The sequence below is a fragment of the Lepus europaeus genome, chromosome 7 (assembly GCF_033115175.1).
Source record: "Lepus europaeus isolate LE1 chromosome 7, mLepTim1.pri, whole genome shotgun sequence".
Lineage (NCBI taxonomy): Eukaryota > Metazoa > Chordata > Mammalia > Lagomorpha > Leporidae > Lepus > Lepus europaeus.
Window position 1 is genome coordinate 107707943 of NC_084833.1, and position 139629 is coordinate 107847571.

Sequence of the window (139629 nt, forward strand, 5' to 3'; positions counted from 1 at the left end):
TTTTAAAAAAAAGATTTTATTTATTTATTTGAAAGGCAGAGTTACAGGGAGGCAGAGACAGAGAGAGAAGTCTTCCATCTGCTGGTTCACTCCCCAGTTGACTGCATTGGCTGATCCGAAGCCAAGAGCCAGGACCTTCTTCTGGGTCTCCCATGCGGGTGCAGGGGCCCAAGCACTTGAGCCATCTTCCACTGCTTTCCCAGGCCATAGCAGAGAGCTGGATCAGAAATGGAGCAGCCGGGACTTGAATTGGCACCCATATGGGATGCCGGCACTGCAGGTGGCAGCTTTACCCGCTATGCCACAGAGCCAGCCCCTAGGTAGTATTTTTTAAAATTGGGAGCTAGGAACTCAATCCAGGTGTCCCACATGGGCTGCAGGAGCCCAATTACTAGAGCCATCACCGCTGCCTCCCAGCCTCTCCCAGGAACCTGAGACAGGAGCTGGAGCTGAGACCCAGGCACTCAGTGTAGGCCATGGGCCTCTTAACCCTCATGCTGAATGCCTTCCCCAGTTAGATAGGAAGTTTAAGGTCTCTTAGCCTAACTTCCTGGCCCATAGTTGGAGCATCTTTGTAGTGTCTCTGTCTATCCTGTCCTGTTCCTGCATCCCACCAAGGAGAGCCAAACCGCTGCTCTGGGGACGCGCAACATCATCTTTGGGATAATGGGGTGGCGTCTTCCCCTGCAGGCCAACAGCCCTGGCCTTGACCCTGGCTCTGTCCTCAGCAATGGCATCCACAGCAGGGCTCCATAACTTCTTTTTTTTTTCTGACAGGCAGAGTGGATAGTGAGCGAGAGAGAGACAGAGAGAGAGGTCTTCCTTTTTGCCGTTGGTTCACCCTCCAATGGCTGCTGCAGCCGGCGCATTGTGCTGATCCAAAGCCAGGAGCCAGGTGCTTCTCCTGGTCTCCCCTGCAGGTGCAGGGCTGAAGGACTTGGGCCATCCTCCACTGCCTTCCTGGGCCACAGCAGAGAGCTGGCCTGGAAGAGGGACAACTGGGATAGAATCCGGCGCCCCAACCGGGACTAGAACCCGGTGTGCCGGTGCTGCAAGGTGGAGGATTAGCCTGTTGAGCCACGGCGCAGGCCAACTTCTTTTTTTTTAAGTTGTCTTCTTTTTTTTTTTTCTTTTTTTGAGAGAGAGAGAGAGAGAGAGAGAGAGAGAATCTTCCTTCCATTGGTTCATTCTACAAATGGCCATAATGGCCAGGGCTGGGCCAGGCCAAAGCCAGGAAGCAGAAGTTCCATCTCGGTCTCCCACATGGGTGCAGAGGCTCAAATACTTGGACTGTCGTCCACTGCTTCCCCAGGCCATTAGCAGGAAGCTGGATTGGAAGTGGAGCAGCCAGGACTTCAACCAGCACTCATATGGGAGACTGGCGACATAGGCGGCGGCTTACCCCACCGTGCTGAAATGCCAGCCCCCAGGTCTCTGTAACCTCCTACAGCATTAGTTTATTTTTCGACCTGTAGATTGGGCTTGGGTAGTAAACTCCACTTCCCAGGGTGGCTGTTTGGCACACACAGCGAGCGCTCAAGTATGTTTGCTTCTCCTCCTATCAGGAAACTCTTTGAGTGCAGCCCACGTCTGCTTCCCTATGAATCCCAAGCGCTGGTCTTGCAGCCACAGGGAGCCCATCTCTCTTATCCACACCATTTCTGCTTGGAGTTGTCCCCTTCCAAGCCTGTCTTTTGCAAACCTGGCGTCTCTGCTTCCCTCCACTGCCCTGCCCCAGGCACCCACACTGAGCCAGCTCTCGTCCCGGCGTTCTCCAAGGCAAATCCGTTCCATGGAACATGGCTGGATTCTTCATGGGGTTAGCTCATGTCAGGATGGAAACCCTGTCGGATTCACTGTACTTGACAGAGCCCTTTGCATGTGGTGAGTACCCAGTAAGCATGTGTAGACTGAGCCTGTGTCCCTCGGTCAGAGTGAGTACCCCAGCCCTCTGTCTTACCTCTCTCCCTCACTCAGTCGCACTTGAGGCCAGGGTGTGAGCCAGGCGGTGGTGCTGTAGGATCATTCATTCTCTCATTCTTCCAGCATTACCTGACCCCAGAGTGATGAACCAAGCCCTGGGCTCGTGCCTGTAATAAGAAATGGACTCCTCCTGTGGCTGCAGTACCCAGCGACGGGAATGGGCTGGCTGAACGTCGGTGGCTCCCGGTCGGTAATCCCTGGGGTCCTTGGTGTGCACAGCCTCACCCCAGCCCATCTCTGCTTCACGCGTCTCTGCACCCAGATTTCCCTCTTCTCAGACGGACACAGTGTGCGGGGTTTAGGGTGCCCTCTGCTGCAGCAGGACCTCATGGTATCTTGATGACACCTGCGAGGACCTTGGAAGTGAAGCAGGGGCAGGTGTGCAGGCCTGGGGGAGCCGCGTGAACAGCAGGAGAAACAGCGGGTGCGCTCCAGGCAGCCAGAGTCTGGAGGAAGGGGAGCAGCCGTGTGAATAGGAGAGGTGTGGCATGGACAGGAGGCCGTGTGGGGCAGACAGCGCGTGTGTGGAATACGCTAAACAAGCGCCCCTCGGGCAGGAGTTGGGCAGGGGTGGTCCCGGAAGAGGAAGCGGCCTGAGTAAAGGCAGGAGAGAGGCCCTGGGCGGTGCAGGGACCCACCGGGGGCTGGTGATGCTTGAGAATAAAGTGGGGGTCACCGAGTGACGTAGATGAGGCTGGTGGGGAGAGCAGGGGACAGCTGCAGAGCACTGGGGACACCTTGGGCCTTATCCCACGGGTGACTGGAGGCCAGCCAGAAGCCTTAGGCAGGAAAATGACGAGGCCAAATGAGTCTGGAAAGGTGACTCTGGCCTCCCTGTGGGTGGGTGGCCAGGAGGCTGGCAAAGCAGCTGGAGACCAGTGCTGGGCCAGGCGACAGCCCCAAGGCTGTTGGTGGTCGATGTGGGTCTCGGCCAGTTGATGGCAACGCTCTTCCCGAAGCAACCACCATGCACCTGCGCCACACACACAGCTTTGCAGGTAGAACTTGACCTCCGTGAAGGGGTAGCAAGACAGCAGCAGCTGTTTGTCTCCGAGCTGAGGTTGGGTTTCCACACATGGGCTCTGAGTGCAGGCTGAGCTCTCCAGTGAGGCAGCTGGGCTCTGCCTGGCAGTCAGCACCCCGGGGTTTGCTCCATGGGTTTTCCCAGGGGAGCCCCTGTGGCATGCCTGGGCTCCCTGGGACGCGTTCAGTCCTCTGTCAGGTGCAGCTTCAGGTCTGGCAGGACCAGCTGACATAGGAGTCCTCTGGCCTGAGCAGCCTGGGAGCGCCCCTCTCCTGCCAGACTACGGAGTGCTCCCCCACTCCTGGATCGAGGCGGTCTCTAGGGGCCAGTGCCAATGCGAGCCGCTAGGCAGCCCACGCACCTCAGGGTCCTCCTGACCCAGCCGACCTGATCCCTTGCTGTCACCTGTTCGGTGTCAGCCCCCTCCCCACCCCGTGGAGTGTAAGGCAACCTCCTTTCTCCATCCTAGACATGGGAGCTATTCCACAGGCGCGGTGAAGGGGAATTGGGCGGGGTTAGTGCCAGTGTGGGTGGGAGCTGATGGGCAGTTGAATGGCCTCAGGGCTGGGCTGTGGGACCACCCACCGACTGGTGAGCGCAGTGTGCAGAAATGCAATCTGGGAGAGATGGAAGTGGGGGTGTCTGGGGAGAGGCCTCCCTTCTGTGGCGTCCCAGACAGCTGCTCTCGCCGATTCATTGATTCATTCTGTCGGGAAGAATGGGGACAGACTTGAAACAGGCTCCGGAGACGAGTGGCTGTCCTGTCTAGCACGCACTTCTGGTGTTTTTCAGGACTTTTATTGTCTTTGCGCTATTGTACAACTCTGGAAACTGGCCACAAGGGGACACAGCGAGAGGGGGGCCCACTACAAGCCAGGAAGGAAAAGCGGACACCGAGCGGGCAGGGGACCTTGATCTTGAACCTCCAGCCACTGCAGCTGCGCGACAGAACTTCCTGTGAAGCCAGGAGCCCGAGGACTTCCTCCCGGCAGCCTGAGCTGACCCACACAGCCGTCGGGGCTGCTCTGAATTTCTCTGTGGAATTCCTCGCCACCATCCTGCTCGGTCCTCCGTTAACGAAGGAAGTAAACAAAACGCTGGACACGAGTGGATTTCCTATCTGTGTGAGGGTCGTGATTTTATCTTTAAGACAAAAGGTCTCCACTGACCATTCGATCGCTGAGCAACTGTTTATCCACGCCCTTTCCTGGCCCCAGCCGGGGGCTGCCGCCTGGGAGGACCGAGATGAATTAACCCAGTCCCCGTCCTCTAAGACATCCGCGAGGGGCCCGGGGTGCGGCGCTGCGGCCGCTGGGGCCGGACGAGGGCACTGTCTGCAGGGATTTGAGGCAGGATGGGGCTTTTCCTCCCGGGAAAGGCGTGAGCCCTCGCATCCGACGGGCCCGGCTCCAAGTTCTCACTTCACCACTTCAAAGCTTTGTGATCTCAGATAAATTAATTTTCTTACCTGTAAAGTAAAAATAGTATTTTCCTGTTAAGGGTTTGTGAGAGATGAATGAGGTGCGGCCTGCCGAGAGCTTGGCTCGGTGCCCAGCACATACTAAGTGCTCAGTTAATTGCGAGTCTTGCCACCCCTCGGGCTGCACAGAAGTGCGGGGCAGCCCCCCGCCCCCTTTTGCTCCCTGCGAGGTGACAGCTGAAATTCCTTTAGGAGAGGAAAGCCCTTTCATTACACAGCAGCCAAGGGCTCCCGGCGTGAAGAGCCTGGGACAGGAAACACGCAGACGGCAGCCTGCGCCAACCTGTAATTTGCTGATGCCAGGACTTGGGCACAGAGGTTTTGGTAAGAATAACCCCCTGCCTGTGAGCGCCCGGGAAGCACTTTCCCATCTCTGACCTCACCTAATCCGCCCAGCGCCTGACTGGGGAGGGCGGGGCCCCGAGGATCACCCTCCTTTCTCCAAGGAGGGGACCTGGGCTTGGAGCAGGGCATCAGCAGTGTGCTCCAGGCTAGCCAGCTACAAGTCCACAGCCTGGCCCCGCACTCCCTCAATACACGCTTCCCACCGCGGGGCAGGGACAGAAAGGGAGGAGGGGGTGCAAGGAAACCGGGGGAGGGGGAGGAGGCCGAGGTCACGGGTGCTGCAAGCGGCCCTGGTGAGGGCAAGCAGAGCCCCCGAGGGTGGCGGGTTCAGGTTCTGCCATCTACAAACTGTGTGATTTTTAGCCACGGGCACGCTGGGCCTCAATTTCCTGTTATAAAATGGAGGAACTGGGGTAGGTGTTTGGCCTAGCAGCTACGACGCTGCCCTCACTCTGCACCAGAGAGCCTGGGTCTGAGTCCCAGCTCCACTTCCAATTCCGGCTTCCTGCCGATGCGCACCCCGGGAGGCAGCAGGCGATGGCTCAAGTAGTTGGGGCCCTGCCACCCATGCGGGAGACCTGGGCTGAATTCTGGGCTCCCAGCATCAGCCCGGACCAGCTTAGGCTGTGGCAGGCATTCGGGTGGTAAAGCAACGGCTGGAAGATCTCGCTCCGTCTCCCTGCCTTTGAAATGAAATGAAAACAAACAGAACAGAACAGAAGGGCATCGTGTAGGGCGGCTGTCAGAGTAAACAGGACGGCAGCAGCGGGGCATCCGGCACGAACGTGGACTGCGCGGACCGCAGGCGGCTCAGGGCAGGAAGGAGCAGGAGGAGCCGGGGCTGTAGCATTGTAGGGGCTGTGGCAGGAGGGCAGGCACGAGGCGGGACTCGGGGTCTTCAGGTCGGAGGGCCCTGGGACAATCGAGGCGCCAGCAGCCGGGGTGCTAGGGACCAGGCGGCTTCAGGGAGCTGTAGGCACCCAGCGGGCCGAGTGGCAGGGGCAGTGCTGCGGGTGCTGGGGGTGGGGCGTGGGTGCTTCCCCCTGGGCCCAGGTCTGCTCCTTCCAGGCCTCGGCTCGCCACCCGCCTCCCTGCACCGTGGGCTTCTGTTGTTGCGGCTGTTTCGGACGGATGGACCGGGCTCAGTGTTTCTGACAGACCGCTGGGCCCTGGGGCTGCCTCCCTGCTGGCGTCCCCCAAGGACGCCTGCACGCTGCTGCTGCTGGCTCTGGCCAGCTGGCATTTACAGCTCCCGGCTCCCTCCTCCACCAAACAAAGCAAAGCCTCTCTCACCTGGCTCTCCAGACAACATCTTATCTTTCCCTCTCTCTCCCTCCCTCCTACTCACTTTCCTTCCACACTGCAATGTGGCCCCCGAAGTCACCACCCCCCAGCCCCACCCCCTGCTTCTAGCTCGAGTGATGGGGGGGGGGGGGCAACGTGGACGCTGCTCCCAGAAGCCCACCCTCCTGGATGTCTGATCCAAGCCCTCCCTGGTGCCTTGGACCTGGCTGGCATCTCCCACTCCCTCCCAGGGGCCGCTCCGCTGTGGGGGCCCTGGGGCTCCTCTCCCTCTGCACGTTCTCCCCGCGTGAGCTCATCCCGCCCATGGCTGTAATTCCGGCAGGTGGGGCTCCAGTGCGGGCTTGTCTCCGAGCTGCTCCACTCGTGGACACCTCTGCCTGGATGCCCCTCCCCCCCGCCCTGTTCCACCTCCACATGTGGGAACTTGAACGCTGTCTGAACCTGGCCTCCTCCCTTCTTATCTCAGGAGCAGCTCCCCAGGTGCCCGTCAGAAACCTGGGCGGGATTCCTGCCTCCTTCTTGCTCGCCCCCCACCCTCGGGCCAGCCCCTGCTGCCCTTTCCTGCGCCCCCACACTAGCAGAGGAGGCAGCGGCTGTCACAGTGGTCGGTGGGCGCCCCGCTCTGCCGCGGGCTCTGGGATTCTCTGTCTGACAGTTCCCTTCCTCCAAGCTGCCCTCCACCCTGCCTCTGAGGATGAGTGTGAGTGAAACGGGTGCTCTGCCGCCCCCAGACCTAGTCAGATGCAGAGGTCACGGCTCCCCGGCTGGGGGACTGTGGCGCGCTTCTTCCGAGCACCCGTGTTCTCCCGGGTAAGGGGTGGGCCGTGCCCCGAGCTTGCTGGGAGCCAGGTGTGCGTGGCTGGCTGCTTTTGTACCCCCAGAGAAAGGCTCTCAGCTTGCCAGCGAGACAGGTTCCTTTGCCTTGGACTTGGCCCACGGAGGGTGACAGATGAAGCTCCCGCCCCCCGGGAGGAGATGTGGGAAGAAAGGGGCTGAGCTGCCCTAATCTGGGAGCCTGGGAGCTGGGAGGGGCGAGGCCTGGGATGCGGTGGGGGGAGGCTGAAGACAAAAGCAGGAGAGGTGACTGGCACAGCAGGGGCTTGCAACACAGCTTGGACTTTTGAAACTTTGAGCCCCATGCTGGACTTAAAAAAGTCCCACCTTGGTTACTCCCGAGTTTGGCTAAAATTCTCCTACAGTTCTGTCTCCGGGCAGTGATGTTTGGGGGGAAATTACGGAAAAGGAAGAGGCACGCCACGCCACCCACCACTTCTTACAGGGAGCTCTCCTGGACCTCCCTGTCCTGAGTGTGGTTCAGGTGACCCCTGCTGTAGGTCACCGAGGAGACAAAAAGGCAAGAACTGAGTCAGAACAGGACTTGGGGGGAAGAAATCAAAATGAGAGAGAATTGTGCAGAGGCCGGGTCCTCTCCATCCTCAGGAACCTTGGAGAACACGGGGGGTGGGGGTGGGGCGATTGTAGAGGTGGGGTGGGAGGTAAGGTAGGAATGGGCTGGGGCAGGATGGACCATTGTTTCTCTCTCTCTTTTTTCTTTTTTAAGATTTATTTGAAAGGCAGAGTTACAGAGAGGCAGAGGCAGAGGCAGAGAGAGAACAAGCGAGAGAGAGGTCTTCCATCTGCTGGCTCACTCCCCAGAAGGCCACAATGGCCGGAGCTGCGCCAGGTGGAAGCCAGGAGCCAGGAGCTTCTTCCGGGTCTCCCATGGGGTGCAGGGGCGCAATGGCTTGGGCCATCTTCTAATGCCTTCCCAGGCCATAGCAGAGAACTGGATTGGAAGTGGAGTAGCCGGGACTCAAACCGGCGTCCATATGGGATGCCGATACAGCAGGTGGCATCTTTGCCCACTATGTCACAGCGCTGGCCCTGGAACCATTGTTTCTGAACACTAGATATTAAGAGAGCACTTGGATTGTTGTTGAATTAGGTGCCGTACCTAAAGCTCCTGACCCCAGGCCCAACAAACGGAGACTCTCAGAGATTCAGGCGTCGCTATCTTAAACACGCAGTACAATACCCACTCTACAGCTAGCAGGCCTGCAGGTGTCTCATCAGGAACGAGGCGCCACACCCGTTCGTCCATCCGTCCGTCCGTCTCCTCGCCGGCTCGCTGGACACCCGGTCTCCCTGACGGGACACGCCGTCCCAGCAAGCACCACTGATCAGATCTGGGCACTAACTTTTTCCTGCTGGGGCTGTCACCTGCCCTGATTTTTAATAACCTCGGCCTTCCTGTGTGTCCCCAGGGCACCTTCTGTCCATCTCCGCTCACCTGTCACTGCCGGCTGTCGAGGGCCACTGTTCTCCGTGTGAATGGATAGAGCTGGCTGATTTCACCCGTGAGTTTCGGAAACAGAATCTACCACTTTTCAGTTCCGCCCTGTGTTCTGTCTTCCTTCCTCCCATCATCACAAGCTCTCTGAGTAGGGAATCAAATGGGCAGTCCTCCCTGGGTTTCCCTGTCTCACATCAGTGGCTCCACCCTGCCAGCCGCTGCCATGGGGGCTGGGAGAACAGCACCCCGAGTGTGGCACTGTCACACGCGCTGAGTACTTGGAACAGTACCCCGAGTGCGGCTCTGTCACACATTCTGAGTACTTGGAACAGTACCCCGAGTGCGGCTCTGTCACACGCGCTGAGTACTTGGAACAGTACCCCGAGTGCGGCTCTGTCACACGCGCTGAGTACTTGGAACTAATAAAAAGCAGCCTTGCAGCTGAGGTCTCTCTGCCCCCCCCCCCCAGCACAGGTAGGGGCTCCCTCTGCAGTGCTCCAGAGGCTGGACCCCCCCGAAGCTGAACGCGTGGGAAGGAAGACTTTGTCCAAGGCTGCCGGCTGTTCTTTGGGCCCATCCTACTCCCCTAAAATCATGTACCCTCGCTCCACGCTGCCCACACCCCCGTTTCCCTGGGTGTACGCGCCTCTACGTCTCACTGGGCTACTGCGACACCGCCACGCACGTGGTGAGCTCGATGCCTGTCTCCCGCTATCTGTGTGCTGCGGTTGATGGCAGCGGACGCAGGGATACTCCTTCCGGGGCAGGGGAGAGGAAGCTCCTTTGCTTACATCTGTGCTCCTGGATGGCGCCGGGCAGAAGGAGGCTGAGGTCAGCTCCAGAGCCCCTGGTCTGGTTCCCTTGTGTCTTCCCTCCAGCGTCCTGGGGCCGTGTGAGCTGCCCCGACGCCGTGGGGGTGGAGAGGGGACCAGGAAGGGGTCTTTGAGAGAGAGGCGGTGAGCAGTGTGACGCTGAGGGATACCCCTGGGCCGTGGGGAGCGGGCAGTCAGTCACAAAGCCTCCTCCCGGAGGTCTCATCAGCAGATGGGGTCTCCATTAAGGAAAGGTGCAGACGTGTGAGCCACGGAGAATTAATGATACAATGGGGTCCTTCTGGACTACAAAGGGCCTCAAGCTCATCTCCTTCAACCCTGACCCACGGCAAGAATCTCCTCTTCCATCTCTGGTGGGTTTTATTTGGTCTTCACTCGGATGCCTCCAGTGACGGGGAGCTCACCACCACCACAGCAGGAACTTTTAGGCACCTGATCATACCTGTTCTCCCCACCAGCCTCTTCTCTCCTTCCTGATCCAGAATCTGATTTGAATCAAGTAGCCACCCCTCCACATGCCAAGGAGAGACTCATAATGGACCTAAGGGGTCGTGGGGAGCCCTTCTGCTCCCCCAGTGGAAGATTTAGGCAAAGCCTTGGGCATGGGACACGATTCTAGCTAATGAGGTGCAAGGAAAGCCTGCTCGGAGCATCTGCAAAAGGTGTCAGAAAGACAAATGAGAAGAGCTGGGCCTGTATGTGATGCCTGGAACTGGGGCAGCTATCTTGTGACCATGAAGATAGCCAACTGAAGACAAAGTGGGCAGGCTGAGGGGAACAGAGAAGACATGCACAAAAACAAAACAAACACGAGAACAAACACAAATGGGGGTGCTGACGTCGTCGCTGAACAGCTGAGTTAGCCAGTCCTGGAGCTGCATCTACATTTTAAGCAAACCCAAAAAGATATGAATTCATTAAGCAGGCATCCAACGAAACGGTTTACGCAAACTGCAACTAACCCAGGAATCTCTAATCCTAACCATGTGTGATTGAGTTTTGAACCTTAACACCCCTCTGTTTTATTTTGCTTTTTTCAGTTTTGCCCCACTGTCCGTCTCCCCTGGATCTGTGGATTAGCATATTAGAATATTCTCCCCACTGGGAGGAACGGGGCCGAGGAGAGAGCGCCCCAACACCAGCGCAGAGCAGGGGTCCCCTCGCCGTGGGCTCTGTCTTCCTGCGGGCCAACGCCTGGCTGATGGGTTCACGGCGCCTCTGATGCATGGGCCATCCTTGCTCATAAGGATGGACCGACGTCAGCTGACCTGCATGTTCCTTGCTCAGGTCTGGGGGTGCGGGGTGGGGGCGGTCATGGTGTGGCCTTCCCCAGCCCCTTTGCTGCTGGGCAGGGCCAGATACCTGGGGCCGGAGTGGCCGTGCGGCCCACCAGAGGGCGCTCCTTTCCCAGCGGCCGCCCCACGCTCACTCCTGAGGCCCTGACCTTCCCCCAGGCCTCTCTCCCACTCACCGTCCTGAACCTCAGGCAGAGTAGGGCTCCACCTCCTACAGATCCCAAAACAGATCTTAGGGGATCAGCACTGTGGTGTAGCCAGTAAACCCGCCACCTGCAGGGCCGGCAACCCATAGGAGCATTGGTTCAAGTCCCGGCTGCTCCTCTTCTGATCCAGCCCCCTGCTAATGCACCTGGGAGAGCAGCAGAGGATGGCCCCAGTCCTCGGGCCCCTGCACCCATGTGGGAGACCCAGAAGAAGCTCCTGGCTTCGGATTGGCCCAGCTCTGGTCGTTGGCAGCCATTTGAGGGAATGAACCAGCGGATGGAAGATCTCTCTCTTTCTATCTCTATGTCTCCTCTCTGTGTAACTCTGTCAAATAAATATTAAAAAAAAAAAAAAAAAAGCCCCCGACCTCAGAGAGCTCCTGAGAAGTGTGTGGGGTGGGCGCCCGGCCAGCAAGGACAGCTGCATCTGGTACCTGGGTGCTGAGTGAGAGTCCTGGCTCCGCCCCTGCTGGCCTCAGTTGCCCGGCCCTTCCAGGGGACCTGCCCACGGCGTCGGAGGTGGTGGGGAGTAGGAAGACGGACCTGGCCTGGGCGTTTGGGTTTGGAGGTGATTTTGGGGTGCTGGGTAGCCAGGGGAGCTGCCTCACGGGGACCACAGCCTCTTCCTAATGGCCCAGCATGGGATGGGAGGAAAGGCAGGAGTCTGGGGCCGAGAGCCTGGCCTGCTGCTGGTCCGTGCGTGGGGATGGGGGCGGCGCACACTGGCACACGCTCAGGCACACCTACCTCCCCCTCTCAGGCTGCAGGTGTGACCCCAGCTGTCAGTCCACACCACCTGTGGGGCTGGGGGCTGAGGGCTCTGCAGGTCTGGGCAGAGCACCCGGGATGCAGGAGGAGCTCCTGCCCCGGCCTGGCTGGCCGACACCGGTGGGTGCAGGGGGTGGGTCCGGCTGGCAGTGTCTCCTCCATGCACACTGCTGGAGGGAGGGGCAGAGCCCGGCAGCCCTCGAAAGGGGGAGGGGCGACTGAGGGGGGTTCCCGGAAGTCAGCTCTGGAGGCCCTGGGGGTGAGGGCTCCCGTGCTCAAGTTCCAGGGAAAGAGGAGAGGGGAGAAGGCAAGGCACGAAAGCCGGGAAGCACCGGTGCCCTCGCCAGGCAATGCCCACTGCGCATCCTCGCGGGGTGCCCCTCGCCTCCGCTTCTGCGATGCGGGAGGCGGGCGCCCTTCCCCTCCCGCGGACTCAGGGACCTTAAGGAGCAAGTGGCGGCGCAGGGTCTGCACAAGGCCAGTCTGAGCCGTCTCTCCCTGACCCAGCGTCCAGGGGAACGGGGTGGGAGGCAAGAAGGACGCTGTCTCCGGAGAGCAGCGTGGGGCAATGGGGAGGGGTTTGTTCCTGGGGTCACTTGACACCCCAGCACCCTGAGCCCTGGATGGGGAGGTCTCGGGGTGCCGCAGGTCGCTGCAGCCAGGCTCCCACCCCCGCCAGCAGTCCCAGGTGTCTTCCCAGGGTCAGCTCACCTAGGGGAGAGGCGCTCGGTGCGCAGAGGCTGCGGCACGCTTCCGGGGCCGCCCAGCAGGGGGAGCTCCGGCCCCCCACTTACCGATTCTGAGGGTCTGAGCAATAGGAGGGCCGCGGTACTGCCCTCTATCGACGGCTGAGGCGGGAGTTCCTCCGGTTGGCGGCCTGCTCGGGGGTCGCCTCCCAGCCCTCTGTCCCTGGCCCGCCTGGTCTGTGTGACTCTCGTGCTGTGGGACCTAACACTCCGGAGGGGTCCCGAGGCCATGCTCAGAAAGGCAAGCAAACTCATGGAAGTTTGGGGAGGGGGCGCCCGGGGGCATAGCAGGAGCCAGGCATTCGCTGGGCCGGGGGCTTCTCCAGGAGGCACTCCCAGCCCGGCTCAGTTCTGGCCACCTCTGGGTCCTGGGCCATTTGAGGAAATTCGGGAGGCAGCACTTTCCCTTGCCCTCCTATCCTATCCTATCCTACCCTATCCTATATGTGAAAGCTACACTCCATGGCGCTGCTTCAGGGGTGTCCAGGGTGAAGGCGCCTGGGCGGCGGGGGTGCCTCTGTACCGCCCAGGACACGGAAGCTCTAGCCAGGCGTGTCTTTTCACTTGAAATGCATATGGACGTGACAATGCCATCCGTTCCCGGTGCTGAAGAGCTGCGCAGGGCGCACGGCTGTGGGGGGGGGGGGGGAGAGCACGGACTGGCGGTATCCATCCTGGGTCTGCCCCGGGGCCCGGCCCAGATGCGCAGCAGGGGCAGGTGTGTGGGAGGCGCTAAGGAGTCGGTCGGGAGGAACCTGGGAGAGGCTGGGTCAGCCTCGCGGCTCCGCCTGTGCACGTGGTCTGGGGCAGTTCCTTCACCGGCAGGAGCCCGTCACCTGGCCAGCAGAGCGGGACAGCAGACGCCACCTCTGGGGCTGCGGGAGGCTCGGGAGAGATGCGGGGAGCACGCACGCATGCATGCCTGCCTGGGCGGGAAGTGGCGCAGACGGCAGATCAGCCCCTCAGAGATCCTTGAGTTCTGTCTCCCCAGTCCTTTAAAATTATAATGTGCACGCAGTCTGCTTCCTAAGGAGGCTTTGAGGCTGCTAACCCCTTATTTTACAAATGAGCAAATGGGCTTTGGGAGGTTTACTCAAGTCACGTCGTCGTCCCCGAAGTTCCCTGAAGTTGGGAGCCAAGAAGCCTTGCATAAATGCAACCCTGGCCTTCCCGCCCCACGCCATCATCCGCTTCAGCCATGTGTGCGGCTGGGCTCACGGTGCCGCCGAGGCTCAGAGACGGCTGCCTGGACGGGGTTCCCATCTGGGGACCGGAGCACGGGGTTCAGGGGAGCCTCTGTGTGGCATCTGCTCACACATTCCCACGCTGGAGGGCTTGCAACAGTCCACGCAGTCAGCACTGTAGGACAGCCAGCGAGCAGGTCGTGTCCACCTGCCTTCTCTCCCGCACTTCCTCTGCAAGCATGTAGATTCCACAGCAGCCCTGCTTGGAGCGGAACTCTGGACCCCAGAGGTGCGCCCCTTGCTCAAGGACGCACAGCCAGCAAGGGGCGGCCGTATCCGTGTTCCAGCAGCCCTCTGCGTGCCGGGCTGCAGCCTCCCCACCAGCTCCAGGGTCCTAGCTGCCAGTGCCTTCCCGGGGTGCCGGGCTGCTGGGCGCTGGGCTGTCAGGGAGAGTTACAGGCTGATGGGAGGGCGGCAGGGCTGCTCGTGGCAGAGCCGGGGCTTTGATGGGGGAGCCCAGCTTTGATCTCCTTTTGAAGTTCCGGCGACTTTAGCCGGGTGAGAGCAGGGAGGGGCGTGGGGGAGAGAGAAACAGATGTGTGACAGCGGAGAGGTGCCGGGGAACGGCAGTGCTGTGGGCAGAGAGGGCCAGGCCCGGGCACCAGCGAGAGACGGGGAAAGGGCTGAGTGTGTGCGGTGGGAGCCGGCTCGGCAGGGCCGTGGGGCCCCAGCTTCCAGCCTCTTCCGTGCAGGGCTCTGGGTGGCAGGGTGGGGCTGCACAGTGGCGCTCCCAGCCCCCAGCCTCAACTTCCTCCTGGCCTTCCTAGCTCCTCCCTTATGGCTGCTCCCCCCGCAGGCTGACTGTCGGTGTCCAAGAACCCAGGGGTTCTGATGAGTTCCTGGACAAATGGAAGGCATGAACTGGCCCAGGGATGAGGCAGGCCGGGGTGGAGGAGGGGCGGCTGCCGGTCCAGCCAGGCACCTGCTCCTGTCTCACAGTCCCGGTCCCCCTGTGGGGCTGCCACGGGCAGGCAAGGGCAAGCAAGCCGTGTGCAGAGGCTTCCCGGCTTGGCAGCCCCTGCCTCCCCCTCCCCTCCCGGCTCCCACCCAGCCCCAGCACTCTCCGGGGCCCGTTCCCCAGCGGTTCCTTCAGCTTTTCCCCTGACCTGGGTACTCTGATCCTACACCTTTCCAATTCTGGACCCAAATGGGGGGCCTCTCTGGGGCTAGAACACACCCCTTAGCTCCACGGAGCCGGTGTCAGCCAGCGAGGAGGCAGCAGAACCCCACCCTTCCCTGGGTCTGTGCCAGGAGCACCTAGGATTATACCCGCCCGGCCCCATGTACTTCAGAGAGGCCGGGAGGGCGTCCAAATTAGGATTTATGAGATTAATGGCTCTTTTCTGGGCCCCCAGTCTGTCTCCCCACTCTGAGCCTCTCCCCCAGGGCCCGGACCTCACAAGAAGCTGTGCCGTGGAGCCTGCTTCTCTGGGGCGCGAGGAGCCTGTGCCTGGCGCCCAGCCCCTTCCTCAGGCCCACGGTGCCCCTTCCTTGGGAGGAGGGACACAGCCGGCTTCCAACGCCAGCCCACCGGGAGCTGCTGTGCAGATGGCCCCCGGGGAGTTCCCCGCACCCGCTGGTCTGCCACTCCTCCAAACCTAACAGTGGGGCTGGAGGCTCCATCTGTAGAGGATGTTGGCGATGGTGTGTAGGGTGCCGGGGGCAGAGCCCTGGCTGGTCACAGGTCCTGGGACCCTAACTAGCTCTTGGGAGGTGTGAGACACTTGCAGGGGCCACCAGAGAGGCTGTGCCAGGGCCCATCCTGCTTTGCCAGCCCTAGAACTGTTTGGGAAGGGCGGCAGGGTGGCGGGCAGGGTGTACCTGGAGTCCGGAGGCAGGGTTGGGCGGCGCGATGTCGTGTGCTAGGCCGGGCTCAGCTGGATGGTGGCGTATTCCACAGCCTCTCCAGGCCCCAGCACGGCGGGCCGCGGCCCTGGCATCTGTCCTAGGGCGGAGGTGTCCAGCTCTGCGTAGTGGACGTCGGGGTCCTCTGGGTCAGAGCCCTAGGAATGAGACAGCGGGGAGAGACGGCAGGAAGCGAGAAGCGGGGAGGACCAGGATAAAGCGGCCCGGAGGTGTGGGCATGCGGGGGGACAGGGTATGGGTGGGGAGAGAAGCCGACGCCAAGGATCAGTGCACACAGAGAAAACCAGGGTCTGGAAACGTGCTCACGAACTGTCACAAAGTGTCCCCAGGCTCTGATGAGCTGCGTCCCCTTAGGCCCCGGGAGGGCTGCCTCGCTCTCCCAGCCCAGGGTTCTCAAGGCCCCTCTCGTTTTGCAGAGTGGGGAGGCCGGCCCAGAGAGCAGGGGTGATGCACTGGGGTCATGGAGCGGTGGTGGCACCAGTGGGACGCGGAGTCAGTGGCCCGGCTTTGAATGCAGCTAGGTTCCCTGACTGTGGCATGTCTGGCCCCCTGCTCATCCTCCAACCATCCTAGGTTTTCAGTTTTAGAAAAGATTATTTAGGGGCCGGCGCTGTGGTGCAATGGGTTAACGCCCTGGCCTGAAGCACCGGCATCCCATATGGGCTCTGGTTCTAGTCCCGGCTGCTCCACTTCTGATCCAGCTCTCTGCTATGGCCTGGGAAAGCAGTGGAGGATGGCCCAAGTCCTTGGGTCCCTGCACCCACATGCAAGACCAGGAAGAAGGTCCTGGCTCCTGGCTTCGGATTGGCGCAGCTCTAGCCATTGTGGCCAATTAGAGAGTGATCCATCAGATGGAAGACCTCTCTCTCCCTCTGCCTCTCCTCTCTCTGTATAACTCTGACTTTCAAATAAAAATAAATAAACCTTTTAAAAAAAGAAAAGATTACTTATTTATTTCAAAGGCAGAGAAGACAGAGAGCGGGAGGGAGAGAGAGAGGGGGGCCTCCCATCCATTGGTTGGTTCACTAGCAGATGCCCTTGCCAACTGAGGCTGGGTCAAGCGGAAGCTAAGAACCAGGAGCTCCATCTGGGTCCCCCGTGTGGGCAGCAGGGGCCCAAGCACTCGGCCATCACGTGCTGCCTCCTAGAATGCACATTAGCAGGGAGCTGGACCCCGGAGCAGAGCCAGCACTTGAACCCAGGTTCCCCAGCTGTGGATGCCGGCGTCCTAGACACCCCGTTAACCACGGTGCCATGTGCCGGCCCCTGAGCCTGGGATTTGCTTGCACAATGGGGAAACCAAATGCGCATAAGCAATATCACTACCCATGGGCCCCAGGGCTCCCCCCCCCCATGCCAGGTCCCGACTGCCCCCCACAGTACCAATCTCATGCCCCGCAGTGGCCATGGTCAAGGACACAAGGCGGAGCTAAGGTGAGTGCGTTAGCCCCCAAGTCCTCTCAAAGTTCTGCCCTGCCTCCTTCTCCTCCCCAGGCCCTCTGAGCTTTCTAGAGCCAGCCTGGCTTGCTCACTGCCTGCTGGGAGGAGGCCCTCACCCTGAGTGGCAAGTGGCATCCAGAGAGGCCGTGGGGAGAGCGTGCTGGTGGGTGGAAGACTTCCAGCCCCCATGACGCAGGCATCTGAGAAGCAGGGCACAAGGCCTGCGGGGACGGCGGAGGTGGTGTCCAGCCCTGCTTATGCCGAAGTCACGCGGACATCTGCTGAGAACAGCGCGGATGGAGGGCCTTCAGCAGTTAAAGCCACAGACCCTCCGGAGCAGCCCCGGGTTTTCGAGAAGGATCACAGCCCCAGGCGTGCTCAGCCACTACAGGTTTGCTGGGCCAGGAGGGGCCAGGCTTGGGAAAGACCAAGGCCGGGACAGAGGGCAGACAGAGGCCCACCCTGCCCTGGTCAGAGCTCCTACTGCCCCATGCTGGGGTCAAGTGCAGAGGCAACAGGAGCTGCCCACCGCTGTTCCTGGAGGCAGACCGAGGGCAGGGTCAAGTTCCCCCACGGCCCACCTCGTGATCAAGAAGAGAGAGCACACGCTGTGGGGCACGGTGGCAGGAACCGGCTAGCAGGTGCCAGCCAAAGCCAGGAGGGCACTCCCGGGTTGGGTTTTGGGAGTTCTTGATCAAGGAGCCAGACAAAGACTGGATAAGCAGGAATTCGTGCACTTGGCATTTTCCAAGGATATGGGATTCAGTACTCCAGCCAGGACCACACGGCAATGTATGGGGCAAGCTCACTGCTGGAGCTCAGCACAAGTGCAGGACTGGGGCTGACACACTAACCCCCATCGAGTTCTTGGCCTGTGAGGTCAGAGCCGAGTGGAGATCCCCGAAACTGCCCTCAACAGCCGAGAGAGGAAATCAGAAGTGGGGGTGCAAGGCATGCGCTATGGGCCACAGATGCCCACATCCCATACCGGGCATTGGCTCGAGTGCTGGCTGCTCCACTTCCCATCCAGCTCCTTGCAGGTGGCCTGGGAAGCAGAGGAGGATGACCCAAGTGCTTGAGCCTCTGCCACCCAAGAGGGAGACCTGGAAGAAGCTCCTGGCTCCTGGCTTTGGCCTGGCCTGGCTCCACCTGTTGTGGATGTTTGGGGAGTGAGCCAGTGGGTTTGAAGATCTCACCCTCCTTCTTCCTCTCGCTTCTCTCTGCCACTCTGCACTTTAATAAATGAATACATCAATCTTTTCGGAAAAAAGACAAGGCAGAGGTGGTTGGTCATCTGCTGAATTCATCAGTCGTGGCCTTCAGAATCCAGATGGTGTCTAGAGAATGGTGGTTCAGGCTCGGGCCTGAACGCGGGGCCCCACCCCCAGAGTGCTGCACTGAAATCCTAACTCTGCAGGTGGTGGTGAACGGGGTTAGTGTGCTTATAAAAGAGGCCCGGGGAGCTCACTTGCTCTCCTATCATCTGAGGACATGGAGACAATGCACCATCTGCGCACCAGAAAGTGGCACCTCAGCCAGACACTGAACGGCCAGCACCTTGACCGTGGACTTGTCAGCCTCCGGAACTGTGAGATAGACACTCCTGATGTTTCCCACTACCTGGCTACAGCAGGCTGGACGGGCTGAGACGGTCCACCACCGCTGGAGCAGTTTCCCGACCGCCAGCTGACGTGCTGGCTCACGGAGCGCCCTCGAGGGCCGTTAAGTGGTCAGAGTGCCCAACAGGAAGAGCACCAGGGGCTGGGAGCCAAGGAGGGGCCTTCTTTCCCTGGCTCCTGTGTCCCAGTGGGAGATTCGGAGCTTGCATCTCTGTCCCAGGGGGCTCTGCCTGGAGGGTCCCCTTGCACTGCTCCCGAGCCGCTGCCTGGGTACTGGGGTGTTGGCAGGGGTCAGTGACCCCCCTCCCCTGCAGCAGGTCAGGCTGCGGCTGTCGGTGGGGGTAGGGAGGCGGCTGTATTGGCCTTCCGGGACCTGTGTACTGGGGTGCCTCTTCTGTCGTCCCACTGAACGGCCTCATGCAATCCCCGGGCCTGGGAAGGGTCTGCCTGGCCCTCAGGGTGGAAGCTTGGGTGAGCCTCAGAGACCCGCTGGGGCGCAGCTGAGAGAGGGGGTTTTCGGACAGATATGGGAAGGGGAGCGTGAGGTCTGGGTCGCAACAGGAGCCGCCGGGCGCTGAACCTGGATGGACGAGTGGACCTGTGTGGACTGTGGCAGCCGAGGACGTGGGCGGCTCGGCTCTCCGGCAGCAGGGGTGTGGTTGGCTACAGGCCCATCTGTCACCCTGCCAGAGCCCCCAGAGGGTTTGTGCTGAGCCCACAAGTACCCAGACGGCACCCACCAGTGACTGATCTGGATGGGGCCCCGTGCAGGCTGCTCCCCTCCCGGCCCCGGGGGCTCTCACTGCCGTTCTGAGACTTCTAATCAAGCCCTCCTCGCCCTCTCCTCCCAGGGACAGCAGCGCAGCCTTGCACCGGCAGGCTCCACTTCCTCCTGGACCCCTCGCAGGTGGCCCCATGATTCTCGCACATCCCAGCTCACCTTAGGGTCTGTGGCTGGGGACACATGGCAGCTTCGACCCCATTCCCTGCAGGCTGTGGCGTGCAGTCTTCTGCCTCTCGCCTGAGCTGCCCGGGCTCACAGGACCGAGGAGGCGGGAGCCCCTGTCCCTCAAGGCAGGGCAGTGTCTCCTCTCCCAGATCCTGGCTTTGGGGCCTGTGGAAGTCCTCCCTGAGATCTAGCCTAGAGCCACTGAGCTGTCCAAATGCAACCAAATGCAGACACGGAGGGGAGGGCCGTGGCCTCAGTGAGCACCTGTGGATGGGTGTGCAGCGTGGGCCTGGTCCACACTGAGACAGGGGCCTGGGCCCACCCAGGCTGGGGCCACGGAGCTTGGAGGAGCCTCCGGTTGTGGGGCCTCAGCCTTCCCGCCAACTCCCGGGAGCCTGCCTCGGTGAACAGTGCCTGCTCTCCGCCTGGCTCCCTCTCACTGCTTGTTGGGAAGGAGAATTGATGACAACATCAATAATGTGCCTTGTATACATGCTGAACCGGCAACAAACCCGAGGACTGGGGATAAATCCTTCCCAGGCTGTGTAATCGCCGGGCGAGCTAACAGGAATTACGCTTCTCTTGTTGACAACAAGGGGGCCTCCTGGGATGCCAGAGCTTGCCTTCCCCTGGGGACCTCCACACGCCACCCCCGGGCCGAGGCACGGGGCATTGCCCTTGAGCCAGAGCCGCCAGCCATGGCGTGGCTCCTCCTGTGCCCCCGGGGAGGGCCATGCATGCCAGGCTGCGGGGGCAGCAGTCGGAGAGCGAGACGGAGGCGTCGTCGGAGCGGATTAGGGCCAGCCGCAGCTGTCCTCTTACATCACAGCGATTTTATGCTGTGCCCGGGCCCCAGGGGATCCCATCGGAGTTTTCCGTGGCCTCCAAATTGCTGACTTCCATCATCTCGCTTCTCCCCGCTTCTCCCTCCCTGCCAAGGAAGGCTGTGGACTGGGGGCTGGGGTGGGGGCAGGCCAGCGTGCTCTGTTCTGGAATCAGCGGGGCTCCCCACTCCGTCCTACCTCTCCCACTTTCAGGCTTGGGATAAGGTTCTTTCTGACGGCCTTGAGGCAGGCAGGGGGAGTGCCGTGCTGCTTCTATGGCCAGAGTGACAACCTGGCCCCCAGCTCTGCTCTGCACCCAGCTCTCAGGGCTACCTGGCCTCCTCTTTGGGCTCCTGGGGCTGAAGGGCAGCCAGGCCACAGGTGGCACACAGGAAGCCGGGGTCTGCAGGAGGCTCCGTGTTTCCTGAGCCGTTTGCCCGAGGCTCTTCAAGCCCTGCCCGGGCTCCTTTGTCTTCGGGCACACCTGCTGCCTGTTGGTTCAGCACGGTGGCTGCTGCCTGCTAAGGGCCTAGACTCCAGAGCAGAGGACCTGGGCTTTGAGTTACGCTTTCTCCAATCACCGACTGGCGGATCTTGGGCAAGCCTCTTGTCCTAGTCTGTTTCCTGTGGCTATAATTAAATTCCTGAGGCTGGGTACGGTGGGAAGAAAGGTTTATTTCGCTCACGGTTCTGCAAGTTCAAGAGCACAGTGCTGACATCTGCTCGGCTGGCTGTGCTGCATCGTGGCTAATGGCATCGGGGCAGGAGTGTGTGTGAGAGCAGGTGGCGAGACAGAGGGCACTGGGCATGGTTGTCACAACCACCCACTCTCGCGGGAACTGACGGAGTCACGTGAGCACTGCATTAATCCATTCTGAAGGCAGCGCCCTAGTGATCTGTCCATGTCCCACCAGGCCACCTCTTAACACCACCACACTGGGGACCAAGCCCCCAGGTCATGAACCCTTAGGGGATGAATGCATTCAGGGCCCAGCACCCAGTCCCTGAGCCTCAGTTTCATCATCCACACAACGGAGACAAGCACAGGCTCACCACACCGACTGCTCTGAGGCTAATCGAGGCGCCTAGGATGCAGTGGGTGCTCCACCCTGCTGCTGGGATGCCTCTGATGGACAGGCAGGCCGCACCCTCCGTGGGGAAGAAGCGTGGGACAGGGGTTGCCCGGCTGCCGCCTGGGGACTGCCCTTTGGTCCACAGCCAGTTCCGGCTCCTTCTGAGTCTCTAGGGCTCTCGCCCCTGTCTCTGACCAGGAGGTGGGGGCTGGGTTGGTCCTCTGGGCTCAGCACCCAGGGAAGGAAATGCAGGATCTGGCACCCAGATGGGCCCACGTTGGCACTGCAAGCCAAGGTGGAGGCGGGCTGTATGTGGAGACAAAGACCTGGCTTGCCCACCGTGCCAGGAGACTGTGTGTTATCTTTGGGCCCAGGCGGGCTGGCCTGGGTCTCTGGGCTGGCACCATAGGGAAAGGGCCCCCAGCGCCCAAGTCTGCTGAAAGGAATGGGCTGTGGGCAGGGATGGCAGCCATTCAAGTGGACGCTGGCCCTTTCAGTGGCTGGGAGTGGGGCCAGGGGGAGGGGCTGTGGCTGGCATTCTGGTGCTCGTTGGCAGGACTGGGGTGCAGGGTACGAGTTGGGGGCGGGGCCTGGGGGAGGGAAAGCTGGGATGGGGCTGGGCTCAGCTACAGTGGGAAGCCCATTCTCCACTGGTCTGTCTTGTGTCTGGCCCTGGGCACCTGCAGTGGTACAGCCAGGAAGGGCTCCTAGGCCTGGCCTTCCCCCACCTCTCAGCCTCCAGTATCTTTGTTCCCTCTTGGGCTCTCGGCCTGGCCTGGGGACCCTGTCCTCGGGGTTCGGTGGTCCTTACCAGGGGGTGGTGGGCAGGGGAGAACCCCAGGTCATAGTAGGGGGGCTGCAGGGACAGCTTCTGCAGAGCTTCTCCCTCGTCCTCCTCCTCCTCCTGCTGCCGCCGCCTCCCCGGCTCCAGGTGGAGGACCTGGAAAAGAAGGAGGCACTTTTCCCCGCCCTCGTGCCGCGCGCCCTTCGTGCGCTCCTGGTGTGACTGGGGCTCTCCTCTGGTCCCCACGTTCCCCTTGCTGGCGTCCACCACACTGACACTGGGAGGACGCAATGCACCCTGGGCCTTGGCTTGGCTGCCTCCAGGGATGGCACTCAATGACTTTGTTTTAATGAATGAATGAACCGGAAGGAAGAGATGTTCTTCCTGGGTGGGAGGATCCTACCTTGTCCTCTCTCAGGATGGGGGCTGGGACACAGCCTGGCCCCCAGAGAACAGGCCCCGCAGAGGGGCAAAGGCTCTGCCTCCATGAGGGCCCCCTTCCTGGGGCCACCTGCCCTTTTTTCTTGCCATCCCTGCAGTGTAGTCTTGCTCCCTGCTGCCCCAGGCCCACCTGGCTGTCGTCCGGTGCATGGCCGCTCTGCCTGTCCGGGGAAGGCTCCAGCTTCTGGGAGGGAGGCAGATCGGTCCTGGGGGTACAGAAGGAGGGGCACCTCTGTCCCAGTCTGGTCCCTGAGCCCCACTCGCAGCCACAGGCCCAGGGTTCTGCTGTGAGGCTGGAGTTCGGGAGTTGGCTGAGGGGGCGCCGCCCACCCCCCTTCCCAGCCTGGCCATACAGGATCCACCAGGGTCTCAGGCCTCCTGGGCCAAAGGTCAGGTGGACATTCAGGGGTCTTCACCAGGCCCAGGGGCATGGAACCTCGAGTCCGAATTATGGGAGGCCTGAGATGTCCGTCACCACGATGCAGAATACCCAGTGCCGTGTTTCTAAAAGGGAAATGAGTGCCAAATCCATGATGAACAAAATCTCGACATCACAGGTGGAATTGGTAGGAGCGGCAGGCTGAGCCGTGTTGGGGCCCGAGGCAAAAGGGGAAACGAGCTCAGTCCAACGCCGGCTTCGTGGAAGCTGCTGAGATTTCGTCCATCGTGCATTTTTGGCAGGAGTTTAGATTTTGAAATATCGCACCACAACGTTGGCAGCGCTGGCGAGGTCTTCAGTGCCCCCTCGCCTCTCGGGACCTGGCTCGGTCCTCACCCCTTGTCAGGTTAACCTCGCGAGCGGTGGGCCCCCCTTGCCTCAGTTCCCTGCCCACATGGCATCTGCTTAGGGAGGTTGAGAGGGTGGGGGGCATCTTCAGGACTTAGCCTGTGTGCTTGGGGGTCAGTGCTCACCCCCCACCCCCGCTTCCCCAGTGGGGTGGGGAAGCCCTCAGAGTCCAGGGGCAGGTGATGCGGCCATCGGCACTCACTGGTCACCGAGCATCCCCAGCCGGCTCTTCTGCTGCCGGCGGCACACGAAGAGGACAGCGAGAGCCACGCCAAGGATGAGCACCACGGCCACGGTGCCCCCCAGGAGCCTGCTGGCCCTTCCTGGGCCCCCCCGGGGGAGGGGCTTTGCTGGAAGCAAGAGACCAAGGAAGAGAATCAGTGAAAGAGGGAGGGGGGAGAGGGAGGGGGAGGGGGAGGGGCACTGAGTGAGGCAGGGAGGGTCTGAGCAGTGGCAGAAATGTGCTGGGGTCAGCGGCCGTGGCTGAGCTCAGCTTCCCTGGTCCCCTGGGCCAGGACTCCATCCCCTGGCGACCTGGGATCTGGGGCACAGGGCTGGGGATGGAGTACCCAGGGTGGCGGAGGGTACTGAGAGGGGGTCCCCGCCCTCATTCCGTGGCTGGCCCTGCAGGGAAGAACCCTGTAGTGGAGTTAATTTCCTTCCCTCCCTACGTAATTAAACAAGCAAATGAACTAATTGGTGCTTTGCCCTCCCAGTTCCAAAGGGAGAGTGGGGGATCATGAAGGGAAGACAGGAGCTGTGAGATTGGATGGGGAGGGGGTGCCTGGGGGTCCTGGGGGAAACCAAGTCTCTTCTGTAAGGAAAGGCTGGAAGAGCAGAGGCTACAGTCCCGGGTGAGGGGGCTGAGCCCACCTTCTGTCCGGCTCACCTGGCCACTCCCCACGGAGCTGGGGTCCCGGGCAGCCGGTGGGCTGCCCACTCAGCCTTTCTGGGCCTTGCAAGAGAACAGTCCCCAGAGGTTTGCTGGGGTTTTCTTGAGTGACTTCTCGGTCTGAGCTGAAGCCACCTGTCCATGGGTGGCCTGGGGACAAGCCACATTCCGGCTGTCCAGGCTTCGTGTGTGAAGTCACAGAGGGTGCTAGGCCCTTTGTGCCACCCCGCCCCCAACACTGGGCTCCAGCTTTCACCTCTGACCTTTCCAACCCCGAGGAGGAAAGGGACCGAGAGGAAAATCATACACACACTGCTCTCTCTCCCGCCTCTCTACCGCCGTAGCCCGTGTAATTAATCACAGAGAGCACCTGAATGGGATGCTAAATTGCAGTTTGCAATAAACATCATGGAGCCAATTTTCTTAAAGTGGGACTGACGAGCACCTGCCTCTCTCTCCCTCTCCTCTCCTCCATCTCGGCACCCTGCAGGCAGGGGCGGCTGCTGGAGACCTGTGCGCCTGCCCCTCTCTTGTCCTAGCCCCTGGTAGCCAGAGGGGGCGCCTCTGCATACTTGCTTTGCCCCTGCAACCTCTACGTCCTTCTGGCCAGGAGTCCTGGGCTCTGTGTGTGTCCGTCACGGGGACTCAGGCCCCCTAGATTCCTCCTCCTCCGCCCCTCCACCAGCACCAACCGTCAGAGCATTGGGGATGCTACCACGGGTTCAATGCAACCTGTCCGTTTTCCTCTAAGCCATGGCGCCATAGCACCCCTGCAACTTCATCCCCAAGGCTCCCTGCTCTTCCCTCCTTGGTTAGCAGACAGCCCCGGGGCCTCGGAACTCCTCTGGGGTGCATGCGGCTTCTACCTCCCGGACAGCTTCCAGGTAGGCTGCCCCCTCCTGGTCCCCAGCGCCACCTGGCCGGCTGCCGGGCCTCCCTAGCCTCTGCCTCCAGTCTTGTCTTCTGCAAGCCATTCCCAGCCTTGGGGCCGTGCGATCTTTCTAAACTACAGTCTGGTGTGCACCTGCCTGCCTCCAGTCCTGGGGCTCCTGGCCCTCAGCACAGTGCTCAAAGGCTCCCCACTGCCCCCGACACACAGCTACCGGTCAGGGCCCACTTGCAGCTCCCCAGGGCACGGCCCTGCCTCCTGCCATCTCAGATGTTAGTAGGAGCTGCTCTGTCTCTAAGAGTCTCTCTCTCTCTCTCTCTCTCTCTCTGTCTCTCTCTCTCTCTCTCTCTCTGCCCTGCCTTGGCCAGGACAACCCCTCCTCCAAGTTTAACCTGGATCTGCCTCCTCCTGCCAGCCCTCCCCATGCCCTCTCTGGGCGACTGTCCTCCTCTAGACAACCCCAACCCCAGCACCTGCTTTCAGTGCCTTTCCTGCAGGTTGTGATTTCCTGTGCCCGGCGCACAGGAAGCGCTCAGTGCCAGGGGTGGGTGCCAGCTGAAGTTTGGCTGAGCCTGGGGCACAGCCCCCCCGCCCCCCGCCTGCGTCCGTGTCTGCAATCTCACCTTCCACCAGAGGGAGCTCTCTCCCTGAGTCCCAGCCTCATTGTGTCTCGCTGGACACAACCCAAGCCAGTACCCGGGTTCCAGTGGGCACAGCAGAGGCAGCCTGGTGTTCTCAGAGGGCCGGGCTGGGGGAGCTGCAGGGAAATGAATGTGAACCCCCTCTGGCTTGTGGAGTTCAGGTTTCTCTCCTGTGAGAGCCAGCCGAGCTTGGCGGGCCGGCCCTGTGTGAGATCCGGGCAGGACGGAGTGAGGTTTCGGGACTCCCAGCCCTGTCTTGGCTCCCTGCTTCGGAGGACCCCTCCTCTGGGCCTGTGTCCCTTACCCCCACAGGGCCTCGGGGCTGCTTTGCAAGACAGGAGCGGGGGGCACCTGTCTTTACAAAAGGCCTCCTACCATGGTGCGTTGTCTCACCTCACTCTTCCAGGGAAAACAAAGCACACGGCACGTGAGTCTGTGCGTGCACTAACACGGGTATTAACAAAGCCAAGGGCCCCAAAGCGTGGGCTGCCATGGGCTGGGCTCATGCAGGCTGGGGCCACACTGGGTAGTTCCGACTCTCCTGCTACAAACTGTGCTCTCTCCATGTCCCACCCCCCTCAGAATCTAAGTGCAGCCTCCCTGGGGGCCCTGGCCCTGCAGGAGGGAGGGGTCCCACCCTCGTGGAGAGAACATGAGGGGAGAAGAACCCACCAGCTTTGAGCGTGGTGTGCTAGGCCCCATGGAGGGGCCTGTGCCGATTCGGGGTGTTTCTCCTGTTTCGCAAGATGAAGTGCAGAGGGCTTTAGTGATCTGCCCCAGGTCACCCCGCTCCTCAGAGGCAGAGTGGGCTCTGGCACCCACCCAGGAGTATGAGGCTCCTGGTTCAGACCACAGCCTACCTGGTTGTCCTGGGTCCTCCCTCAGCACAGACTTCCCTCCCACCCTCCTCTGTCCCTGGGCACGGCCCTCTCCACCCCTGCCCCGTGGGGCCTCCCTGTGACAGCTGCCAGGAGGGGGCTGGCGCTGGCCACAGCTGGAGCCCTGGCATCACGCCCCAGACACTCTCTGGTTACACCGAGACGAATCCGCTGCCCCCCTAACATTGCCGCGGGCTCCAGGGCAGGTCCAGGCACCTGCAGGCAGCCGGGCCTGACTGTGAGAAGGCTGGGCTGGGGCTAGAGTGTGGGGCCTCGGGAAGCGGGGGGCAGTGTGTGAGGGAGGGGACAGAGGGCCCCCTGAGTGCCTGCTGTGCTCCAAGCTCCGTGCCGGGCCCAGTCCTGTAACAGCATTGTGCGGCCGGCCATGTGCCTTACTCTGCGGAGTTGCACGGCTGGGGTGGACAGCTGCACTGCCACAGGTGGACAGGGACCCAGGGGGCCCAGGTTGAAGTCTCTTTTTGCCCTGAAATGTCAGTAGGCTGTCGCCTCTCTGCTCCATTGCGGGCAGAACCTGTCCCTGCTCTCAGGGCCTTCTGGCCAAGGCCTCGTGGCTCTGTCTTTGGGGTCACCAGTGACCCCTTTGAGCCTCGGTTCTCTCGTCCATTGCACGGCAGTATCACACCCAGCTTTCTGGTCCATCAGACTGCACAAGCGAAAGCCGTCATTAGGAGATTATCAGAACTGGGTTCCAACCCGTGGGGAGGGGGGCTGCAGACCAGGGACCGCCAGGGTCTTCTAGGGTCCAGAGCACCAAGGCCATGGTCAGGGAGTATGAGGAGCTTTGGGTCACAGCATGCAGCCAACCTTAGTCTGCTGCTCCCTGCCTCCCCCACCCTCTGAATCCCGGCTGAGCTTGGCATGAGGAGGGAAACAGGACACCCTGCTTCCTGCCTCACTCCTTGCCTGCCTGGTGCTGGGGTCTGGCCCCATGTCTGGGCGGGGGGGGGGGGGGGGGGGGAGCGGACAGACACGTACACAGACACATGCCCTATTTTGAGATGCAGGCCTGTGGAGGTCTAGCCCAGGCTCTGGATTGGTGTAGGAAGAGAGCGCTGGACTCTGGGGTTCATGGCTTCCCAGGGAGGGGGGCTCCTGGGCAGGGTTTTGAAAGCCCTGTAGGAGTTCACTGGGACAAGAAAGGGAGGAGAACAACATGGGCAGGAAGAGGAGGGCTGCGGAAGCACAGGAGGAAAATTCCAGATATTGGATATGGCTGGGAAGTAGGGTGCAAGGGGAGACACAGGCCAGAGGTCTGGGGTGGAGCCGAGAGGTTAGGATTTTATCACAGCAGCCAGTCACACCCCCTCTCTGCTGCCTGCAGCCAGCAGCTCTGCTCTTCTCGGGGCGTCCTGGGGCCGTGTGCCCCTCTGTGCAGGTCCCGTGATGCAGGCCAAGCAGGTGTCATGGCAGAGCAGGCTGGGGGCTTGAACTTGGCGCCTGGAGGGAGGGTTGGCTGGAAGAGGGGTGGGTTTTACCACGCAGGGCCTGTCCAGGGATCAGAGTCCACCTGGCTGTTTCTCAAGCCCCCACATGCCAGGCTGGCCTCCCTCGTGTGGGCCAGAGGCAAGGGCTGGAGGGAGGGTGGTCTGGGCCAACTCTTCTCTGCCAGGATGGACTGAGACGCCCCTCCCCCACCCCCCGCCGCTGGCACCGTGTGCCCAACCTCCCCCAGCACCAGGTGGAGCACTCACTTTCATCTCGCTGCTCCACTGGACCCCACCTGCAAGAACTCAGCTCCAACCACACGGCTAGGACGATTCCCACTGTGCTAACGGAAGCCAGGGCTGTTGTAGGCCTCCGGCCTCGTGGCTAGGGACCATCAGTGACCCTGCCTGCAGCCCATGGCCTCGGCATCCACCCCAGGGGCCTTGGTCTGCCCCCAGCCCTGCACTCCTTCCGCAGCCGGCCCTCACCCCTTCCTCTCCACCACAGGCCTTGCCTCATGGCAGCTCTGTCCTCGCCCAGGAGTGGACACACCCGGCTCCTCCACGCCTCAGCCCCCGCGGGAGGCGTGCTCGCAGGTGTTCCCCTCAGAATCATGGGGGAGAAGCACTGAGAGCCCGGGGCTGAGCCCCTCCTTGGCCGGCACAGCCAGTGACTGCGGGCTCACACTCAGGCGGCCTCGGCCCTCTCCTCCTCCTGCTAGGCTCTGTCCTGCCCTCTGCTTTGCCTGTTGGCAGGTGGGTAACTGGAGGCTCAGAGTGGTTAGTGAGGTGCTTGGGGTCATGCAGCTCACTGTGAAGGAGGCTAGGTCACAACCCAGGGGTCCTGGTTCTCAGTGTGCCGGGGTGAGGACCCCACTTGTCTGTTTACAGGCCCAGGGCTGCCTCCATTCGCAGTCCATGTGCAAGTCCATGTGAGCCTGTGATCTTGGGCGAGCCAGCCAAGCCCCGGAGCCACGGTGTCCTCTCTGCAGAGGGCAGTGACAGCAGGACGACAGTCAGGCCTGAGGGAGGTGATGCGGTGTGTGGCCCCGGGCACAGCGGGACTGCGGTCAGGCCTGGGGGAGGTGACGCGGTGTGTGGCCCCGGGCACAGCGGGACGGCGGTCAGGCCTGGGGGAGGTGACGCGGTGTGTGGCCCCGGGCACAGTGGGACGGCGGTCAGGCCTGGGGGAGGTGATGCAGTGCGCAGCCCCGAGCACGTGCCTGCCTTGTCCGGGCACAGTGCACGTTGCTTCTCATAGGCAGACACGCGGCTGCTCCTAGGGAGAGCTGCCGGGCGGCCAGGGCTCGGGCGCCTGTGCTGAGTCCGCCCGAGGCTTCTCTCACCCTCCCCTCAGCCTTGCTTGGCCCCTTCCCTGTCTTGATCCACGAGCCCTGCCTTGTTAGGGCTGTGTGGGCGTCAGGACGAGAGGCGCGCGTATGTGTATGTGTGTGTATGAGGTGTATATGTGTATGTGTGTATGAGGTATATATGTGTATGTGTGTGTGTGTATGAGGTATATATGTGTATGTGTGTGTGTATGTGTGTGTATGAGGCAAAGCAGAGGGGCCATCAAATACGATGGCTTACATCAAAGCACATGTAAGAGATCATCAATAGTGTTCTCCCCTTTTATTTTGTTGGAGCTCAGAAATGAGGTCTCGAAGCCTGGTGCTTGGAGACTCCGAGTTCTGTGAACCCCAGAAGCGGCCCCAGAGCCAGGTCGCTCTGACCTTCTCCTTCCCCGAAGCACACGCGGGGTCTGTCCCGGGGTTCTCTTGTATAAGGCGAGCCCTGCCAGAGGACTGCAACTGTCCTGTGTCCACCCCTCTCCAAAGGCATCCAGCAGGGAAGACGAGCTCCCAGCCTGAGCCCAGACCCCTGCTGTCCTGGGCTGCTGGGGGTTCTTGGGACCTATCCACCTACCCTGCACGTTGTCCACTCCACTCTGAAATAGCCGGCAGCCTCCTCCCTGTCCGCCTGGGGGCTTCACCTCCCTCTGGCTGCTGGGAACTCACTTGTCCCTGTGATGCCCTACACGCATGCATGCCCTTCCCCTGTTCACCTGTCCACTATTGGCTTCTTCTGGCAAACTCTGAGGGTGGAGCAGACGTCCCCATCACCCCTACAATTGCATCCTGGACAAGATAGACTTTTCCAAAGGAGCAGTGCCAGGCACGCAAGGAAAACAGGAAGTACACAAACTCAAAATGGCCAAGTTCATGGAGAACCTGCTTCCTCTGCTGATGAAATTTACCATCGTGGGGCTGGTGCTGCAGCCCAGCGGGTAAAGCCTCCACCTGTGGAGCTGATTCTAAATGGGCAGGTTCGTGTCCCGGCCGCTCCACTTCCGATTCGGCTCCCTGCTAACACACCTAGGAAAGCAGCAGAAGATGGCCCAAGTGCTTGGACCCTTGCACCCACGTGGGAGACCTGGAAGAAGCTCCAGGCTCCTGGCTTCAGCCTGGCCCAGTGCTGGCTATGGTGGCAATGTGGGGAGTGAACCAGAGGATGGAGAATCTGTGTGTGTGTCTGTGTGTGTGTGTCCTGCTCTGTAACTCTTTCAAAATAAATAAATACATCTTAAAAGAAATTTGCCAACCGCCACAGGCTGGCTAAGAGTCTGATGGTCAGTGCCACACACACCCCTGGGAGGACACCTGCAGGTGTGGCTGGCAGGGCCTCCACATCCCCTTGGAGGGGAAGGGACGGAAGGGTCACCACATGATGATGATCCTTTACATGGGCAGAGCTTCATTCCCCACAGAAGGCTTCCACTTGCAATGCTGTGTCTTTGCTAGAATCTCAGGGAACAGGCAGTGCTCAGACTACATCCCCATTACACAGAAGAGAAAACTGAGGCACAAGAGAGAAATGGCTGTCCCAAAGCCATCTGGGCGTAGCGACCAAGCTACACTGGATTCTGAGCTCCCTGGGCCAGACCTGCTCCACCTTCAGGGCTCTCAGTCTGGTGTGGGGGGCCAGTCCTACCATGCTGCTCTTGGCCTGTCTGCCCGCTCCTTGCCAGCAGGTCCACCTTGGCCAGGTACTTAGGAGGTGCACCGAGGTGACTCAGGAGCCACACAGACCTGGGCACTGGGCGGGGTGAGCGGCAGAGACAGTTTGAATGGCCTAGAATTCCCAAGGCAAAGAGCTGGAGGCTGGGCAGCTGCCTGCCTGCCTGCCAGTGAGGTGTTGATGGCTTAGCTGTCGTCCATCCGAGCGAGGGGCCCTCTGTCATCTCAAGGCCCTGCTCTGGCCTCAGACCCTGGGTGGAAAATCTTTCACATCAAGAATACTTTGAGGGGCTGGTGCTGTGGCATAGCGGTTAAGGCCACCGCCTCCAGTGCCGACATCCCACAGGGACACCTGTTCGAGTCCTGGCTGCTTCTCTTCCAATCCAGCTCTCTGCTATGGCCTGGGGAAGCAGTAGGAGATGGCCCAAGTGCTTGGGCCCCGGCACCTGCATGGGAGACCAGGAAGAAGCTCCTGGCTCCTGGCTTCGAATTGGCGCAGCTCTGGCCATTGAGGCCATCTGGGGAGTGAACCAGGGAATGATGGGAGACTTCTCTCTCTGCCTCTGCCTCTCTGTAACTCTACCTTTCAAATAAATAAATAAATAAATCTTAAAAAAAAAAGAATACTTTGAGGGTACCCTCAGCACGGCCTGATTAATTGCAGTGAGAGGGGATTAGCCATGTACGTGCGCGTGTTAAGATGCAGTTTAATTCAGAGGCAGCGTTTCACAGGGGAACTCTGCTTCCAAGAGTGCGTGTTTGGGGGGAGGGGAAGGGCTGGAGACCCAAGAAACCTGGGGAACTTCAGGGCCTGAACACACCTGGGGAGCCCTGGAAGGAGGCATGGCTGCCTCCACTTCACACTCCTTGCCCTCCATCTCCCCTGTGGGACCCCCACACTGGGCTCACGTGACAGCGGTTGTGTGCGTCGAGACCTCGAGCCGCATTTGTTCAGGGCAGTGGGAAAACCACCAGCCAATGGGAATCTGTGAGCCAGGGGTGTTTTGTTCGGTACAGCGCAAAGAGCACTTGGCTCGGCCTCAGAGGGCCTGGGTCCAGGTTCTGTGTGTCTGTCAATCACTACCTGTGTGACCTTGGGCAAGACACTGAAGATCCTTCAGCCCCGGGTTAATCAGTAGCCCCGCGGGGCTGGGCGGAGCTGCCTCTTGCTTGCTTCCACATTGGGCTATGAGAGTCACACAGTGTCAAGGTCCCCTTCCCCAGCCCAGGAGCCTGGCCCGGCCCGTGCTGGCAAACACTCACCCAGCATGCCTTGCTCCTCCCCACGTGTGTGTTCTGTAACTTCCCCAGCTACTTCCCTTCTACAAAATCGTCTCTGATGCCACCTTCTCTAGGAAGTCTCTCCTCGGGAGCCCTGCCTGCCTCTGTGACTCACTTTGATATTAGACAGGGTTCCCACAAGCACGGCTTGGGCACCGCCTGGGGCCCTTGCTGCTTTGTGGGTGTACTGAAACTTGTATCAGGCCCAGCATCCTTCCTGGAGCAAGGCGGGCATGGTCCCCCGCTCCTGGGCGGCCTCCCGCTCCATGCCAGGCTTGCTGTGCCCTGAAGGGGCTCTATGGCAGCAGGCAGGAGGCAGGGCGGTGCAATAGTTAGAGGCACGGCCTCTGGGGCCGGACCGCCTTGGTTTGAAGCTCAGCTCTGTCTTGCAGATCACTGTAATACTACTACTAATAACAACAACAACAATAATAATAACAACAGCAACCATAGCGCCGGCCTCCTGGGCCTGGGCCAGGGGTTTTACTATCGTAAAGCACTTTGAACAGTGCCTGGTACTTAGTGAGTGATTGCAAGTCTTCAGTTACGACTTGAGCCACTTTGTAATTTCCAAACATTACATAAATGTAAGGAAGTACTCGTCTCCTGGGATCTAATTTCGCCATTCGAGGATTTAGGCTGAGTGATCTTTGAGGTTCCATGTGGTTCTAACGGTCTGAACAGTCAGCCTTCTACATCCTCAGACTCAACACACTGCAGGTCAAAAATCTTTGCAAAAAAAAAAGGGTGTACTGAACATGTGCAGACATTTTTTTAACTGTCTTTATTCCTGAAACAATACAGTGTAACAGCTAATTACATGGCATTCACATCGTATGAGGTGCTACAAGGAACCCAGAGATGAGGGCAAGCCCACGGGAGGTCTGGACAGGCGCTAGGCAAATGCTACGCTCTTCTGCATGATGGACCGGAGCATCTGCAGATTTTGGTACCCAGGTGGGGGCGCCTGGAACCCATCCCCCACAGATCTTGCTTGCTTGGCATTTGCATGTGTTGAGCTGTCCGGGCAGAAGGATGGAGCACAGGGCAGGCTGCCCGCGGGGCCACGCCTGCAGGGGCCCTAGCTTTTGCAAGGTGGTGGTAGGAATCACCCCAGGGAGGGAGCAGGTGTTGGAGGGCCATCGGGGGACCCTGGTGCTCTCAGAAAAGGGAGGATGGATCAGCTGGGAGCTCCTGCTCCCACCAGAATGTGGGGGATGTTTTTTGAAAGAGTCTCACTTTTAGGTCCCTACACTTCTCACGGATCAAAACCCCAAATCTTTCTAGGGTGAATGGCTGCTTCTCTAGGGGAAACTCTGGAGAGAGCCAGCAGCCGTTATCTTACTGGGGGTCTGCTTTCTCCCACCGTACTCCTTAAGTGGGTGGCCAGGGGAGACACAAGAGCCCACGCCCACCGCGATTCTGCCTGGGGGAGCCCCTTCCTCCTCTGCACCCCTCTCATATGGGCTTAGACCGTTTGCTGTCAGCACAGCAGATCCCCCCACTTGTCTGAAGGGAGGGGAAGAGCAGGGGCCTCTCACCAGTGATGGGGGCAATCAGCCTGGCCCCTCCCCCACGCTCCCACGGCTGCTGCCATGAGCCACACTCACCTGGGAGCTGCCGCTGGCCACCCTCACCCCAGCCCCTGGTCTCAGTGTCAGATGCGGGGAACATGGCGGTGGAGTGGGGTGATACATCACAGTCAGGGTTGCTGAGGGCAGGCCAGGAGCACCCGCGGGCTCACATCTCCCCGGCTCCTGGTTCCATGGGCACAGTCTCCTGCGTCATGGGACAGGGGACTGAGAGCCTTGCTCTCTGGTGAAGAGTCCAGTCTCTGGACTCCCAGGCATGGCCTCTTTCCAGCACGTTCCTGAACACTGCTTGTGGTCCAGACCTGCCTGCCTGCGCTCCTCCTTCACCCCCCCTGGTCACCAGGGAAGACCCCTTGGATGTGGCGCACTGTCTCTTGCCTACCCCCAAGAAACCCACCTTGCCTTGGAGTCCGTCGTGGGGACCAAAGGAAGGTTTCCCATCGAACCGCACCTGGGGCAGTCACTGTGACATCTCAAGGCCACCTGCCAGCCACCTCTGTCTCCTGACCATTGGTCTGTCCTTGCTGCTCCACGGGGGTCCCTCGCACCACTCAGCATCCCTCACCTCTTCTGGCTCTTCGCATCCTATCCCAGCCTCTCCAGTGCCTCCCGGGCCCCCAGAATGGAGACTCGTCCCAGGAGGACCCCAGTGGGGCCAGAAGGGCAGTACCCTGTCCTCCTGACAATGTTTTGTGAAAATTCAGGACCCTATCAAAACCCCGAGTCTCTGCTAGTCATCTGAAAAAGAGCTCGGCCTCGTTAGTCATCAGGGAATTGCAAATTAAAATCACAACAAGACACCAGCATGCCGCTGCCAGCTGAAATGGAAAGAACAGATGACACCAGGTGTGGGCAGGGAAGCAGCACCCCTGGAAGTCGCACACACTGCTGGGTGCTGGGCGGGGGGTAGGAGGGTGCGCATTGGCACCGCCACTTCGCTAGCCCTCCTTCCGCTCCCCGGTACAGCCTCGAGTTACACACAGGGATGTCTGCTGCAGCTTCGGTCACGGTTGTCCCACACTGGAGACAACTCACTCATCTACCCATGGATGATAGGATAGGGGGACACGCTGTGGCCGCCCAGCAACGGGAAACCAGCCTCCCAGGAGCATCTCACAGACACCCTGCTGAGTGGTAGGAGCCAGAGCTGCACAGAAGCAGGGACCTTGCACTTGCCAGCCCCCAGGACCATCAGCAATAAACCTCTGATCTTTATAAGTGGCCCAGTCTCGGGTTTGCTAAGACTCGGGTTGTCATGTGACATGACGCAAAGCAAGTCAGGGGCGCGGCGTCACACGGCCAGGGAGGCAGAGAGCTGCGGGGCTGCGAGGCCTCAGCAAGTGTCCGGACTCCCGAGGTTTGCACGTCCAATTCCGTTTCCTTTCTTAGGCTAGACACACAGTAGTGGAAGGAGACTAAGAGCACTGTGCTGACACCCTGAGCTCCCAGCCTGCTCAGTCCTGCTGAGGAGATGCCTCCCCTGCCACAGTGGCAGTGGCCGGCTGAGGCAGGCACCATGGCTGTCTGCTGTACAAAGGACTCACTCTGCGTGCAAGCCCTCTCCAGTCACCCCAGCAGCTCGTGCACATAGGCTCAGGGATCAAGCACGGGCAAGGCACGCGACTCATCTGAGGGCCACAAACGTGGCCCTGTCTCCTTCCTTCCAGCAGGTTCTGAATAAACACCCACTGGGAACCGATCTCATGACCAAGCAGTGCCCAGGAGGATGCTGGTCCTGATGTTCAAGATAAACACGGCAGATATTCCCAGGAGCATCGAAATTTGCAGAAAAATGGGAGTCGTGAAATCCATGCATCGCTTTTTCATGATTTGTATTTTCCGTGAGCTTTCTGAAGACCCCCTATACGTGAACATCATCACATTTGAGGTGGAAACGGGCAGCCCACGGACGAGGTGAGAGAGATCTGCTCGGAGCTGGCACAGGTGAACTGGCCCAGAGACTTGTCCACCCAAACGCCCAGCCCTCCGTCCACCCGCCCAGGACGTCACCACCAGGATGGAGCCCACTGTGCTCCTTGCCCACCTCGTGAGGTCAGCTGGGCTGTCTGTGCCACTGTGCAAGAGGGGGAGGGCCAGGGCCAGAAGCACGCATGGGGACAAGTAGGGACACACACTGGTCAGCCCCATTCCAGGGAGTAGCCGTTGGTCCCCAGCCCTCAGAGTGGAGGGAGATGCTAATGCGTTTCTTTCGGAAACACCTCGAGTAATTGGGAGGTAAAGAAAACTAAGGAACGTAGACTAAGGGGCTGCACTATAGCTCAGCAGGTTACGGTGCCACCTGTGACACTGGCACAGGTTCAAGTCGCAGCTGCTCCACTTCTGATCCAGCTCCCTGCTAATGCGCCTGGGAAAGCTGAAGATGGCCGAAGTGCTTGGGCCCCTGCATTCACATGGGTGACCCAGAAGAAGCTCCTGGCTGCTGGCTTTTGGCCTGGCCCATTTGGGGAGTGAACTTGAAGATAGAAGACATCTTTCTATCTCTGTAACTCTGCCTTTCAAATAAATAAATAAAATCTTTTTAAAAAATAGACTTTACTCTTAGAGCAGTTTTAGGTTCCGAGGAAGGTTGAGCAGAAAGTACAGCGATTTCTGGGGATCCCTGTTCCCCCACAGACATAGCTTCTCCCACTGTCAACATGCACCATCCCAGGGACGGGGGTCTGGCTCAGTAGTGAAGATGCACATCCCACATCTGAGCACCTGGGTCTGGGTGCGAGCTCTGCTTCTGACTCCATGCATCCTGGGGGCAGCAGGTGGTGGTGCAGGTGGTTGGGTCCCTGCCACCCACGTAGGAAACCTGGATTGAATTCTAGGTCCTGATTTTAGTTTGGCTCAGCTCTGGACCACTGTGGGCCTTTGGAGAGTGAGCCTGTAGATGGGAGCTCTCCATATCTCTCTCTCTCTTTCTTTCTCTCCCTCTCCCTCTCCTTCCCCCTCTCTCTTTCCCTTTCTCTCTCCCCTGATCTCTGTCAAATATGTAAAAATTTTTAAAAAGTACCATAGCGGCATGGCACGTTTGTTGGCACTGGTGCGCCTGCAGGGACCCCCATCATCCACAGCCCATAGGTAACTGGATCATCTGATGTCGGTTGGGTGCTTTCTGTGCGGGCTGCCATGCTGCTGACCGAGTTCCCGTGGGAGCTCAGGTGAGCCTGACTCCAAAGCGCAGGCTGCTAACCGCCGTGTGGCTGTGTGGCCTGCTGACTGTGCCTTGGTGAGTGGTACAGTGATGAGGAACCCTCCCCCAGGATCTCCATGACAGTCCTGGGAAAGCCAGTGGGTGACACTCAGGGGAGGGAAGCTTCACACAGAGCAGCAGCCCTGGGGACACCTGGGAGGCTCGGGGGAGGGTGGGTGACACCGCCGGCAAGGCCCCTTCTCTCACTTTGATAAACTCAATTAGATTCAACCTCTACTGAGCCCCGCTGTGTGCCAGCTCCAGGCTGGGCGCTGGGAACCAATGTGACGTGGTCCCCGGGGACCCCTACAGCCTAGTGCCGATGGCCCCTGGCTGGGCTCCGTGACTTGCTGCCCTGGTTGCTCTGGTGGCCCTGGTGGCTGTCTCAGGGCTGGGGATCCCGGGTGCACTGCAAAACGAGAAGGGGTGGGCACAAGGGGGCGGTCAGGCGGGGGACCCCCGCTAGCTGGTCGCTGACACAATTACCCCCAAAATGTCTTTGCTCCGTTGGGACCTCCGGGGACAGTCGTCAGGAAGAGAGTGAGGGCTTCAAGGGCACAGGTCCTCCCTCCAGGGCTCTAAGCGAGCTGTCACTCTCCCTGCAGGAACCCAGTCACTTCTCCCAGGTTGGTGAAACCGTGAGCACCCGCATCCCCAGGGGCCTGAGGGACTCCTGCCTGGGCTTTAACCTCAGAATCCCACTTTCCCATGCGGCAGGTGCCCAGACACCAAGGACCCACAAAGAACCCCAGACTAGCAACAGGCGCGGCTCCGCCCAGGCACCCTGTTTGCCTGCAGATGGAGGTTTCCACTGCAGTCCAGGTGATGACCTTGATGGTGAAGATGACTGACAGCTGGCCCCCAAGTCCTACGGGCATGAACCCAGCCAGTCGCCCAGCTGCTCACCTCCTCAGCCCCACATGCCTGTCTCAGGGCCTTGCCTCTTTCTCATGATTGACCCCTGAGATGGCCCCGCCTCCACACCAGGTTCTGAATCTCACTGTTCCTTAGCAAGGGCCCAGAGGCTCTGCAAGGTGGCTTGGGGTGGGGCCTGATCTTTTAACTCTCCAGGGACTCTGCTGTGCTGGACGGAGCCTGCGATGTATGCTGAGGATGGCCTGAGACCGGTTCTCAAGCCAAGCATGGCTTCCTGCCTATCCCAGGACGCAGCCTAAGGGGCCAGCTTGGCATGAGACGTGTGTCCTGGGGGACTTTGGTTGGCAGGGGGGAAGGCGGGACAAGGCCAGTGCCTCCAGCTGCTATCTGGGAGTTGATGAACTAGATGGGAGTGGGACGGCAGCCCCATACAAACACCTGGCCTGGTTCTGCCACTAAGCCTGAAACCAAGAGAGAAAACGGGGTGGGAGCCACAGCAGCCAGCACCAAGGACGGTCCCAGGGCTACGTTCAGCCGTGGGGTGGTGCCCAGGGGGTCCCAGGAGTGGGGGCTGCCTGGCGCTCCCCTCAAGCTCTCAGAGGACTTCCTGCCAACTTTCCCACCAACCCATGACCCTCCCACTCTTCTAAACCATCTCAGCTCCCTCCTTTCCCAGGAAGTCTTCCTGGATGAGCCCTACCTGACCCCGGGGACTCCACTGAGCATCAGCATGGCTCCTACAAGCCCGGTTTATCCCACTGGGCATTCTCACTGCTGTGGTGGACAGAACTTGGGCCAGATGGAGCACCCACTATGGGCTAGGCTGGTGCCACCCCTGCCACCACTGCTCCCCCCACTGCTCTCAGGACGCGGCCCCACCCGGAACAGCTCAGCTCATGCTGTCTGAGGTGTGGTTGGGCTAAGCCTGGGTTTCCCCTGAGGACTTTAGTTCTCTGTGTGCAGAGGGTGTTGGACTAGGCTGGTCTCTTGTAGAACAATTAATGGAGGATGTTCAATTCTGTTTTTTTTTTTTTTGTTTGTTTGTTTGTTTTTTAAATTTACTGGTTTATTTAAAAGTCAGAGAGAGGGAGAGAGAGAGATCTCCCAGCCACTGGGTCACACACCCCAGATGGCCGTAAAGGCCAAGGCTGAGCTAGAAGCCAGGAGCTTCTTCCGGGTCTCCCACATGGATGCAGGAGCCCAAGCCCTTGGGCCATCCTCTACCACTTTCCCAGGCCATAGCAGAGAGCTGGATCGGAGGTGGAGCAGCCGGGACTTGAACTGGTACCCTATGGGATGCGGGTGGTGCAGGCGGTGGCTTTACTTGTTGTGCCACAGCGCCAGCCCTGGGATGTTGACTTCTTAAGTCTGCCTGGGATACCCGTAGCACACCTGTGTTTGGAGAACTCTGACACAGTCTTCCAAGGGCCAGGTGAAACATCAGCTCAGAGCCTCCCAAAGGACACCAGCTAGCTCAGCCCTGTGCTACACAAAGCTCGGACAGCAACGGCACTGGTGGTTTGGCATCGGGGATCCCCGGGCTCTGACCCCGGGTGTGAATATCTGCATAGTGCACATTTGGGCCCCCAAGGACCAAAACATGACCCAAGTGAATGAATGCATGCATGAAAAAGTCCTTCAGTTCATCAAGTTCATTTGCTTACCCATGCGCACCTAGACTCAGCAGGGTGAGGGGATGCAGAGAAAGGCCTCCAGGATCTCCTCCTGTGAGGGGCCACCTGTCCAGGTATCTGAGTCTTGCGCCCATTAGCAATAGCGGGCTCAGGCCAGGTGGTCTCTGAGCGACCCAGGCAGCTGCTGCCTCTCAGCCACCTAGCTTTGGGGCTTCTGCTCTGAAGAGGGCAGTGGTCAGGGGACAGGGCGGTAGGAGCCCCGTGTCTAACTCGGCGGGAGAGCTGAGTGTGCCCTGGACTGCTGGAAGCTCCGACGTCTTGCAAGGGAGCCAGGCCCCGTGGCCCCGGAGCCTGGGGAAGGGGCGGGGTCTGGCTTCTCCAGCATGGTGCTCCACCCTCGGAGACCGTGCCTGGGCCTAATTGGCTTGCCCTCCTTCCGCTGCCGGAGAAAGTCTTGGCTAATTTGCCGGAACGCTCTAGTTAAATGCCAATTAGAACGTTCTGTCCGCTGTTCTCTTGCAATATATTAATAACGTAATTAAGCATATATTGCCTGCACACATGAAAAATGAACGTAAATGGACAGCCTGGAAAACCGAGGAAGTGACCATCTAAACAACCAATTTGCATCTCATTCGATTATCACTAACTCAACACAGCCCTTTGCAGGGTGCAGGGAGCTGGCCTTCCAGCGAGAGGCCTAGCCAGCTGCCAACAGCTGCCGGCTTTCTCCACGCCCGCCCGAGCCCGAGCCTACCCACCCCCGCCTGTCCGTCCTGCCCAATCCTGGCGTGGAGTATGTGCCTGGCCCCTAACTCGGCAGGAGGGCTTTGACCACCCCTCCCCTCCTTCCAGGGGCTGGCGGTGTGGATTTCAGTGAAAAAAGATGCTACCGGGGGTGGGGGAGATGGGACAACCCCTGAAGCCGCTGCCACACCACCCCAGGATCGATTTGTCCTGCATTCCAGCCCGGGAGATGGGAAGCAGATGGCGCTGGACTGGGGAGGAGGCGGGAGGCGACCCAGGAACCAGGAAACCTGCCTCCAACCTGTCCTCATGTCCTGAGGAGAAGGGGGCTCCCCTATGGCCCCTGTCCCCCAGGATGTGTCCCCAACAGGACGGGTGTGACACTGTTGGCTTGCTTTCTGACTCAGGATGGGGCATAGCAGGGAGGACAGCAGGGAGTGGGGGAACACGGGGGGGACAGGCTGCAGCCAGCATGAGCCCCCAGCCACGTCAGGCCTCCTGGAAGGGCCCTCCTGTGCCTGAAGACCCCAACCCTCCCTATTGGACCCTTGTTCCATGGTAGCCTGAGCTCAGCCTCCGTGGAAGGCGCTCCTGCAAGACAGGGGGCACGTGATGCCCACGTGGGGCCTGCGTCCCAGCTGCAGAACCCAGAATCTCGGCACAAGGAGGGGGGCTCCCCACCAGCCGCTGCCCCACGGAGAAGGACCACGGCAGGGCGACCGGAGAGACACGCGGCCAATGGGCTTGTTTTAAACACTTTATTTATAAAAAAGTACATTTTTTTTCCTCAGTACATTTTTCAACCCATCTTTTTTTTATACAAGTAAAAGGGGGTGAGGCAAGCACCCCCTGGGAGGGAACCAGGAGAATCTGCTGGGCTGTCCCCAGGACCAAAGACGAAAACGGTGACAGAGGAACCGAAGCAAAGGGGGCGACTCGCACGTGAGGGGAGGGGGCAGCTTCTCCTGGATTTTGTTGCATTTATACAAAAAAGGAATTATCAACTTTTTTCAGCCAAGAATCCCATTCCTCACAGCAGGGGTCAGGAGAGCAGCAGCACCGGGTGGGGCAGTGGCAGCGGGGCCCCAGAGGCCATGCCCGGGCCACCCCTAGCCCAGGGCGGGCTGTGAGCCCATCTATGGCCAGAGCAGGTTTCCCTGTGGGTGTGGGGGCCGCACGCCCCTCACCAGGAGAGGGTTTCTGTTGGCAGTCAGGTTTCGGGGGCCTCTGTCTGGACCCCCGGAGGTCTGAAGGCACCCCCTCCTCCCAGGGGAGAGGCCACCAGTGTTTGCGGGGCTGCCCGCAACCACCTAGCCTAAGTCCCGGTTTTTCTGCTTTGAGGACGGCAGAAAGGCTACTGCACCAGCGTGGTGGGCACACGGCGGGTGGTGGCAGAGGGGGCACATGCCCAGGCCACAGAGCCTTGGGACTCGCTCACGGCCTGAGCGCTGGGAACACAGATTCTCCTTGGGGATCAGCCCACTCTGCCGGGTCTCTACCTGTGCTCAGTGCCCAGGCAGCCGTGCGTGCGCGTGCGCGTGCGCGTGCGCGTGCACACGCCTGTGCTCAGCTCTGTCGGGGGTGTCTGTGCGTGCTCGCATGCACGAGTGTTGGGCCCGGGGCGGCTGCCCGTGCACGCCTGTGCTCACCAACTCGGTGCTGCTACTTCCAGCTCCTCCTGATAGTGGGAACCCAGACGGTCCGATGACACCTTAGGACAAGATCAAAATCTGCAAGGGGAGGGGAGGGCAGAGAGGCAGGATGACCGGCGGGGAGGCCTTGGCACAATGAACACCGGGTTTATTTCGGTTCTTGCAAAGCAGCAGCTCAACTCCTGCTGGGCCGGGAAGAAGCAAACGTCCTCTGTCTGGCGGGCTGGCCAGGCCTCACTTTGCCAGTGGGCTACCCACGGCCCCAGCAGGACCATCGGTCCAGAAAACCCAGTTGCTCTAAGCCCAAGTGCTGACCCTTCCCTGTGACCTCCCAGTCCAGGGCAGCAGCTGCCCCAGTGGGTTGGGCTGGAGCAAGGCAGAAGCCTCCCATGAGCCTTTGCTGCCCAGACCTGATCACTTGTGCTTTGCTTGGGCAGTGGGGGGAGGGGAGGGAGGTGGGGGGGGGGGTCTTAAGGAGGCCTCAGGGCTTTGGGTGGGCCCTGGCCTCCTAAGTCCATCCCAGGAGGAGGAACAGAGGGTGGCAGTGCAGGACGAGGGAGACACAGGAGGAGGAGTCATTTCGGTCTCGTGCTTTCAAGGGGACAGGGAAATGCCTCTGTCAGGCAGGCCCCTGGGGTTGCCCCTTGCCTGGGGACAAAGGGACCAAGCGGAGGAGCCAGAGTGGCGTGAGGAGGGGTGGGGTCGTGATGTAACATGACGAGGTCCCCTGCCCTAAGGGGACACTAATACTGCTGGGAGAAGCAGTGCAGCTCCTCCGCCTCCCCCTGCCCCATGGCTAGAAAGGCCCCGAAATATCCTCCCCCAGCTCCACCCTACGCAGTGCCCACAATGCCAAGAGGAGAGAACCGCCCGGGGCTGGCATGGCTTCAGACTTCTGCTACGTGGCTACTGGGCAGCCTGGGCTGGGGCTGGGGCAGTGAGGGCCAGGCTGGGCGGCCTCGCTGTGGGCCAGGGTCACCGAGGTGGAGGAGGAGCTCGGGTGGCGTTCAATAGCAGCACCAGGCGGGGGTTGGGGGGTGGCTCCCTTAGGAAGCCTGAGGCTGGGCGGTCAGTGCCTGTGGGGCACTGGTGTCTGCCTCCTGTCCCCTAACACTTGCTGTCCCCCGGAGCTCGTGCTGGCCTGGCCTGAGCTGACAGGCCCCTAATGGGCAGGCACGAGGGGCCTTGGAGCCAGCCTGTCCCACCCCTGGGTCTTTCCCATGTGTGAGCTCGTCTATAGAGTGCCAGGGGACCTGGGTGGCAGAGGGAGGAACTGAGGCACTTTGAGCTGGGGGACGGAGAGAGAGCTGGGAGGGGCCTTCCTCCATTGCATCCATGGGAAGACCCAGGCCTAGGGTTGCCAGGTGCCCAGAGGCCCACGCCAGCAGGAGGGCTTCTCCAGGCTGTCCCTCGCCCCAGGGAACGGAGAGGGGTGAGCGGGTGGTTCCCTGGTTGCGCCACCCCATCACTCTTCTGCCAGCCCCGGGACCTCGAGTGGGCATCCCCAAGTACCCTCAGACTGTGTCCGCGGCTCTTCTCTGCGCTTCTCAGCCCTGGCCTCTCGCTCCTGGAGGAAATCCCCTGCTGGGACCCCAGCCCCGACTTTCCAAGAGGTTCGAGCACTTATGGGTAAGGGACAGGTCCAAGAAACATCGGTGCTTGAGGAAGAGAGGAGCGGACAGGACAGGCCTTGGGCAGCGTCTGCGGCCCAGGCACAGTGAGTGGGGTGTGTGCGCTGCGTGTGAGCGTGAGCTGGCAGGGGGTGTGAACAGAGTCTTGGAACAGAGTCCGCCAGGAGCCCCCCGCGCTGGGGGGCAGACAAGGGGAGAGTGAGACACATCAGAGTTGGTCCAGCAGGACTCCCCACAGGCCAATTAAGAAATTACGTGAAATCAGCGTCACCAGGTAAACACACTGCCCCAGGTCCCAGGTAGGGACCTCAACTGGATTCCTGGAACAAACAAGATCTCCCCGCTTGAGTGCATTGGATGAGCCACCCCCACCCCTCACCTGTTGGGTGCACCTGCTGTCTAGGGGAGTGGGTTCCTTCTCCTAGGGAGAAGCAGCATCTGGGGTGGGGGTGGGGCCCTTCCTCAGGAGCCCCCTCAGCCCTCCACCCCCAGTGAAGAGAACACAAATTCCAGTGTTGGGGGGTGGGGGGAAGAAGATACAGCAACACCAAAGCCACGGTCAACACAACACCATGGGGAGGGCGGGGGCGGGGGGGGGGCAGGAACAAAAACAAAGCCGAGTCCTCTGCCCTGGGCTGCCCTGCTCCCTGGGAGCTGGGGGCTGGCTCTGGGCCGTGGGGCGAGTCTCTGCGGAGCTCCAGGAGGGGTGGGGGTGGGGGGGCGTGCGGCGTGCGGGGCGGGGTTGGGGAGGGGCGGGCGCAGACAGACGCTGCTCCGGAAGCGGGCTACACGTACCACTCCTTCTTGGAAATGAAAGACCCGTCGTTCTGAGACACCATGTTCTCAGCCAAGTCCAGTTGCTCAGGGTCGTACTGGTAGCCCAGAGTCCGGTCCCCGTAGCCGTCCTGCCGGGCCTCGGCCTCATCCACCGTGAAGTAGGGCCGCTTGGCGTCCTCGTCGTATTTGGGGTGGGGGCCGCCCACCTTGCGCTCGCCCCCTCCGCCCTCCTCCTCCTCCTCCTCCTCGTAGCTGCTCCCGCCCAGCGGGCCGGCCTTCTTGTCGTCGTCCGAGTCGTCGGGGTACTGCAGGTTCTGCGCCATGGGCGGGTGGTGCTGGGGAATGCCCGCCTTGCTGTAGCCGTTGCCGTACACGTGCTTCTTGGTGCTGTAGTCGCCCTTGAAGGTGTGCCGGCGCCGGCGCAGGGCCACCACGATGCCGCCGACCACAATCAGCACCAGCAGGACGCTCCCCGCCACGCCCCCAATGATGGCCGTGGGCACCGGCCCGGCGCGTCGCCCATGCTCGGGAGGAGACGGGGTGTAGGGAAATTCTGGGAGAGGAAAAGAGACGGAGGGGACAGAGTCAGCGTCTGCTCCTGGGGCGGCACCAGGGGTGGGAGGAAGGGGGGAAAGCGACGGGAAAAAAAGCAGGGTGGGAGATGGGGGCGGGGGCAGGCAAGGTTTGAGCAGCTCCCGTTCCAGAGGCTCCTGGGCACCTGCCGGGAGACCCACTGTGCAGCAGCACTGGTGGCCAGAGGAGAGAGAGGCACGAGACGGCACCCATAGCACCAAAGCCTTCCATCCTGTCCCGGGAGTGGGTGCAGGCCCAGCTCCGCCCCTGGTCGTGGTGCAGAGGTCCTCACGCACAGCACCCACAAGCCACCATGTGCTGTCACCACCCTGGGAAGCAGAGATGTGGTTCATTTCTTCTGTGCACGAGGAGGCCAGGCACAGGGAGGTTCGCAAGGGGCCCCAGGCCACCGAGCCTGTGATGCAATACTGCTTCTCTTGCATATGGAGCCTGTGCAAACGTCTCGCGAGTCCCTCAGCACGACACCATTGCCTGGGCTTTAGGGGCCCAGAATCCAGGGCTGACGCCCAGCAGACAGCCTGTATGTGCCCACCAGTGGCCAGGGTTGTGGCTCTTGGCTGCAGTCTGGCCCTGCAGGGCAAGGCGGGAGACCCAGTGTGCTGCCAGCCTGGGCTACAAGCACAGTCACCCAGGAGGGCAGGGTGCAGGCACAGAGCAGGGTTTTGTACACACACAGCAAAGATGCTGAGGACATGGGCCTGCCACGGCAGGTGCGTCCACACAGCTGGGGGCCCACAGGACGGAGTTGAGTGCTGAATGTGGATGCACCAACACACGCATGCTGCGGACAGAGTGGACACGAGGAGGCAGGAAAGGCGAAGAGAGGATGGAAGTGGGTGGGAGGGGACAGGAAGCTGACTGAGTGACTTTCTGGGGGGGGAGGGGGGAGGGGGAGAGGCCTCACTGCTCTGGGCCAGGCCTGGGGCCAGAGGTCCTACAGTGAGGCTAAGGGAGGCGGTTCCCAGCACCACCACAGGGTGGCACCGGAGACCATGGCTGGCCTGGTCTGGAGGCACTGGGGTAGGACCAGAGGGCTGACCTCCACTGCTCTCTCCGGGCCAAGTTCAGGCCAAGGTAAAAGCACCGGGTCTGGGTTTTTGTCCGGGCCCCTGGGAGCCTACTGCTGCCAGCTCAGTCCTTGATTCAGCATCACTCACTGCATCGGAATCGGGCTGCTCCCGAGAGCCTGTTCCGCCTGGGTGGGGCCGGCCCTGTGGGGCGTGTAGGGTGCTGTCTGCGGCAAGGCAGCAGCAGGGTGGAGATTCTAGGAAAGAGGAAAGGCTTTCCTGGAGTTCAGGCTGGCAGGGCTCCTGAGAACACAGGGGCCTGGAGAGGGGGAGGCCATTTGCCCGAGGTCACGTGGCTGAGCCGGGCCCAGCCCTGGGCTCTTGTGCTCCGGCCTGCGCATGCAGGAGCTGGCAGCCGGAAGCGCTCCCCACTTGTCACCACCCTCAGGTCACTGTTTACTGAATCTCGGCCTATCTGCTGAAGCGTCTCCTGGGGGCCTGAAGCTTCTGCAGGCTCCCCAGGTCCCTGTTTGTTTACTGCCTTAAAGGGGCCCTGCACCTGCTCCCCAGGAGGTGGGAGGAGGAGCCCCCGCCTCTGCTGCACTTTCAACCTGCCTGCTCCCTCTTCAGGTCTCCCGGATCTGAACCATCTCTCCCTCTGCACCTGCCTTCTGCTCCACTCCCCCCCCCCCCCATTGACCCCTGCACTCAAGGGATCGGCACACGCGTACTGAGCATCTGTCTGGCTAGTCACAGGATACAAGCATCTCACAGCCTAGCAGGGGAACCGAATGCCACTCCGAGACACACAGCCGCAGATGTCAAGGGAAAAAGCAGAGAAGCACTCAGGAGTGCAGAACGAGAGCTCCGGGGCTTGGAGTTAGGAACTCTCCTTGGAGGAGGCTGGACTTGGCCCAGCCTTGAGGGATGCTAGGGACCTGCAGAGGCCAAGGGGATAAGGACGGCACCCGGGTGGGAGCTGCCTCTTCTCCTGACACAGGGTTCCTGGGTCCCCGGCTGCCCTCGCCCAGGGCTCTGTCTCTGGCTGCCTTGCTGGGCTCTCTCTCTGCTCCATCGGGCTCCCTGGAGGCTCCACCCGTGGATCTTCCACCCTGATTCTGCTTCCTTTCCTGGTGCCAGACTGGTCTGCTTCATTTGTTACCTTTATCCTGATGGCTGTCGCCCAACTCTGGGACTTTAACTCCAAAGGCCTCTCGGATGCCATCGCCCCAACTGTGGCCCACAGAACCTCCAACCACTTGCTCAGAGGGTCAGCAAAAGCACTGGGCTCAAGCACTCGGGGAAACGTCGGCTTGGGCAAAGCATGAGTCCCCCAGCTTCTCCTGTATGTGGGGTGCAGAGCAGGAGCCCTGCCCTTCACCCCTGCCCGCCAGGGCCATCTCGCAGGGACACACACCTTTGAAAGAGAGTCCTCTAGTACATCCTCATGTGGATGTCTCACGTCTGACCCAAAACCCATCTCTCCCACCTGGTTCACCATCTTCCCTCCCACGCTTCTCCCTTCAGCCTAAGCCTCCGAGTCCTCCAGTGCCACCACCACTGGGGACTCCCAGCTCAGAATCTCATTCATCTTTGACGCCTCCTCCTTCTCCTCCTGGGCCAAAGTCTGCGGTCACAGTCACATCTCACTGACTCTCCCATTCTGCATCTACCTCGTGACGCCGGGTTTGACTGCAGGTCCCTGGGCCTGTCACCTTCCTGGCCACCCCACCCACAGCCCCCAGGTTAATTTTCTTTTCTCAGAGACCAGCAAGGGATGCCCGTCTGCGTGCCAGGCAGGACAGCCTGGCCTGCAAAGCTTCTGCCAGGCAGCTTCGCCTTGGGTCTGGCCAGCACGCCTTCTGTGCTGTGCTCCTTGCCCAAATCTGTTTCTCGGTGCAAACCTTTGCTCACGGCACTCGCGCCAGGCCCGCGTTCTGCTGGCTTCTCGTGCAGGCGTCTCCTGCCCTTTCCTCTCTCTGTTTTCATGTCCTAGTGGTCTGCACCTCTCATTCTGGTTTGCACAATGGCTGATTCCACTCCATTAATCACACACTGATTTTGCCCATCCAAATGGCAACTAAATGCAAATTAGGATTTAGCACGATGGCCTCTGGTCCTTCGGCCAGTTTTCAAACAGGGGTTCTCTCCTATAGGAATGAGGCCAGGGGTTGGGGGGTGGCAGCCTCACGCAGATCTGGGACTGACACGTTGCTGAGGGGGGCAGGTGTGCACTGTAGCTACTTCCATGCTTCCTCCAACACCAGGGACCCAAAGGAAGATGACGCTCCTGCACCCCACTTGCCTGGGTCGCCTGCTGTGACCCCACACAGGCAGCTGGGGGGGGGGTTTACTATGTTACTGTTTCATGAGAGCGGCTGGGGTCCCAGACTAGTTTGTGAATTAGAATTAGGGAGCAGCGCCCTTCCCTGCTTGGAACCCTGCAGTGCTCCTGTTCACGCACAATGAACGCCCAGAGTGCTCTGCGGGCCCTGCGCTCGGTCCCCACTGCCGATGTCACCTCTCCCTGGAGGCCCTCTTCTCCTGGGTGTTCCTGTGGCTCGCTCCCTCGCCTGCTTCAGGGCCTGGCTCCCACACTCGCACCGTCACGAGCTCCCGTGTCCCTGGGATGCTGTTGCCTCTGTCCCTTTCTCCACCTCACCTTCACCGTGACTACGCAAGCCCTACAAGAACTGGCACGCAGGCTGCTCCGTGCACTGACACATCCCAAGCATCCAGCTTGCCCCGCGTGTGGCCGTGGAAGAATAAATTCTCCATTAGCCAGCTGTGCTTCAGGGGTGAGCCTTGCACCAGGCAGGGCCATTGGGCAGCAGGCACGCAACTGGGGACCTCACTGCACTGCCGTGGGGGACAGGAGCGCAACAGCAGCTGGGGGCGGGGCTTCTACTGGTTTCTTTCACCTCAGGCCCTCTGGTGATTCCCACCCCCAAGTCCCAAGGAGGGTTACTCTTCTCTGGGGATCTTTTGGCTACTAGGGCAGTGGAAGACTTTGGCATGGAGATGCTGAGCAGGCGGCCGAAGAAGCAGGTGTGGGAACCCAGCTCACTCGCAGGCACGGGGGCTGTGGTGTGGAGTGGAGCATCCTCCTCTCCTCCCATCTCCAGCTGTCAGGGTCAGCCAGTAGCCCCTGTCTGTGCCAGTAGCGTGGCCGCAGCTGGGGGCCCTGAGGCCTCCCTCACACCCTCTGAGAGGGGGCGGCCACACCCCTTTCCTGGAGGCTCCCCTCTGGGGTCTCAGCCTGGCCAGGACGGTGGAGCTGCAGGGACTCCGCATTCCTTTGGGGCCCTGGTTCCCTGACTGACATGGGTGGCTGGGGGGGGATGGGGAGGCTGGATGGCTCTCGGGTGGCGTGAAGGGTGAGAGTTTACAGCCTGGATCTAGGCTCTGGGGAGGTCTGGGGTCAAAGACAATAGGACCTGGCTGGCTTCCAAAGCCCTTGTCTGGCGCTTCCTCCGCCGGAAGATCAGGGCGGGAAGCCGTGCGAGAACTACACCTCCCAGCACGCAGTGCGGCCGGCCGCAGGGCGGGTGGCGCTCCTGTCCCCTGCAGCTGCAGCAGCTGTGCCTCTTGTCAGGCCAGCAGGCAGGGCCTGGTCGAGCTGGAGGAGGACGGGTCCTCCCGGAGGCCGGGCCACAGCTGCGCTCTCGCGCTCTTAGCCGCGCGGCCATTTGTCAGCCTGCGGGAGGGCACGTCTGGCTCCGGCTCAGCCCTGAGGGCTCCCGTGTGCACGCTCGGCAGGCAGGCAGACAGTGGCTCCAGGGAACGCACATGGAGGCGCATAGCCACACTCAGGCCCGGGCACGCTCGGGGCTCACACCCCCTGCCCTTCTGCGCGGACACTCACCTGGAAAGCCCAGCACCTGTGGTCTGAAGACCTCCCCACCCCACGGGCAAACTGCTGCCATCACCCCCCAGGGGTAGGCCTGGACCTCAGTGGAAACGCTAGTGTCTCCTTCCCTGCCCTGCCCATGGGAGTGGCAACAGGCTGGGTCCCTGCCAGAGGCTTGGCCACTCTCTGACACCCCAGGGGTAGATGCTGCCTCATTTGGTCTCCTATAGTCTGTAAGCGCCACAGCCTGGGTCCCTTCCCCACCCTCGGGGTTCCCTCCCGAGGGAGAAGGGAGAGGTGCTCGGCTGGACCCCCCACGGCTGACAGAGAGATGGCCCAGCCCCTTCCATACCTGCCCACTGTGCTACCCCTGGAACGAGCCCCCTGCCTGGCTGCCCTGACCCCACCACTGCTATCCACGAGTCTGCAGGAACCCGGCACACACACACACACAGACGCACATGTGTCCCTATGGCACACCCCCAAGGGCTGGCTGCTCCTGCCCCACCCCGGCTGCTCTTCATTTCCCTGTCCAGATGCGCCCAGGGCAAAGCTATTACCCAAGTGGATGGCCAGAATGAAAAATTAAATTTCCACTTATCCCTCTCGCTCATGCATTCCCTGCAGAGCGGCCGGACTGGAAGCCCAGGGCAGGGTGGGCACGGGCCGATGTGGGATGAAGGGTAGAGAGGTCAGCGGCTGCGAGGAAATGACTTGAAAGCACGGACAGCCTTGAAAAGGCTCAGGCCCCCTGCTGAGTCCTTCGGAGCGGGGGCGGCCCCCAGAGACCCTCCCCGGGGAGGGCCAGCCACACGGCCCCTATGCCCGTCAAGGACTCAGTGTGTGTCATGCTTCCCTGGCTCCTGCTTAACTGCGCTGTCACCAACACAGTCATGTCGCGGCCCTCTTCCAGCTGGAGCCCTGGGTGGCCCCGGCCCATCTGTCCTCCAGGCCACACTGCTAGTGTGATGACTGCTGTGGGCAGGGTGGCACACGCTGCCACCTGGGCCTGACCACAGATCCCACGGAAGGTGCCACAACAGCTGTGTCTCCTCCCTGCTCCCTGCACTTGAGCTCACCTGCCACTCCCCTCACCCTGCCACCACTGAGGGGCCTTTGGGAGAAGGAAGGCCACCCCCCTCCTGCCCTGGCTCTGCCTAGACAAGAGGGGTGACAGAAGGCCCAGGACAGCTCGGGGCTGCTCTTCCTGCAGCTGGGCCTTAAATGTACCCTCAGTCCTGGGACACAGGCTCCCAGCTAAGGGCTTGCCCAGTAATAGGCAGCCAGTTCCTGGTGTCCCGGAGGTCACGTCCTGGGCAAGTTACTTCCTGTTCATCACTGCAGCAGCTGGAGGGCACTTCCTGTTCTAGGAGGTTCTTCCTGTTACAGCTCAGGTGCAGGGTCAGAGGCACGCCCCCCAGGGACACTGTGGGTAGTTTCACCCTCCACCAGCCCTCTAAGGGTTGTCCCAGTTTTCCAGGGATAAGGCGGGCAGCCATCAAGCCCATACTCCTCCCATGTCCCATGCAAACTTCCTCCCAGAACACTCCGGCCCCTGCTCTCCTTTTGTCCTGAGGGGTCAGGCGATGCAGCACCCCCATCCGCACTGAGAGGGACACAGCTGCAGGGCACGGGAGCCACCGTGGCCCCAGGCTGCATCCTTACCTTCTCTCTGGTCTCCCTGTTTGGGGTGAGCCTCATCCTGCAGCCCACGAAGGAGGCGAGCTGCCCCTGCACACCTGCCCCCACCCCGCCAGCCTCCCAGCAGCACCACCCTGGCCGCCGCCCCTCCCTAAACCAAGACTGTCGATAGTACATCTCCCCCTGGAGTCCTCAGCCTGTCCCTCTCTGTCTGGGTACCACCCTGACCATCTTACACACAACATTAAATGTAGCAAAGAGAAAAGCAAAGCAAGACCAACGGCCAAAGCGCAAGGGCAAACCAGAGAGGCAGAGGGTGGGGACGCTGGCTTCCCACCATAACGTCACCCAAAGGTGGGGGACGTGGGTAGTGGAGGAGTCATGGGTGGGGAGAGGCGTGGAAGGGGAGGTAGCGTCCTACCTGTGATATTGACCTCCACCTGGCCAGAGCGAGTGCCGATGGGGTTGGTGGCCTCACAGACGTAGGTCCCAGCCAGGCTGTAGCTGATGGGACCCCTGAAGAAAAGGGTTCTGTTCTGGGCCTCCACGCCCTTGGGGAGGGAGCCGTTCATCCTGCGGGGATTGGGAGACAAGGCCAGGGTTACGAGTAGGTCCCAGGAAGCTGCCCCGGGGTCACCCCCAGGCTCCAAGCCTATCAGTCCTACGCTGAGTTCATGTGGCAGGCTATGTCTCCGAAGGAGAGAGACCAGCAGCAGGAATCTACTGCACTAGGCAGCTTTACAGCATTCAGGGTTTCACATCGGATCATCCTGACACCGAAGTGTAGGCAGCGCAGGTGGGGACAGGTCCCACTTCACAGAAGGAGCATGAAGTTCAAGGCCAGGGAAGCAAGGCTGGCTCTCTGGACTCCAAGGGAATGCGCTTGCTACTACTTGTGGTCCCTGGTTGCAGGTCCTTGGTCTCTTGGGTAACTGGGTACTGGTCCAGATGCCTTGGTCCTAGCGCCCCATCTCCTGAACCAGAACCACTGGCAGGAAGGCCTGGGAAGCCACTGCGGTCTGAGATGGGAACTGTTGTGTTCTGTTTCCCCGTCGTGTCTTCTTGCATGGCAAGTCACCGGACTTTCCCACGCGGGTTTGCCACGGATAGGGGACCACCTGCATCCTTCCTTGCTACAAAGCCATCATTTTGATGAACCTGGCAGCTCCTGGGTTGCAAAGTTGAAACTGGCAAGCAGGCTCGGGCCACTCCCACCCTCAGAAGCATTTTGTGTTTCAGGAAGTGGAGGCTAACAGGTGAAACCCTCCAGTGCCCTCCCCTTCCCGGAGGGAGGGTTCTGACTCCCTCGGGGTGCCGTCTCCTGCCACCCACCCCCACTGGGCTTCCCCCACGCCCTTTCAATGTGCTACATGCAGCCTCCCTGGGAGGAAGCTCAGCCCAGCCATCAGAGCTGGCTGGAGGAGGGACAGGCCCCTCTCAGGACCAAAGACAGCCCCAAAATGGGATGATGGGACCCCACTTCTAGAAGGCTGATGGCTGCTCCTCGCCCAGGGCTGGGGGGCGCTGGGAACAAAGAAAGATCTGGGCTGCTCCAGAACACCAGCCTCCCCAGGGATACCTCGATAAAAATAAATACTGGGGGTTGGGGTGGGAGTGACTCAGGCTGATTCATCAAAGGAAAATGGCAAAATCCTTTATCAGGGAGCAGGAGGGAGGCGGGTCACGAGGGAAGCCCCCCTCTGGCACAAGGGTTTGTCCTGCTGACCCTGACACTCAAACATGCAAGTGTCCGTGTGACTGTGTGAGTAGGGGGTCCTCTCACGGCCGCGTCCCTTCTCTCTAAGAAACTTGAGCTCAGACCCCAATGTCTTTGCTGCTTGCGGCTCCTGCAGGTAGGCCCCTGTGACCCAGTAAGGAATCTTCCCGGGCGGCCAGCTGGCCCCGCCGCACTCACGTGGTCCAGTGGTACTCGGTGGCGGGGGGGTTGGCGTCCGCTTTGCACGTGAGCTTCACGTCCATCCGCTGCAGGTACCAGTTGCCATCAAATCCCTCGATGGTCACCTCGGGCTCATCTGTGGGGCGAGGGATGATGTTGGAAGAGGGTGAGGGGAAGGGAGCAGAGTTTAAGGTGAGGGAGCCCTAGCTGGGAAGGGATGGAAGGAGCAGTAATGTGGGAACAGCTGGAGGAGAGGGTGGGGCGAGTGGGAGCAGAGACCATGGAACCGGAACCCGGAGCAGACCCAGCAGGGGAGGAGAGGGAGGAGGAGGAGGAAGGAGGAGGGAGGAGGTGAAGGCAAGGAGGGTGGCTGCGAGGACAGCCCTGGCCCCCACCCCGCTCACACTGCACGTTGAGGGTGAGGCTCTCCTTGAAGCGGTCCATGTGGTAGTTGACGATGCAGGCCAGGGTCTGCCGGTGGGCCTCCCTGCTGGGCACCAGGCGGTACCGGCTGATGACCGTCACTGTGCCGTTGGGGTTCCGGATCTCCTGGTACTCTGCCTCGCCCTTTAGCCGCGTCTCCCAGGACACCACGCTGGGGGGCTTCCCGTTGGCCGAGGTGCAGGTGGCCACCAGGACCTTGTCGTCCTGGCCCTTCCTGGCTCGGAGCACTGCGTGGGTGCCCTCAATCCAGTTGGTGGGCTTGGCTGTGGGAACCAGAGAGTGCCATGGGACCAGGTGCACGGCCTGGAGCCCTGCCTCTCAGCCTGCTTCACCAGAGCCCCTTCACTGGAGGTCTCGCCTTTCTCCTCCCTGTTCGCTTTTGTTAGGCTTGCACCTTCCTGGAGCCTTAGCAGGTGCAACCGGACTGCATGGACAGCTTGTTCCCTCATCGTGGTGCCCGGTGCTGTTGCTGTGTCCTGACAAAGGACTCCAGGGTGGGGATCCAGCCTGAACCCTGACCTCACCTCCATGCAGAGCTAAGGTTCCCACCCCTGATCCCCCAGGGAACTGGAGGCACCAGGCCCACCCGGGGAGCCTGTCTGGGGCCACCGAGGCAGGCAGTGAGGATGGCCCAGCTCCCAGCTCCCAGGACTCTGGCTGAGGGTGGGAGGAGGGGGCGGCTTACCCATCACGGTGAGATTGAGCTGGCTCTCGCGATTGCCCGTGGGGAAGGTGGCAAACTCGCAGATGTAGACACCCTCGTCCTCCAGCTCCAGGCGGGACAGGCGGATGGTGCCATCCGTGAAGGAGGGCCGCAGGAACTCCACGCGCTCGCGGTAGGGAGCCAGCACCGACACCCCCATGGCCGGGTTGTAGATGGCCACGTTCTGCTTGGAGCCATTGGTCGCCTTCTGCCACGTGACCTGGGTGATCTTCACGCTAGGCAGCGGGTTGGCAAAGCTACAGTGCAGCACCACGTCGGTGCCGATGAAGCCATACATGGAGTCGTTCACCTGCACCACCTGCGTGTGGGCACCTGGCCCAAGGAGACAGCAGAAGTGGTCAGTCCGGGCCCGCACTCTCCCACCCCTCTCATTCCCAGTGCGTCTGTCTTTTCATTTATAGCAGTCATTATTCTCTTTATACTTGTTATAAAAACATTAATTACTTGTTATAATACTCTGGGCCATACTGAAAATAAAGAGAGGAGGAAAAGGCAACACCCTGTGATCCAGCCACTCAGAAAGATCACTGATCATCCTGTTGTACCTGTCTTCTCACTCCCTCTCTCTTTATCCATCCATCCATCACCCATCACCCATCCATCACCCATCACCCATCCATCCATCCATCCATCCATCATGCATCCATCCGTCCGTCCGTCCGTCATGCATCCAGCTATCTAGCCATCTCTGTTTTTTGAACAAATCAGACTCATGTTGGACAGACTGCTCTGTAAGCTGATTTTCCACCCAGGGATGTACTGTCAATAGGACTCTATGCTAGTGAATACATATGTCCACTCCCCCATTTACGATGAAGGCTCAAAGCACTGCGTTCCAAGTAGAGCCCCAGTTTAGAAGCCACGAGCTGCCTTAGCTCCCTGGGCCACGCTTCCCTCGCTGATAGGTGGGGCAGAAAATCTAGTTCTCTGTACCTCCGAGTGCTGCTGGGGAACCCATTGGAACAATTGACGGAGAAGTGCATGGGGGCAGGAAGCTGTGGGTGACCATGAGGGTGCGCAGCGGCTGACACTGTGGCCGCCCTTGCTGTCTGCTTCTCCATGGCCGAATCCCCCACTCCCTGGGATGCACTGGCTGGGCCCCCTTCCCCGGCCAGGCAGAGGAAAGCAGGTGTTGCCCAAGGCCGGGTCTCCACTGGCTCCCTGTCGCCTTCACAGTTAAGTCTTAATGTCTGCGTCTGCCGGCTTCGGTCCACGTCCGTCTCTAAGCTGTGCTTTCCAATGCTATCAGACTGGGCCTGGCCTCAGAACACAGCACGTTTCCGCATTTCCTTCCCGCCCTCCTCCCACTTATTCAACCACTACTTGCTGAGGGACTCCAGGATCGATTCTCAGCACTTCGGTCCTCTCAATGAGCAATTCAGCCCTGGAGCACCGAGCACCCACGCAGCATCTGCAATGCTCACGCAGGTCCCTCAGCCCAGAAGCCCTTTCCCTGCTCTGCCATGGACTGCTGCTGAGGCCACCTCCTTCGGGCAGCTTCCCTGACCCTCACGGCCAGAGCCAATCTAGCCCCGCCAAGTGTGGTCGTTTTCTCCCTTGCGATATGGATGTGAGCCCCTCCAGGCAGGGCCTGTGTCTTTCCCATCTATGCATCCCCAGTGCCCAGCCAAGCATCTGGCCTATAGTAGGTGCCAGTAACAATTTGCTGCTAGACAAATTGCAATGGAAGCCGAGAGTAGAGATTTGCAAGGAGGGAGTGATTGGCGGCACCAAACGAATGAATGGATAGATTCCCTCCGGCCTCCCCACTGGCTGGTTTATCCCACCCCCAACGCTCTGTTTGAGCTTCCTCACCCCTGACCATGGCGCAGCCCCCTTCACTTGGGGCAGCCATTCCAGCAGGAGGCTCCTCTCCAGCTGTCCCCCAGCCCCTGCTCATCCCCGAGCCCCAGCGAGCCTCAGAGCAGGGTCGCTGCCACACTGGCTCACTTCCCCTCCTCTCACCCTGACTTTACTGTCTACTAAGCACCATCAGGAACACTGGCGACGCCAGGCCCTGCACTGACCCAGGTGCAGAAGGATGGCCTGCATGGCCCCTGAAGGAGTCTGGGACCCAAGACCCGGGGTTGGGGGGAGGGAACTAGGGCTTCCATTTGCCTCATCTACATGATAGAGACCTGGGTGCAACTGCAGGTTCCTCTGTGGGCACCACGGCCTGTGGTCAGTACTGGAAGCTGCCCTCCACTCTTCCCCTTGACCGGGAGCAGGTGGCCCTGAGTACCCAGTGCCCAGCACACACTCAAGAAATGCCTGCTAAAGAAATCTACCCTTGGCCCCTGCCTTGCCCTCAGTTCCCCTGACGTTCCCCCTTCTCTGTGCCTGTTCACATCCTCCCTCCCCATGCCCACTGGGTACCCCACCTGCATCCCTCTAGCCAGCGTGTGGTGCTCCAGATCTGATACTACACCCAGCGCCTCCCCTGGCAGAGGCGGTGTGAGCTGGGAGTAGCAAGAGAGGAGCACCTGCCTTTTGCTTGCTGTTGGACCTTGGTCAATCACTTCCCCTTCTCCGAGCCCCATTCCCCTCCTCTGTAAGGGAGCAGGCTGGACTCCTTATTCTCAGCGGTTCCTTCTGGCCCTAACTGTCTGGTGGCAGTCCAGCCCACGGCCCCACCCTAGGAGCAGTCTCAGAGTGAGGTCAGTGGGCCAGACGGCCCAGCACTCTTGCTGACTGGCCGGCTGGCAAGCAGCTAAGCCCGTGGCCCTCCCTGGCAGGATAACTGGTGCTCCCTGCCCCCTCCCCGGGCCTCCACTCCCCAAACTTGCTGGAGGCTGCCCAGCAGCTGAGATAATGTGGGCATAATTGGGGAACTTGCGCCATACAGAGCTAGGAACAGGAAAAGCCAGTTGGGAGGACTTGGGCTACAGGTGAGGGTGGGGGAAGGGGTGTGGGAAGTGTGAGACACCTTGGGATTGGTGCCAGGCATGGTGGGCCCGCAAGGGGGCACAGCCCACTGAGCTCGCAGGATCCTGTCCCCTCGTGTCCTGAGGATGTGGGGGTCAGCGGGTGCGTCCCTGGTGCATAGGCCAGCATTTGTTTGCTTTGCCTTCAGAGCAGCGTCAGTGCCAGGAGGGGAGCTCGCTGACAGCACCCGGCTGGGGGCTAGGGAGGATGCTACAAGGAGGCTGGGTGCCCCAGGGACCTCCCTGCATCCATCTATTTCACAGGCAGGGCGGCCCTTCCCTACCCCTGTGTCTTTTTTTTTTTTTTTTTTTAATGTTTAAAGGGGTAGTGGTGGTGGTAGGGCTCTCTCCTCTCCAAAAGCAATCACAGGGCAGGCCAGGGGGGAGTTCCCAGTGTCCCCAGCACTGTGCGCATGAGGCAGATGCCCCTGCTCCCACCCTCTGTCCCAGTGATGGGCAGGGTGGGGAGGTCCCCTAAGGAGCTGACAGACTCACCTGTGCCCTTTGCCTCTGGTCCCAGCCGACTGCTAGCAGGGCCAGGGGAGTGCCCCTGGGGGTGGACATCCTGGACTTCTGGAGGTGGGAGGGGCTGAGGACTTCGCCTGCCCACCCTTCCTCCTGCTCCCCCTACCCCTGTCGACTTCTCTCCAGGCTCAGAGATTTGGAACCCAAGCTTGTGGCTTGGTCCCAGGACGCAGGGTAGGGGGTGAATATTCCTAGTCCCTGCACTGGACAGACCCTGGGTGGCTGTGACGGGCTGGGTCACAGTGTGGAGTCCATGAGGAGTGCAGTTCACTCCTGAAAAGGGAGAGAAGGAGCTGAGGGCAGGCCTCCCAGAACAGGTGGGCCCTGGGCCTCACCTGCAAGGCCTGAGGCAGAGGCTCGGGTTGAGGGAAGCCTGCTCCAGGGTGGGCAGGAGCAGAGCGCCCCGGGGACTGCACGGCCCCTCTCCTTGCTGGGCCAAGCCTCTCCAAACCCTCCAGTCCCAGTGACCTGAAAACTGACGCCGGCGGCTCCCAGCCTCAGACGGGCTGTTCCGCGGCCCCCCGCTGCAGGTGCAGGAGCCGGGCAGTGCACGTTTGCATCCCACCTCTGCCACCCACCAGCTGTCTAACCTCGGGCAGACGACAACCTCTGTGGCTCGGGTTGCACAGAGGCTGTGCTGCTCACGTGCGACATGGGGGCTTTCTGCTAGTGATACCTGCTCTACAAAGCCGCGGCAAGGATCAGATGAGAGCTGCCCTTAGCACACATCACATGCTCAGGAGCCGTTAGTGACTGTCATCATCGCCACAGTCGTCACTGTCCCCATCATCTACGAAGCAGCCACCCCAACCAGAGCACCACCCGGCTGATGTTTACCAGCACCCATCCCAGGGTGAGTGCTGACCTGGGTGCTACCAGGCACCCCTCTTCCAGGATGCTCTGCAGATGCTCACCCCTTCTCCCCTCATCCGATGCTTACACACACATCCCAAGAGCACACAGCAGGCCGCTGCCCTCCTTTATTTTCTGCCTCCTGACACGTATGTCATCTGTCTCCTGTCTCCCAACAGATCGTGAGCCGCTGGCGGAGGGAGAAGGAACAGGCTTAGCCATGGGCCGTGCTGACCAAGTCACGCCTGGTGCTGGCAGGGCCAGGGCTTGGAGAACCAACCCCCTGCTGACTCTCCCGTGTGTCCTGGGCTGGCAGCGCTGACCACAGCTCTCTCTCTCTCTCCTTCCTGCAGGTGCCCCCGTCCAGAGCCGAGACCACTAACATGGGACAGGCCAGAGCTTGGCAGCCTATGCCATCCACCACTCTCAAAGTCTGCAGGGGCAAGGCCACTTGCTCAGGGACATAGGACAGCAGCCCCAGCCCAGGGCTCTTCCCACCTGGCCACTAACATGGACTCGGGTTCAACCTCCATGGAACTGGGGTCTGGCTCTGGGTCTCTCCCAGGGCACCCTTAGAGCCTCCATCAACACGGGGGCGAAATGAGGAAGACACCAGTCACAGCAGTGCAGCCACGGCACCAGCAGGGGACAGCTCCGTGTACAGCAGGAGGAGACAGAGGTAGAAGAGGGGTGGAGACACCCACGGGAACCTATGCCCTCCGCAGAGGGGCTTTTACATCCCAGGGATGTCAAAAGAATAAGTCTGCGTTCTCTACGGCCCCACTACGGGCCCTAGGGCTTGTGCCCAGGTGCCTCAGTTTCCCCACTCGAGCTCAAGTCAGGCCATTTTGGTGGCCTGGCTTCCCAGAAGTGCCAAGCCAGCAAGGCCGGTGGCAGGCCGGCCCCCCGCGACGTCACAGACCTGCAGAAGCCTGAGCTCAGCAACAACACACAAAGCCTCCTCAGTTGTGGCAGACAAACCTGCTCCCCAAGGCCCAGCCGGCCCGGCCGCCCTGCCCGCCACCAAGCTAATCCACAGGCGGGGCCCGGGTTCCCACGCGCCGGGCGCGGCGGCGTGCTCTACCCCTCGTGCCCACCCCGAGCGGCTCCTCTCCCCGCCCCTTCAAACCACAGACCCCATCTTCCATGCCAAGCAGGCTGGCACTGGGCCCGGGGTGGGGTGGGTAGAAGGAGGAGCCTAGGTGAGGCGAAGGGGATTCGGGGCTTTCTGGCCTAGGTGGGCAGTGCTCCCCAGCCTGGGTGGGCACTTTAGAGGCAGTCTGTGTGTGCACTGGGGGGAGGGGGGCACTGGGCTCCCCCACAAAGGCTTCCATGAAACCAGCACCCTACGGGACCCAGCTCCAGGGCCTTCCAGGGGAGCTCCCTCCTGGCCCCTCCAGGAACTGGCAGAGAGGAGCAGGACTCTGGGTGAGAAAACAGCAAAGTCCAAGAGGGGATGAGTCACCCGCCGGAACCCTGCTGAGTCAGCACGGACCCGGACCGAAAGGTGACAGCCCCCCCTCCCGGCACGGTCACTTCCCCAAAAGTTAGTTCCCACGTTGGCCAGTTCCTTGCTTTCTCAAGCCCAGGGAGACTCACCTGGGAGACAGCTGGGGAGGCAGAGGGTGGGATCAAGTGGGAACCCCCTTCCTGGGTCCTCTCCTCCCCCAGAGCAAGCCCAGCAGTGTCACCTGGACCCGACCATTCTGCCAGTCAGAACCCATGGGGGCTGGGTGGTCACTACAGGCCTTTGAACTTGTCCCGTCCTGTAGCTGTGCCCTGGGCACACTTCCCCAACAGCCCAGAGCTCCCCGAGTGCCTGGGCTGCATCTCCTGCCTCCAGACTCCCTTCTCCACCCAAACTGGGGTCTGGAGGGAGCCGGGTCACAGGGCTCAGCAGGCAAACAAGCGCAGTGGCTGGCACAGTCCTTGCCCCAGCACCCAGCCTCCCTGCCCGGGGGCTGGGACTGGATCTGGGCCAGAGTTAGCCCAGCGTCTATCCGCTCCCCGATTCCTGCAGGGCAGACATGGGCTGGGTGAGGCTGGGCTCTGGGGGACTCTGGGGGACTCTCTCCAGGGGAAGTACTACACCAGCCTTTGCACTGTCTCCACACCCACCTGGCCCGCAGTAGCGATAACAGTCCCTGATGGTATGGGAGAGGCTAATTGCTACTGTCCCAGCCCGGGCGCCTCTCCCCCCGCTTTGAGGTCACACAAATGGCCCATGTTTTCCTCTGGGCCGATGCTCCCCCAATCCCCAACTCCCCACACAGAGCTGGTTAATGATGGGCTGTGGGGCTGGCGCCTGGCGCAGTGGGCGGGGAGCACAGTGTGTGGGGGAAGTGGGGGCGCGGCAGCCTGGGAAAAGACCCGAGAAGGAGTCAGAGTTGTGGATCTTCCAGAAGGGCCTGGCTGGCCTTGTGCCCTGGACGTGCGGAGGCCTCAGGGGGTGACGCGGGGATGGGGGTGCTCTGGCAGGTCCTCTCCCTCTCTGAACCTGGCAGGACAGGTTGGGGGACAGGGATGATTCAGGGAGCTGGGGTTTTGTCTTCTCCCATTAACAGCGAGTGGCCGAGGACCTGGACTGCTCTTCTGGGGGCCTGCCTCCTCCCCGGAGCCACGGCTCCGCAGTTCTGAGCCAGGGACTCCGCTGCAGGCCTGTGGAGCTTCTCCCAGCTCCACCCTCTCTGTCTCCAGCCTTCACAGCAGCATCTCTTGGTCCACTCTGCATTTCTCAGGCTGCACCACACGCCGCCTTTCCTCTGGGCAGCTGGTGGAGGGGAAGGGACGGACTGGGGTTTGGGAGAGGCGGGCTCTGGTCCCCGCCACCTGGGGGCCACTGTCCTTTGGACCTGGCCGGTCCAGCTCTCTCTCTGCCCTGGTTCTGTACCTTCACTGCACCTACCTCTGGCAATCTGCCTGCTAAGTGGCTGCTCTGCCTTCCTAGGCCGCCCAGCTCTTCAGGGAAGGCCTCCCCGACTCTGGAACTCCAGGCAAATCCGGGCGGCACTGTGGCCATGCTGAGGTCCTTCCACAGCCCAGCTATCTCCAAGTCCGCCTGATGCCAGCTCCTGATTCCACTTTGTCATCCACCACCACTAGCCCCAACTCAAACTCCTCCTAAAACTCCTCCCCCCGCAGTCTCACTTTCTTTTTCTCAGCGTTCCTGGGCTGGGACTCTGCACTCAACCCCTCTCAACCTTAGCACCCACCTTCTCGTGCCTTCCTCCTTCTCCCTGGGCCTTGCCCCTTGTGCAGGCCTAAACTGTCCCCTACCCAGTCCACTGGAGGACAATGCTAGTCTACCCTCCCCCTGCTCTCGCTCCCTCCCACGCGGTCTCCACTCAGCAGCCAGAGTGAGCTCTCTCCGCTGGAAACCGCGACTCTATCCAATCTTCCTGAGGCTCCCTACAGTCCTCAAGATCAAGTCCAAAGACTTTCTGGACTCTGGTTCTCCTCTTCCTACTCTCTCTCCTGCCTGTCACGTCATTCCCTCTCCTACAAACGCACACCTTAGTACCTGCCAAGTCCTCTTCATCTCTGAAGGGGGCGGGTGGTTTCCTGGAGCCATTCCCCACGGCCAGCATCCGGGCTGGGTGTGCCTGCACCCTGAGCACCCCAAGACCTGTCAGTGCCTCTGTCAGCCCTCCTCCAGCCAAACGCACGGGGTAACCACAAGGGGCCCCAAGTGGCTGGGGCCTGGGCGGGGGCTACTCATGTCTTGGGTCTGATCTCAGCTGCCTGACAATCACACATGAGCCAAGGGGCAGAGACGGAAGTGACGCAGGTCAGGCCCGCGTCTCCTCCTCCCTTGGTTGCAAGCTGGCCCGGCCTCTCCCCACCCTCCAACCCCATACCCTCTGCTTGCTTCCCAGCCGCCACTTCTTCATTTCTTTCCTCTCTCCTCTGCCCGAGTTCCTAGCACCCAGCCCCTCTTCCTTCCTTGCGCCACAGCACGAGGTGAGAAATCTTTTTCTCACCCAAGTAGGCCATGCCCCTGAGGCCTCGCTCCCACGTCTCAGTCCTGGTTAGTCTGCATGGTCCCTGGCTCCACATCCTCCCACCACTGCCAGCATTTCTCTGGTCCTGCCTTTTCACGGCCTCAGAGGCCAGGGAGCCCCTGGCTCCACACCCCAGACTCGGGCAGGCCCCACTACCAGCCGCCGATGCCCGCCCTCTCGCCGCCAGCTGCAGCTAACGACAGCGTCTCTCTCGCAGCAGCCTGGATTTCCTTCTGCAAGTGTGCATCTATAATGGCATATTTTGGGAAGTGTAGGCAGCAGCCTCTTTGGGAGGCTAGTGTGGGGGTGGGAGAGGCTGGGGGCTGCTGAGAGCTCAGAGGGAGAATTCCCCAGGCTTTCCCGGAGAACGTGTTAAAAGCTTAGTATTGACACACGCATCGTCTCAGCCCTGTGCTTCCCTGCCGATGTTCAACACCTGCTTCGAAGTGGAGGGCTCTTGATCTGCCTCTCACCGCGAGGGGCCTCTGGGACCAGCCCAGTACCCGGCTCTGCTGAGCCCCTGTCCAGCCACAGGCAGCTGCCTGCCCACAGCTGGAGGGGCAGTCTCAGCGGGGTGTGCAGTGCCTGCCTGCAGGGAAGCTCATTCTAAGAGCTAGAGGGGAGAGGCGGGCTCTGGGGGCTGGGTCAAAGGCGTGCTGTGATCTGACCTGACCGGGAAGGGGTTACACGGAATACAGTAAGGGGGTGATTAGTTCCTTTAACCCATGAGCACGGATTTGGAATTCAAACACAGACCTGGGCTTGTATCTGCCGCTCCTGAGCTGGGTGACTCTGAGCAGGTTCTGTTGATTTGGTGTATAAAATGGTGACAATCCTAATACCGTCTCCTAGCGCCGATCCAAGGGTTCAATGAGGTACTTCACACGTGCTCTTAGCAAAGTGCTTGTGCACTTTGGGCAGCTTTGGCATCAGGGGAGCTGGCTTCAGTCCCAGCCCTACCAACCCACCATGTGGCCCTGAGCAAGGCCCTGCTACCATTGACCGTGGTGCCACTGACACCCTTTGTGGTGGGGGCTGTCCTGTGCACTGCAGAATGTCCACTCCCTGCTGGACCTTGTCACCACCTCCGCCTGGGACCACCCAGACACTGCCACGTATCCCCTGGGCAGCAAAATCACCCTTGATCACGACCTGGCCTAGAGGGAGGCGTGCGAAGCCCAGGCGGGGCTGAGTGTGGAAGGCAGGGGGGGTCGTGGTGGGGGCGCTCAGAGGTGGCGAGAGCAGGGGTGCAGGCCTTCCTGTCTGGACAGCCAGCTCTTGGGCCTGCAGAAGGAAGGTGGGTGTGTCTGGGGTGGACCCGGGGAGATGGCCATCAGAACGCAGGCTCTGGAGTGCCCAGCTACATCTCAGAGGATGCGAGGGCACGGGCCACACAGGGAGACACAGGACGGTGGCGGGAGCGCTGTGGGAACCCGCAAAGAGAAGAGAGAGGGCGAGCAGGCAGGCTGCAGAGGCAGGGGCCGGGCTGCGTGTCCCAGGCAGAGCGGGGGTCGGGCAGCATCTTCCCTCGCCCGGTAAACTGCTATCATTTCGGAAGGATTTTCACCTCACTCGGTCCCTGCTTAAGTGAAATCCACAACATGTGTTCTCTGCATTAGTGGAGGGTTTGTGCTTAATTAGTGGCAAATTCTTTCATATTAAAGTCATTAAGTTTTGCTGTTTGCTCTCCTCACCCCGGGCCTGGCTCCTTTGAAAGCAGGAGGAGGGCCTGATGCAGATGCGCAGTATGTCAGGCCCTGCGGTCTCAGGAGGCGCGCGGCCACACGCCCACGCATGCACACCACCCTCCCCGTGGCATTCGGACCCTACAGCGCCAGCCCCTGCGCCCGTCCCACCCAGAGCTGGCATCTGTGGCTCCTGGCAGCTCCGTCTACGCCCCAGACACTTCCATGTGGTTGGTAGCTCTACCTCCTGCCTCCTGCCTGTGGGGGCTTCCTCTTGGGCAAAGCTTTTTGGTCAGAATTCTGCCTGCCCAGAGGGACCCCAGGGCTGCAGCCAAAGGGACAGGGAGACGCCCACCCGATGGCTTGGTGGGTGGAGCTCTATGTGCGTCGCTGTAGCAGCATTGCAAGCCAGTGTGGGGATGGGGGCAGGTAGTAGACTTGGCCTTGACCTGCCCCTCAGGAAGGCCCTGCCCTTACCAGTCACTGAAATGCAGTGACCAGGCTTGGCAGTCACAGCACGTGGTGACCCCCAGACGCTTGGAGAGGGACGGAGGCCCAATCCACCGGCCCTAAAGCAAGCTCTTTCCCTCCACCTGCTTCGGAAATGGCTCAGGAAGGAGGCACCAACCTGCTATTTCATTCTGGGCAGGACTCTCTGGTTCAGACCCGGTGAGCGATAGTGGAGTCAAATTGCAGCTCTGGGTTTAGGACAGACACAGTGTCCCCAGGCAGGGCAAGCAGGGCTCGGGGTCCTGCCGCACACTTTCCCTGTAACGGCTGATTCGGGAGCTGCAGCAGGCAGGCCTTGGGGACATGCTCCTGGGTCACAGGCCTCTCTGTGCAGGCAGCAACGGCACAGGGTGCTAGGGGGCTGCAGCTACCTCCTCTGTACCGGGACACATGCAGTGCTGGCAAGGGGAACAGTGATGTTGCACAGTCCCTCCGTGGCAAAGCCCTGCCACAGCAGGTCAGCCTCCCTTCCTCACCACCCTGGCCCAGGCTGGAGGGCGGCAGCTTCACCTGGTGCACTTTAATGACCGGGTCTGAGGGGCACACAAGGGGAGGCTGGAAAAGGGATTGGCGAAGGCCTGGGGTGGGGTTTTCTCTCTGACTCCTCAGCTAGTGAGGCCCCAGGGGGCTCCCCGGGAAGGTCTGTGGCAGGGAGGCAGGGGTGGTGGAGGAGGGCAGGTCAGAGCAAGGCGGCAGGACTGCGGGGCAGACGGGAGCAGAGCGAGACCCCCTACTCCTTGTGCTCCCTTGGCTGATAAGAGAACCCACACCCCGCTGAAGAGAGACTCCCCATGCCCCAGAAAGGCTGGATAGCATGAGGGCAGGACTCAGCAGGGGCCGCCTCACCTGATGCAACAGAGCAGCTGAGAACTCAGGGGGAGGGGCAGGAGAGCTACCCATGGCCCTCCCATCCCTGTGGAGCGCACCTGGTGCTCATCGCGCTCCCCCTCCTCCCCGGCTTGCTCTCGGGTTCAGCTGCCACCCTCTACCCTGACTCAAAGGACACTTCTCCTCTAAGCACAGCAATGGCCTTTTGTTCCACTGGTCCTGGGCCACCTTCAGCTGCCATACCCCCAACCCCAGTGCACCCCTCCCAGTGTTAGCCAGAGACATCCTCCCCCACCACCCACGCGAATCTCAACGGTAGCCCCTGCCCAGGTCTCCTGGTGAATGCCAGCCTGCACCACCACAGAAACCCTGGGTGCTGGTTTAACCACAGGAGCAGGTAAACCCTGCATCTGGTTCTTGCTTCAGAACAGCCCCCAACTCTGATCCTGGGGAGATCCAGCTGTGAAGCCAGCCCCAGCCTGGTGCCACCTGGAGGGCGGGCAGGCAGGCAGGCAAGCAGGCAGGCCTGACTCAAGGTGGGCAGACAAAGTGGGCTTCTTAAAGGGCCCTGGCACGGTGTCTCGGGCAGAGGCAGGCTAAGCTCGGAGGCCTCCCACTCTGGGGAGAGGGGTCTGCCTGGTTGGAGGCACCCATCTTCCAGGCTCCCTCTTGCTCTGTCCCGCACTGCAGCAGGGCCTTGTGGCACACCCAGTTCCCCAGTGTCCAGGTCGCTGAAAGGAGTGGTGGGAGGGCACAGGCTGTCCCGTTCGTCCTGGTCAGCCCCAGTGCGTCCCATCATGGCGCCCACCCACGACCAAGTCCCACAACCCTCCTGCAACCCGGTCTCTCCACCCGGAAGATGGGCCCTGGCAAGTCCACTTCGTTCAGCAGAATGAGGTCACTGGTATAAAATGGCCTCCAGTCTTCGGAGAGGCTGGTCTGGCCTCCTCTGCTCCCTGCGCAGGGCGGCCATCATCCCTCCCCCGCTTCCCAGCAGCACTGGAGTCATCACCCTCCCCTGGGCAAGCTCCGGAGGGGAGCACATCCCTGTGACTCTCACCAGGCAGGGACAGGTGGGGTGAGGGGACTTGAGGGGCAGGAAGTGAGCGCCACAGCCCTGCCCATGCTCCCTGGTCCCCAGGCACCGGCGGTGTCAGTTTCGAGTGTGGTCTTTCCCACCCTGTCTCCCACCCGCCAACCATCCCTCTGCCCAAGGTGAATCTACCAGGAGCCTCGCCCAGGCCCGATTCCAGCTCAGACTTGCTGGGGTTTCAGGAGTCACTGGGTAGGGGCTGGCATGCCAGGGCCTGCTCTTCATCCTGCCGTGCGGAAGGAGCCAGCACGTAGGCACGGGGCCCGCCGCCCGGCTGCAGATACAGCCCAACCTCTGCGGCCACCTTCTCTCCACCCCTCCCTCCCTCCCGTTCCCATGCCCATGCTCTCCTGGCCCTGCCCACCAGCTGCCCAGAGTGGCCCCTGACAGACTGGGAGTGCCTCAGGGCAGCTTTGCATATAAGCTTCCCTGTGTGTAGAGACCCCACGATCCACAAGCCTGGGAAAATGTCGCCTGCTGCCTTCAACTGCCCCACGATCAGGCCCACCCCCTTAGCAGCATGAGCCAGGGATCTCTTGGGGAATGTACACAAGGGTCCTGTTCCCTGCCAGCACCCCCCTCCTCCAGCCCAAGAGATGGCAGGAGCAGTGCAAACGCGTGCATTGCAGATGCGCACAGGCGCAGGTCCGCAGGCTCCAGGCATCACCTCCCTTAACTCCTACAGCGCCAGGAGTCAGGCACCACAACTCCCCTCACTTCCTAGAGGCCAACAGACAGCAAGGTCCTCTCTGACCTGGGCAGTCTGGCTTCAGAGGCAGCACCCTTCACCGCCACACCTGCTACCGTCCCTCTCTCTTTCCCAGGGGGAACAGTGGCCACACACCCTTTGAGCCCCAGCAGCACAGATGATGGTGTGTGCATGACCCATGGAGCCCCTGGCCACTGGCATCCTGGCCTGAGTCGACCACGCTGCTGGAGAGGGCTCCCGCAGCAGGCAGATGCCACCCCCTCTGCCTCTTTCCCTTGACTCCGGGAGACCGAGCCTACGGCATCCTCCCCCTCTCCCCCCCTCCCCTCCCCTTCAGGACTATGGGGGAATATCTGGGGATACTCTCCCCTTCTCCCCAAACTCTGCCTCCCTCCTCTGCGTCCTTCTGCTTCCTAGCCTGGGAGCGGCTGCTGCTGGTGTCTCCCTTGCTGCCTCCGGGGGCTGTGGCTTGTGAGAGAACTGGATGGAAGGGAAGGTGTACCGAGCCCTCTGCAAGTTGTGCAGGGCCGGCCGGCCACTGGGCAGTAGGCACTTAGGAGGTCATGCATCTACAGGTATCATCTCATTTCATCGGCACTGCCATCCCAGGAGTGCGGCTTCCAGAAACGGAAGAGACGCTCCTATCCTTCTCCACCTCCTGTTTCATCTCAGCTCCTCCTACCTTGCATCCCCCCAACTCCCTGCTCTGGGCTGGCAGCTGTCTGGAGCCCCAGAAGTGAGCAGCAACTGCTCATGAAAACTCTGCAGAGGCTCCCCACACAGCTCCCAGAGCTGGGTGTGGGGGGTGCCGAGCAGGGCCCAGTGGGCGGGGCCCTGTTGTCCAGCTCATCTCCTGCCACCCTCAGAGCTGGTCAGCTCCACCCTCAGGCTTTCCCCAGAGGCTGCTGGCTTAGCTTACCAAATTAGCCTAATGAGCGAGGCCCCAGCTTTAATGTAGACCCCCTGGTTTGCAGCGCCTGTCTCCTGCTTTCATTTCCAATGCTGGGAAAGGCTGGGTTTTCTTTTTCTCTCTCTCCCATGCATTTGCACCCTGGCTAATGGCTCCTCACTCAGAAAGGCCCCTACCACCACTAATTGCGTTTAATTACTGGGATAATTAATGATTCGATTGGAAAACTGAAATGTTGTGGGTGGATTTTGTGTATAAATAGATCGGAGAGTCAAAGGGACAGAGAAGTCAGACTTCTGTGACCTGAGGAGAGTGTAGGGTGGGAGGAAGGACCCGGTGGGGAGGCAGCCCTCAGAGGGGAAACGGGTGGTCCGAGCTCCCATTGTGGGTGAGGAAAGAGGTGCAACTGTCCAAGGTTGCAAAGAAGCCGGGGATCAGGGAAGCAGGAGCAGGCAGACCTGGGCCAAGATCGGGGATGGGAACGTGCGACTCAGCCAGCAGTGGCTCAGTGACCTGGTGTGGCCACGAAAGCAAGCAGGTGGGGGGAAGAACTGTGAGGCAGACACGAGCCCATAGCAATGTACTGTGGTTGCTGTTCTTGTTGTGGTTACAAGGGCCCTGCCTCTAGGTCGGAGATAAGGCAGCCAGGTGTAGCAAGACGCGCAGTGGGCGGCCTACTGGAAAGCCATTCTCCTCTCTGGGCCTCTCTTTCCTGGACCAGGCTGTCTTCAGGTTCCTGACCTCCTGTGTCTTTCCTGCCTGGCTCACACCACCTGCCTCACTTGAAGTGATGGGGGCAGGGAGGGTAGGTGGCTAAGACATTTGTTCCTTAACTGTACGGGGGCCTACTGGTTTGCACTGTTCTGGAGAGGGGAGGCTGCGGGGGAGAAACAGGAGGTGAGAAAGGTGTGGGAAGGGGCTGGCCATGTGGGGATGGAGGTTTGGTCCAGGGTGCCCAGTGTGGGTCCCACCCCGCCTTGATGAGGGCCCCGGGCCGAGCCTGAACTCATGTCCAGATGCCCACTGGGTATATCACCCTCCGTGTGCCCACACTGACCCCTCTCTAGTGCTCCCAGGCCCGGCCACATCAGTCACATCATGATTGGCTCCCACGTTTCTAGAACACAGCCTTTGGCCCTCACTACAGCTCAGCTGGGAGTCCGCGTTCCCATCTGGAATCATGGAGATGCTAACACTGAAAATACAGAACCTTCCCTGGGCGACCGCTGTCTGTCAGGGGGTTGTGTTAGGCCATCGGTCCCATAAGATAGGTCCTCCTGTTAAGCTGGGAAACTGAGGCTCAGGCCCGTGAAGGGATGTGCCCAAGCCACGCGCTGAGAAGTGGGCTGAGCACAGATCCAATCTGACCACACAAGTCCCCAGCCTGGGCAAACCTAAGCTACTTACCAGGCCCTCACAAGCCATCCCTGCCTGCCTGCCCAGCTTCCTTGGCCACCCCTCCCACGTCCTCACCCTCCACCCCAGCCCATGTGGGAAGCTCACTGTCGCCAGCTCTGCCCTGCTCCATTTCCCAGCTCCAACTGCTGAACAGGCTCACTGCTGCGGCCGGCCCTGGGTCTGGGTTTGCTCAATGAACTGAGCCAGACTCAGATCCCAGAGAACAGACGCGGGGACGTGGGTCCCTGCTGACTTCTCAGGTCACTGAGATCTTTTAATCAAGACTGCTTAGAAAGCTGACTGATCAAAGGAGGACCAGACTCCCGGTGAAGGCCAGGCTTATTTACAGAAAGGGACGATTCTCTCCAGGAGAAAGGCTGGCGGTCACACTTGAGCCCCCAGTGGGCAGTGGGCCGCCCCCGCCACCCTGTGCCGTGCGGGTGACTTTGCCAGGCCTCATCTCCACACTCCAGTCTCGTCTACACCATGACCCTGGCTTCTGGAATGATCAAGAGGAAGGTGCGGCCCAGGCTGTCGGTGAAGCGACTTACAGGAGGTCCCACAATGAATGAACTTAAAAGCCAAGGAGAATCCAAGTCCCTACCTTTCTTCTACATCCCTGGTCCCAAAGGAGACAGGGAGAGGGACGGGCAGGGACAACCCTGGTGAGTGAAGGCTCTGGAGGGCAGAGCTGAGACCCAGGCTGGCCCAGACCAAGGGAACCGGGCAGCTTCTCGTCCCCTGTCCCTCCCACGCCCCACCCCTGGGCCTCAGCAGCCCCAGGCGGGGCCCCTTATGGGTGCAATGAGGAGTGCTCTGGAGTTCAAACCCGCCCGCCCCCTTGGGGTGGGGGCGGAGGAGGAAGGGAGGCCTGCAGGAGCAGGTCGGAGCCCAGCCTCCCCACCTGCCCCACCTGCCCTGTGCACAGCAGAGCGCAGCCTGGAGGACCAGAACCTGGGCACCCTGTCCTGACTTGTCTCTGAGACAGAGTTGGAGTGGGAAGCGAGGGACTGAATCAGGACTGGGGGGAGGGGACACCAGAGGGGCCTGGCAGTGGGGTGTGGGAGGCCTGGCCCTCCTCAGAGGCCACAGCGACCTGGGCTGGCAGGAGCCAGGGCAAGGGTGGGCTCCATGGTGGGAAGGCAGCGGTGCGGGCGCTGCAGGTCTTTGGCCCGGGCTCCCTCCCGCCTCCCCGGTTGCAGGTGCGGGCAGGTTGGGAGGCAGGGCTGCTGGCAGCAGATGCAGGCAAGGTGGGAAGCAGCGTTTGCCTCCATTGTCTAGGGCAGAACCGGCTCCAAGGCCTGATGACAGTGAGATAGCTGCGCCACCTCACCCTGACAATGCGCCACCAGCAACAGGAGGCGGGCGGGCAGGCCACGGCTGGGACAGCATCCATTCTTTCCCAGACCCCTGTCCCCGCCCCCCCCCCCCCCCCCCCCCCCCCGCCTGACAATCCCAGGTGCTGCCTGCTGTGGCGCCCAGAGCAGGCAGGCCCTGGGAGTGGCAGGGCCCCCACAGCTCAAGGGCCGGCCTCTCACCCACAGTGGAGGTGGGGGCGGGGAGGCCGGGGTGAGGATTAGGGCGGGGAGTCGCTTTGAACCCCAGAAAACTGGTGGGAACTGGTTCTTGACTCACAGCAGAGAAGGGGGATGGGGAAGGGCCAGGGCTGGTGCTTTATTATTTTTTCTTTTATGAGATGTGAACTCCAGCAATTAAAACTGTGCACTTGATTTTATGCAATCTGCCCTGCTGTGTCTCGTCATCTTTGCTCCGGCCCTGGTCCCATCAGTGCGGTCGGCACCTCATAGCAACTCTTCATCTTCAAAGTGATCGAGACAGATGGAGTATGCGCCGGAGTTTTTATAAGGCTCAGCACCCCCACCCCTCCTTTGGAGGCTCCCTCAACCCTACAAATGAGCACCGGTGGGCGGTATTTGTGCTTCCCGTCTGCCAGGATTCCAGCAACAGGTTATTTCCCCTCCACCAGCACTGGCCACACGCTCCTGTGTGCAGGCACCGGGAAGCACCTCCTTCCCAGGATCTCCTAATTTCATGCCCATCTTCCGCAAGCACTGGAATTCCCATTTTACAAGGGAGGAAACGGAAGCCCTGTGGTGGAGAGATTCGCCAGGCTCCGTGGCTGGAGAGCAGGGGAGCAGAACTTGAACTTGAGGCTTCCGTGCCCCGTGCTCCCTTTCAGAATGACACTGCCTCGGCTTCTCTGTTTCCTGAGTTAGAACCCTTCCCACAGCGGGCTTCCGGCCACCCAGGCAGCAGTGCCTAGCTCACTGGCTCACATTGTGCACATGCTCTCTATCAGGACTGGTTTTCCCAGAGGCACTGGAGGCTGCAGCCCGTGGGGACCGGCCCAGCCTGAGTCCTTCCAGGGACAGGGAAGGGAAAGAGAGCAAAGCCTGGGGTCCCAGGGGTGGCCGAGCTCTCTGCGGGAGGGAAGGAGCCAGATAGGTAACTGGGGCCACACTCGCCCAGGCCCAGGGCCTGCCTGCATGTTGCCCCAGGCACCAGTCAGCAAAGACTCCTGAGCGGACTTGGGCAAGACATCCTCCCTTGGAAAAGCAGCACCTGTGCTGACCCTGCTAGCCAGGTGGCAGTAGGCGGAGGCCACGTCCAGCCAGCGGTGGGGGCCTGAGCCTCCGGAACCTTCTCTCCAGCAAGAGGTTACCCAGAGGGCCAAAATATCCTGCCCTCTGACCCCAGGCGACTCCACCCAGGTGCTGAAATCAGTCTCTTCGTTCTATCAAGGGCTTCACAGTGTGCATCTACACCGCCTCCCCCCTACCCCCACCCTGGGAAACTGCGGAACCCCCCTAGCCCCTCCACTGGGGAGTTCCCAATGTTGGTCCCCAGGCCCTCCTGCTGCAGTGGACACGCTCTGCCCAGCGGTGTGCCCGAGACTGCTGGGTCAGGTACCTGAGCTGGAGATCAGGCAGCTCCTTCCCTTAAGGGGAGGATGAGGGGCAGGGAGGGAGCTGGGGTGACAGACAGACCCGGGTCAGGCTCTTGCACTCACTGGCAAGTCGCCTTACCCCCGTGAGTCTCAATATTCTCACCTATAAAACAGGCTACCAGGACTCAATGAAATAATGGTCAGCCAAGTGCCTGACACAGAGTAACCGGCTGGTCTGTAGGTGCTCTGTGGCCATGGACAGAGCCCACAAGCTGGGATCATCCCTTGGGCTGGACCAGGACACTTCCTGGCACCCCAGCGTGGGTCCCTCCCCTCCCCATGGGCTACAGCTACTCCCAATGGACTCTGCAAGCTGCCCTTGGAGAAGTTAGCCAATAGATCTCAGCCAGCTCAAGTACTTTCGCCCCTCAACCCCAGCTCAAACCCAGCCCCCTCACTCAGGCCCCTGGGGTCTGGCCAGGTCCTGGCGTCCCAGGACCAGGTCCTGCAGACCCAGGAGAGCTCTGTAAAGTACTGGGCTGTCCTCTCCACGGAAGGAGAGTGCAAGGGCTCTGTGTCACTGCTGCCAGCCTCCCGGGTGGGCACCAGCACAGCCCTGTGTTCACACTGAGGCATGCAACTGGCCCCAGCACGTGGGGGGAAGGAAGTCCCAAGGAGCCTGGAGGTTTGCTGTGGGCAAACGGGGCTTCTCCCAACCGCCTTCCCAAGCTCGCAGTGGAAGACAGTTCCAAGTGTCCTCAAGGCAACTCAGGAACCCTTTCCTACGTCTGGCCAGCAGACGCCACGACTCCAGCTCCTCCCTCTTCCTACATCCGTCTCCCCACCACCCCGGCTGGCCACACCCAGCTCTGCCAGTGCCCAGCCCAAAGTTTCGGAGAGCAGAGGCCCCCATCCCAACCACCTGCCCCACCCCTGGGCTCTGGCACCCCTGGCAGGCAGGCGGCACAGGATGGCAGGGAGGGCCCGGTTCCAACAACTCTGCCTGCTCCCTTGTCACCCACAGGCCTGCGAGGGAGAGCAGCAGGAGCCTGGGGCAGGGCCTTCAGACAGATACCTCGTGGATTCACTGGCACTGTGGCCTGCAGGTGCCACACACCTGGCTTGTGAAGTCCTCAGCACGACCTTCCACGGCAGGCAGCTGAAGAGGCTGAGCTGAACAGCACACAGGGATTGGCAAGGTCACGGTTAGTGACAAAGCCAGGACACAATCCTGGGTCTGTGCCTCCAAATGTAGTGTGCTCCCCATGGCTCACCTTCCTCCCCAGGCCTCCTGGCTCTGTCCCCTCCAGCCACGTGGAGACAGGAAAATACAAGCTCTCTGGGTCTGTCCCCACCTGGAGAGTGGGCATGGTAACCAGCACCAGCTTTGCAGGGCACCAAATCAAACGAGCTCTGGGAAGAGAACTGTGCAACTAGAGAGGAGGTGCTGAAGCCATAAGGTTTTCCAAATTCAGGCACCTGGAATACAGCATTTGTCCCCAGGTCGGGGCTGGGGGGAATTCCACTCCTGCAGCCTCTGGAGGCAGAGAGGGGGTCGGGGTAGTGACCTGACACTGGCCTCGTGGTCTGATCAGCTGGGCGTACACTCCACCTCCCTGGGAAGTCTCCTGTTACTGGTTTTGACAGTCCCTGATGTGACAAATCCATTTAGTGACAGTGTCATTTACCGGGCACCGACACCTCACCTCTGACGGGGACTGGCCCGGGAGTCAGGAAACCTGGGTTTCAATCCCAGAGCTGCCAGGAGCCAGTGGATGTGTGGCTTTCTCTTCCCAGGCCTCGGTGTCCTCATTTAAAACACACGTGGGCCAGCCAGGAGGTCCTCCCTTCACGTCCCCTCCAGCTCCGTCATTCTGGGGGTCTCTGCTCTGCAGCCAGCCCAACTGCTCTGGGCATGAAAGGCAAAGGTCTCAGGCCTGACAATGGGTGTGCGGATGCTGCTGGGGTGGGGGCGTTCACTTCCACCTTCCCCATAGGTCCTGGGGGCTGCAGTAGGCGGGAGTGGAAGCTCCAGGGTGCAGTGACAGCAGGGTGGGATGTGGAAGAAACCAGATGTTGACCCTGCCTCCCCCAACCAGGCGTTGCATGCAAAGTGTGGCTGATCCCCAGGCTCCCCGCGAGCCTCTGACTGACAGGCATTTCTCTGCACTGGGCCTTCCCTGAAATAGCAGGGCCGTGACGTCTTCTGTGACGGGGTGCTGGAGGCCAGTACACCGCCACAAAACCAACTAAGCTCTTGCCCAAGGTAGGGGGCAGCCTGCAGAACCCCGAGCTTCTGCAGCCTAGGGGAGTTCCCTGGGCTGGGAGACCTTGAACCCACACCCAGGAAGTGAGACATGTGTTAGCAGGTGGGACTCTCAGCAGTGAGTCAGGTCTCCATAGTGGGGAGAGATGGGGGTAGTGAGGTGCTCAGGAGGCTGGGCAGGCAGCAAAGAACTTGCTCAGCTGGGCTCCCTCCTGCCTCCGCCAGCCCTGTACCCTGTGGTCTCTCATTAAGGTCCTTACCCACTTTGTGCTTCCGTTGTGTCGCCTGTGAAATGCTCCTTATAATTCTTGAGATTATTGCCCGGGTCAAACCAGAGCAAGCTTGTGATTAAGAAGGGACTTTGAGAACTTAGGTGACATCTCCCAAAGCGACACGGGGAACTGGCTTTGTCCAGGACGGTGCTTGGGAGCGGTCATCCTCCCCATGATGCCCAGGGACGTGGCCGGTATGCACTCTGACCTTCCATAGAAGCACTGTACACACAGGGAGGTGATGGCACTCAGACGTGGGGCTAGCAGCTTCCTGGGGCTCAGACAAGATGGACTGCGGGGTCCCTCTCTGCTTGCAGTCCCTGGAACAGGATGCTAGGGGCCTCCCGCCTTGAGTGACAGGTCTCTTGTGCTTCCCTACTCCGGGGACAGGTAAGGTGAGGAGAGGCCCAGCCTGGGATCCTGAAGTCCAAGCCTGGCCTCTCCCAGACTCTTCCCTTCCTCCTGGCCCTGGGGGGGCATCTGGAGAGGAGATGGATCTAGGGGAGACGATAATTAGTTCTGACAAATTAATAAAGAAAGCCTAATTTATTCTCCAGATCTAATTTCCTTCCCTGGGCTTTATTTTCCTGCCCAACAAGCTGCTGCCAGGGAAAAGGAGGGGAAAGGTGGTGGTGGGGGTCATGGTGCAGACAGCCCGAATCCACCTGCCACCTCCTTGCTGGCGCCCTGCCCCCTATCCCCGGCTCTGCTCTAGGAAGCCAGCCCCAGACATTAAGCTGTCAAACCACTCCCAATTATCTCCCTCCATGCCCGCCGGCTCCAGGGGCGACAGTTGTAGCAAGCTGGCGTTGACTCATTCTGTCACCAGCCTGCCCTGCTCTGGGAAAATGCAATTTATGAAGTCCAATGGCAGGGCTGGGGCGGACAGGGTCCCTGGAAGATGGTGACTGCAGCCTGGGGACGGCCGAGAGCATCCTCTTCCTGTGGGACAGGGGCTTCGGTCCACGTGACCGGATCGCACCCCTGGACCCTGTGCCTCCCCCCACCCCCGCCTCCACTCACGTTTTCAGCTGCCCTGGCCAACAAAGGCATTAACCTTTCCCACGAGGGCCTCCGCCTCCCTGCACTGCCTGTTTTAATAGCGTGTGGTCACGGCAGTGGGGAAACTCTTCCTGCTGTTTAATCTCCGGCCCTTTCGCTGAGGAGGAAGCCCATGCCCCGTGCTTTCTGATACAGAGCCCAGGCGTGGGTCAGCCACGGCCGGACGCCATCCAGGCCAGTCCAGGGCTGGGGACGAGACACTCCGCTCCCCACCAAGCCAGTGCTAGTGCTGGGACAAAGCTTCCCTTTGGCTTTTGGCTACGCCTGGACCCAGGCCTGCCTCTCGACCCGACATAGCTCACAGGTCTTGATTCTTTCTCATTTCGTGTGGCAGAGAGGCCTCTGGCTCTGGGGTTCAAATCTCTGCTCTGCCACTTGCTAGCTGTTTCCTCATTTATAAGAATGGAGAGAGAACAGTGAGGCACGGAGAGCCGCACCCCGCAGAGTGGTTCAGCGGCGGCTCCGTGAGGACACAATGGAACCTGCCTTGCCAAGGCTGGATGCCCGGCACCTGCCAGGGCCTGCACAGAGGAAGTCACCGACGCATGGCACGACCCAGAGACCAAGCGCTGCAATGCTTGCCCAGCCCTAGAGGGGAGGGCCTGGGGCCCAGGGCAGTTTGAGAGCTGCTCCTGGCAGAGGATCTGACCACAGACGTCTCCTGCCAGGCCCCTTGTGTGTCCCCCATGCTAGGGGTACAGCAGTCAGGAAGGAAGCCGCAGGGACAGCCCAGTGCCCTACAGCAAGGGGTAGTGGACCACCTCCTGAGCTTGCAGATCAGCCCGACCCTCACAAGTCACAGCACCACACTCACCGTCTCTGTGTGCCCTGGGCAGGGCAAGGGCTGGGGCAGAGTCACCAGTCCCATACAGGGTCTGGTGAGTGACCACAAGAGGGCCAGAAGAGACTCCAAGGGTCCCTGGGGGCAACCAACCCAGCCCTTCTGCTGTACAGAGGGAGAAACTGAGGCCAGAAAGTACCCAGGATGACTGCTGGCAGGTGTCCAAGGTGGGACTCCCAGCTTTGAGGCTAACCCACTCTCCACAAAGCACACCTGGCCCACCCTGGCACCTACTCCCCATTCCCATCATCCCAGATTCTTTTTTTAAAAATTTATTTAAAAGGCAGAATTACAGAGAGGTGGGGTGGGGAGGGAGTCTTCCATCCATTGGTTCACTCCCCAAATGACTGCAATGGTCACTGCGGGAGCTTCTTCTGGGTCTCTCCACGCAGGTGCAGGAGCCCAAGGACTTGGGCCATCTTCTACTACATTCCCAGGCCATAGCAGGGAGCTGGATCAGAAGTGGAGCAGTCAGGACTCTAACCAGTGCCCATATGGGATGCTGGCACTGCAGGTGGAAGCTTTACCCGCTACGCCACAACACTGACCCCACACCCCACATTCTTGTTGAAGGACCTCCACCCCAATGCCTGCCGCCCTGCAAAGATCAGTCATGTAAAACGCAAGGTAGCTCATTGACAAAACGAGCAGCTTAGCTCAGCCTGCTCAGCCTGCAGGTACCAGTGTCCACAGTGCCTGGCTGGGGCCTGGCCCACAGGGGTTCAGGACACGTCTTCCAGAGGCATGAATGGCAGGATCACACTGCCCTTTCCCGATGGCCTGGAGCACGCACATAGTGTGCCGTCCTGCTGCCCCTCCCCCAAGACAGTCGCTTCTCCTCACCAGTCACCCGGCTCAGAGCCCCTGCCCACGTGCTCTGGGCTGGAAAGAGCTGCCTCTGCCTCTTGGGCTCAGCCAAGGTCATACAGCTGGTGTTGCAATGCCATCATTTTCTTGTATGCCCCTGAGGGCAGGGGCTGCCTCCCCCTGACCCCTGATCTTTCCCAGACCTACCCCAGAGTTTCTGGAGATGGGACCCAAAGCTGCATGGACAGGCTCCCAGAGCCAGGGGCCCGAGGGTAGGAAGAAGGCCCTCGGGCTCTCCCCTCTACCATCTATCACTTGGTTTACAGTCTCCCTCCCTTGCTTGGGGTAAGGAGCAGGCTGGGAGGAGCTAAGAATGCTCCTCCCAAGCAGCAATGTTGCATCCCAAGCAGGCAGGCAGTGGCTGTGGGCAGACAGCAGTTCCCAGACAGACCTCCTCCGTTCTGTCCACTTCCCTGCTTAGACTCCCTGAAGCCCAGGCCAAAGTGTGTGGCCTATGACTGGGGGAAGCTTTGCAGCTCTGGTGTACCCCTGAGTCCTGGCCTGGCACTTGCACGTGGCACTGTTTTTCTCTCCTTCCTTCCTTCCATCTTTCCTTCCTTCCTTCCTTTTTTGACAGGCAGAGTTAGACAGTGAGATAGAGACAGAGAGAAAGGTCTTCCTTTTTTCTGTTGGTTCACCCCCAAAGTGGCCGCTATGGCTGGTGCACTGCACCGATCCAAAGCCAGGAGCCAGGTGCTTCCTCCTGGTCCCCCATGCGGGTGCAGGACCCACGGACCTGGGCCATCCTCCACTGCCTTCCTGGGCCACAGCAGAGAGCTGGACTGGAAGAGAAGCAACCGGAATAGAACCGGCACCCTGACCGGGACTAGAACCCGGAGTGCCGGCGCCGCAGGTGGAGAATCAGCCTAGTGAGCCATGGCACCGACCCTGTGGCACTGTTTTCAAGCAAGCTATTAACCACTCGGAGTGTTCTTTTCTAAGGCGTGGGGGTGGTGGTGCTGTAGTGTGGTAGGCTAAGCTGCCGCCAGCAGTGCCTACAGTGCAGCATCTTATCTGGTCACTGGTTTGAGTCCCAGCTGCTCCACTTCCAATCCAGCTCCCTGCTAATGCTCCTGGGAAAGCAGCAGATCATGGCCCAAGTGCTGCATCCACGTGGGAGCCCTGGAAGAAGCTCCCGGCTCCTCACTTTACATCAGCGCAGCCCTAGCCATTGTGGCCATTTGGGGAGTGAACCAGCGGATGGAAGCGCTCTCTCTCTCTCTCTCTTTTCCTGCCTTTCAAATAAATAAATCTTTTTTAAAAATGTAAGGAAGCCAGTGTTGGCCTCAGAAGGGGTCAGGAGGAGGGCAGGGAGCTCTGGAGCCACCACAAAGCCCTGGGGAGGGTTCTGCGGGGGACAGCTCACATCACAGCCTGCAACATGCGATGGACAGCGATGGCTTCCTGGAGCCAGTGTCATGGGCAGGATTTTCTCGTGTGTGTGTGTGTGTGTGTGTGCAGGAATCAGGCCCAGGTACACAGGGACAGGAGGCAGTGGCTCTCCATCAGGGTGAGTACTCATGAAAATATAACTGATATCACTAGCACCTGTAAGATACTGGGGACACACACTGCAACAGGAAAACCTTCTCTGTCTTCATGGAGCTGACCTCCTAGCCACGCAACGTAATAAGGCCAAGCATGTGTGGGATGACTTAATTTTAGATCATGGTTGGCCTCACTGAGAAAGGGAGCATTTGAGCAAAAAGCCAAAGACGATGAGCCTGCCAGCCAGGGGCTCCCTGGGAGGAGCACGCTCCATGCAGAGCAAGCAGAAGGTGCAAAGGCCCTGAGCCCGGCAGGAGTGCAGCTGGAGAAGAGGGGGGGCAGGGGCCACGTGATGTAGGACCCAGGTGAGGGCCGAGAGAGGGTGAGCAGAGGAGGGCCAGGGCCAGGGTGGTGTTTTCACAGGGTCACTGGCAGCCGCAGGGAGACGCTGCAGGGAGTAGGGGCAGGGAGACTGGTCAGGAGGCTATCGCCATCACCTGGGGCACGTGCAGAGCTGGGGAGGGAGGGCCGGGGGGGGGGGCTGCATGCAGGTGTGCAGAGCCCATCCCCACAGGTGAGACAGCTGGCAGCCTGCTGCCTGGCCCTGCACATAGGCTCTCTCACCTTCCCAGACAGAGAGAGAGGCAGGAGCCCTGCACAGAACAAGGGCCTCGAGCCAAGACAAGAGCGACGCTTGTTGCCCTTTATTTATGGTTGTTACTGGGAGAAATAAAGGCCTCCTCGCGGCCTCCACGTGGGCCGGGAGCCAGGCCCTCGCTCCTCTCTTTGCTTCCACCTTTCCCGAGTCCGTTCCCGCCTCTTCCCTGGGCACATGCTTTCCCCCGACGCCCAGAGATCAAGTAACTTTTCACTCAAAGGGAGAGATGCTATCGGCCCTGACTGCTCAGCACCCACCCGGCACAGCGCCATCCCCAGATTAAAAGGCAATTAGACGGCTTGGTTTCTGTAGGGCTGGAGGTCTGTTTGGCACCCTCCTTGGGAACCGGATCCCACGGTGGACAGGGCGGGCGGCTCCTGTCACTCCCACTGGAGAGGGTTGTGGCCTGGCCCGTGGGCCTTCCCCACCCTCCACACTCACCCCCACCCCCACCCCCACAGCAGGAAGATGGAGGGCCCCTCCCCGGCATCTCCAGCTTCTCTTTGCACACCCCCCACACCCTCAGAGCAAAGGTGGAGGTTAAAGTCATCCCCCCCAAAAAAAACACAGTAGTGATTGCTTTCAAGTCTAATTCAAATCAACAGCTCGGTGTTGTCCCCACCAGGAAATGGCAGAGAAGACAATGGCATGATAAAGAGTGGGGGTCATGGCCACTCCTTCCCACCAGGGACCCCGGCCCCTGCTTCCTTCAGCAACAGTGCACACAAGTCTAAACACTGGCCCAGCCCATCCGGAGCGCTGTGCACGCCGTCCCATCCAGTCCTGGAGAAAACCCCACTTCGGCCTCGCTATCCTCCCTTTATCTCAGCCAGTCATTGCAGACAGCAGACAGAGGGTGAGAGGGCTGGTGCGGGCTGACCCCTAATCCATCGCCCCTGCCCCTCACTGCTTCCCCCTGGGCCTGGGTGAGGAGGGAGAGGGATTAGAAGCCATCGCTCAGCGGCCAGCAGTTTGCATCTGGCAAGAGCAGGAGCAGCCCTGTCACCCCTGCAGGCTGGCTGGTCAGGAAAAGTGCCTGTGTCCTTTAGCTGTCCTTGGGGAATGGGGACGCCTAACCAGACGCGGTATAGAGACCCCCTTCCCCCTCTGTGGACCCCTGGGCACAAAGCTCCCCGAGCATTGGGGCTCCTCTCACTCCACCACCCCAGCTTGACCCCTGCCCTCTCCCTCTTCCCGCTGTACTGCACTCCAGGATACTTTAGACTGTGGCCCTCACCTGCCTCTGGGCCTTTGCACAAGCTCTGTGTCCACTAGGAGCACCTTCCCCCATACCCACCACTTCTCTCCTTGTTGGCTCCCCATTCTGCTCCTACCCCTGCCCAAGCTTCTACCCCATCTCTCTTGCCAGTGACCACCTCGTCGGTCAGCAAAGGCCACATCATCGAGGGCACAGCCACCAGCCTCCCGGCCCTCTGCCCCTCTGCACAGGCAGCTCCCAGGCCCGGGCGTTCCTTCCCCTGGCTCTGCCGTGCCAGGTGGCTGACCCCTCTCTTCCCTCCCGATCCCTCTCGGGGCTGCCTCTCCCAGATTCAACCCACTGGCTCTGGTCCTTCGGTCCCCCTTGGTCCCTTTCATGAAGTGTTACGGGACACACGCTGCGTGCCACGCACTGTGCTAGCTTCTTCTGGGGGGAGGTGACAGGGGGAGGTGATGGTGGCAGGTGGCAACCGGCGGGAAGGCTAAGGAATAAAAAAGACCAAGACATTTTCTTTCCCTTTAGCAGCTCAGTCTAGCAGGGGCCCCAGACGTGAAAGCAAATAGTGACTGAGTGTTAAGTGGTGTTTTTTATTTGTTTGTTTTTAAAGCATGAACCCAAAGCCACAGGCGGTCAGGAGGAGGAGAGATCCTGTCGGTGCGAGAGATGGGGTTTTTAGCTGGGCCTTGCAGGCTAAGCGGGAGTCCCTTGGAAAGACAAGAGAGAACTGGAAGACGAAAGCGGTTTTGAAAGCTGGATGTGGCCAAAGCAGGGGAGAGTTGGGGGCACAGCGAGCGAGCCGCAAAGGAGGGCAGAGGCTTTGTGTTAGAGAGGGTACAGACCTCACCTTGCAGACAACTTGGAGCAGGGCTGAGCCTGAGAATGACACACAGGGAATGCTGGGTGCGAGAGGCCGGCCACACGGGGCATGGACGACAGGAGTCCCTCTGTAGGAAATGTCCGGGATGGCCACATCCATAGATTCACAGGGAGCAGCAAACGGGGGTGGCTGCTACTGGGGACAGGGTTTCTTCCCAGGGGTCAGGTGGCGGTGACAGCTGCGCGACCTCGTGAACACCCTAAGGGGCCTGCGCTGCACATTCCAGAGAGTGAATTTTATGGCAGGTGAATTATACCTCAATAAAAAAGAAGAAATAGGCACAGGAAGGAGGAGGGAGGGTGGGAGCTGCACCACTAGGAGCCCTCTGTGAGGCCACATCGCCCCCAAGTGAGGGGGTCCTGCGCTCTGCAATGCTGCCGTGCTGGCAGGAAACTTTCCAAGGCCTGACTCAACTTCCTCTCCTGACCCCAGGACTGGGGGCAGTGGGGGGCGGGGGAGTCGTGGCAGGAGACTGGAGAGATCCTGAGACCCCTCCTCTCGCAGGTGCCTCCTCCCCTCCCTCACATCTAACTCACGCACTCGATGCCTGGGACTGGAGTGACAGACAGGTCACCTGACAGACACACCACTTATTTTTGAAGACAGGCGGGTCCCCTGGTAATACAGCAGGCACGATGGGGCTTTGCCATAGATGGGAAAATTAGGGCAGAAAATAACACCACGAAAACAGAACTGTCTGTCCAGAAATGAGAGAGAGAAAGTCTCCCGCACACCCCGGTGTGCCGGGGCCTGTCTGAGCCTCTGCGGCTCAGGGGCCGTGGGACCAAGGGGCCACAGGGCTGGCACACCTGCTCAGCTGCACCCCCTCTGCTGACCGGGGTGGGGGACGCTCTGCGGGAGCGGCCCCTGGGGCACTCACTTCCCAGGGGAGGGGGACAGAGACCCTGTGGTCCAGGCCTCCTCATTGTGGGCTGAGGGGCATCTGGGACACCTGGGGCACAGCATGTGGCAGGGAGGGGAATGCACACACGGTCACAAGAGAATTTACTTCCAAGGCATGGGAAGCAGGGACAGAGGGGCAGCTGGCTTGAGGTCCCAGAGGAAGGAAGGGGGTTTGAGGTCCTTGGAGAGGGAGGGAAGTGTAGGTTCTGAATTATAGGCCAAACTGCAGGCTTTCATTCCACCGCAGGGCGCCTGGGCTCGCCGGGTCCCAGGAGAGGCGAGAAGGGCAGGGCCAGCTCCCGGGTCTTTATGAATGGAAGTGGGTGTGGGAAGTCGGCAGGTGCAATCGGGGGCCCGGCTGGGAGATGGATGCCGGGGACTCCTGACTCCGGGCAGCCCAGCTTCACTCCTTTCCAGCCTGTGGAGGGCAGGGCAGAGAGGAGGGGGAAGGACCTGGCTGTTTTTTCCCAGCATCCCCCAGGCCACTTCTCTCACCACAAACCTCAGTCTCAAGCCACTTGGTTGTCATGGAAACAGGCCGGAATAGAACAGATGGTCTCCACTAGCCAAATTCCAATTAAACAGGGCGGCGTGGCTAGGGAAGGGGGTGTGATCTGACCGGAGCACAAGGGCTGTGCCCCTGACCCCACAGGCACACCTTGGGCCACGCCAGGACGGGCAGACAACCCTGTGGGCTGGGGTCAGCAGGAAACTCTGGGGCCTCGGGTGCGGGCATAGAGGCTGAGGGAATGTCAGTTTGGGGAGGGGCAGCAACGAGTTCACGCCTTTAATGTAAATGTGCAGAAACACACAGAAAACCTCGCGTGCACACACGCACGCCCAGCACAGAAGCACGGGGAGCCGGCGGGTGCAGTGCAGATGGGTTAGGTAGTCATTACACAGACACACTTTTAACACAAAGTACTTTGGAAAACAAAATGAGCAATTTATTCCCACTTTTTTAATAAACATGTATTAAGGATCTATCAAGCGCCTGGAGGTAGAGACACTAAGACACACTCACACACACGCTGCACGTAGGCAGGCGCACGAAGCGTGGGGTCTCTGGCCTCCAGGACACAGGATAAACTAACAGCTGCAGGACGACTGTTCTCAAGGAGGAATGATGCATTTCGGGGATGGGGGTTGCAGAGGGAAGGCCCAGGGTCTACGGTGTCAGAGGAGGCAAGACTGCATGGCACCCTGAAGACTGGGGAGGAGTCTCGGGCAGAGAAGGAGGCCCTCCAAGCAGAGGCCACGGCAAAGATCTGGCAGGAGACAGCCCCCACGGAGGGGCTAAGTCGGTGTCAATGGAGGTTGGGGTGCAGAGTGGTTAGTGGAAAAGAAGACCTCAAAACAAACTGTGGCATGGACAGTGTGATGTCTGCCTCAAACATGAACACCTACACGGGGAAACGCGCCAGTTCACACCACTCCCACCGGCAGAACCACACGTCCACACACAATTTCACACACACAACCCAGGGCCTCCTGTTCCTTCGTAAATGTCAAACAAACGAAGAAAAGATGGCTTTGGGTACTGCAAACAAACTAAGGTGGCTAGGGGAGGTGTCGGGGTGGGGGGGGAAGGGAAGCCCCACGGGGGTGCCAAGAACCCAGGCTCTAGGGTGAGAAGGCAGCAAGCAGCGGGGTGCCAGGAGGCAGGGGCATGGGGTAGGGGGCTGGGCCCAGGGGAGGGGCTGTCTGCAAACCAGGTACTTCACGGGGATGTGTTGGTGCTCGAGCTCAGCCTGCAGCAGGAGCCAAGGCCCAGGGGCAGGAGGACGCAAGAGGAGCTGCGAGCATTTGGCTGGAACCTAGAATACATCTACATAGATTCGTGAGAGCTGTCTTTGGAAAAGCACGTGTGGTTTAGACCAGTGGTTCCAAGTTCCGGGGGTGGGGGGGTACCCATGGCTCCCAGGGGGCACTCAGCAATATCTGAATTCACGGTTTAATTATCACAATGTACCAAGGGGTTGATGCTACCGGTATCTACTGTATAGAGACCAAGAATGCTGCTCAACATCTTACAGTGCACAGGACAGCCACAAATCAAAGAATTATCTGGCCCCAACTCAGTAGTGCTGAGGTTGAAAAGCCCTGGCCCAGATCACGGAGCTTGTACCTAAGTCAGCAGCACTGAGGAGCCCACGAGGGCTTTGGAGCAGGAGTGTGGCACGCTCCAACTTCTCTCTGTTCTGCCAGAGGGCTGCGGGCTACCCAGTAATCCAGTACACCTGGAAAAGCTAACAGTACTGGAGCCCAGAGGGTGACAGTGGTGGTGGTGGTGGGGGTGTCTGCGGAAATGGGATGATGGAGAGAACTGAGGACAAATCAGGTGCAGGGAGGAGGAGGAGCCACAGCCACGGCAGATGGCAGAACTGGAGACCTGGTCACGGGCATGGAAGGCAGGGCCATGTCTTGGGAAGAGGAAGCTGAGGGGGGCTGTGGGGTGTGGTGGGCATGGGCTGCACACAGCTCAGGCTGAAGTTAGAGCAGGTGGGGGAGTTGCTCCCTCAAGTCCCAAATCCTCCTGTGGCCTTCCCAGGCCCTCCCTGGGTCACACACGCCAACCCCATCCATAGGTTCTGGAAGCCACTGATCTCACTCCACACGTGCCCATGGCTGGGTCTCCCTCCCTAGGGCTGTCCCAGCCTCTGTCCAGCCCACTCATCTTCAACCTCCGGGTCTCAGCATCGAGGTCACTGTCTCAGGGTCTCCATCACTGCTCCATCCATACTTTAACTTTCAAGTAATTCTTTTTTTTTTTTTAAGACTTAATTATTTGTTTGAAAGGCAGAGTTATAGAGAGAGAGGGAGACACACAGAGAAATCTTTAGTTCACTCCCCAAATGGCCACAATGGCTGCGGCTGGGCCAGGCTGAAGCCAGGAGCCAGGAGTTTGGGATCTCCCACATGGGTGGCAGGGGCCCAAATACTTGGGCCATCTTCTGCTGCTTTCTTAAGTACATTAGCAGGGAGCTGGATGAGAAGTGGAGTAGCCAGGACTCGAACCAGTGCCCACATGGGATGCTGGTGTTGCAGGCAGGGGCTTAACCCACTGTGTCACAACATGGAGCTCTACGGTTTAAGTAATTCTCTGGACACCTGTGCATCTCCCCAGGGGGCCGGGGCCCCACAGGGAGGACGCTCATCACTGCTTAGTCTCAGCACATGCAAAGGATTAAAGCAGATGGGAGAGCCCCTGCCCCCACACCGGTTCCCTGGACCCACAATTGCCTCCTTGCCCTGCCCACTTTTTGCCCCCATCCCTCTGCCCTGACTATAAAAACAGCTCTAAAAAGAACTGCTGAGCTATCGGCCAGGATGTGACGGCACCGGGGATCCCAAGCAAGAGGTTTAGAAAGCTGGCCGACCTCCAAGCCAAAATACCCCAGCAGGTAGAGATGAAAAGTGCCTTCCTCCAGGACAGGGTCCCCCTTCCTCCCCCAACCAGTGCTGCAGGTACCTTTAACTTAAATTCCTGCAGCTTTAAGTATTTTTTTTTTTTTTTTTTTTGTACACACAGTCCCTGGCACATCGTAGGTGCCCAAAGAACATCTCTTGCTAACTGACCTTACCCTCAGGACTGGGGAGGCATCACCCCCAGGTTGCCCCCAGGACGCCATCGGGCCCCAACTCAAGTGAGCCATGCGGGTGAGGAGCCCAGCCAAGGAGGGGAACTGGAGACAGTGGAGCGGCCAGGGAGCTGCCCTTCCAGCAGGGCACCCGCACAGCCCGTGGGGGAGGGTGGCGCAGGCCAGCCGCTAATCTCTCCAGGAGATTAAACACCACTCTGGCCAGGGGACCAGAAAGCAGCTGGGAGGGGGCAGGGTGCTTGGGGGTGGGGCGCAGCGCAGGGCAGGGCAGGGAGGGGCAGGGGCTTATTTTCAAGGCCTGGGCAGTGTCTAAAAAGACCTCCAGGGTTGGTGGGTGGAGGAAGGGGAACAGAGATTGGGGGAAAACCAGCACGATTGATTAACCAGTTGCTAATTATTAACCAGCCAGACTCCTGGACCTGAGGGCCCGATTTCTGGCTTCCACCAACAGAAGCTGAGACCCCCCTCTGCCCTGCCTACCCGTCTCCACAGACCATCTCCTCCTGCTCCCCTTTGTGTCTCCCAGGCAGCTGCTGCCACTGAGGGACCCCTCCCCCCCAGGACTCAAGGGGTAACAGCAAAGACGGGAGAAGGAGATAGTGACTGAAACGGGTATGGGGAAGGGCCCGAGCTTGGCCTGGGTGACCCATCCCCTCTTCATTTCCAACCTCCCATGCCAGCCCTCCATGGAGGGTGGCTGAGCTCTTGCTCCTGGTCTCTCCCAAGGGAGGCAGGAGGCACTGTTGGGAGGCAGCACCGCAGTCCTGGGCCGTGGGTCCCTCTAGCTAGGTGTCTGAGCTGATGCTGGAGAGAGTGGCAGGGAGCAGTCAGCCCAGGGGCCTGGAGGAGGGGCTCTGGGCCAAGCTGGGGCTGGGTGGGCTCAGGCTCCTTGTTGAGGAGGGGGGCAGACCCTGATGAGCCCCTGCTGGCATTCAGGAAGGGGGCTTCTGACCTACTCTCAGGACAAAGGGAAGCTCAGACTCCCCAGCCCAATGGCCACGGGACGCCAGGCCCTGGCTAAGTCAGTCTCACCAAAGAGGCGGCTACAGCCTGCAGTGAGGGGCCCTGCAGAAGGGCCGCCAGGGCCTGTGGAGGGTGGTTTTAGTGCCCAGACGGTCCTCTTGAGCTGCCCGTAGGGCGGTAGCCCCTGTGCTTTCGACCGCAGACTGTCCTGTATCTGAAGGCTGAGCAATGGCCTGCCCTGGCCTCACCACATGCTGTGGCTCGCCCTCCCGGCACCGTGACATGCCACAGAGCCACGGGACCATGTCATGAAACACTGATGGATGGACAGACACCCTCCCTGTAACACACCCATCCCAAGGCAGGCAGGGAGCTGCAGCCCGCCCTCCCTGGTGGGGGTGGGGGCAATCAGCAATGTGCTCCCTTCTACTCATCACCAACTTAATTCCTTAATTCCCGCTGGAGATAAGCGGCTCTTTCACTGCAATTTATCGTTAATCCAAAGGAAAACAGAGGTGGTGGGAAGGGGTGAGGGCTGGGAAGGGGTGAGAAGGAGGCGGGGAAGCCAGCCCACCCTGTCTGCTCCCAGATCATCTGCTGGGGAATCCTTGGCACAAAGGCCTGAACGGCACACGGGGTTCAGTTTGGGGTAGTGCACCTGTTACTGGTGATCCAGATCACCCAGTTCCCATGGGAGCACCTAAGCTGAGCCTGAGTGTGTCAGCCCCAACCAAACAAGCTCCCACACACTGGCTGTGTGTGTGTTAAGTGTGCAAGCTCAGGTGTGGCCCGCACAATCCCAAGACCCATGAGTGGCAGCTTCTGGGTATAGATCTCAGCTCAGTGCAGGGGGAGTCAGGAGCAGGTAGAGCTGCACGGGCTCCATGGAAGGTAGTGAGTTCCCCGTCACTGGAGGTATTCAGGCTGAAGCTGGAAGCCCCACCAACTGGCAGGAATGTGGTTAAGGGGTTTTGAGCTGTGAAGGGAATGTTTTGTTATTTGACTCCTCTGACTTATCCTGCCTTCTCCCCCATTCCTGCAGAGCTAGGAGGCACCTGCAGGCCTGGCCAAGAGGCTCTTTCTAGACCCCGGCCTGGGAGGGGCACAGCAGGCTCAACATCTAACACAGCTAGGTGAAGCAGGACACCATGTCCAGCCAGGCCACAATTGACAGGGGGCTCAGGAGAGAGGGGGGCTTATGCCAGCAGGACTGAAGAGGCCCCGCCCCCCCTCTGAACCATGTTGCAACTGTGTGAGGTCACAGGTCAGAGGATGGATGTGTCCAGTGCTGGACTAGAAGTTAGTTTGCTGCTGTGTCCCCAGCTCTGAGCCTGGCACTCAGGGCACAGAGAGTTGAGCAAAGCAGGAGCAAGCCTGTCCATCTCCCCCATACACCCGGGGTTGTGGGATTCCCACCGGGGCTGGCACAGGGCGCCTGGGGCAGTGGGACCCCTGCACCTCGTGTTTAACTCTTGCTTCCAATGCCCCATTAAGAAGGGAGTGCTGAGCCGGCGCCGCGGCTCAATAGGCTAATCCTCCACCTTGCGGCGCCGGCACATCGGGTTCTAGTCCCGGTCAGGGCACCGATCCTGTCCCGGTTGCCCCTCTTCCAGGCCAGCTCTCTGCTGTGGCCAGGGAGTGCAGTGGAGGATGGCCCAAGTGCTTGGGCCCTGCACCCCATGGGAGACCAGGAGAAGCACCTGGCTCCTGCCATCGGATCAGCGCGGTGCGCCGGCTGCAGCGCGCCTACCGTGGCGGCCATTGGAGGGTGAACCAACGGCAAAAGGAAGACCTTTCTCTCTGTCTCTCTCTCACTGTCCACTCTGCCTGTCAAAAAAAAAAAAAAAAAAAAAAAAAAGAAGGGAGTGCTGGATGGCTCCCAAGAGCCCCAGGCACCTTCCTAGGTGACCATCTGGGGTTAGGGCAATCTCCAAGAACCCAAGGGGCCTGATTGCCTGCTAACTCTGCCCATGCTGACCACCCTGGAGAAGGGACCACCATACCCTCACCCCTCACCCTGCATTCTGGGTCACACTGTTGGGGAGGGGCCCCATCTCTGGGGAGCAGACCCTCCTTCTCTAGACTTGGGGTTCCTGCTGAACTAGTGAAATCCCGGGGGGGCGGGGTCTTGCTGGTCCTGTCACATGTGATCCTTGCCTCTTGTTCCTATCTCACCCCTAGTTTACAAGTAAGGGACTCAAGCCAGAGAAGGTAAGACACAGACCGGCATCCTGACATGGGTAAATCAGAAAAGGCTGAGACCACTGGGCTGCTAAAGAAACGGCGGGCGGTGCAGAAAATAGCCAAACCAGTCGTTTGTGACCCCGCAGACAAAACAATGATCTAAGCGGCGGGGGGGTGGGCAGTGTAGACCCTGCCCGGGACAGTCAGCATCTTTGATTGCTCTGCCCCACACACGCTTCCCAGCCCCACCCTTCAGCCTCCCTTCGGTTCCCCTGCTCTGCCCCCCCCCCCCACCCAGAGAGCTGGGTGAGAGCACCCTACCTCCGTGAAGATGGCGATCAGAGCCCAATCAGGTGCAGGCGCCCGCACACGCACACACACATGCACGTGACCTCATGCACACACACATACGCACACAAGCCATAAACCTCTCTCATGCACACAGAGGACATGAAAACACTTGTAAAGAAAACACATAAACCAGCGCAGATAATCATTACAGCGCCACTGTGCACACGGCACGGAGAAGATGGGGCACGGAGTGGTGGGAGGTGGGCCAGGGGAGCTGGGGGATGTTCGCTCAGAGGGCATTTCTGAGCAGAGCTGGGGGGCGGGGAGGCCACACAGACCCCTCACCCCTGAGAAGTGGGCGCCTAGGACTGCCGCCGCCTCCCCTCCTCCCTTCCTATCAGTCCCCTTCACTACTGACCCCAGGCCCATTACCCAACCCCTGGGAGGGTGCTGTGGCCAGGGCAGAGGCAGGCGCGGGGGTGCAGGGGAGCCAGGGGCAGGGGGCTGCCACCCAAGGCCCCCCGAGGCCCATCCATCAAGCCAGCAGAGATAATCAGAGCACTCCGGCAGCCCAGGACACTGATTGCTCTCTGGGCACCGTAAACACAGGGAATAAATCTGGGAAGGGGCCGGGCAGAAGAGTGCTCGGCAGCAGGGCTGGCCACCCTGCCTGGGAAGGGAGAGGAGGCCCATCCATCATTCTGAGAGATGCAGCAATCTAGGCCAATGAGATCGGGACAGTCGGGGGAGGGGGAGGGGGCCGCGTAATAAAATAATCCCGGCAGTGTGGCTGCTCCGCTCCAATCTTATTTACACTCGGGGAGATGCCAGTCCCTGCCTCCGCTCCAGTTGATACCCAGGAGCTGCTACAGAATGCTTCTGCCACTGCTTCAAAGAGGCCTGGCTGCAGGGGGCAGGCGAGAGGGCCGTGCAAGTGGCATCTGCAGGCCGGGAGCAGGTGGGCTGTGGGCAACACTGGTTCCTTTGTGCTGGCCAGGCAGGCCCTGGGTTTGGATGGGAGGCGGGCAGGCTCGTTGGATGGGAGGCGGGCGAGTCCCGAGCCCTCCTGCCTTCTATTAGTTCCCAGCACTTCCTGGGTGCAGGGCAGGTTCCAGCCCGGGGCACTGATCTCACAGCTCCGGCTGGTGCCTGGGCCACAGGGGCCGCGCGGTAATTCAAGCTAACGGAGCATGGATAATCTAGAACAGCAGAGGGTCTAGGAGGAATTTCTCCTTGGCGTCGAAACCGATCAGATGACTGCTGTGCAGCCGAGTTACCTTCCTAATTAAGCAAGCGAGTCTGTGGGGCCTGAGCCCACATGGTGACCTGCAGGGTCAGGGCGCGGGCGGCAGGAGCGGGGCGGCCTGCACGTGGACCATCGAGGGAGCTCCCCCTCAGCCACACACTGGGGGAGGGTTTTGATTTTCCTGCTCCTGGGCACTTCTCTCCACCCCTGCTGTGCTTTGAGGCTGAGGATGCCTGGCCCCCACTTCAGGGCCTCTGTGCCCCCACCCCTCCGACTCCCTGTCCTGATCCTGCCTGGAGCAGAGGAAGCACCAGCTCTTTCATCCCAGGAGATCAAAGCAGCCATCCCTGGGGAACACCCTAAATCCCCACACCCTCCTCTTAGAGGGGCCCCTCCCTTGCCATCTTTTGGGATCTCTGGGTGAGGGCACAAGAGACTAAAACCTTCCAGGAGCACAGGCACTGGCTCTGGAAGATCAGCTTGCTGAGCCCTAGAGCCACCCGGGATCTGGGGGCAGCCTCAGGTGGATTCTCTCCAAGAGGCTACCACACCTGCCTCTAGTCTGAGACATGGGGGAAGGCCCCCCAAATGGCAGCAGTGAGGCCCAGACTCTGGGCTGACACTGTGGTGCAGCAAGCCGTGAGTTAAGCCGCCGCCTGCAGCGCCGGCATCCCTTATGGGTGCCGTGTCCTGGTTCTTGCCCTGGCTGCTCTACATCTGATCCAGCTCCCTGCTGATGTGCCTGTGAAAGCAGTGGAAGGTGGTCCAAGTGCCTAGACCCCTGCATCCATGTGCGGGACCCAGAAGAAGCTCCTGGCTTCAGCCTGGCCCAGCTCTGGCCACTGTGGCCATTTCAAGTGTGAACCAGTGGAAGGAAGATCTTTCTCCTCTCTCTCTCTGCAACTCTGACTTTCAATAAAAGAAAAGAGAAAAGAAAGAAAAAGAAAGATAGCATCAAGACAGTCTACTCCAGCACAGCCACATGAACACTCCCGGGGCACAACATAACATAGCAATTGTCCTAAAACTTCAAAGGTGTCCAAGGAACACAACAGTTTTACCACCGGGCCTCTGAAGACACAGCGCAGTAACTCCCCCAGTGTCTTAGGGATGTCCAAGTGCAGCCCCAGGCCATCCCTGCCTGTGGGAGGGACAATAAGGTGCTGTGCAAAGTGGGAAGGCAATTCTAGAAGCCAGGCCTTTTAGTCCTGCAGGCTTTGTAAGCTCCTCGGTGCGATCATGGATGCTGGGCCTACCTCCCGGATCTGAAGCCTGCCTCTGCCTCCTTCCTACTCATTATCCGCCCTCTAGCTAGGCCTCAGTTTTCCAGTCAATAAAGACGGGGAGAACAGAAGTACCTTGCACGTGAGAAACTCTGAGGGCTGAAGGTGAAGTCAGTTATTACATGCTAAGTTGTTGGGGCTGGTGCTGTGGCTCACTTGGTTAATCTTACATCTGCGCTGGCATCCCATATGGGCGCTAGTTCTAGTCCCGGTTGCTCCTCTTCCAGTCCAGCTCTCTGCTGTGGCCCGGGAGGGCCGTGGAGGATGGCCCAAGTGCTTGAGCCCCTGCACCCGCATGGGAGGCCAGGAGGAAGCACCCGGCTCCTGGCTTCAGATCAGCGTAGCACCAGCCGTGGCGGCCATTTGGGGGGGTGAACCAATGAAAGGAAGACCTTTCTCTCTCTCTCTCTCACTGTCTAACTCTGCCTGTCAAATTTTTTAAAAAGACGTTTACAACAGTACCTGGCACCCAGCAGCTCCCAACAAAAGTCTGCCATTATTGTCTTCATCATCAAAGGCAGACAAACCATCCATCCACCCAGCAAGTACTCCTAGCCTCTTTGGGACACTAAGCCCCACCATCAGAGGAGGGAAAGCAGTGGGCACGAGCAGAGGCCCGCACAGAGGAGGGCCGTGGGCTGCGAGCCGGGGAAAGGCTCCTCCTATCACTGGATGGGCAGCCACCGAGTGCTCCTGGGCCTGCAAGTGCCTTTCTCAGGTGTGCTTTACGTCTGCTCACGCACGAAGCAGTGTGGACAGACTGGAGGCAGGAGGCACGGCGAGAAGTAAGGCAGGGATGCAGCACGAACCCCACCAACGGGGATGGTGCCACCAGCCTCCCCCACAGTGGGCCCCGCCTGGTGTGGTGGCAGGGTTGGCTTGAGCTCTGGGACATCCTCGCTGCAACTCCTCTCCTAGTGGCATTTGCCCACAAGACACCAGCAATAAGGGAAGAGGAGCCACCATTCACGGGCACAGAGATCCGGGCTCCTAGCAGCCGCCTTCTCAATCCTACCTGGGGCTTGTGCTTGCTGTAAGCGAGCTACAGGCAGGTGCCACGGGCAGATACGGCTGCGGGTCCTCTTTCCTCCAGGGCAGGGCTGACCGCATCTGCCCAGACAGATTGGTGCTCCCCCCCTCCCCGCTGACTCATTTGGCGGGAACACCAGCTCACCTGCCAAAGCGTGGGCTGACCCGCGTGACCGCCCTCCCCCCACCCAGGAGCAGACAGAGTGAGACAGAGAGCACTCAGAACCAGTTGTTTGGGTCTGGCCCTCATGGTCCTACACAAGCCCAAGGCCCTGGGACCAGTGTGCTTGCCTTTGCCCCCGTCTTGTTCTGCACGGCACCTTCAAGGAGCTGGGCCAGTGTTCTGGCAGGACTGCAGGCGAAGAAAGACAAGGCAGAGTGGGCAGAGCAGGCACAGTGGAGGCTGGCTCTTAACAGGCACGAGAATCTGCGAAGAATCCTGTCTCCAATGGGAAGAACCCCAAGGTGAAACCCAAAGCCCTCCATGACAGCTGTGGACAAGGCACCAACTGCGGGGGTGGGCAGGCTGAGGAAGGCCTGCTCTTGGAGGCTACACGCTCTTTCAACTTTGGCTGTGAGTCCATCCACAGGGGAGGGACAATGCTTCCACCATGGGTTCCCCAAGTCCCCATGCACTACAACTCAGTCCAAGGCCACGGTGAGGACTCCAGACTCCACACCTGCTCCCAGAGGCTCACAAGGGCCCTCCTCCATGGAACAAGGATGCACTGAGCTTTGTGGCCAGCTCTTCCCAGAGAACCCAGACTCCTTGGGACAGCCCTGGAGGGGGCTGTGTCCTTGTCCCCTTCCAGCAGGGGGCAGGGCTGAGTCTACAAGGATGGGCGGGACCATGAGTTTCCAGCTTTGGGAGCATGCACTCAGGACTTGAGAGGGGCACACTCCACTTCAGCCCATGGATGGAGCTCAGATGCCCAACAGGACGCTCATGCTCACGACCACTGGCCTGTTTTGCTGCCTGGGCCATGCCTGCAGCTGTGTCCCAGTGGAGCCACCAGCCAGCGGAACTAATGTCCTCTAATGAGATCCGGGCCAGAGTGGCCAGGCGGGTTTTATTGTCTGTGGCTTGGTAATGAGACTCCTCATAAACTGGGGGTGGAATTGGGGTCTGTGCAGACAGAGTGGGGGTGGGAGTGGCCCCGGGAGAGGGCGTTGGCTCTTTCTGCCCAATCTTGTGTCCCTTCTGCTCTCAGCTGCTCTGTCTGGTCCCCAGGGCTTTCTGAGCACCTGTTCTCGGCCTCTGGGCCTGGCCCACACCCTGCCCTGTGCCTGCCTGTGCCCTGGGGCTCAGCTCACACCCCAGAGGCCCTGCCCAAGTCTCAGCCTGAAGGCCAGGGGTAGCGGAGATGCCCTCCCGCCAAGCAGGACACAGCTTCCCGGGTCCCCAGCTGTTTGGTCACTAGACATCCCTAACCCTTTGTTAAGCTGGGCTCTGTGCTCACTCTGGCTGGGCCACCCTCCAACCTCGATCCTTAACTCATTCCTCTCTTCCATGGGGAGCTGCCTGACTGTGGCACGTATCCCGGTGGAAGCAAGCAAAGTGACCGGCTACTGCCTGGACAAGGGCTTTCGCAGCCTGACTCAACCTCTTCCCTGCCTGCCCACCCGGCTCACTTCTGCCTCCTGATGAACTCACTGGGGTTGATGTCAAAAGACCCAGTGATGAATTTGGCCATGCTGGTGTGCAATGGTCAGTGAGTTACTGACCCTGAGTCTCACGTTCCTCCTCTGGAAAATGAGAGCTATATGGGGTCTTAGGGAGCTACATGGGGTCTTAGGGAGCTACATGGGGTCTTAGGGAGCTACATGGGTCTTAGGGAGCTACATGGGGTCTTAGGGAGCTACATGGGTCTTAGGGAGCTACATGGGTCTTAGGGATCTACATGGGTCTTAAGGAGCTACATGGGTCTTAAGGAGCTACATGGGTCTTAGGGAGCTACATGGGGTCTTAGGGAGCTACATGGGGTCTTAGGGAGCTACATGGGGTCTTAGGGAGAGTTGGCCAAAATTCTGCACTGCCTGGAGCACCACAAATGTGGCCCCCTCGTGGGGCAGAAAGGGCTTCCCCCAGCGAGAAGCTGGTGACCCCTGCAGGAATCCTGTAGCTGCCTGGCTACAACCCTCTCACCAGGCAGGTGGACTCTTGGACAGGAGGGTCCTGGCACCACCCTCCCTTCCAACGCAGAAGTCTGAAAGAAGGCAGGGGCTGCCACCCTCCTAACCAGCCCCAGGCTGCTGCCACAGCCAGAGCTCCAGATGGGCTGTGGTGCCCCAGCTGGGCCACAGCCAGGGAGCGAGGCGGGAGCTGGGAGAGCCCTCAGCGACATGCTGCAGAACAAAGGCCACACAGCACCTGCAGCCTACACAGCAACTCAACTACCACAGGAGCTGGGCTTGTGCAGGTGGCTGCAGCCAGCCATGCCACCTGGGCACTCCCGGCTGCTGTGGCCTGAGCCTTCCAAGGCAGCCCAGCCTGGAGACAGGGAAGGGGAGCCCAACTGAGGGAAGGCAGCTGAGTGGCTAAAGAGGAAGTGTGCAGCTGGCACTGCCCAGTGAGCCAGTGAGCAGACTCACAGGGGCCAGGGCTGTTCAGAGGAGAGGCACGGGGACCAGCAGTTACCCCCTGACTGCATGATGACGATGCACCTGGCAATGGGCTAAATACTGTTCATGCATTAGCCCCAATCTCTTCTTCACAAACCTCCTTGGAAATCTGCATGAACAGAAACCCATTTCACAGATGGGAAAGCATAATCAAGGTCACTCAGCTAACCACTGGTCATGCTGGGATGCCAGTCAGTGCACCTGGCCCCATTCTGTGGTCTCACTACGCTGGGCAGCCAGGACAGGGAAACCACTAGTGTGGGGAGAGGCACTGAGCTGTCTGTTGCTCTGCTCTCCTCCCCTGAGAGGCTGCAAAACACAGACCCCTGTGTGCCCCCAAGATGCACAATCCAACCCCCACCCAGGATAAACCTGGGATTACCCACTGCCCTAAACATCCCACCGCTGCTGTCACCAAGTCTTCCTTGGTGTCCTTCGTGTGTCTCTGTGTTGTCCAGAGTTCATCTCTCTTTGGGGAGTGGGTCAGGGTTCAGGCACTACGGTTTGATGGCTTCTGTCATCTCTCTTCCCATTCCTCGGATCTCCCAGTCCCAAACAGCCCAGTGCTTAAAGGGTTAAATGGGCTAAGGGGGTGTTATCTCCAGCTCAGGGCAGTCCCCAGGCAAGGTGATCCCTGCTCAGATCTTAGGTTACCTCCTGCCCCAGCCCTACATCTGCCGGTCTCTGTGGACCAGCAGGCAGCATGGGCCAAACGTCTTCCGGCTGGGCTGGGGCACAGGGTGCTGGGCCCCCAGGACTGCCCTCTTCCCCACTCCTTATGCTGACTCCCACTTCCTTTCCCTACAAGGGGGCTCCGACTTTCTGCTGTACAAACCTGGGATGCTTCCAGGCGCATGTACGTTGCCCCTTGGGCCCCCACATGGCTCTGCAAGGCTGCACAGAGCGCACCAGCCCTCCTGTCCCTCTTCAGTGCCCACCTATGCTGCCTTGCCACCCCAGGATCCTTTGATGCCCCTCCCCCACAGGGGGACCTATGCAGGAAGCCAAGATGCCAGATTAGGAGCTGAAAACCTCTCTCAGGCCCTTGCGGCCATGCATGGGTCACGAGAACCCATGGGGCAGGCCAGGCCCAAGCCGGCACCAGATCCAGAGCTGCTCGGTTTGCCAAGCAGACAACAGAAGGTTGACAACAGAGGGACGGCTCTGCAGGTGTTGTGAAGGTCCCAGGCATCTCCCTGAGAGGAGGCAGAGGCAGGATTAAAGTCAAGGGCAGATGAGAAAAAAGAAGTGTGTATGCGGCACCCCACTCCCCATAGGCGCCGGATCCAGCAGCTCGTCTCGGGAGGAGCTGCCAAGGGCAAACCCTGGGTCCCCTCCCAAAGTCACCCTCCCTGAGCAGTGCCAAGGCTCAGAGGCACTCACGAAGTCCTTGTCAGAACAGCACAAGAAATCATTGCGAGTAACCTACATTTGGTATCATATATTTATGACTCCAGTCCCACGGTGACCCAAAGATAGCAGTGCACACACGCACACACGGCTGAATAATCCAGGCTCCGCCGATCTGCACACGCCTCGCACAGTGCCTTGCAGACGGCCACCACAGACACACAAAGCCTCACACACATGTGCCCACACGCCCGCGCTAGACGAAAGGGGAGCCAACCGCCAGTGTCCACGGTGGCCTGGCACGCTGGCTAACGGTCAAAGTTTCAAGAACAGAAAAGCGCAGCCAAATAGGGAAAGAAGCAGACACCCTTCCATCTGCCCCTCCCCCAGGCAGGAGGCATTCCATTTACCAGGTTAACCAGGAGAGATACAATCAGAAAAAAATCGAAGACACATGCACACCTCCCTTGGGTGTTTTCTGTTTGTGCTGAACAATGAACATTAGTCAGCTGCTAAACAATGGCGCATCACACACACAGCACCTGGGGCCGACCCCCTGCCCCGCCAGCAGGGCCCACCTGCTCAGCCATCAGCACTTGGGCTCTGGCCGCCATGAGCATGCCGAGGCTTACAACCGGGGCCAGGGGTCAGGAATGGCCAGGGCGGGTTCATGGAGCAAAGCTAAGTGGTCAGCGAGGGACATGCAGCCACTCTTAGTCTCAGCCCACATCAGCCAACCAGGGGGACCGGTCAGGAGCGCTCCAAAGCCCAGGTTCAAGAGACACCACCCTGACCCCTCAGGCAGGGCAGCTGGGCCCAGGCTGGCAGTCTCTCCTCCCCTCCCTTCCCCGCTGCAAGCCGATGACGCCTTGAATCTGCTCCGGAGGCCCTCTCCACCGCACAGATTCCCATTTACACCTCCTGCAACGCTCAGGCCAGCACAATCGGTTTTGCCAGAATGCCCTGCCTGGCAAGCCTGAGCACACCGTGGCCTGCGAGTCAGGAAAAGAACCCAGCCGGCTGGACACTGCGAGTTCCAGAGGGAACCATCTCGGCCGCAAGGTCTGCACAGGCTGCAGCCCGACAGGTCTCGCGAGGGTGTGCACAACAACTCACAACTCAACAACTCGGGTGTGTGTTCTCCTTCCAGACAAAAGGTGTGGGGAAGCCAATTAGGGAGGGTGCCGTGTGGGTGGGACCCCTGCTCCTCAGTCTCCTCCCGGGCTCCCCGTGTCCCTGTGCAGGACGCACTCCCCATGCCCACAGACCCTCTCCTGCGAGTTAACGGGAAGGAACCACAGCTTGTCCTGCCAGGAAACCCGCTCCAGGGTGAAGTCTGTGTTGTCCTCACACTTCTCTGTGTGCTGCAGCAGGCAGATCGGGAGTGCTTCCAAGTCAGAGGCCATCACACATGCTGCCCCCCTCCCCCGACCTGCGTCCCCGACCACAGCCCAGGAGAATCTGAAAAAGGGCACCAGACCCCTGTGTCCCCAGGAAGAAGCAGGAGTGGGCAGCTGGGAGGAAGGCAGGGTGATGACAACTTCTGGGACCTGGCCCAGATGTGGCACTGGGCACATCTGTATCCCCCCATCTCCCGTCACAGCATCCCCAAGAGTAGGCACCAGGAGAACAGGGACTGGATGGGGAGCTTGGCGAGTCGGGGAACTTTGCCTGCCACGGATGCGACCCATCCATCAATTACGATCAATGGAAGAGTGCTTATTAAGTGCCTGGCTTGGCTATGATTCTCTTCGACTGCCACTGCCTTGTGTGGATCTCCGGTGATGGTGGGGTGCACATCCACCTTGAGCCAGGTGTCACCTCCTGTCTCTGCTTCCCAGGGGAGTTGGAGGGCCAAGCCCTGCAAGTGGCAGCCGGCAAACATCCCCCCCCCCCACCAGGGAGCTAACCACTGAGTCACACAAAGCTGGAAGCAGAGCCCAAAAGGAAGGGAGGAGGGGGTGAGCTCGTCCCCCTCCCCCAAACCTTCCCCTTTGTCCACCGGGGATTAGCTTAACCCCTAACGTGCCAGACCAATCAGAGCTGCCGAGAAGCTCTTTCTGTGGAGGCAGGAAACAGAGAGTCCCAGGAGCCCCCACCCTGGTGGTCAGGCAGACCCTACAGCCCCAGCGTCGGCATCTCCGGCCGGCTGCCCAGGCAGCCCACGGCCAGACAGAAACCTCTCCCTCTCGCCCAGTCTCCTTCTGGGGGCAGTGCTGCCCTGCCGCTGTGAGGGGGCAGTGACACCTGTGAGGTCGGAATCTCGCCCTCCCCCGCAGGCCAGTACCTGCTGCCCATCACACACAGAGATCTGCAGGGTCCCCGCAGGGAGCTGGGGGGCAGAGGGTGCATAGAAGTGTCCCCAAGCCCTCAGAAGGGCAGCCAGGCCGGCCCCTCTCCACTAACTACACAAGTCTGCGGCACCCTGGGCGGGCGCTGGTGGCTCAACTCCCACCCCGATTTTGTCACCCCAAGGCAAGTACCACGTGCTGCAGTCAAGCCCCCACCCCCAAAACACGACACTCATCTCGCTAGGGCAGGGTGTCCTCTCTGGTTTCTTCCCTGAGGATTAGGGAAGAACACACACACACCCCCTTCAGCGCCCCCAGCCACTGCCGGGAGCTCACGGCTTCCCCAGGGACACAAAGGGTTAAACCCAGGCAAGAGGACTCGGTCGGATTTGCCTCCTAAACGCATTTTCCAGTTCATTCCCCAGCACAAAGTGCCTGGGCCGGTCCTAGCCTCCGCCCCCACCCTACCCGTCAGAAGGGGCCACCGGGGCCACCCCAGGGTCCGGCGCCGGGTTAACTCCTCGGCTGCCGGCGGCCCGCACCTCGAGGAAGGACGCGCGGGGCACCCTCGGGGCCCCTGGGGAAAGTGGGTCATGCGGCCACCTGGCCCGCACGCAGCCGAGGCGTCTCCTCCGGGAAGAGCCCCGGAACCGCGCGCGGAGTTCCGCGGAACAGCCCAGTCCCGCGCGGTGCCCGCGGCCCCGGCCCGCGCCTCCGGGAGAGGGAACCGCAGGTGAGCGCGAAGCCGCTTCTGCCGCAGCAGCCCTTGCTGGGGCGCCGCGCGGCGGGAGGGGCCCGAGCGACCCAGGGGCCGGCGAGAGAAACGAAGCCCCCCGCGCCCCTCCAACCGCGCAGCCCCGCGGCTCGGAGCCGGGCGCCTCCCCGCCGGGGCTGGGTCTCGGACCGGGGACGGCGACTGCGGCGCTTATTTTGCATTTGTGTGTAACATGCCGTGTTTCCAAACTGCCTCCCGGGCTGAGAACTGGTTATTAAATAAATAGAACGCGATTACATATGATTATTTTTGTGAAGGACTGCGCGGGGAAAGTGCTTTCTCGCTGCACAGAGACGTGCATCCGACTGCTCCCCTGCAGGGCAGGCTCCGGGGGCTCCCCGGCCCCTCTCCCCGCCGGGCCGCCTCCCACCCCCTCACCCGAGCCCCGACCCAACTTTCCCGGCTCCTTTCGCTCCCTACCCGCGCCCCCCCCCCCGCGCCCCGGCCGTGCCCGCCATCCGCTCCCGGCGCCGCGGAGGCGCTGGATGGGGTGGGGGGCGACGGCGGCGACCGCGCTTACCTGGGAGGAAGAACGCGGTCAAGCCGAGAGCGAGTCCCCACCAGCGTCCAGCGGCGCCCGCAAGCCCCATCCGAGCCATCGGGGGCCGGGGGTCCGGCGGGGAGAGCGGCCCTCGCGCTCCAGAAAGCAGCCCGGAAGACGAGGGCGGATCGCTGGCGGCCGGCGGGCGCTGCGAGGATCCAGGTCAGCAGCGGCTGCCGGCCGGGGCGGGGTGGGCTGGGTGCGATCGGCGCGGCCGCGATCCGGGCCCCGGGCCGCCGCCGCCGCCGGCTCAGAGGCTCGGCAGATGCCCGCCGCAAGTTGCACGAGTCATGCCCCCTTCGCCTCCTCCGCTCTCCGCCCCGCGCCGGTCCCCGCCCTCTTCTTCCACGCAGAGCCGGGCTGGGGAGAGGGACCCACCCCCGGCGCGCCCGGCTGCCCGGCTGCGCGGCGCGGGCTCCCGGCCCCCCGCGCGCTCACAGCCTCCCGCGCGGCGCCCGCCTGCAGGCGTCCATGGCCGGCCGTCCTCCGAGGGTGGCGGGACGAGCCCGGGCGGCGAGCGGGGCCGGCGGCCAGCGGCCGGTCCGGGCGCGAGGAGGGCGAGCCGGGGTGCGGGTCCTCGCTGCCTGCGCTGTGCCGGGCGCCGGCGACCCGCGACGCTGTGGAGCTGCTCGGGCGCCGAGTGCAGCCGCGCTCGCCTCGCTCGCCGCGCTCGCTCTCTTTCTCTGCTCACTCGCCGAGCCCCAGCCTCTCAGCCGCTCGCCCGTGATGTCAGCCCGCGGGGGAGGGGTTAGCGTTAACCCCCTCGCGGCTCCGAGGCGCGCCCGGCCGCGCGCGCGCCTCCCGGCCCGGGGCGCCGGCGCTGCGGAGCGAGGGCCGCGGGGTCCCGCTCAGGCCCCCTCGCGCCGCGGATGCCCCCTCGGTCGCCTCTGACAGGGGCAGCGGGCCTCAGGGCGGGCGGCGCTCCTCGGTCGCCGACAAAGGGAGGCAGTGACCCCTAGCGGCCGGCGTCGGGGCCCAAGGCGCCGGTGGGGGTGGAGTTAAGATGGGGCGGGCGCGGAGCAGCGGCGGGGAGAACCCCGGAGCCGGCGCGGTCCGAGCTGAAAGGGCTCCCGCGGGCCCTCACGCCAGCCCTGGCCCCAGCTGGCGGATGAGGAGTCGAAGGCCCAAGACCGGGCCCGGGCGGGGCTGGGACTAGAACCCGGGAGCCAGGGCTCGCTTCCTCGCTGGAGAGAGGCAGCCGGAAGAAGGCGGTGGGCATTAGCGGGCGAGGTGGCGCCACCGAGGTTTCCAGTGGGGTTGCTTTTCCAAAGCCTGAAGCGCCCCCTCCCTTCTCCTAACAGAGCAGGAGACGGGGCTGTGCCCTGGGCCCGCACCTCTGCTTTGGACGAGTGGCGGGGTCCCCCGCAGGGCAGGGACCCTCCGCCCCGTGGCGGTCACTGCCCAACACCACAGGCGGGTGTGTGGTGGGCTTCGGAGGCTGACTGACAGGGTTTGGCCCTAAAGAGCGCCGAGCACCCCCCTACACACACACACACACACACACACAGGACCCCGTGACCTGACCAGACAAGGTGCCCTTTGCCAGGGCCCAGCCCTCCCGCGCACAGGAGCAGGGGGCAGTGGCCTGTTTCTGATAAAACGTGAATTCTAGATCCTGAGAGTAGAGGGCAGGAGGAGGAGGAGGGGCAGGGACAGCCCGGCATCCCCCCTGCTTGGTGCCTGGCCCCCGAGTGTCTTGGTTTCTCCCTGAAGTAGTCAGATTCTGCCCTCAGGTGAACGGTGCCATAAATGTTGACATGCCATAAAGGTAGCCTGTGTTTTCTTTGCACCGAAGCGCCCTGCCAGGCTTGGGGAGACTGAGCCATGGTCATTGCTGGAGAGACACTCGGTGTAGACGGGGAGAGCAGTGAATGCAGACATAGAAGCAGCAGAACAAACGCCGAACCTGCTCTGGCATGGGTTTGGTGGGTCCCAGGGGGAGTGCCCTGTTGATGCGGGCTGGGGCTGAGCCAGCAGTCCGAGTGACAAGGGGAGGCGGTCAGGAGACTGGCCCGCTCACTCAGGCCCCCGGGGCCAGCATAAAGGCAGGCAGGAAGCTGGTGAGTGGGGCCATGGCTGCTCGGTGATGACCTTGGCATGAGCCTTGAATAAAGGCGGGCCTGCGGCTCTGAGTGGTGCCGGGTAGCCACCACGAGGGCTTTAGAATACCCTAGGAACTCTGTGGCCAGGAACTTCCCATGCGCTTCACGGGCTGGGCTGAGCTGGATTCATGACTGTGGCCGCCGACTCCACTTGGCATGTCATAGGAGCTAGGTTAGGTGGGTCAGGGGTGATCCCAGGGCCACCAGGTCTACCCGTTCCCACCCAGTCCATCCTTGGTAAGGCTTCTTTGATGGGCTGCTCTTCAATGGGGGGCAAGACAAGGCTGCCTGCGGCTGGGGAGGGTAGAGAAGGTGCAGCCAAGCCCCACCTGCCTCCTCCCTGTATCCCTGCGTTCTGCAACCTTGCATTGACAGTGGCAAAAAAAAAAAAAAAAAAAAAAAAAAAAAAAAAGTGCCTGTACCGAACACCTACAGACTTGTTCTTGTGATTGCCTAAGCAATGCAGTGTAACAACTATTTGCTGACCATTTACTTTGTATTAGGTGTTATAAGTCATCTAGAGATCATTTAAAGTAGAGGTACTCCTGGACTTGCAATGGGACTATGTCCCAATAAACCCACGGTAAAGTCAAAAGTATCCTACCTCAAGCCATTGTGATTCAGGGACCTCCTTTGATATGGGAAGGTGTGGCAATGGGCTATATGCAAATACTAGGCCTTTTTATGGAAGGAACTTGAGCACCCTTGGATGTTGGTGTCTGCAGGCAGTCTGGAGGCAATCCCCCTCAGATACTGAGAGAGGAGGTAGAGTGGCTTTTTTTATTTAAGATTTTATTTATTTATTTGAGAAGCAGTGTTACAGACAGAGAGAGGGAGACACAGAGAGTCTTCTTCCGCTGGTTCACTCTCTAAATGGCCATAACAGCCACAATGGGCTGATGTGAAGCCAGGCTCCGGGAGCTTCTTGCAGGTCTCCCACATGGGTGCAGGAGCCCAAGCACTTGGGCCATCTTCTACTGCTTTCCCAGGCCATAGCAGAGAGATGGATAGGAAGTGGAGCAGCCTGGACTTGAACCAGTGCTCACGTGGGATGCAGGTGCCGCAGGCCAAGGTTTAGCCCACTACGCCACAGTGCCACCCCTCATTCCTCATCTTTAAACAAGCATGGAGGGCTGCTGGAAGAGGTGACATTTGACTGAAGCCCTGAAGGGTGGAAGGGAGAATCCCGGGTGGAAGGGACAGCTGGTTCCTAGACTGGGAGGTACATGGAGCGGTGGAGGTTTTCCTGTGTTGGAACAGCAGCCAATCCTGCTTGGTTTGCATTTGGGGAATGTGTAAGAGAAGGGGACAGCTGATGGCAAAAGGTCCCGAAGGTTTGAGCATCCAGGGAGCAGGCTCTGCTTCCTCGAGCAGAAGTCCAGGAGTCATGTCTCCTTCAGCTACCATAGTCCAATTCACACAGCAAAAGCTGTTGATTCTGCTGCCACTAAGCATCTAAGTCTAATGACTCAGCTTCATTCCTGCTGTCACCACTCTACCCCTGCATCTGTGCTTACAGTCCCCTTGGGAGTGTAACCAGTATACATTGACCACATTGATGGTCAAGCACACGGGATGTCTGGAGTTAGGCCCTCACAGCCCAGCTCTCCACTCAGTAGCCGGGTGTCCTTAGTTAAGCAATTTACCTTCTCTGTGCTCAGCTTCCTGATTTCTAAAGCGAGGAACAGTAGCACCCATTAATGAGCTGTGAGGATTACCTTAAGAAGACGTGTTAAGTATTTGGAACGATGCCTGGTGTACAGGAAAAACTGTTTAAGTGTTAGTCATCTTTAATACTATAGTCTCTCTCCACATCCAGTTTTTCTTCTCTCTGACAGAGGGGTATACATGTTTTAAATTTTTTATTTTGAAATAATTTGGTATTTACAAAAGTATTACAAAGATGATACAGAGCTTTCTAGATACCTTCATCCTGCTGCCTCAAGTGTGAATGTTTTGTATAACCATGATACACTTATTAAAACTAAGAAATAAATATAGTATAATGCTAGTACCCCAAAACACAGACTTCTTCAAATTTCTCAGTTTTTCCCACTGATGTCTATTTTTTTTTTAATTTTAATGTTTTAGATTTATTTATTTATTTATTTATTTGAAATCAGAGTTACACACAGAGAGAAGAAGAGGCAGAGAGAGAGAGAGAGAGAAAGAGAGAGAGATCTTCTATCTGCTGGTTCACTCTCCAATTGGCTACAACAGCTGTAGCTGTGCTGATCCAAAATCAGGAGCCAGGAGCTTACTCTGGGTCTCCCTCATGGGTGTAGGGGCCCAAGGACTTGCGCCATCTTCCACTGCTTTCCCAGGCCATAGAAGAGAGCTGGATGGGAAGTGGAGCAGCTGGGACTTGAACCAGTGCCCATATGGGATACTGGCTCTGCACATGGTGGCTTTACTTACCCACTATACCACAGCATCGGTCCCTGATATCTAGGTTTTATTCCAGGATCCAGGCCAAGTTATCACATTGTATGTATCAGTGAATTATCTTCTAATGCAAATGATTGAGTCCCAGTGCCTGAGAGTCCTTTTTTGGCCTGCAGACTCTGAGACTCAGTGTCAAGTCCTCAACAAGGTGCATGGACCTGTCCCTGCTTCTGTACCCCATCTCATCCTGCTCCAGGGCTTTGAGTAGGATCCATTGTACTCTACTGAGAGTCCAAGCACTAAACTCACCTCTTCTGCCTTCACCCAAGCTGTTCCACCTGCTCCAACACTGGCCCTTCTTGGTGGCCAGTTATTTATTCTGTAGGGCACAGCTCATGGTGTCACTTCTTCATGGTGGTCCACTGGCTCTCAGCCCAGGTTGGTGCCCTCCTATAGTTCTTTTGTAACAAGTTGATTCACTCCCACTGGGTGGTCAGCCCTTCCTCCTAGTACCTAGAACATACCTGGTACCCTGCAGGCACTCCATGAAAATGTGTTGATTGACTAACTCACATCTCATGTCTCTTTTTGTGAATCACTTCCCCTCTCTGGGTCTGAATGTTCTCAACTGCAGACTGAGGAATTGTACGTGGTGTTCAAATTGTACTTGGAAATACCTAAAATTTGTTGGGCCCTCACTCTCTGCTTCAGCAAGAGCCATGTTGAAAGACCATGCATATGAAAGAGTTATCTGTACCCCCATGCTTATTACAGCTCAATTCATGATAGCTAAGATATGGAGTCAACCCACATGCCTGTCAACTGAAGACTGGATAAAGAAATTAGGGATACATATACCATGGAGTTCTACACAGCAACAAAAGAAAATGAAATCCTGTTGTTTGCAACAAAATGGATGAAACTGGAAAACATCATACTTAGTGAAATGAGGCAGTCCCAAAAGGACAAATACCATATGTTCTCCCTGATCTGTGATAACCAATAGAGCACCTAAAATGTAATCTATAGAAGTGAAAATGACACTCTGAAATGCAATGACTTTGTACAGCCCTTGTCTCAACTGTTGAGGAACAGTTTTTTTCATACTATTTGTTGAACATCTTACTTAGTATAGAGCTAATCATATGTTTTATAAAGTTAGTTGAAAATAGATCTTAGTAAAAAGATAAGAATGGGAATAGGAGTGGGAGGAGGAAGAGGGGTGGAAGTGTGGCTGGGAGGGCAGGTACAGTGGGAAGAATTACTGTGTTCCTAAAGTTATATTTATGAAATGCATGAAGTTTGTATTCCTTAAATAAAAGGTATCTGGGAAATAAAAAAAAGAAGGATCATGCTGGGTTTTTTTATTTTTTATTTGACAGATTTAGACAGTGAGAGAGAGAGACAGAGAGAAAGGTCTTCCTTCCGTTGGTTCACCTCCCAAATGGCCACCACAGCCGGAGCTGCACCAATCCGAAGCCAGGAGCCAGGTGCTTCCTCCTGGTCTCCCATGCGGGTGCAGGGCCCAAGCACTTGGGCCATTCTCCACTGCCTTCCCGGGCCACAGCAGAGAGCTGGACTGGAAGAGGGGCAACCAGGACTAGAACCCGGCATCCATATGGGATGCCGGTGCCGCAGGCGGAGGATCAACCAAGTGAGCCACGGCACCGGCCCCAGATCATGCTGTTTTCACATATCCCAAACATTGGCTTCTGAGAAAGAGTCTTCTCAGTGGATTCTGAAGATTCTTCTGCTTACAAAATTTTGCAAATTCCTGACAGATGCTTGCATTATATGCTACAAATTGCACATGCAAGGGTACTTCAAGGTCACAGGATTAGAAGATAAGTTTCGTAGGGGCAGGCATTTGGTGCAGTGGTTAAATTGCCACTTGGGACACCCACACCCCATGTCAGAATGCCAGCTTCCTGCTAATGTGTACCCTGGGAGGCAGCAGGCGATGGTTCCAGTACCTGGGTCTCCGTTAACGCATGTGGTCGACACAGGTGGAGTTCTGAGCTCCTGGCTTTGGCTGTTGCAAGCATTTGAGGAGTGAACCAGTGGATTGGAACATCTCTCTCTCTCTCTCTCTCTCTCTCTCTCTCTCTCTCTGCCTTTCAAATAAAATGAAGATAAACAAATAAAAGATAAGTTTTTTCTGGTGCATGGGATTTTTGAAATCCATGAATACTCACGTTGAATGATTTTACAACTCTGATTTTTTTTTTTTTTTTTCTCGCAGGCAGTTGTGAGCTATTGAAGGTTTCAGGACAGAGAAGCCCTGATTGGGAGCCTCAGGAGCTGTGCTTTCAGAAGATGGTTCTAGCAACAATGTGGGTAGGACGGACAGATGAGGCTTGGTCAGCGAGGGAGGCGGGAGCGAGGAGACAGGGTTGTCATGGAAGCTGAGCGAGCAGAGAGTGTAATGGCAGGGGTGGTGGAGGCGGGGGTTGCTGACAGTGTCTGACGCTGCAGAGTGCAGGTGGGGATCAGAGGGGGCTTTGGAAACAGTGGCAGAAGCACCAATGGCCTGTGGGAGGGCCATGCTGGTGGCTGAGAGGGGGCAGCAGCAGACCCAGGGTGGAAGAGGAGCCCACGGAGGGTGACCCACAGAGCCTGCCGGTGTCCTCGCTGCTTCTGAGAAGTTTGGTGGCCAAAGGAGTGAGCATGATGAGCAGAGGCTGGGCTGGCGAGACAGACCAAGGGCTTGTTTGCTCCTTGGTGGTGGGAAACTCAACGCTACTGAACATCTTGCAGACAGCGGGAGAAGGAAGCGGAGGAAGTACAAGAGGGCGTGGTTCATGGAGCAAGCCCTGGAGATAGGTAGGGGTGGGCCTGAGGGTGGAGGAGGGCCAGGCCAAGGGAAGGCCCAGGTGTATCTTTCTCAGAGCCTGGAGGGAAGGTGAAGAGTGTAGTACGGTGGGGGGTTGGGCATGGAGATCCGGGAAATTAATAAAAGGTCACCACCACGAAGCAGGAGCTGATGTTACCTTCAGGGAGAAGTTGGAAGGTGGTGTACTAGGCCAGAGGGAGTGGGAGGAAGGTGTGGTTAGCCATCTTCCAAACCCTGCAGGGGACAAGAGCATGCATTCCTGGGAAGCCTCAAGGCCGAGGGAGGCAGGGCCAAGGAGCCTGTGTCTGCAGATCCTTAGTGAGTGACAGAAAATGAACTCCCAGTCACTTTTCAGAATGAAGCTGCAGGTCCATTTGTCAGGGATGCTGTGGGTGGGATTCTTGCCCTGGCATGGAGAGCACAAGAAATGGGTTCCACGGTCCCTCCTGGCTCTGGGATGAGGACAAAGGACAAGGACAAGCAGCTAGGCTCACCTTTCTCACCTGCCTGGGGGCCAGAGGCAGGGGAGGGGCAGCCAGGCAGACCAGCCCCCAGGAAGGAGGCATCCCCAGGCGTGGCTTCCAGAACCCTCCCTCAGCTTCCCCAGGCTCTTTCAGAGAGGCAGCTGTTGGGCTTGGAAAGGACCCAAAGTCAATACAGTAATGACTTCCCCTCCCGGCAGTATCCCAGGCCCCTCTGGGTCATCCAGTAATTGGCTAATAAAGCTCACTTTGATGTGAGGGGAGCCCTAGTGAGAGTCCCCAAGATTCCCTAATTCCCTGCCATCTGCAGATAGGAGAGATGTGCCTTCGGAGTTGGAATGCTGGATGGGGACCACCCCTCCTGTGTCCCCAGTCTTCAGTGTGGAGTCAGCTGAGGCTGGGGGCAAGGGGAGAGGAGGGAGGGGAAGCCCACGGAGGAAGCACAGCCAGGGCCCTGGCCAGCCCGGGAGGACCCACCTGGCACGGGACCCCTTCCCTAGCTTGGCAGGCGACCTCAGCCAGGCAGTGCTCCTGGGGGGTGGCTGAGAAGCCACAGCACCTAATTACTGTCATCACCACCGTGGTGGCTGTGGTGATTATGATGGGAGCAGCATTTAATTATTGTTATTCCTAAAGAGCTCACTGCAGAGCTTCCCGATCGCCATGGCTGCCAGGGCTCTGCCAGGGCTGGGGAAGCTGAACACAGCTGCACCCCCCCCACCAGGTCCAGTGATGGATCGTACCCCAGTGGTACCGAGGTGGCCGACAGGCAGCCAGCAGCTGGCCCAGGGCTCTCCATAGGTCTGGGGGCTGGAGCTCTCAGCAGTGATAGAAAAGGCCTGGTCCCACCCAGTTCTCCAGGAAGAAGAGGATCCAGCAGGTGAATTAGTGTATGTTCTGCCTCTGGTTAGAAGGCACTCAAAACACACCTGTGAGTCAGCCTGCTGCAAATCCCAAAGCCTTCTGCCTGGGAGTCGAGGCAGCCTGGCTGCTTTGGGGTAGGAGTACTCAAAACTCAACGGTGATTCTGAGGACATGGATGCATCTGGGATCTGCTCAGGTCAGGAGGATGGGAAGGGACCGGGGGAGCGTCAGCCGGGACTCGCTCGGTGGAGACAGAATCGGAGAGGAAAGCACTTTGTGAGAGGAAGAAGACACTCCACCTCCCACCCACACTCTCTGCCCTTAAATCCAGGGGGTGGGTGTTGTGGTCAGGATAATGGTCAGGGTGGACTAGTTGCCTAGAGGAATCAGATTTTTTTTTTTTTTTTTGAGAGAGAGAGAGCCATAAGGAAGCTAGGAAAAGGAATCTGTTGTAAGCGAAGGGCAAAGAGTTACTGGGTCAATCTGAGCCCGGCACGGCGAGTGCGTGGTGGACGCTTGCCGGGGAGTGTGGAGCTGGGCTGGGCTGTGGTGCTGTGGCTCTTACCCTCTCGGGGTCACAGACCTTTTCAGGATCTGATGAAAATGGCGTGGCTCTGCCCTGAAATGACAGAGAGGCACAAGCCCAGTGTTTGCAGGGCACCCACCGATGCCCAGCTGTGGCCCCGAGGTGGGTCTGCTACAGAAGGAGTCCCTTGGGAGAGAGCAGCCCTGATCTAACTAGCTGGGCTGAGGGGCTAATGAGGGGCACTGGTGACATGGAGAATCTCGAACGAGGAGCGTCCAGGCCAGATTGCTATAATGGGGAGAAAACAGGTATCACCCACACACGGCCTTACACATCTGTTAAAAAAAAAAAGGCACCTGTGAAGAGGAAAGTAGGACAGCGACATGGAGAAATGGAAATACTTTGTGGGTGCAGATTTTTTTATTTTTAAATTTTCTTTAATATCATTATGAAGTTACTTTAATAGTAGATCTATTTTTTCCCTATATTATGTAAAGCACTTTTCCTGCAGAAATGAACTCCTGGATGGCATTTGATTTAGGTTTATATTGAAGCCACGTGCTCCTCAAGTTCATGCTTCCAGGGGGAGGTGCTCCAGGAGGGTCAGAAGGCCTGGACTCCGGGAACTGACCAGGTGCGGCTCAGGGGGCCGCTGAGCAGGGAGAGGACGTTGTGATCCGGAGCCAGGAGCGTGAGGCCCGAATTCTGGATCTGCAGCTCACTCTCCGGTGGAACCCGGCCGAGAAGAGTGAGCAATGGTCTCCGTTTGCCTGTGACTGAGAAGGGTCCCGGGACATGGGATGTTCAGTGCAAAATCTGGCAAGGTCCTGGGCCAGGCTGGCCACTCCACGGATGAGCTATTTCACCGCTCCGAGCTTCAGTCTCCTTGTGGGCGGGCAAGAAGGTGGTGATGACTCCAAGAACCTTTGTGAACTCCCCAGTCTTCACACCTGTTGGAGATGCTTATTACAGGTGTGGGGCAGGGGAGGCCTGGTTCTCCCCAGCCTTGAGATCTGAGAGCCCCAGAGCCATGATTTAAATATGAGGAGCTTAAGGTACCCAGTCTCTGGCATCAGGCTTTTAGCAGTAATTCACTCAAGAAATCTTTGTGGACTACCTGCACCCAGGGACTGTGTTAGGCACTGGGGTGACAGACACTCGCCCTTCCGTCCCGGGACCACAGTCTAATGGGGGAGGCAAGGGTTGATGAGCAAGTGGGAAGACAGGCAGGTCTAGGGGCCTAGGGGCACGGCAGGTGCATGGGGACCAGGAAAGATTGGGAGGGGCTCCTGCAGAGGTGAGCTGAGCCCCAAGGGGTGAGGGCTGGCAGCAAGGAGGCCTGGAGGCTGGGAGCATTGAAGACCACAGAGTAGTTCAGTAGGCTGGAGAGCAGGAGAGAGGGGGCTGGGGAGGGGTCTTCCTGCATCATGCTGGGCCTCTCTAAGCTGCGTTATGGACTTTGAACTTGATAGGGCTGGGGCCCAGCAGGAATGTTTTGCACCTGGCCACTTAGCAGCCCCATCTTCTGGTATGGTAAGATGGTGTTCCTGAGCCAGACACCTGTTTCTCCTAATAAGCATGTGTCCCCTGGACTTGAAGGTGCTCTTGAGCCCAGCCTGTCTGCCGAACGTGCCTGCAGCTCTAAACCCGGCATAGGCAATCCGTACATCGCCCTGGCAGGGCCCTGCTGCCTGGCACAGACTACGGCTCCAGAAAGCTGAGTGGCGGCCCTTGCAGGCATGCTGCTGTCACCCTGGTGTGTCCGTGTGGGCTTGATGGTTGCGTGGCAATAGTGCTCGGGGCATGCCGAGGGCTTGCAAAGCCCAGGCAGCCATAAGTACCGCACAGTTCTACTACTCGGCCCAGGGACAAGGCCCTGGGTGTGCGCCCACAACACAGGTGCGTGCACACACACTGACATCCGCCCGCGCTTCCACTGACATGCAGGCAAGCACATGGAGAGAGGTCCTGCTACCTGGTCACCACAGCACATCAGACGACATTCATCCGGGACACGCCCCTTCCAGCACATGTATGTTGCCATGCTCTACACATGGCCTCACACAGGAGCCCTGCAACCTACTCTGGCCCGCTCTCACTCTGGTGTTCTTACACAGACACCATGGGGATTAAAAAGGAACATTCAACATCCAGTGTTTAGCACAGGGTCTGGCACCTGCTGGGACTACAGTATTGCATCTCACTACGACACAATTATTTTAAGACACTTTAATGTTTGCAGATACTCCTAGGTGCACAGACACTGCCCCCTGCACTCTTTTAAGAGCAGGTGCAAACACAAGAACTGCCCTCTTCCACCAGGCTGGTACCTGCACGCCTGTGCACAGGACCAGGTTGCTCTCCCGGTTGCACCTGCACCCAATCACAACGGCACCACTCATAATAATAGCAAAGGCAGGTTGGGTGATTGCCTTCTACTTTTCAAAGGGGTTTCAGGTCTGTAATCTCATTTGACACCCACAGCAGCCCTGTGGAATGGGTGGGTGGAACAGGCATTATTGCTCCGGGTTTATGGCTGAAGAAGCAGGAGCCAGAGAGGGTAAGTCCGCCCTCTGGGAGCCAACCTGACTTTGGAAGCCAGTCTGACTTTGGGTCATGAGTTTTCCATGGCGCTCGGATGCCTCTGTGCCAGCCTCCAGCCCTCACCATGGAAAGCAGCACCCAGGGCAGGGGTCTGCAAGCTTTCTTGATTCCCAGTCAAAACATTTGCCAGAGTCAACCCCAGCTACGAAGTGGGAATTGGAGGCCGATAAAGGGAAACCGTCCTCATTAGAAATCCCATAAAGTCTCATTTATAGCTCCCGTCAGATGAAAGGGGCAGTGGACTGCGTTGGAGGGAAAAGCAAATACTGATTTCCTTTAGGACTGGCCCAGTCTCAGACAGCTGACCCTGGGAGGACCCGGGAGGTCAGAGGGGTGGGGGTGGGGGCGTCCCATCTGGACTCTTCCCAAATCTGTGCGCTTCTCCTCTGCTCTGTCTAGGGCCCGTTGGCTCTTCAGCTGTGGCTTCAGGAGAGGGGAAGAGAAAAGGACAAAGAAGGGGAGCCCCCAGAGTCCCCCTCTCCTCCTGTACCTGTAGTCGGAGCCTCCCTCTTGGGCTGGGTCCTGGGTCCTTCAGGACAGAGTGGGCACCCTGTCTCCTACCCTACTGGAGCAGAAGCCAGGACAGGCTACAAACCTCCTTAGACCTGGATGCCTAGGGCACAGAGTACCAGGCTCTGGCTGCCTAGGACACAGAGTGCCGGGCCCTTCCGTGTACCAACTGTGGACAGTGATGACCTCCTGCCCAGGAGGGAGGTGACCTGGTCGTCAAAGGACAGGGAGAGAGATCATTGCTTCTGGTGGTTCTACTGCTTCACTCTGGTTTCATCATCACTGTGGGCCTTAGTTTGCACATCTGTAGAATGGGGATAGTACAACCAAACTCACAGCATTGCTGTATAGAAGGGTCTGATGAGATGAGGTGTGGAAAGGCCACAGCCCAGTGCCTGGCACCCTGCTGGCCCTCTGCCCTGCCCCAGGAATGCCCCCATGGCGAAAAGCGCTTCCCCAGCCTCCTGGGTGTGCCGGCTCTGGCAGGGAGGGAGGCAGGCAGGGAGGGGACATCTGTTTGACACTCTTGTCAGCATCCGTTACCTGGCGTGTATTTTCCCAGGAGCTGATTACATTACAGCATGTGTTGATAAACATTCGGAGTCGAAGCACAGAGGAAACTGAGCAGAATGTTAAGCGGGTGAGGGTTTGGTCAGGAGATGCTGAGAGCGCGCTGGCTGTGATGAGCTGGAAGTGGTGACAGGCCCCAAGCTGGGGGCTTCTTAGCTCGCTCAGCCCCTTTCCCTTTCCAATCTCCCTGATCTGCCGTCCTGCTCCCCAGCAGGCCAATCGGATGCGGCCCGGAGGCCACGTTGTGGCCCGGAGGCCACGTGCCCCTCCCCATTCTAGCTCTGCCACAGAGGCTCTCCTGGACACTGGGGGCCACTCCCTTGATCTCCCTTGAACCTCACTCTCTTCCTCCGCGGAGTGGGTCTCATTACCCCCGCCCCCCCCCGAGCAGAGTGCAGAGTGCGTGAGAAGTCACCCGCCAACCCTGGCACATTGAGCCAAGCTGGCAGTCAAGGGGAGCTCTTTCCCTGGCTTCACCAGAACCCTGGAGGAAGCAGGTGCCCCTGGCCGCCAAGTGTGCTTTGGATGTTACGGCATGGGTTCTCCTTCCCACTTGGAGTGGAGAGGAGGGAGGCCGGCGCTCTTCCTCAGGCAGACTCCCCGTGTGCCGCAGCGCCGAGGCCTGGCACCGGCAGCCTGCCTCCCTCCGAGTCTGCCTGTGCCCATGCTTGGATGACCGCTGCAGGGGAGGCCCACCTGCCCGACGGGCTTCTCCCCCACCAGTCCACAAAGCCCCTGAGCGCAGGGGCTGTGCCTGCCTGGTCGCAGTGGCGTGCTAGGGCCGTCGCCGGGTCTGGCACTGGCAGGAATGAACCCCTCGATTTGGTTCGGGGAGACTGGTTGAGATACCTCACTGCAGAGCTGGGTGCTGTGCTATTCACGGTGGTTACTTCAGAGAGGGAGGGGCAGAGAGAGATCTTCCATCTGCTGGTTCACTCCCCAAATGCCCACAATAGTTGGGGCGGGGCGGGGCAAAGCAGGATCAAACTAGATCTCCCCCTTGGGTGGCAGAAACCCAATCATTTGAGCGATCACCTGCTGCCCCCAGGTGGGTGTGCATTACCGGGAAGTGGGCATTGGAGGCCTAGCCAGACTCGAACCCAGGCACTCACATGCGGACGTTTTACCCCTGAGCCAAACGCCTGCCTGCCCCGTGGCTCCCCTCTCTCTTGGCTTTTGGCGCAGGTTGTCTGGGCGGAGCAGTCCTGGGCCCTAGCCCTGCTCTCTCTGAGGCCGCGGCCTTTGAGGACCCGGGCATTTAGAACTGGAAATGAACAAATGTGTGAACGAACAGCTGGTGCTATCTCCCTCTCTTCTCTCGTGGGTCCTAGAGCAGGCACCTGGCATCACGGCCCCTGTCCCGGTGCACTGGTCGGCTAGGACGCAGCCCGGGGCTGCCAGTGTACGCCGAGCCCAGCGCGCCCGGCGCCACCTAGCGGGCCGGGGCCCCGCGACAGCGCGTCCCCTTCTTTTCCGGTCTGCGGGACCGGCCCCTGCCCCCCTGCACCGAGTCCGGGAGGCTGGGCGGCCACCACCGCCCGGCGCATTCTCTGCTTCCAGAGGGTGTGGCCACCCTCGGCCGGGGGAGCATAGGGCCCCCAGGTTCCGGGGAGCCCTGCCCCGACGGCGGCGAGCCCGGCGCCCCGGAGGCGGCCTCCCTCCCCTTCCCCCACACTCCAGTCGTGTCGCTCCCCCTTCGCCACAAAGAGGCCATTGATTGTAAAGATTAGCCGGGCTGATGGGAAGAAGGGAGGGGAAACACAGACACTTGCACACTCGCGCACACGCACGCGCACAAACTCAGAGAGCCCGTTCCTCTGCCTGGGCTGGGTAGGTGGTGGAGGGAGGAGGGAGGGCCAGAGGGCGGGGCTGCTCCTGGGCAGCCAGCTCCTGGCCCCCCTCCCCACTCCTTGCCCCCATCCCCTCCAATGCCTGAGTTTTGGAGGCGGATCCCCTGCCTGGCCTTCCCTGATGCATGTTGGCCTGCCTGCCCAGCCCCTCTAGAGGTGTGGTCTCCTCTCCCCAGCCAAGACGGTTGTTGGTGGCACCTAGGGGCCCTTTTTAATGGCAGGTGAAGCACTGTGGCAGTGACTGCAAAGCAGTCCTGTGTAGTAACGCATCCCGGGCCACAAGCAAGGCTTGGGGACCTGGGCGGCCTCTCGGTAGACGGGCGAATGGATGGCCCACAGTTCCCAAGGCATGAGTGCTGGGTGCCTTGTACTAGGGCCCTGGGGAGGGGTGAAAAGGCAGCAGCAGCTTTGGTAGCAAGGCTTCTGGAATCTTCCTTCTCCTACCCCGGAAAAGATGGGCCTGGACCTTCGGGTGGGGGCGGGAGGGGGCTGCATTGGCAACTTGCTTGGAGGTGGCCCTCTGAGCCATGGGCGAACTCCTGCTTGCTCGTGGGGACACCCCAGCTCTCGCAGCGTCTGAATTCCGGGCACCCTGAACTTCAGAGGCCGGGGCTGTCCCAGGCTCCCTCTGAGTCCGCCCACATGGGTGTGCCTGGCAGGTAGTATTTGCAAAGAGAGCCAGGAGCCGTGGGAACCAACCGACCGTGCAGAATCCCACCTGGAACTTCCTGGAAGCTCCCGCTGGCCACCTGGCTGCCCGTGTGTGCCCAGGCTGGGGGCGGGGAGAGACTGGGTGGGGATGCCACTGCTTGCCTGGTTTATGACTCTTCTTGCTCCCCAAAGCCAGGGCAGAGAGCGTGGCCCTGCATGGCTGTCCCTGATGGTGGGCAAGGCCGTGCCCGCGTGGCTGCCTGGAGCCGTGGATTCCTGCACACGTCCACAGGCTCTTGTCGTGGGAAGAGACCTTGGAAGAGCCTTTGCTCTTTTCCTCCCCCACCTGCCGCTTCCATGCCAAATACTCACTTCCTCAGGCAGTGTAGCCCACCTGAAGGCTTGGATGCTGAGTTGGAAACTGTGCCAGGCAACCTGGACCCTACTCCTGCCCCCACCTGCAGGGCAAAGGGCCAGGCCAAGGTGTCAGGGACTAGCAGCCCAAGGCGGCGGCAGCTGGCCTTTGCTGTCAGCTGGACACTGAGCTATGTGCTCGTTCCTAGTTGTCGTAAAACTCCAGGGCATCACGTTTGTTGCTATCCCCGTTGTATTGAAGAGGCACGGGAGGCCCAGAGAAGTCAAGGCATTTGCCTGAAGCCACATGGCAGGGCAGTGGCAAAGCTTGGATTCAAAACCAGGGAGTTTGGCCCTGGCTCAGAGCAGTCACCACGTCATCTTGTGGGTGCTCCTGAGAGTGAGAGCAGACAGAGAGCGAGCCAGAGAACGAGGAAGAGTGAGAGCGAGCGCACGCATGTGCGTCTTCACAGCCATTCCGGAGCGGCAGAGCTCGATGATGTCTCGGACGGCTGGAAGGCCTGGATCAGACGTAAAAGCATTGGGAATCGCCTTTCTTCTCGTTCCTCTTCTTCCCATCCCCTCTGGCCTCCATCCGCGCTGCCTTTGCCTCCCTCTGAGTCCAGGGTCGTCTGCTCTGTGCTTGTGCGTTCAGGAATTCCCCGGAGGCAGGAAAACCCCACCTGGGTGGCTCCAGGCCGAGAGGGAGACCCCAGCCTGGCAGACACAGGGCTGTCCTCACAGCCAAGCCGGGAATGGATGTGGCTGGTAGATGGGAAATGAACAGGGAAGACTGTACCAGCCAAGGGTTAGGTGGTGCACGGTTCAGAGAGCTTTATGTTCAGTTTTATGTCTAGGCAGAGCTGGAGACGAGGTTATCACTTCTCTTCTAATTAGTGCAAGCAGGTTTCCCCTGGCACTGCTGCCAGGAGCCGGCTCTCCTGCTGTCTTGGCTTTGCCATCTGTCCCCAAGGGTGAGACTTGGGCAGAGTGGAGCCGAAGAGTAAGCCCTGGGCTGGGAGTCAGGATTCCTGGACCTTCAGCCGTGGTCCTGCCACGAGCTTGCCCTGTGACCTTGGGCAAGTGACCCTGACCTCTGGGCCTCCACTTCCTCACTTGGAAAATGAGGGGACTACGTCTGGACCACCCACGAGGACACTTGAGTGACTTTGCTCCCTGGAGTCTGTCCAACAGGGCTGCTGGGTGGAGGCGGGTGGGCCGGGCCCTGTGTGAGAACACCAGGCCCAGAGGGAGGTGGGGGCAGAAACCCAGCCAATGCTCTTTTCACTCGTGTGCCCTTCTCTCTTGGAGAAAAAGTTACTTTTTGGGATCCGTGTGAAGGAGGCACATGGATAGCAGTGGCCATGCGAGGTCGCTGGGCAGATTGGCTCCCTGCAGCTGGAGTCTTTTCCAGAAGTTGAGGCTGGGAGTTGGTGTTGGGGGTAGGGAGAGGCGGGGCAGAGGGGAGGGTGGAGGACGGAGGCTACAGAAGGAGGAACAGGAGTGGCTCTTTGGTCCACACCCATGGAGGAAGTATAGGAAGCCGTGGGAACCCAGCTAAATGAAGAAAAGGGAAGTTAGTGGTGGGTGCCCAGGGGGTGTGGGCCCTATGGCAGAGATGAGGGCACCCCTGGGAGCTGTAGTGCCCCTGTCCCCTGTTCTGGAGCTGCTGTAGGGTAGTCTGGGATTATCGCCAGCTCAGTCCGGTCTGAGACAAAGGCTTTCACCCTGGAACTGAGGGCTCAGGCCCCTGAATGAGGGGACTGTGGGAGGGGACGTGGAGGGGGCCCACTGGTTAGGCAGGCTGGCCTCTGCAGGCCACTGTCTCCCACCCCAGTCCCCACCTCCAACAGACAGGTCCACACAAGGAGAAGTAGTCCCTTTCTTTTAGACCTTCCCAGTAAATCCTTCATTGTCTAAACTCAGCAGAAAGTTCCTCCTTTAGTCTAGCTCTAAGTCCTGCCTACTGCAGGTCCTGCTCATTCCCACACAGCACAGCTGTGCCATTCAAAACAGCCGAGTCTTCCCCAGCCACTCTGTCTCTTTAGGAATGGGTTAGGCTGCAGTGAAGCCCGGGACTGTCCCTTCTGCAGTGACAGCCAGGCCCGCCCCGTCTCCCAGGTGCCCTGCTCTGCACTTCCAAGGTAGCTGTGCCAAGGGACGTTTTGTCTTGAGGATGTCCGTACTGCTGGCTGCCCGGGGTTCAGTCTGCTCCCCGATGCAGCCAGATGTGGGTTTTGAGTGGCTCGTGCTGGAGAGGAGGCCTCCATGCCTGGAAGCAGCCCTGTCTCTTTTACGCTTGCTAGTAACAATGATAATCCGAACAGAGAGTGAGCAATGCCTGGCACACAGCAAGAGCACAACATTGCTCTAAGCCTCAGGCATTCAGCATGAGGCTCTTTTCGCTGCTGTAACAAATGTAGCAAGAGTGGCTCCTGGCTCCTGGCAACTCGGGCTTATGGTCGCACATCCTGCAGTAAAGGGTTGGAAGTCTGACCCAGGCCTGGCGGGGCTGGACTAGCAAAGGGTAGGAGGGCGCCTCCCTTTGCCGAGGCTCGGGGAGTGATCCTGTTTCCTTGCCTTTTCTGGCTCCTGGAGGCCACTTGTCTCCTGGGCACAGGACCCCCATCTTCTGCCTCAAAGCCAGCAGATGCCGCGCCTCTGTCATCACTCCCCGACCCCCACCCACCCCCCACCCCCAGCCAGGACTCTCCCCCACCTCCCCACCCTCAGCCAGGACTCACGTAGCAAGGTTGGGCCCATCTGGATAATCCAGGGTAATTGCTCTATATTAAGGACCATTGTGGTTTTTTTCTTTTCTTTTTATTTATTTGACAGAGTTATACAGTGAGAGAGAGAGAGACAGAGAGAAAGGTCTTCCTTCCATTGGTTCACCCCCCAAGTGGCCACTACGGCTGGAGCTATGCCGACCCGAAGCCAGGAGCCAGGTGTTTCCTGGTCTCCCATGCGGGTGCAGGGCCTAAGCACCTGGGTCATTCTCCACTGCCCTCCCAGGCCACAGCAGAGAGCTGGACTGGAAGAGGAGCAACCAGGACTAGAACCCGGCGCCCATATGGGATGCCGGTGCCTCAGGGGGAGGATTAACCAAGTGAGCCATGACTCCGGCCCCAAGACCATTGTGTTTTAAAGATTTAATTATTTATTTGAAAGTCAGAGTTACAGGGAGAGAGAAGGAGAGGCAGAGAGAGAGAGAGAGAGAGAGAGAGGTCTTCCATCTGCTGGTTCACTCCCCAGATGGCTGCATTGGCCGGAGCTGCGCCAATCTGAAGCCAGGAGTTAGGGGTTTCCCAGGGGCTCCCATGAGGGTGAAGGGGCCCAATGACTTGGGCCATCTTCTACTGCTTTCTCAGGCCATAGCAGAGAGCTGGATGAGAAGTGGAGCAGCTGAGACTCAAACAGGAGCCCATATGGGATGCTGGCACCGCAGGCGATGGCTTTACCCACTATGCCACAGTGCCAGCCCCTAAGGGCCATTTTTAAATACATTTCCTTTTGCTGAGTAAGGCAAGCTCTTCATAGGTCCCAGAGGCTGGACCCCTAATTTGAAGTCCATCAGTTTGCCTACCGCTGTGTACTTGAACTTTTCCATACAAAGGCAGCCTCAAAGGTAGTCATTGTTCCCACTTTAAAGATAAGGAAGCCGAGGCACAGAGAAGCTAAATAACTTGTGCAAGCTTTCTTGCAAGGTGCAACATTCGAGATTCAAATGGAGGCGGACCGATTGCACAGCTGTGCCTCAGTCACTGTGACACAGCAGGACCAGACGTGTGGGGCAGGAGATGTCTGGATTCCATGCGGTCCAAGGCCAAGGCCCCGGCCCCCTGGGTCACTGAGCAGTGGAGCAACATATCTTTGATGAGCACCTACTGTGTGCCAGGCCCTGGGAGGGGCTCCCGGGTGGTGACGCAGCGCCACTTTGAACCCAGGGTCCAAGCTTGTTCTCTTGCCACATCCTCTTGTGGACAGGGGTGGGGACGCTCCCGCAGAGACAAATAGGAGAAAGGGTTGAGCTCAGGTGGGAGCGCACGGCCCTGGGGGGTCTGGGCTGAGTCTAGTGACCAGGAGAGGGCTGGGCTGCTCTGTTCCCAGAAGCCCCAGCTGGATCCTCTCAGAGCCCAAGGGGGCTGTCTCCCCAGACTTCCTACCCGTCCATCACAACGGGGCGTGGGCCCTGGGTGAGCCTGGGACCTGCAAATCATGGAAATTAAGGCCAATTAGAGGGGGAAGCGGCAGCCCCTGGCAGGGCGGCGGGCCGCACAGGCAGCTCGGGAACTTTATGGCGCTCCCTCCCAGTTTGTGGTCCAGCTGGGAGGTGGAAACTGCCAGCTCAGCACCAGGCAGCTGCTGTGAGATGCTGACACACACCTTGAGGGGGGGGATCACCTCCACCCCCCCACACCCGGGTCCAAGCCACTGCTGCCCTGCTCTCCATCCATCCACGGGGACCACTGACATCAGCCTCCGGTCCACGGGGCTCTGTCTCAGCCTCGCACTTCGCACTGTGGGCGCCTCCTCTGGAGGACTGAGTCCAGGGACAGGAGGAGGGAGGGAAGCAGACTCGGGTCACCTTGGCGCTGTGCGCCTGCGCGGCTACGCAGGCTCCCACTTCCTCCCTACGTGGTACTCCCGCGCCAGCCGGCTGCATGGGTCTTCCCCCTTCCAGGGCATGGGCGACTCTCAGACCCTTCCTCTGTCATTTTCTCCGTGGAAAAGTGGCCAAGCCCCTCCCCCTCCCCCCCGCCAGAGGGGAGCAGAGCAGAGGAGGCCCCCTGGCTGTCTGGGAGTGGTGGCCGGATGGTGCCCAGGCCGGGAGCCAAGTGAGGTCTCCGGTTTCCACATCCTCCTTTGCCTTTCAGCCGTGCCCCCCAGGCCCTCCCCTGCCCTGTGGCGAGGAGCACAGACAGGCCTGTGTGCTGGGGAGAGCGGCTGGCCCTGAGCGAGGCCCGAGGAGGGCAGGGGCTCATGTGGAAGGGGGTGGGGGTATCTGGGACAAAGGCAAGCTCGCTGCACCGTCGGGGTGGGAGCTGTGGCATTGCAAAGGGAGTCCCTGACTCCTGTTTTGCTCTGAGATCTGGTTTTTTGGGACAGGCCCTCTGAGCTGGGTTGAGGTCCGCCTCCCGAGAGACCCAAGAGGAGCAGGACTGCTCACTGCTCTGTCTCCGCCCCACTTGAGGCCTCTGAGCTGCCCTCGGCTGCCGTGGATTCCTGGTCATGTCTGACCCATGTGGTCCCATGACGGGGGGACCTGGGCCAGGGCAGGGAGGCGGAGCTGGACAGGGCAGTGCCCGTGCCCTTGCTAGTATGGGCCAAGTGGAGGGCAAGTCCCGAGGAAAGCCCAGCAGCCCCCTTAATACCTGAACATGGGGGCATCAGAGGGGTAGCACGAGGGGTGCCAGGCCCTGCCCAGGGCACCGGCTGCGCTACCACAGCATGGGGCCCGTTCCTGCCTCCCTCTGAGCCTCCGATCAGCCCTGCCGTTCCTGGCTCTCTTTATGGGACTCTACCCCTTGACTCATGTAAGTGGCCTTGGGCAGGTGGCTTAACCTCGCGGTGCCTCCAAATGCGAATGACAGCACCTGCCTGGCAGGGTTATTATGGAGATGAAGTGAGTTTAATACATCAAGTGTGCAGAGTGGCAACAGTGACACAGAAAGTGCTGTGGTCGTGCTGCCTGCTCCAATCGTGGTGACGCCCACGTTGTTCCAAAGGCCACAGGCTGCTGGGTCCCCACTGCAGAGTCCCGAGTCATGTAGGCTGGGGTGGAGTCCTGGGTGTTCCACCTGACAGCTCTGGCACCTTGGGGAAGTGCCCAGCCTCCTGGAGTGGGTTTCTTCATCTGTAACAAGAGCAACAGCCCTGACGTCATACAGCCGTGACGATGCCCTGTGGACACAGCACAAGAGCCGTGGCCTCGCCTCCCTGGTTGGGGAGCGGGTTTAGGGAGGCCTGTCTTCAGGGGCAAGGAGGGCTTTTTAAGAACAGCCGTGACCTTCAGGAGGACCAGAGTGGGCCGGGACCTTCCACAGGAAGGGCGCTCTCGCCTGCTCTTGCTGGGACACGTGAGGACTCAGAGCAGGGCTCCCAGCGCTTCCTGGGCCACGTGGGGCCCCAGAAGCGGAGCAGTGACAGGTGGAGGCGAGGTGACATCCGGGCCTGGGCCTTGCCTGTGCTGCTGTCACTGAGCAGGACCAGATAGGAGGACAAAAGCTGAGCCCCTGCAGAGGGCAAGGGCACACCCAGGGTGGTCAACCACGACGGGTTGGGAAGGGTGAGCTCTGTGTGCAGCGCCCCCCCATCCAGCCCTGCCATGCCGCACCCACTGTTCTCCATTAGGTACCCGCTCGGGGCTCTCCATTCTGTGCGTTTATGGATCTCGTTACAATTGGTTCCATATGTAAGTTCCTACCAGAATGTAGAAGATTTGTCTCGCCCGCTAAAATAAGCGTAAGCTCCAAGAGTGTGGAGCCTGTGTCTGGAGCCGGGCCCTGGCGCGTGTGCTCAGTAATTGTTTGATGACCGGGTACGTAGCAGTAGCAGCTAGTACTGATTCCACTTTTATTATTTCCATCCTTACTCTGGGCGCTTGACGTACATGAACTTTTTAAACCCCCCAGGACTTCTGTGCCTATTGTCCCCACTTTCCAGCAGAGGAAACTGAGATGGGAGAGGATGAGTGACGTGCCCGAGGTCACGGTCGTCAGTGGGTGGAGCTGGGATTCCAGCTGGGCAGTTTGGCTCCAGTGTCCGTGCCTCCAGCAGCTGTCCTGTGCTGCGTCCTTGAAGGAGCGGGGAAGAGCGTGAATGCACTGGGGAAGTGGGAAGACCCCACCACGTCAGACAGATGTGGTGTGCACAACATCTGTCAGGGCGTGTCTGGGAAGAGAGTGCATGCCATTGCTCCTCTAGATGAGGCCCCACGGTCCTGATGAGTGGGACACAAGTCACCCCTGCTTGCCTGGGGAGGGACAGGGACCCTTGGGAGGAAGTCAGCTACCCTTTGTCCACGGTGCAGTGCAGGCACCCAGCACCATGCTGTGGCTTGAACGTGTTCCTCCAAGCTCACGTGTTGGAGACGTGGTCCTGATAAAACCATGCTGATGTTGAGAGGCAGGGCTGTGAGAGGAGGCTGGGGTGTGGGCAAGAGGTGACCACGGGGGGGGGGGGGGGGCAGTGGTCTGGCCGCCAGGACACGCTGGAGAGCAAGCAGTTAGGAAGAGAAGTGCTGGAGGGTGCAGCGACAGCAGCGGGAAGTGGGCACAGCGGCCGCTGCCATCCAGAAGGCCCTCCCCGGGAAGCAGCACCTTGAGCTTGGACTTCCCAGCCTCCAGAACCCAGAGAGAGAACTTTTCATCCCTTATAAATGAGCCCGTCTTGGGGCTGGTGCTATGGCGTAGTGGGCTAAGCCTCCGGCTGCAGTGCAGGCATCCCATATAAACTCTGGTTTGAAACCTGGCTGCTCTACTTCCTATCCAGCTCTCTGCTAATGTGCCTGGAGAAGCAGCAGAGGATGGCCCAAGTGCTTGGGCCCCTGCACCTGTGTGGGAGACCTGGAAGAAGCTCCTGATTTTGGCCTGGCCCCGCCCTGGCCATTGGGGCCATTTGGGGAGTGAACCAGTAGATGGAATACCTCTCTCTCTCTCTCTCTCTCTCTGCCTCTTTGTAACTCTGCCTTTCAAATAAATAAATAAATAAATAAATAAATAAATAAATAAATAAATAAATGCGTGGGTCTTCCTTGTCGCTATTAGAGAAGGTCGAGGAAGGTCCACCTGGAAACACATTTGCTCCTCTTGCCCCTGGCCCCCTCCACATCTCTGCTGCATCTGTGCTATGCTCTCTTCCTGCTTCTTTTTTTTCTTTTCTTTTTCTTTTTTTTTTTTTTTTTGACAGGCAGAGTGGACAGTGAGAGAGAGAGACAGAGAGAAAGGTCTTCCTTTTTGCCGTTGGTTCACCCTCCAATGGCTGCTGTGGCCGGCGCATCGTGTTGATCCGAAGCCAGGAGCCAGGTGCTTCTCCTGGTCTCCCATGCAAGTGCAGGGCCCAAGCACTTGGGCCATCCTCCACTGCCTTCCCCGGCCATAGCAGAGAGCTGGCCTGGAAGAGGGGTGACCGGGATAGAATCCAGCGCCCCAACCGGGACTAGAACCCGGTGTGCCGGCGCTGCAAGGCGGAGGATTAGCCTGTTAAGCCATGGCGCCAGCCTCTTCCTGCTTCTGTCCCTGAACCCTGTCGTTGTCCCTATTCCTCACTGCTCGCTTCTGGGCCTGTCCTGCTTTCTCTTTCGGCCAGACCTGCCCTGCCACAGTTGCCTCTTACCCATGCCTCAGCCACCTCTCCCAAAAGCCTTGCTAAGGCAGGATGGAACCTGGCCTCTGTGGTCCTCCTGGCAGCCGTCCTTGGCTGTGCCTGGGATCCCTGCTTGAGGGGGAGGTACACCTTCGTGCAGTCCTGCCGTCCTTGGCACTGGGGATCCTGCCCTCATGACAGGTGAGGTGAGGACAGACCGGGCATCCTTCTGAGTCGGTGGGGATGGGAGGGTGGCTCTTGGTGGCGCTCTGGCTTTGCTGGGTACACGTGCAAGTCTGGGGCCGGGGTGAAATTGCTCAGGACCCCTGAGGGGCTCATGCTGTCTCCTGCAGTGTTCTTCTCTGATCTCCACCCCGCCACACCTCTGGAGCTCAGCCTGACCTCAGAACCAATAGGCTATCACCAGTCTCAGCCCCACTGTCAACTCAAGGCTTGGTTCATTTGCAAAATGGCTGGGAGATAGGGCTTGACTTCTGTGGTCACCCTGGCTTCCAGGTTTTGAGAAGATCCTGCTACTTGGGAAGCCCCTGGGACTTTTTCAGCAAAAAACTACCCTCACCCCCAGGAGAATGAATGGGAGACTCCAGACAGGGAGGTGCCTGCTGTGGTTGGCCCCAGGCCAGGGGCTTCACCTAGGTTATCTTATAAGAACTCTCTCCTACTCTCCCCTCCCCCGACTTCCCCTCTGCTCCCCTCTTACTTCCACTCCCTCTTCTTCCAGAAGAAATGATGGCTCAGAAAGGCGCAGGTAACTTGCTCAGGTACCCGGTGTAACAGGAAGAGACAGAGTTGGGTGTCAAGGTCGTGTCGCTCAACGTCCCTGCTGGGTCTGCAGCGTGGAGAGGGAGCAGGTGTGAAGGGTGGGCTGAGGCTGGAGCAGGTGACAGGTGGACTGGGATTGGAGCAGGTACCTGATGGCCGCTGTTCTCACTGGGATGCCACACATTATCACCAGAACAGAGAGGTCCATTCCAGGACTGGGGACTGGCGACTGTCCTATTCTATTAACCCCTGGGGAGGATGGGAGAGGTGCTTGGAAGCAAAGGCAGGAGGGGCCCTGAGCAGCAGCTGGGGAGGCTGTGGGCAGGGTTCGCAGGGAAGGGGACTCTGGGACTCTGGCCCCCAGAGGTGTGAAAGCAATCCCGGAGGAGGGTGGTGTGCAGAGCTGTGGCTGCTGACGGCGGGGCAGTCACCCACACTGCACACAGGCACAGGCAGGCCCGTCTCTCTCTGTCACAGACACAAACAGGCCTGTGCGCGCTCTCATGACGACACTGCACCTCCTGGCGCTCGGCTGCTCTGTCTGTGCCCAGCCCCACCCACACCCAGCCTGGCTCTGTGTGTGCACGTGTGTTCCTCCCGCTGTCTGTTGGCTGCCCCTGGGTTTGCACAAACACACACACAGTCTGAGAAGCTGCCATGTGTCAGTCTGTCCCTCTGTGTCTTGACTGCTTCTCTGCGAGTCTCTGTGTCTCCCCAGTCTGTGTGCAGCACTGGTTCCCAGAAAGCGCCGTGGGTCTTTAAGCAGCCTGGGCTGTTTCTCGTCTCCTTTCTCTCCACTGCCTGCAGTCCCCGAGGCCTGCCACCAGGCCTTCAGTCCATGTAACCCCTCAGGTGCCCTGCACAGCCTCCACGCACGTACACCCAGCCTGGTGGCAGAGCTGGGCAGGCCGCCTCTGGAAAGCCGCGTTCCCAGGCGCAGCTGGCCAGGGAATGCTCCGTGGGTGGGGAAGGCAGGGCTGGAAGGGATTTGTCTGCCTTGGCCACTTCTCTGTGGACATTTTTGTGCGTTTGCCACGATGCTCCATTCATTGCAGCTGATGTCATGGTAGTGTGTGGGAGCGGCTTTGACATCCGTGTGCAGCAGCTCCAGCGGAGCCCTGGCTTTCTCCTCGGACGGGTGAGGGGTTTGGAACCAAGGCTGTTCATTACTGCAACAGGGTCTAGGAGACTTCTACAATCTCTCCGACAAAGGCATCTTTCTCTGCACAGACACCCTGCACACACACACACACGCACATGCACGTCCAAAGGCAGCTTAGCTACTCTGTTTTCCAAGAACTGTCCCAACTCAGCTGGGCCCCAGGCCCCTTCTCCCGGTGGGGGCTTTGAGTAGAGGGAAGGAAGAGTGTGTGTGCCTCTGTGCCTGCACACACTCGGGCACACATGCCACACCACTCTGCTGTGAAATGTGCCTCCCAGTGACGATGACCTGTGACCTCAGCGGCCTCTCCCCTGTCCCCGATCTGAATCCCCAGCCCCGCTTGGCTGTGGGGTAGCAAAGGCAGGCAGGAGAAGCCAGGGAGGGGCGTGGAGTGGTCCCAGGACCCAGGAGTGCAGAGTGAAGAGGACCCTCCCGGTCGTGTGTACGGCCAACAGTTTTCCAGGCATTTCACCTAAACATGGAAATGGCTGAGGGCCGCGATGTTTGTGTGAAGGTGGGTGGGAGCTCCACTCAGCCCCTCCCCCCAGCGCCTCTCACCCCTGAGCCAGTGAGCTTCCTGAAGCCCTTGGGAGCTTTGAGCAACACGACCTAAAGCCCATCCTTCTGCAGGGTGAGCTCTGGACCAATAGCATCAGCATCACCTGGAGACTCACCTGAAATGCAGGTTCTCAGGCTCCGCCCCAGCCCTGCCCAGACACCTGGGGGCGGCTCCAGGGATCCATGTTCACCAACCTGTCCTAGTGGTTCTGATGCACACTCCAGCTGGGGAGCCACCGGCCCCACGCAGCCACCTTGCTGGACAGGTGAGGAGCTGATACCTGGAGAGGTGAGCACAGCAGGCGGCAGCAGCAGCAGCTCGCCAGCCATCTTTCCCCGGGATAGTCTGTGTGCTGAAACCATGGATTGGTTCCCTTTTCTTCTCCATGGATTGCGGAAATGCAAAGGGAGGCTTTACTGAAGGGCGGCCAGCGAGGGGCACCCTCCAGACCTGGACACGTGAAGGGGATGTGATTGAGGGTGAAGAATCAGAGTGTGGGTGTCTACCACTCTGGTGGTCAATCTGGGGGGACTTTCTGGAAGAGGCAGACTGAGAAGACCAGGCTTTTTCAGCAACGGAGGGTAGGTCAGCATGAGGGAGTGCAGGGGGCAAGCTGGACATGGAGTTGGAGGGGCCCAGGCTGGGAGCCCGGCTGGCAGGGCAGGGTGTGGCCCCGGGTGGGGCCCAGGGCGTGGAAGCACTCAGCTTGCCAGCCCTGCTAAAGTGCTCCTGAGCCGGGGGACTTCTCTCCTGGAATTAGGGAGCCTTTAACATCTCCCACTAATTAGCACTGCCTGCTAGCGACGAGGGAGGAGAGGGGAGCTCGGAGCCAGGCAGCTTTGAAAGGCGACGCTGCTCCTTGACAGCGCCGGCCTGGGGAGGGTTCAAAGGCAACTTCTGAGCCAGCCGCACGTTTCATGTTCCTGAGAGCCTCGCTTCCCAGGCTCCAAAGACAAACAGTGGGGTTTCAGGGTTTTCCTCCCTTTTTGGAGATATTTCGTTCCAAGTGAGCTTTCGCCCAGGGAGGAGGCAGAGCCGGCCGGCTCCCTGCCCCTCCAACTCCACAGCTGCAGTAGAACCCACTTGAGAGCCCCCCCCCCCCCAAGAGACCTACTAAGCCCAGGCCACAGGAGCAGGTGCCCCGGCCTGCCGGAGTCGAAGCTGGGTGAGGACCCAGACTTCCTCTTTGTCTCCAGCTCCCCAGGGCTGAGGCTCTCAATAACGGCTGATGGAGCCACTGGGTGAGGGAATGGTGATCTTTCACCTGCTGCTCCCACATCACTTCCTGCAGCTCCCTGCCCTGTTTTGCGGCACAGGGAACTACATTTCCCAGGTTCCCTCACCTTCTGGATGGTTCCAGCCAATCGGAGGCACTGGAAGGCAGATGTGGGAGGAAGGGTGAGGCTAGGCTGTGCCTTAGCTCTCTGCTTGGGGCCAGCTCTCTGTGGTGTGCTTCTCCTTTACCGCACCTGCTGGACAGCTGCCCCCTCTATCTGGTCCAGCTCCGTCTGGGTGTGGAGGGGAGTCCCCACCTTGTTTTCAGCTCCTGTCTGGTAATCTCTGCCTGCGGGGTTCTGGAACCATGCCTCGTCCCTCTAGGTCCAGGAAGAGGACAAGTGCCTGCTGTTACCCATCCCTGGGTCCTGCTCTTACCCATCCCTGGGTTGTGCTACCTCCTATGTCCCCTGCTGAGCCAAATCCCTCAATGAAACCCCTCAATGAAAGGCCTGGGGTGGTTTCTCTGTTTTCACTGGGCTCAGTGGATGAACGGGCGAGTGCATTGCATGTTCCCTTCTAGAAAAGACTGGATGAGCAGCCAGGGCCGAGAGGGTTTGACCTGCCTGGGACCTGGAACCCTGCAGGTGTGATGGCTTTGCTCTGGGCAGGATGCTCCGTCCCACCGCCAGGGTGTGTGCCCAGGGGATGGTGCGCTCCTCTTTGAGCACCGCTCATCCCTCTGTCTTTGGCTCTGCTGCATAATATAAAAGTGTGAGATTGACAGCAGATTAAATTGTTCTTGCTCCACCGGCATCCCATATGGGCTCCAGTTTGAGTCCCAGCTGCTCCACTTCCAATCCAGCTCCCTGTGAGTGCATCTGGGAAAGCAGAAGAGGATGACCTAAGTGCTTGGGCCCCTGCACCCAAATGGGACGCCTGATTGGAGTTCTGGGTTTCTGGCTTCGGTTTGGTCCAGTCCTGGCCATTGCAGCCATCTGGGGAGGGAGTGAATCAGCAGATGGAAGACCTTTGTCTGTTTCTCCTCTCTCTTTGCCACTTCGTGTTTCAAATAAATAAGATAAACTCTTAAAAAAACAGATGTGGTCCACCTCACACCCATTCGAGTGGCTACTGACAAAAGCTGGACAATAAGTGTTGGTGAGGGTGGGGAGGACCAGGAGCCCTGAGCGCTGATGGTGGGAATGTAAAACGACAGTTGCAGTGGAACACAGCATGGTGCTTCCTCCAGACAGCAAGCAGAATTGCCACGTGATCCGGCAATTGCACTTCTGGGTGTGTGAGTATACCTAGAAGAATGGAGAGCGGAGTCTAGGAGATGTTTATACACTGTGTTCGCAGCGGAGTTTGTCACAATGGCTAACAGGTGGAAGCAACCCAAGTGTCCAGTGGGAGATGAATGGGCAAACACAATGAGGCACGCACATACAATAGAATGCTCGCTCAGCCTTAGAAAGCGAGGGCGCTCTGACACACGCCACGGCAGGGACGAACCTGGAGACACCCTGCCAGGTGACACGGGCCAGCCACAAAAAGACCAATACCGCGGTGACTCTGCGAACACGGGAGGGACTTAGAGTGGTGGCTCTGGGGGCTGGAGGGAGGCAGAGGGAGTGGAGAATTATTATTTAATGGGTACTGAGGTTCAGTTTCACAAGGTAGAAAGGATAAAGCAGATGGGTGGCGGCCGTGGTTGCACAACACCACGGATTCGGTGCTGCTGAACTGTGCGCTTCCTAATGCTGAAGGGAATAGACTTAGTGTTGTGTGCATTTTTGTGTTATATTATGGATACCACCATTAAAAAGAATAGCAACACCACGCTGGACATGGCGCGAAGGCACAGCGAGGTGCAGAGAGGAGCGAGCCGGCCCCTGCCCGGCAGGTTCCTGCGTCCCTGTTTCTGCAGCCGCTGACCGTGCACCCTTGGGTGGATCGTCTTATCCTTGTTTCACAGAGCACGGCACTCGGACTCCAAGAGCTGGCGGTGCCTCTCTGTTCTTCCACAGCCAAGCGGTCACGACGCTCTGCCTGTTCCGTCTCACTCCGGTGCCTCGTGTCGCCGGCCCGCCTGTCCCTGCTGTTTCAGCTCCCTTGAAACCCTCCTCATCCTTGGCCGGTATCCCAGGTGGTCTGCCTACCTCCAGGCTCGCTCTCTTCCAATCCATCCTCCGCAGCCTTGCCAGCGCCGTTCCTGGGACTCAGACTGAACCACATGACCCACTGCTCTCTCACCCACTGCAGTCACTCCTCTTGGTTAAGGAGCAAGGCCGGGTCTCCTGGGCACCTGGCTCTGCCTGGGCTCCAGCTGAGCCTCTTTGCCTTCCTCCCTCTCAGTCCCCACCCCCACCCCCTCCAGCCTCCTGCAGGGTTTTCTGGGACAGAGCTGGAGGGCCACACCCCCTTGCCTTTGCCTGTGCTGTGCTCCGCACCACTCCCCCCGCCCCCTCTGGGAAGCTCCTGTCCTTTCTTCAAGGCCTGGCTCCACGCCCCACCTGACACCTGGATACCCTGCCCCAGTCCCCTGCTCCCTTTGTACGGCTGCTCCTGTGGCAGTGGGCTCCCCTGGCATCCACCTGTGCACAGCTCACTTCCCTGCCTTGTGTCACACTTAGCGCTTTATTTGAAAATATTGATTGATCACTGACCCTGCCAAGCACTAGGCCAGACCCTGGGTGCTTGGCTGATGCGCTAGAGTGTAACAATCACGCTAGCAGTAATGATGCCAATTGGTGTATGACTACGGATTCGGAAGGAGAGGGAATGGGTGTGATGGCCTCAGTGTCAGGGACTGGTGCGTGCCATGTTTGGCCCCTGCCCCATCCCTGGGCACCAGTGCCCTACCTGCCAGAGTATTTATAGCGTCCCTGGCTCAGTCTGTGAGCTCCCTGTGCTGGTGGCTGGGGGGCGCTCTGTCTCTTCGACCTGTGTCTCCAGGGCCTGGTCCCTAGCAGGTGCCGTGATAAATATGGGTTAAGATAAACATGAAACCACACCCCTGGGTGCATTGGGATGAACCTTGCTCTCTGGAAGGACCCAGGCCACTGGGTAGAGGGTCGCAGTTCAGACCAGGGCTGGCCAGTCCCTCTCTGAGTACTCCTCTCTGTGGCCATGGGAAATGTGGAAAGGGAGTCCTTTCACCTCTGTTACCCACTAGCTGTGTGGCCTTGGGCAGGCCACAGAGCCTCTCTGAGCCTCTTCTGAGCCCAGTGTTGGTAATAATAGTGCTCACGACCTAAGCTTGCTGTGAGGAGATCTGACTTAATACACAAAGTATCTGCGCAATGTCTGGGATAGGCTGTGTGCCCTTTAAATCTGAGTTATTAATATTATTTTTTACTGTAGAGTCCCAAGAGTGCCGTTCTGTCACACGCATGGTCTCCCCACCAGATCCCGCACCGCCCCAGCCCCCTCTGGCCTGGCACGCGACTGGAGTCCCTCTTCTCCTCTCGCTAAGAAGCTGTGGGTAGCTGGGGCTTAATTAAGCACGCTTCACTGGGGTGTGATTAGCGGCTGCTGTGTGAGTCAGCAGAGGGGGTCAGGGTTGGGGAGAGGCCGGGGGGCTGGGGAGAGCAGAACAGAGGTTCCTGCTACCCGGGCTGGACTTCCGCTTTGGTCAGCAAGTAAGGCGACATACGGGGCGGGGCGGGGGGCCATGCCCCAGTCTCTTCCTCTAACAGCTCTCTCCAGATGTCCATGTTAGCCCTAGAGTTCTAGCTGTGGCATTCATTCATTCTTGACAACTGCCAGGCATTGTCATAGGTGCTGGGCGCAGGTCATGGTCCTCACGCATCATGCATAGGCTGGGGGGCGTGGACAGGATGCAGAGACTTAAATATCCCAGGACATCTGCCACCACCTGGGGGGCACACGGGAGGCCCCAGGAAGGGCTCACTCCTCCTACCTGTGGGCGTCCTATCCTGCCGGCCTCCCACCATGCACGGGACTCCCCCACCTGTCTCTGTCCCCCACCAACTGGTACGAAGTCTGAGGCCGTGAACCACGTGGTACTCACTGCCAGGTCTTGGAGCAGTGCTGGGAACCCGGCAGGTGCTCAGAAAGCTGATTGCTTGGTTGTTGACTGAAACCAGACATTGGAAGCCACCGGCTGTGTGAATCCCCAGAGCAGAGGTGGCCACAGTCCGCCCGCAGCCAGCCTATCTCGCATGGCTGTCAGGTTGAGCATGATTTCTATGTTAAAAATTTTAATTGACCCATAACATTGTACATATGTTTGGGCTACAGTGTGATATTTTGATATGCATGTTCATTGAGAGTTTCTGTATTTTCAAAGGGTTGGATCATTAAAATAATCAATGAGCAGCAATTTGTAGAGATACATGGGGGTGCCTCAAGAAGTTTTTGGAAAATGGAATTAAAAGAAATGTATTTTGGTGCAAAACGTTTTTGAAACCCACACACAAAGGAGTCTTGAAAAAGTTCGTGGCAAGTGCATATTATGAAAAAGCTATGCGAGGATTTCAAAATGCTTTTCACCAAAATAAACTTATCTTTTAATTGTACTTTTCCGCAACTTTTCTGAAGTGGCCTTTTATGTGTTCTGCAAAGCCTGAAATATTTGCTTTATGGCCTTTTACAGAAAGAAGTGGCTGAGCCCTACCCTAAGAGCTCCTCTGCAACCCACTTTCCTTATCCGCGAAGTGTGAGTGCTGAGTTAGATGCCACAAAGGTGTAAAGTGGTAAAATTCTGCATTCCGTACTCTTGTCCTCCAGGGTCCATTTGTACTCTGCCTCATATCACGAGCATCTCCCACAATACCCTGCACGTAGCAGGTGCTCAAGATGGAGGCTGGCGAGATGAGCACACGCTCACCCTCCCCAGCCCGGATCTCCCAGGTGGGACAGAACCACAGAGTTCATGCATGGTCTCTCGAGGCTCCACCCCCTCTCCAGTCTAGAGCCTCTCTGCTGGGGAATGCAGTTACCACTCGTGTTCTCCTTGGCTTTGGGGTCTGGGAGGGACTTCACAGGGCTCAGGGATGCATTCCGGGTTCTAGTGGGATGAGAGAGCTCTCAGAGCTTGGCTGTGTCTCTGCACAGCTGTGTGAGCCTGGGTAACTAATTTAACTCTCTGAAGCTCCATTTCCTCACCCAGAAAATGGAGATAAAAATTCAGCTGCTACTTCTCACCATTACAGTGGGAACTAAAGGAGGAAATGAAATGCAGAGGCACTTTGTGGCTTCTACTTGTTACTGTGTCCTTACTGCTATCTCTGGACTTATGGGCACTCCAATTTGTTACTTAGTTGCACTTGGTACAATTTGACACATAGGGTAGTTCTGGTAAGAGACATGGCTTTGTTTTGTTTTTGTTTTAATTTTATTTATTTATTTATTTATTTGAGAGGCAGAGTTATAGACAGAGAGGTCTTCCATCTTCTGGTTTATTTATCCAAATGGCTGCAAAGACTGAAGCCAGGAGCTAGGACCTTCTGGGTCTCCCACATGAGTGCAGAGGCCCAAGCACTTGTGCCATCTTCCACTGCTTTCCCAGGCTATTAGCAGGGAGCTGATTGGGAAGTGGAGCAGCTGGGACTTGAACTGGCACCCATATGGAACATTGGCACCACAGGTGGAGGCTTAACTCACTACACCACAGTGCTGGCCCCATGGCTTTGCTCCTGAAGGTCAAGTAGAGTCTAAAGCTGCTCATTAGAAAGGCCCAGGAAGAGTGGGTTGAGGGATAAGTGTTTTTGGGCTTGTGGCTACTTCTGTGCCTAATCTCTGCCTGCCCCCTTGGTTGTGAGAGTTGAGGAAGACTGTGGGAAGGGACAGTTTATTAAGGCTTGGGGAAGGGTGTGCCCTTAGAATCCTGATCCCTGGGCCAGGGATGGAGCCAGACCCACGTGGCCATCTCAGCAAGCCCCCGCCACCTCCGTGGCTTCTGTTTGTTGCAAAGATGAGTTTGGTTTTGCTGCCTAGGCCCTCTGCTCCTGCTTCCCGGTGGCACCTGCGTCCTCTCCCATCACCATGTCTAATCTTTGATTAGCCTTTTTAACGAGCTTCCCTAGATGAGGGGTTTTCCACAAGTTCATGGACAATGTGCATTAGCTTTGAACTCCACTTCCCATGAGCTTTTGGAAATGCTTTCCTCTGCCACCATGATTATTTCCACAGGGCCCCTCTGGTAGGCATATTGTTCCCCTCATTTTATAGGTGGAGATCGCAAGGTTCGGGGAGGCTAAGTGACTTACCCAAGGGACGCGTTCCCAGTGGGACAAACTCGGGGCTCCTTCCTTCCAGGCATTTTTCTATGACACCAAACAGTCTTCCTCACCTGCTTCAGTTGTTCCCAGAACTCTGCCTTCTTTTTGCTCGCCTTTCTCCTCGTGGCTCATGGGGAGTATCCCCGTGCCCCACCCACCCGTGCTGGTGCAGGTGCAGGTGCAGGCTCCTGCAATGCAAACCCACCGCATGACAGCAGGGCTTTCCCCTGCCCGACCCCGGGGAGCAGGGGTGGAGCTGGCTGGGGAAGGCACGTGCCGGCAGCACCAGGGCAGATGTGTCAGACCCGGTTACGGTGATGTGGACTTTTCATGCTGCCAGGGGGCCTGGGTGTCACGCTGCATTAAATGGGCACTGAGGGCCCGGGAGATCCAGCTGCCTGGCCCTCTCCCCTGCCCTGTGTGACGGCACTGAGTGTCATTCCTGGCCCCCCGGGAATGCATTCGGGACCAAGTGCTGGGCTGGGGGCAGGAAGCCCTGATCCCTCAACAGCTGACCACTGCCTCCTGGGGGCCAGGCTCCTGTTGGTGGCGGGAGAGGAGAGCCCTGGGGTGGCGGGCGGCAGCTGCCACCTCTCACCTGCACCGCCTCCACCAGGCTGTCGTCCAGGCCCTCCCCTCACACCCAGCTGCTAAGGGAACAACACCTACACTTCAGAGAGGCCTCAGGCCTGCTTTCCTCCACCTCCATCTCCCCCTCCTCCACCCGGGCTGTGCTCCAGCCACGAACCTGTGCAGCCCCAGACACAGGACCCCAGCGTGTGCTGATCCGGCTGCTGGGTTGCCTGTGACTCCCCCTTTAAGAAACACCTCCTCCGGGAAGCCTCCCCTGCCTTCTCTCCCACCAGGCAGGCCACACAGTTGGGCACAGGCCCTAACCTTGGCAGTTATCTGTTTCTGTTGCAGTTGTTTGCTGAAATTTCTCCCTGACTCTCAATAGAGACTGTGAATTGAGACGGCGTCATAATTGCCTCTGTGGCCTCTCAGCTCTCGCTTGGCCTGTGTTGCTGAAGGTTAACAAATGCCCAGAAAATGCTGGAATTAGCAAGTTAGTTAATGTCTGGGGCCATCGGAGAGGTTCCTTCCTCAGTGTCCCTGACACTTCCCCACGGGACAGGGGAGGGAGGTCTCAGAGCCCGCAATCCGGGATGCCCACGGAAAGGCCTGGGAAGCAGGCCCTGGGCGCCCAGGAAAGGAGCGGTGTCTCCAAAGAGCTGCTAGCCCACTCCCGGTCCAGGTGTGCCTGTCCCTGTGTTCTCTGTTCCTCTGGTACCGAGAGCTGAGCCGGCCTCTAAGCACACCCCCCACCCCCCAGCCCTGGGTGAGGAGCTGCATTTGCTGTGACATCATCAGCCCGGCCAGCTCCAAACTAGGTCAGAGCCTGCTGGCAGGAGTCGGCCAGCACCGGCTGCCCAGCGGCCAGGCCATGTGCTTGTAGCCTCTGGGGAGTGAGAGCAGGGGCGCTGCTGATGCGGGGGAGGGGAGTGGCTGGGGTGGAAGAGACGGTCTCATACCAGGGCCAGGGCAGGCTGGCATCCCACACCTCTTGAGTGGATGAGCACCTCAGCCTGTCATCTGGTCACTCCACTGTTGCACAAACGTTTGCTGGAGGCTTGCGTGGTGTCGGGCACTGTCCCAGGTGCTGAGGCAGGAGGCAGAGACCCCTGTCCAGAGAAGGGAGGCATCCACATAACCAACCACAGTATGCTGTGCGGGGAGAGTCAAGGCTACGCACCAAATGCTCGCGACCCTGGGGGAGGGCACGAGGGGGGTCTCTGGAGGACAGAGAGCCACCATGGCTTGAGGGACAGCTGTGGCACGTACGCAAGAGCTAGTTCCAAAGCCCCCCTTTCTCACCCTCAGCCTCCCCACCAGCGTGTTCTCCGAGCCCTGTCTCCAGATCAGGCCACATAAGTATCCCCCCTCCATTGCTGCTGCTCGGGTCTCAGCATCCTCTAAGCTGGGGACACAGCAGCCTCTTACTGGGGCGCCCCACCCCGTTCTTCTCCAAGTAGAATCTCTTTCTTTGCCTGTGTGTTTTATCTTTAATAGGGAATGCCTGCCCTTAGTACAACATGAAATGATTAAAAACCCCAAGCAGAATCAAATCATGCCACTCTTGTCTTCAGGATGCTCTGAATGACCTCTCACCTCTGTAGAACCACAGGCAAACCCCTGCCTGCCTACGGAGCCCTCCCTGCTTGGGGCCCACCTGCCTCTCTGATCCACCTCCACTGCTTCCCCTGCCTGCCATGCGGCAGTCCATTCCTCATATAAGTGAGTCTGCCTTTTTTTAAAAGATGTATTTATTATTCATTTGAAAGGCAGAGTGACAGAGAGAGAAGGAGAAGGAGAGGGAAGGAGGGAGAGACAGAGAGACAGAGATCTTCTGTTCATTCCCCAAATGGCCACAGTGCTGAGGCTGGGCCAGGCCCAAGTCAGGAGGCAGCAGCTCCATCCGGCTCTCCCACGTGGGTGCAGGGTTCCAAGGATTTGGGCCACCTTTAGCTGCTTTCCCAGGCACATTAGCAGGGAGCAGGATCAGAAGCGGTGAACGGCAATTCAACCTGGTGCTCGGGTATGCAATGCTGGTGTCGCGAGTGGCGGCTTCAGCTGCTGCACCACGGCGCAGGCTCTGTGAGTCTCCCTCTTGCCTCTGAAGGCCTGGCATGTTCAGTTCCCTCTGCCTGCAGGGCTGTTCCACAGACTTCTGCTTGGCTCATTCTTTTTGTCAGTGGGAGCTCAGCTAATGTCCCCTCTTCAGAGAGGCCTTCCTTGATTACTGGCATAAATTATCCACGAAACACTCTATTCTATCACTGGATTTTTAAACATAGCTTTATTGAGATATAACCAGCAATAATAAACTCTATGTAGTTAAAATGCTCAAGTGGGTAAATGTTGACCTACACACACACACCTGTGAAACCACCACACTCAAGCTAGTCAATGTCCCCCAGATTTGTCCCCCCGATTTCCTATGTACCTGCGTCATCTCTCCCTCCTGCGCTCTCCCCATCCCTGCAACCATGGGTCTGCTTTCTGTCTCTCACCGTAGATTCCTTTGCATTTTGTAGAATTTCATAAAAATGGAACCACACAAAACACTTGTTTTGAGGGGTCTGGCTTTTCTCACTCAGCACAGGTATGTAGAGAGGCAGCCCTGTCAATCGTTTGTTCCTTCACGTTGCTGAGTGGCGTCCCACTGTAGGGACCACGGAGCACTTCTGTTCGCTTGTTGGTGGATAACGGGCTGTCTCCAGCTGTTGGCGATTAGAAGGACAGCTGTGTGTGCACACTTGTGCACAAGTCGTTTCCTGTCGGTAAATACCCAGGGGAGTGGAAGGGCTGGATCACAGAGTATTTAACTTCTTAAGAAACTGCCCAAACTGTGTTCCAAACTGGTTGTACTATTTTACATTCTCTCTGGATCCTTGGATCTTTGTATGAGAATTCTGGTTCCTTCTCATCCTTGACAAAAATTGCTATGGTCAGGCTTTTTATTTTTAGCTATTCTAATAACTTTGCAGAGGTTTTTCATTGTGGTTTCAATTTGCATTTCCCTAGTGACTAATAGGGTTAAGGATCTTTTCACACACCCCCTTCCCATTTGTATATCTACTTTGTCGAACTCTCTGTTGAAATACTACCCCCGCCCTTTTAATAATCGATTTTCTTACAATTGAGTGGTGGGATGTACTTTTTTAAAAAGATTTATTTTATTTATTTGAAAGAGTTATAGAGAGAGGGAGAGACAGAGAGAGACAGAGGGAGGGAGGGAGGGAGAGAGAGAGAGAGAGAGAGGTCTTCCATCTGGTTCACTCCCCAGATGAGTGCAATGGCCGGAGCTGAGCCGATCTGAAACCAGGAGCCAAGAGCTTCTTCTGGGTCTCCCATGAGGGTACAGGGGCCCCAGAACTTGGGCCATCTTCTATTGCTTTCCCAGGTGCATTAGTAGGGAGCTGGATTGGAAGTGGAGCAGCTGGGACTCGAAAGGCACCTATAGGGGATGCTGGCACT

General features: G+C 59.4%; 1 protein-coding gene across 1 annotated transcript; it reads right to left on the bottom strand.

Moving 5' to 3' along the window:
- Nucleotides 1-44406: 44406 nt before the first annotated feature.
- NECTIN1 (nectin cell adhesion molecule 1) lies at nucleotides 44407-101758 on the bottom strand. Its single transcript, XM_062197202.1, has 6 exons — nucleotides 101566-101758; nucleotides 54575-54925; nucleotides 53850-54152; nucleotides 53464-53581; nucleotides 51970-52121; nucleotides 44407-45009 (listed from the first exon to the last, which is right to left on the bottom strand). Exons 1-6 carry the CDS (start codon nucleotides 101642-101644, stop codon nucleotides 44465-44467), a joined length of 1548 nt encoding a protein of 515 aa, XP_062053186.1. The 5' UTR covers nucleotides 101645-101758; the 3' UTR covers nucleotides 44407-44464.
- Between the last annotated feature and the right edge of the window lie 37871 nt (nucleotides 101759-139629).

Excerpts from the sequence above, each read along its gene's own strand:
- NECTIN1 (XM_062197202.1), bottom strand. The coding sequence starts at position 101,644 with ATGGCTCGGATGGGGCTTGCGGGCGCCGCTGGACGCTGGTGGGGACTC. Across the intron at positions 54,926-101,565 it reads GACCGCGTTCTTCCTCCCAG|GTGCCCACACGCAGGTGGTG; the intron begins GTAAGCGCGGTC and ends TCCTTGGGCCAG. Across the intron at positions 52,122-53,463 it reads ACCGAGTACCACTGGACCAC|GATGAACGGCTCCCTCCCCA; the intron begins GTGAGTGCGGCG and ends CAATCCCCGCAG.